Raw genomic sequence first — 144,179 nt, 5'->3', positions numbered from 1 at the left:
TCTCGAGACTGTCCTGCTAGGGTGCCAGATGCTGACTATAACCCAGCAACCCCAGCCTTTCTCTTGATACTGTCCTGCTAGGGTGCCAGATGCTGATTATGCCACAGCCACCTCAGCCGTTCTCTTGATACTGTCCTGCTAGAGTGCCAGATGCTGACTATACCCCATCCACTTCAGTCTTTTCCTTGAGACTGTCCTGCTAGGGTGCCAGATGCTGCCTATACCCCAGTCACTGCAGTCTTTCTCTGGAGACTGTCCTGCTAGGGTGCCAGATGCTGACTATAACCCAGCCAGTCCATCCTTTATCTTGAGACTGTCCATCTAGGGTGCCAGATGCTGACTATACCCCATCCACTCAAGTCTTTCTCTTTATACTTTTCTGCTAGGGTGCCAGATGCTGACTAAAGCCCAGACACTCCAATCTTTCTCTTGAGACTGTCCTGCTAGGGTGCCAGATTCTGATTATACCCCATCCACTCCAGTCTTTCTCTTGAAACTTTTCTGCTAGGGTGCCAGATGGTGACTATACCCCATCCACTCCAGTCTTTCTCTTGAGACTGTCCTGCTAGGGTGCCAGATGCTGACTTAATCGCAGCCACCCCAGCCTTTCTCTCAATACTGTCCAGCCAGGGTGCCAGATGCTGACAAAACCCCAGCCACACCAGTCTTTCTCTTGAGACTGTCCTGCTAGGGTGCCAGATGCTGATTATACCCCATCCACTCCAGCCATTCTATTTAGACTGTCCTGCTATGGTGCCAGATGCTGACTAAACCCCAGCCAATCCAGTCTGTCTATTGAGACTGTCCTTCTAGGGGGCCAGATGCTGACTATACCCCATCCACTACAGTCTTTCTCTTGAGACTGTCCTGCTATGGTGTCAGATGCTGACTTAATCGCAGCCACCCCAGCCTTTCTCTCGATACTGTCCTGCTTGGGTGCCAGATGCTGACTAAACCCCAGCCACTCCAGGCTATCTCTTGAGACTGTCTTGCTAGGGAGCCAGATGATGACTAAATCCCAGCCACTCCAGCCTTTCTCGCGATACTGTCCTGCTAGTGTGCAAGATGCTTACAAAACCCGAGCCATCCAGTCTTTCTTTTGAGACTGTCCTGATAGGGTGCCAGATGCTGACTATACCACAGCCACCTCAGCCTTTCTCTTGATACTGTCCTTCTAGGGTGTGAGTGGAAGCGCCCCCAAGTTAGCACGATCCTCCCCGCAATGGGAGACAATAATGGACACTCCCGCAATGGGAATAAGGCCAAGACAGAGTGAGGGTGAGCGTAAGTGGGAGTTTATCAAAAGAATATGGCATGCAAAGAACTCTGCAACCTCCGAGAGCGCTCTGCCTGACAATCGCAAAGGCAGGCGTATTTCTAATACAAAAAGCGTCATCAGAACCTACACACTATAGGGGGCACAAGTTAATTGGGATTGGGTGGCGTCGACTAACTATAGGTGTTGCTGCAGCGTGGTTGGTCCGGGTGGGAGGACGTCACTGGTCAGCCTCGTGGGTTGGGTTGGGCCTGGCAGGCCGGCTTGAGGTCATCCGGGTGGTGTTGGTACGCTGGGGCAGCCTGTGACAAAGATGAATACCTTCCCTGACTTGGGTGCCCTAGATCATGCACATTGCAGTTACTTAAAACCCAATATCTAACTTCTACAGTAAATCTTTCAATCAATGAAATACAACACAGGAGGAATGCACCTTGTGAGGGGTCTGGTGGTCATCTATTAGATTTACCGGTGTTCTGACGTCTGGTATTTCAGGTCGAGGGGCTGGGCTCTGGGGCTTGGGCCGGGTGGTACATGTTTTACTACTACGTTAGAGGTTACTATGAAGGGGGCTCTGTGTCTTGTCCCATTGTCGGGGGTAGTCTTTGTGCGGGGTCAGACTTCTTGGGGTGGTCTGGGGGATTGTGGGATTTACGAGAGGGTGCTGGTAGATCAGTGGATTCAAACGTAAGTTTATTACCGTGCTGTAAATAACACAGGTGGCGGCCGGTGGCCTTGGATGCTGTGTTGGGGCCTCTGACTCTCTGAAGCGGTTCCAGCTTGGTCGGGGGAGGTGGGGGAGCACGGCACAGGCCTTAGCTTTTTTCTATTTGGCAGGCTTCGTAGGGTGGGAGGGAGAATGGCCTTGCATATATTCACAAAAGGTATTTTCCTCGTGTGTTGCCTAATTTTGAATACAAAACTTTTATATTATTTGTCTTATTTTAATCTACTGTACCACACATATATACTTCAAGTTCATTAAACATTTCGTTAATATATTCAGTCTGAGTACCTTTTCGTTACCTAACATTATATCCACTACAGTGTTTGATTATTTTATGTACGTTAGACGGTACATGAGGTAGTTATAGGTTATGGACTACAGAGATTGATACTCGCCGCTACGGGTGACTAAGAAAAACATATACGAGTTCAGGTTTCTACATAAAACTGAAAGAACACTTATACAGATAAAGGTTATACGTTTTGTCGACATCTTTCTCTGTGGTTATAGCAGCATTAGTCCAGACATGGGGTGACATCATATAAACGTTACATCTTTATGGTTAATTCACAGTTTACAGAATCTGTTTAAACAGAGGTAGTTCATTAATACCAATACTTGAATTATTTTCTACTTTCTTCAGATAGTGATGCTACAGTTTCTTCCCCGTCGCCCCGGCCTCGCGGACCAGGTCATGCGGGGTGCAGTATTACATTGTGAACGACGAAATGTTACAGTGTTAGCATCTCGGGTTAGCTCATACCCGGCTTTCTCATGGGAACGCGCTCGCAGCGGATCTACCATGGTGCTACGGCGGCAGGGATGCTTGGAAAGCCCTCCAAAGGTGGGGGCCGCGCTACAGTGCGCTGAACTCACGCCATCTTTGCTGGGCAAGATGGCTTCTAGGCCTGTCTAAACTTTAGTGTGTGTGGATGATGGATACGTGGGGGCAATGTCATCGGCGGGCGAGCCCTCCTCCACCTGGGCCCGGGTGGCATGAGGGGACGCTCAGCGAGCCATGGTCCTCACCTGGGGAGAATAATGCAGGAGAGGGGGGCCTTCAAGGCCTGTCCTCCCCTACATTTCCCCCCTTTCGTTACTAAAGTAACGAATTCTTTAGGTCTTCTAACCTTCTGCACTCTTGTTCCTCTATTACCGCGTCATCCCATGCAGGTGTTCCCTTGATGGGCATCCATGCCCTGCACACCCCCCTTAAGCTCTCACCTCTTCTCGCATATTCGTCTGGTGTGCACGTTAAATATATACAGTCACCACTTTCCTCCAAATCCACCCAGACCTCTGTGTACCATTCTAATTCCACATCTCGGGGTTCCTGGATAGTGGTATGCCATAGTTTGTCTACTATATACTTGTCACGGTACATAGGCACTAACCGGTACTGGGGGGTGTTGTCTGTTCCTGTCTGCACATGTACTTCTTGTGTTGCCCTGATTGTACCACCAGAGTTGCCCATTGTCACCATCATCATTGCGCCGTTAGGGACCGCTTTTGCACAACATCGGAGGCCCACCTGGCACAGGCAGAACGCCACGAGGAGGAACACCACAGCTGGTACCAGAAATTTCATCGTCATTCCAAGCCATGAGGGAACCCAGGAGAAGATATTGTCGAACCACGTGCTGGCTTCTGCTCCACCTTCCATCTTCATCTTCTCTCCCAGATTGTGTACTGCTTCGATCACGTGGGATAGGGAACCATTTTCCGCGTCTTCAGAAGGTACGAAAGTGCAGCAGGCACTTCCTATTTTTCGGCAAACACCTCCGTCCATCGCTGTTAGCAGGTCCAGAACATACCTGTTCTGCATGGTCATCAGGCGTAGAGCTCGCAGTTCTACTTTTATTATGTTGAACCCTTCTTCAGTGTCATTGGCTAACTGAATCAGTTCCCACCGTGTTATCTGGAGCCATTTTGCATTTGCCCTTGCTTGGACGCTTGAAATCAGCGAGGCAAAGAATGTTTCTACAGAGCTGAACAGTCGGTACCTGTCTGGGATCTGTGCCAATAAATCGGACGAAGCTTGAGATATGTAATTTGATGCCCGTCTGTTCCGTGATAGCTCTTCTCCCTTCCCTCCGGAGGACAGGACATAGAGGTGTGATTTTGCAGTGGGAGGAACCGCACCCTGGTGCATGTTCCCTGGTGTCCTTTTATTTTTATTTTCGTCAACGTGGCTTTCTGGAATCACCATTAGGGCCGAGTGCAGAGTGGCCATCGAGCAGCTGCCGCTCCATGCCTGGGGAAGGTACAAGTAGGCCTGGTTCCCACATACCCAGTATGTGTCCATTAATGCGGCTGTTCCTTTTCTCATGTCTGGGATGGTGAGAGTTTTGTTGCAGTTTTTATTCGTCCCTATTGCCATTTTTCCTTCTCCCTTAAAACATAGTTCGTTCTTGATCTCACTTTGTAGCTTGAAGGGTTTCTCCATTGCTGTTACCCATGTTAGTTTGGAAATGTGCTCCTTCCATACTGATGTGCACGTTTCTTCTATCCATCGCAGCCTGGCTGGTTGGACACCCCTCAGTGCTTCCGCTTTGCACAGTACCTCTTCATCTTTCCATTTGTTTTCAGAAAATAGTGTCCCTTGTATCGCAAAAAATGGTTCTTTGAGACATACCACTCCAGCTGCTTTTGGGTAGCACGTTTTTTCAGTCTGTATAATCTTGAAAGTGACGTCGTGTGCCTGGAAGGTGTTTTTTATTCGGCATAGCGTGAGATGAAGGAGACACTGGGCATCTATAATGGGCAATTCTCTGGGCAACAACACTTTAGGTGTGCCTGATGCATGGGGGATGAGCGAGCAGACATAACAGCTCTCATTTGTCGTTTGTTTGGCTGTGGCACTCATATCAGCATACCATTTATTTGCTTGGTGGGGGTGCCGAGGGTCTTCCATTTTGTCTAAGCCTAACCCATAATACTCATCATACCCCCTCCTACTTGTCTCTCTTCTCCGCCTACTATCCTTGCTTCTCCTACCTCTGCTGCTTTTGATAGATGAAAAAATAGGCCCCCCTTCCTCCTTTCCACCCCCCTTGTTAAATTTCTGATATGTTTCCTTATGTTCTGTCATAGTTATAACATTCCCATCTTCCTCAATAAACAACAAATCACTTTCTTCTAATGGGGTGGGGAGGGTAGTGGGGCTGCTATATATTTCTGGTATGGACATTGTGTTGTTTTCCATTTCTGTTTGTATACCTCTTGACTTTGACAGGGCGACAGTGGGTGGTTCAGTGTAGTAACCCCATACAAAGTGTGATCCATCCCATACTAAAAAATCACCTTCTTTAATATTTACACTTGTGGTTGCATTGCTCCCAGGAGCTCGGGTGATGTTACTCCCCCCTCCCCCCTCGGTCATCTCGATAGAGATGAACGCTATAAACCAATATGTCACCAGGCAAAATATTGATAGGAAGAACACAATAACACACATTGACAATCCGCATTCGTATGAATATGTAAGTCTGTCTATCAAGATTTCTTTAATTCTAACAAATCTATTAGTTGCAGGCTGCCCATTAGATGCCATGGTAATTCCTGTTTGAGATACAAAAGTGCATTAAGTACAGGCATGTAAACATTTCCAACGTTGTTAACTTTTTTTTTTTTTTTTTTTGTTCACAAAGCATGGACGTGGGTAGGGGAAGGGTTTGTTTCCACAGACAAGGGTATTTACAATCAGTACTTTTAGACCATTGTACAATATATAAAAAGAACCTTCTTCAAAAGAAAGAAAAGTTTCAAAACAAATGAGAGAACAAAACATTCAAAAGAAATTTTTTTTTTTTTTTTTTCGTACGAATGCCATGTCATCAGTTGCATTCATTGTCAATCGCTGCACATACACAAAATCACCTTCACTCATTCTGCACAACTCCACTGTCCGCTGTTGCCTGTGCCTCGTCCTGCACCTCACCTTCCACGGCGCTATAGGCTCTGCGTACGTCTGTCAAATGCACCCAGTATCTCAGGCCCTTCACCTTTACTGCCGTGGGCGTGCAAAACACTACCTCATAAGGGCCATGGAAACGTGGCGCATTCCACCTTCGCACAAAACTTCTGACATATATAAAGTCACCTGGCATCAGCTGTAATTGTTTGTCAGGCAGTGTTACTGTTTCTGTTGTATTCCCCTCCTCTCTTGTAGAGGGGGGGGCGAGTTGTTTCGCTATCATGCGCGCTGCCCGTGTCAGTTTTTTCAAGTACTCTGTGAACTCCTCTCCCAATACCGCTGCGCTTCTGTGTGCATCAGATCGTTCACGGAGAGGTGAATGTGCTGTGTGCATTCTCCTTCCCGTGACGATCTCATGCGGGGACAAATGGTGGTCTTTACTTGGCTGATTGCGCAATTCGAACAGGGCCAGAGGTAGGCAGTACATCCAGGTCTTTTTAAGGGAAAAACATAATTTTGACAATCTGCTTTTTAACAGGCCGTTCATCTTTTCCACTACGCCATTACTTTGAGGATGATAAATTGAGCATAATTTGTGCTTTATTCCCAATAACGTAGTCACTTCTTTGAATAGTTCATTAACAAAATGTGTGCCGTTGTCTGAGCGAATGACTTCGCAAATTCCCCAGCGCGGGAATACTTCCCTTACTAGGAACTTTGCGGCGCTCTTCGCATCAGGACGCGCACAGGGACCTGCTTCCACCCACCTCGAAAAGGGACATACAACCACAATCATGTAGCGAGCCCCATTGCATCTTTCTCCCATGTCTACATAATCGATGTGGAGCTCTCTGAATGGGCCATTGGGTTTTGGTATCGTACCTCTCAATGTGCGCAATGTCATACCTGAGTTGTAAATTTGACATGTCGTGCATTCCAATGTTAGCCTTGTGATGTGCTCCTGGAGGCAAGGTGCAAACCAATCTTCTTGTATCTCCGCCGTTATGTGTTGTTTTGCATTATGTGCAGGGAAGTGTAGTTGTTGAAATGCTATTTCTAACAATGTAACTGGCATCACAGCTTTTCCTGAACTCTCTTGTCGCCACAATAAATCTGTCGGCGATTTGCTGCATCCCCTCTTAGTCCACAGCAATTTTTCTTCTGCACTAGCTCCCTCTTGCAGCTCTATTATTTCTTGTGTCGGCATCATGTTGTATCCTGTGGGGACCTCTTGGCTTGTTGTGTGGTGCAACATGTACTCTCCTACCTCACCTTTCTGAAAATATGAAGCTTCTTTGGCGGCGGCGTCTGCTGCCGCGTTTCCCAAAGATATAAGATCTGTGTTTGTAGTGTGGGCTTGGCATTTTACGATGGCCACTGCCGTGGGATCTTGCAGGGCCTCAATCAGTTCTTTCAATAATTCTGCATGCTGAACCGGTGTTCCATCGGCTCGTCGAAACCCTCTCCGCCCCCACCGTGCCAGCCCTCCGTGTACTGTTGTTGTCATGTATGCTGAGTCTGTATAGATTGTTACTGCGCACCCCTTAGCTGCATGCAATGCTTCTATTAGTGCTATTAGTTCGGCTGCTTGGGCTGAATAGTGTGATGGGAGGCGGTATTGCACTAGTGTCTCGTATTCACCTTCCTCTAATCGTACCACTGCCATACCCACATGTTTCTCTCCTGTCTCCATGTCTATTGAGGCTGACCCGTCCACGAAATACACCTCTCCCTCGTTCAGGGCATTCTCAAAAACCACCTGGTCCTGACCTTCGTCACCTGTGTACGTTGCACAGTTGTGGTTCTGCATGTCTTCTATGGTGCACGCCTCTGTGATGAATGTGGCTGGGTTTACTGTTTTACATCTTACTATATGGATGTTTGCACTGGACAATATTATTTCATATGCTGTGGCGCGTTGTGTTGTCAATGTGCTCTTTGATCGCTCTAATATTGCAAAGAGTGAGTGTTCAACAAACAGTGTCACTGGACAGCCCATTACTATCGTGGCACTTTTTTCAATAGCGAACGCGGCTGCAGCTAGTGATTGTTCGCACGCGAAATGACCTTGCATTACTGCGTCTAGAGTGCCACTATAGTAAGCCAGTGGCTTGTGCCCTAACAATGTCTTTTGTGTCAGCACTGCTGTCATCAGTGTTCCTTTGCAGTGTGGGAATAAGAAAAATTTGCGTCCATAATCTGGATTTGCCAGTACTGGAGCGCTTGATATCAGCTCTTTCAGTGAGTTAAATGATGTGTTCATTTCTTCTGTCCATTCTATGTGTTTGTTTTCCTGCTGGGCTTCTTTTAGTGCCTGTAATAGGGGCCTTGTGTATGCTGCATAGTCTAATATCCATGCTCGGCAGTAGTTACACATACCCAGGAATTTCTGCATGTCTTTTACTGTTTTGGGCTCCCCAACTGCTCTAATTGCCTCTGCCCTGTCTGGTATGATCCGCTTGCCATCCTTTGATATCAGCTGTCCCAAGTATAGGACCTCTGTCAGGCAGTATTGTAACTTACCCTTGTCCACTTTGTACCCTTTATTGGCCAATAATGTCAGGAGTGTTATTGAATCCTTTCTACACTCTTCCTCAGTTTGTGCACAAACCAATAAATCGTCAACGTACTGAATCACCGTACTTTCTACAGACAAGTTCCCCAGATCTTCATGTAGTATCCTGTTGAATATGCTTGGGCTTTCGCAATATCCTTGTGGTAATCTGCAATGTTCGAACCTCCTCCCCCCTAGTGTAAACGCTGTTAAATACCTGCTCTCTTCTGCTAAGGGAATTGAGAAAAATGCATTTTTCAAGTCAATAACTGTGAAGTGGGATGCTGTATTTGGAATGTTGCATAGTATTGTCGCCGGGTTCGGCACTAGAGGGAACTCCTTCTGAATCACATCATTGAGTGGGCGTAAATCTTGTATCATCCTCCAGGAACCTCCCTTCGCCTTTTTAATCGGGTAAATGCATGTGTTACATGGGGAGTTTGAAGGCACTATTATCCCTTGCGCTAGCAGTGCATCTATTGTCTCTCTGATCCCTTCTTCTGCTTCGCGTGACAATGGATATTGTTTTACCCGGGGTAGAATTGCTCCCTGTTTCAGTTTTATTACCACAGGCTGAACCCCATGTAGTAACCCCACATCGTGGGGGCCATTTGTCCATATGTTAGTTGGTACTACCCTCATGTCGTCATCAAAAAATGTATGTGGTGCTCCTACTACTGCCATTAATTCAACCTGAGTTTCTCTGGCTGTAACTACAATGTCGCACGGCATTGCTAGTTCCATCACTATTTCGCCATCTGTCTCAGTGTCGGAAAATAGCTCCTCGTCCGATAGCTCCCTCAGTGGGATATTTGCATTTGTACACAGTACTGTCCGCCACTCACATCCTTCCATGTCAATGCCAATCACACATATTCTGTTTGCTGATACGTGTACTGCGTGTAAATCCAACGATAGCACTGACCCGGGAGCAGTGTCGGGGCTCACTATGGGGCGGAAGAGGAATTCGGCTGGGATTCTCCAATCCATCCTTTTTAGTTCTGGTACTATGAGAGCCAATGTTCTCATGCCCTCAATAAACATCTCCTCGTTTCTTGGTAGCCCTCTAATCTCTTGCATGATTGTGTGGCCCTGTATTACTGCCATTATGCGGAGGGGACATATGCCAGGTGTTGAACATACTATACCACTTTCTGTGAATGATATTGTCATATTTAGTTTGCTTAAGAGATCCCTCCCCAGCAAATTAATGGGAGAGCGTTCATAGTACAGTAAGGGTGCTTTCACTGTTTTACCCCCCACTGTCACATCCAATGCTTCTGTGTAAGGAACTTCAATTACAGCCCCAGAGAACCCCTGCGTCTCTAACGTTTTATTAGATAACGGGAACCGGCCCTCTTTAATACATGATTTTTCCGCTCCCGAATCCACCATGAATATGAATTGCTTGTCTCCTATCTGCGCTCCTATCAATGGTTCCTCTGATGCATTGTGGGTCGTAGATAGTACTGGACACGCAAGTGTTCTCTGTGGGCTGTCCTATGCGGGGTGTCTCATTGCCCCCCCTTGATCAAAAATGTTCCCCGAAACTACTGACACGCCGCTATAGGGTGCGGGGGCAGGCGCTCCATTAGCTACTGTGGCGAAAGTGTTACCTGGCGTGTATTGGATATTGTCATTATTCTGTGGGTGGTTTTGTGTTCTGTACTGATGTCCGTGTAGTTGTGCGTTACTTCTTTGTCCTGCATTTTCTGGCTGTTGGTACTGTCCCATGGGGAGGCCGTATGGGCTTCCTGGGTGGGGGTGACCGTACTGCTCTGTCTCCTGAAACCCGTTGTTTTGTCTGTTTCGGCACTCCCTTGAGTAATGTCCCCATCTCCCACAATTCCAGCAGCTCCCCTGTGGACCTCTGGGACCCTGCCACCCATTTCCTCCCATTCCTCCATACCCTTGTCCTCCTCTTCGGCCCCTGTACCCACCTCTTCCCCCTCGTGGGGCCCACTCTTGCCACATTAGACCTCCGTTCTGCTCTTGTTCGTTCCACTGTCGCTGTCCTTGTCCGGCCCAATTAGCTGCTATTCTCCCTTGTATTGCTATCTGCCCCTCCTCCCCTTCGTCTCCCTCCCTCATGAGTGGGAGCCCGGCTACTGCTGCTGCAACCTTCACTAGCTTTGATTGTACCAACTTCGCTTCGTCTGCCAACCTTTTCTGTGCTACTTCCCTCTCTCTTTCTTTTATTCTTTTGCAATGGTGCACTATTATGCTTTGGATCTCTGGCCACCCCTTCGCCTCAACACCTGCTATTTTGTCGAGTGCCTTCTGCACCTCTTTTGGGAGCCCTCTCTTGATGATAAAATAAAACAGAGACGTTGACTGATGCCAGGGCGTGCCCGTTTCCGCTCTCCACATCTCCTGCACCCGGAGAATGTAATCCATAGCATCCTCCCCGTCATTCATTGTACATTGCATTACTGACTGTAAATCTGGAGTATCTGGGAACGTCTCCCGCAGTGCGTCCCACACCCTTGCTCGCACTGTATTAAAGGAAGCCCCATCATGGCGGTCACAATCTAACGTCACGCCCGGGAAACCAGCCTTAGCCCATACTCTGTCAGCTTGGTCTCCTACTGCTGATACTAGTAGGCTTTTCACATCGCCTACTGCCAACGGTATGCCGGCGGTATGTTTCTCAAATGCATATATCCACTTGCTCGCCCCTCCTGACAACGGGGGCAATAACTTTATTAAATTAGCCTTGTCCATCTGGGCCCAGGGTATATAGTTTGGTCTCCCTCCCCCTCTGTGTATCAACGGAAGTTGTAACTTCCCTTTTGGAGTTGCACCCTCTCCCACTTTAGTCGTTGCTGACTCCAATGACGCCATCTTCCCCACTCTATTTCTTAGTCGTCCCATCCATTCATCATCTATAGTCCCTAGCGAGCATGCACCGTCCACCTCCTCGCTTTCCCCTCCTACTGCCATACTCAACCTATCACTCTCATCCATCTCTCCTCTAACATCACATAGCAAGTCCTCTCTGATCCCTCTCTTCCGTGATACATCACCAATGCTCCCTTCTGCTGCTCCTACCTCGATTATTCGTGTCGGCTCTTCCTCAATTCTGAACAGTATTTCCCCCTTTTTCCATCCTTCCTCAATTTGTCTACTTTCGCTTGACGCTCTAGACGTGCGTCCTGATCGTCTAGGGGCGCATGCTGTGCGCTCACATATGTCCTTTATTCTCGAAAGTTCATCCCTGGCTACAGAAAGCCTCAATTCTAAGTCACTCGTTAGCTTTTCTATATCCACTCTCTGTGTGCTTGCCTGGGCACGCTCTCTAGTGCTTTCGTATGGTGGGCGGGCTGTTGGTCTTTGTGGTGTAACAGTTGTGGGGGGAGGCACATAAGTAGGATCACTATATCCTGCTGCGGGGGCTGGTTTGTTCAATATTGGGTACAAACTAATCACCTCCGTAGGTTGTTCTGTATTTAACTGTTCCTTTTCCCCTCTTGGAATCATGAGTGGGTTGTCTGTTGTGGACGGTAGATCGACATTTGGTGCCGGATCTTTGGGTGGGGGTACTTCCTCAAACAGTCTCCAGAGGTCTAATATCTCCTTCCTGTTTTGCCACTGTTTTCCCTTATACTTGATGCTAATGCATGTTCGTACCATATCTAGAACGCTTTTGTCAAAAGACCCTCCCTCGGGCCAAATCTGGGGCAATCCCTCCCCTTTTAATTCTGTTACCCATTGATCGTGATATTTATTGATTCGTTCAGCGTACCCCGGTAGGCTCTTACAAATATGTGACAAGGGAGTTTCTGCCCCCATATTCTAGATCACTAGCAACGACCGTGTCCAACTCCTTTACTTTTAGTTAGGTGTAGATATATGTATGTATACCTTTATGGCACAGACAAGAGCGGACGTCTCAGCGATATCACCCAAATTTATTCACTACGCAAATTCTTTCTTACTCACCACAACTCATCTCCTTCCCATTCCCATACAATCTCATGTGATTTCACTCACAACCAATCAACTACTAGTTATGGCCAACACTCTCTGGCACCCCCTCGCGGTCAACCGTTCATCTCCAATACTCACACGATGCGCACACCCCTCACAATGCTTTCCCACTCACACCTCGCTTTTTTCCTCCCTTTCCTCCCTGGCCAGCTGTCCCTGTTTTTCTGCTAAAGTTACTGTGTTCACGTCTGTACGTGCCACTACTTAATCCCCACTCCTACAAATGTGCTCCCTATTTTATAGTTCTTCTACAAGTATATTTATCTTATACCCCTTTCGCTTTCGACCCTTGCCCCGTGGAATGAAAAAAAGAAATAGAAAGAGTAGCAATCACTAAAAATATTCTCCGTGTCTCCCTTTGCCAGACACCAATAACTTATTTTTTACTTCTTCATATATTCCCAGTACTAGTTTAGATAGCACTATGCGGCGCCGCCTTCCACCCCCTTTCGGAGCTAGGTTCCCGTCACTTCTACTTCTTCATTTACTTCTTACTCCTAATGGCCATATGCAAAGAAAAGATAAAGAAAGTTTTAAGACCTGTCTTTAGTAGACACCCGTGATTCCCTCCTCTACCTGTCCACGTTTTCCTGTTCACAAGTTCCCCTCCCTCTCCCTTTATGATCGCTCGCACTCGGTACTCACGTGCCCGTCTTGAACCGATAGTCTCCGAAACTGGGTCCGTCCAGGCGGTGTTGCCTTTCTGCTCAACAGTCAGCCCCAGCTCCGGCGAGCGGTACTCAAAGGGGATTTTGCAACCGGGATCCCGTACCCCTTCTAGTTTGAGTGCGCACTTCTAAGCGTACCGGTCGCCGTTGGCGGGTAGCTTCCCGGAGCCGGCTCACCGTGCGTTTCCCTTTTTGACCGGAGATTCTCGTGCCAAAAGGGGGTCGTTAAAAGGAGTTTAGGAAAAATAATTTGGAAATATCACGCTATCGGGGTCACCACTGAGTGGAAGCGCCCCCAAGTTAGCACGATCCTCCCCGCAATGGGAGACAATAATGGACACTCCCGCAATGGGAATAAGGCCAAGACAGAGTGCGGGTGAGCGTAAGTGGGAGTTTATCAAAAGAATATGGCATGCAAAGAACTCTGCAACCTCCGAGAGCGCTCTGCCTGACAATCGCAAAGGCAGGCGTATTTCTAATACAAAAAGCGTCATCAGAACCTACACACTATAGGGGGCACAAGTTAATTGGGATTGGGTGGCGTCGACTAACTATAGGTGTTGCTGCAGCGTGGTTGGTCCGGGTGGGAGGACGTCACTGGTCAGCCTCGTGGGTTGGGTTGGGCCTGGCAGGCCGGCTTGAGGTCATCCGGGCGGTGTTGGTACGCTGGGGCAGCCTGTGACAAAGATGAATACCTTCCCTGACTTGGGTGCCCTAGATCATGCACATTGCAGTTACTTAAAACCCAATATCTAACTTCTACAGTAAATCTTTCAATCAATGAAATACAACACAGGAGGAATGCACCTTGTGAGGGGTCTGGTGGTCATCTATTAGATTTACCGGTGTTCTGACGTCTGGTATTTCAGGTCGAGGGGCTGGGCTCTGGGGCTTGGGCCGGGTGGTACATGTTTTACTACTACGTTAGAGGTTACTATGAAGGGGGCTCTGTGTCTTGTCCCATTGTCGGGGGTAGTCTTTGTGCGGGGTCAGACTTCTTGGGGTGGTCTGGGGGATTGTGGGATTTACGAGAGGGTGCTGGTAGATCAGTGGATTCAAACGTAAGTTTATTACCGTGCTGTAAATAACACAGGTGGCGGCCGGTGGCCTTGGATGCTGTGTTGGGGCCTCTGACTCTCTGAAGCGGTTCCAGCTTGGTCGGGGGAGGTGGGGGAGCACGGCACAGGCCTTAGCTTTTTTCTATTTGGCAGGCTTCGTAGGGTGGGAGGGAGAATGGCCTTGCATATATTCACAAAAGGTATTTTCCTCGTGTGTTGCCTAATTTTGAATACAAAACTTTTATATTATTTGTCTTATTTTAATCTACTGTACCACACATATATACTTCAAGTTCATTAAACATTTCGTTAATATATTCAGTCTGAGTACCTTTTCGTTACCTAACATTATATCCACTACAGTGTTTGATTATTTTATGTACGTTAGACGTTACATGAGGTAGTTCTAGGTTATGGACTACAGAGATTGATACTCGCCGCTACGGGTGACTAAGAAAACATATACGAGTTCAGGTTTCTACATAAAACTGAAAGAACACTTATACAGATAAAGGTTATACGTTTTGTCGACATCTTTCTCTGTGGTTATAGCAGCATTAGTCCAGACATGGGGTGACATCATATAAACGTTACATCTTTATGGTTAATTCACAGTTTACAGAATCTGTTTAAACAGAGGTAGTTCATTAATACCAATACTTGAATTATTTTCTACTTTCTTCAGATAGTGATGCTACAGTTTCTTCCCCGTCGCCCCGGCCTCGCGGACCAGGTCATGCGGGGTGCAGTATTACATTGTGAACGACGAAATGTTACAGTGTTAGCATCTCGGGTTAGCTCATACCCGGCTTTCTCATGGGAATGCGCTCGCAGCGGATCTACCATGGTGCTACGGCGGCAGGGATGCTTGGAAAGCCCTCCAAAGGTGGGGGCCGCGCTACAGTGCGCTGAACTCACGCCATCTTTGCTGGGCAAGATGGCTTCTAGGCCTGTCTAAACTTTAGTGTGTGTGGATGATGGATACGTGGGGGCAATGTCATCGGCGGGCGAGCCCTCCTCCACCTGGGCCCGGGTGGCATGAGGGGACGCTCAGCGAGCCATGGTCCTCACCTGGGGAGAATAATGCAGGAGAGGGGGGCCTTCAAGGCCTGTCCTCCCCTACAGGTGCCAGATGCTGACTATACCACATCCACTCAAATCTTTCTCTTGAGACTGTCTTGCTAGGGTGCCAGATGCTGACTATACCCGAGGCACTCCAGCCTTTCTCTTGAGACTGTCCTGCTAGGATGCCAAATGCTGTCTGAACCCAAGCCACTCCAGTCTTTCTCTGGACTGTCCTGCTAGAGTTCCAGAGGCTGATTATACCTGAGGCACTTCAGCCTTTCTCTTGAGACTGTCCTGTTAGGGTGCCAGATGCTGACTATACCCCAGTAACTGCAGTCTTTCTCTCGAGACTGTCCTGCTAGGGTGCCAGATGCTGGCTCTATCCTAGCCACTCCAGCCTTTCTCTTGAGACTGTCCTGCTAGGGTGCCAGATGCTGACTAAACCCCAGCCACTCCAGTCTTTCTCTTGGACTGTCCTGCTAGAGTGGCAGATGCTAACTATACCCAAGGCACTCCAGCAGTTCTTTTGAGACTATCCTGTTAGGGTGCCAGAAGCTGACTATACCTGAGTCACTGCAGCCTTTCTCTGAAGACTGTCCTGCTAGCGTGCCAGATGCTGACTATAACCCAGCCACCCCAGTCTTTCTCTTGATACTGTCCTGCTAGGGTGCCAGATGCTGACTAAACCCCAGCCATTCCAGGCTGTCTCTTGAGACTGGCTTGCTAGGGTGCCAGATTACAAAATCCCAGCCACCCCAGCCTTTCTCTCGATACTGTTCTGCTAGGGTGCCAGATGCTGACAAAACCCCAGCCACTCCAGTCTTTCTCTTGAGACTGTCCTGCTAGGGTTCCAGATGCTGACTATACCCAAGGCACTCCAGCATTTCTCTTGAGACTGTCCTGCTAGGATGCCAAATGCTGACTAAATCCCAGCCACTCCAGTCTTTCTCTTGGACTGTCCTGCTAGAGTTCCAGATGCTAACTATACCTGAGGCACTTCAGCCTTTCTCTTGAGACTGTCCTGTTAAGGTGCCAGATGCTGACTATACCCCAGTCACGGCAGTCTTTCTCCGGAGACTGTCCTGCTAGGGTGCCAGATGCTGACTATACCCCAGTCACTGCAGTTTTTCTCTCGAGACTGTCCTGCTAGGGTGCCAGATGCTGACTATAACCCAGCAACCCCAGCCTTTCTCTCAATACTGTCCTGCTAGGGTGCCAGATGCTGATGAAACCCCAGCCACTCCAGTCTTTCTCTTGAGACTGTTCTGCTAGGGTGCCAGATGCTGGTTATACCCCATCCACTCCAGTCTTTCTCTTGAGATTGTCCTGCTAGGGTGCAAGATGCTGTCTATACTACAGCCAACTCAGCCTTTCTCTTGATACTGTCCTTCTAGGGTGCCAGATGCTGACTATACCACATCCACTCCAGCCTTTCTCTTGAGACTGTCCTGTTAGGATGCCAAATGCTGACTAAACCCCAGCCACTCAAGTCCTTCTCTTGAGACTGTCCTGTTAGGATGCCAGATGCTGGCTATAACCCAGCCAGTCCAGCCTTTCTTTCGATACTGTCCTGCTAGGTTGCCAAATGCTGACAAAACCCAGCCACTCCATTCTTACTCTTGAGACTGTCCTTCTAGGGTGCCACATGCTGACTATACCCCATCCACTCCAGTCTTTCTCTTGAGACAGTCCTGTTAGGGTGTCAGATGCTGACTTAATCGCAGCCACCCCAGCCTTTCTCTTGATACTGTCCTGCTAGGGTGCCAGATGCTGACTATACCACAGCCACCTCAGCCGTTCTCTTGATACTGTCCTGCTAGAGTGCCAGATGCTGCCTATACCCAAGGCACTCCAGCCTTTCTCTTGAGACTGTCCTGCTAGGGTGTCAGATGCTGACTATACCCCAGTCGCTGCAGTCTTTCTCTGGAGACTGTCCTGCTAGGGTGCCAGATGCTGACTATAACCCAGCCAGTCCATCCTTTATCTTGAGACTGTCCATCTAGGGTGCCAGATGCTGACTATACTCCATCCACTCAAGTCTTTCTCTTGATACTGTCCTGCTAGGGTGCCAGATGCTGACTAAAGCCCAGACACTCCAATCTTTCTCTTGAGACTGTCCTGCTAAGGTGCCAGATGCTGATTATACCCCATCCACTCCAGTCTTTCTCTTGAAACTGTTCTGCTAGGGTGCCAGATGCTGACTATACCCCATCCACTCCAGTCTTTCTCTTGAGACTGTCCTGCTAGGGTGCCAGATGCTGATGAAACCCCAGCCACTCCAGTCTTTCTCTTGAGACTGTTCTGCTAGGGTGCCAGATGCTGATTATACCCCACCCACTCCAGTCTTTCTCTTGAGTCTGTCCTGCTAGGGTCGAAGATGCTGGCTATACTACAGCCACCACAGCCTTTCTCTTGATACTGTCCTGGTAGAGTGACAGATGCTGACTAAACCTCAGCCACTCCAGTCTGTCTCTTCAGACTGTCCTTCTAGGGGGCCAGATGCTGACTAAACCCCAGCCACCCCAGCCTTTTTCTCGATACTGTCCTGCTAGGGTTCCAGATGCTGACGAAACCCCAGCCATCCAGTCTTTCTCTTGAGACTGGTCTGTTAGGGTGCAGGTGCTGATTATACCCCATCCACTCCAGTCTTTCTCTTGAGACTGTCCCGCTAGGGTGTCAGATGCTGACTATACCCTAGCCACCTCAGCCTTTCTCTTGATACTGTCCTTCTAGGGTGCCAGATGCAGACTATACCACATCCACTCCAGCCTTTCTCTTGAGACTATCCTGCTAGAATGCCAGATGCTGACTATACCCGAGGCACTCCAGCCTTTCTCTTGAGACTGTCCTGTTAGGATGCCAAATGCTGACTAAACCCCAGCCACTCCAGTCCTTCTCTTGAGACTGTCCTGTTAGGGTGCCAGATGCTGACTATAACCCATCCACCCTAGCCTTTCTTTCGATACTGACCTGCTAGGGTGCCAAATGCTGAATAAACCCCAGCCTCTCCATTCTTACTCTTGAGACTGTCCTTCTAGGGTGCCACATGCTGACTATACCCCATCCACTCCAGTCTTTCTCTTGAGAGAGTCCTGATAGGGTGTCAGATGCTGACTTAATCACAGCCATCCCAGCCTTTCTCTCGATACTGTCCGGCTACGGTGCCAGATGCTGACTATACCACAGCCACCTCAGCCGTTCTCTTGATACTGTCCTGCTAGAGTGCCAGATGCTGACTATACCCCATACACTTCAGTCTTTTTCTTGAGACTGTCCCGCTAGGGTGCCAGATGCTGACTATACCCAGGCACTCCAGCCTTTCTCTTGAGACTGTCCTGCTAGGGTGTCAGATGCTGACTATACCCCAGTCACTGCAGTCTTTCTCTGGAGACTGTCCTGCTAGGGTGCCAGATGCTGACTATAACCCAGCCAGTCCATCCTTTATCTTGAGACTGTCCATCTAGGGTGCCAGATGCAGACTATACCCCATCCACTCAAGTCTTTCTCTTGATACTGTCCTGCTAGGGTGCCAGATGCTGACTAAACCGCAGACACTCCAGTCTTTCTCTTGAGACTGTTCTGCTAGGGTGCCAGATGCTGACTAAACCCCATCCACTCCAGTCTTTCTCTTGATACTGTCCTGCTAGGGTGCCAGATGCTGACTAAACCCCAGACACTCCAGTCTTTCTCTTGAGACTGTCCTGCTAGGGTGCCAGATGCTGACTATACCCCATCCACTCCAATCTTTCTCTTGAGACTGTTCTGCTAGAGTGCCAGATGCTGACTATACCCCAGCCACCTCAGCCTTTCTCTTGATACTGTCCTACTAGGGTGCCAGATGCTGACTATACCCCATCAACTCCAGTCTTTCCCTTGAGACTGTCCTGCTAGGGTGCCAGATGCTGACTATACCCCAGCCACCTCAGCCTTTATCTTGATACTGTCCTACTAGTGTGCCAGATGCTGACTATACCCCATCCACTCCAGTCTTTCTCTTGAGACTGTCATGCTAGGGTGCCAGATGCTGATTATACCGGAGGCACTACAGCCTTTCTCTTGAGACTGTCCTCCTAGGGTGCCAGATGCTGACTATACCCCAGTCACTGCAGTCTTTTTCTGGAGACGGTCCTGCTAGGGTGCCAGATGCTGACTATAACCCAGCTTGTCTAGCCTTTATCTTGAGACTGTCCTGCTACGGTGCCAGATGCTGACTATACCACATCCACTCTAGTCTTTCTCTTCAGACTGTCCTGCTAGGGTGCCATATGATGACTATACCCGAGGCACTCCAGCCTTTCTCTTGAGACTGTCCTGCTAGGGTGCCAGATTCTGACTAAACCCCAGTCACTCCAGTCTCTCTCTTGGACTGTCCTGCTAGAGTGCCAGATGCTGACTGTACCCAAGGCACTCCAGCCTTTCTCTTTAGACTGTCCTGCTAGGGTGCCAGATGTTGACTATAACCTATCCGCCCCAGTCTTTCTTTTGATACTGTCCTGCTAGGGTGCCAGATGCTGACTAAACCCCACCCACTACAGGCTGTCTCTTGAGACTGTCCTTCTAGGGTGCCAGATGCTGACTATACCCGATCCACTACAGTCTTTCTCTTGAGACTGTCTTGCTACGGTGCCAGATGATGACTAAACCCCAGCCACCCCAGCCTTTCTCTCGATAATGTCCTGCTAGGGTGCCAGATGCTGGCAAAACCCAACCATCCAGTCTTTCTCTTGAGACTGTCCTGCTAGGATGCCAGATGTTGATTATACCCCAGCCACCTCAGCCTTTCTCTTGGTACTGCCCTTCTAGGGTGCCAGGTGCTGACTATACCACATCCACTCCAGTCTTTCTCTTGAGACTGTCCTGCTAGGGTGCCAGATGCTGACTATACCCGAGGCACTCCAACCTTTCTCTTGAGATTGTCCTGCTAGGATGCCAAATGCTGACTAAACCCCAGCCACTCCAGTCTTTCTCTTGGACTGTCCTGCTAGAGTTCCAGATGCTGACTTCACCTGAGACACTTCAGCCTTTCTCTTGAGACTGTCCTGTTATGGTGCCAGATGCTGACTAAACCCCTGCCACTCCAGTCTTTCTCTTGGACTGTCCTGCTAGAGTGCCAGATGCTAATTATACCCAAGGCACTCCAGCTGTTCTTTTGAGACTATCCTGCTAGGGTGCCAGATGCTGACTATACACGAGTAACTGCAGCCTTTCTCTGAAGACTGTCCTGCTAGGGTGCCAGATGCTGACTATAACCCAGCCACCCCAGTCTTTCTCTTGATACTGTCCTGCTAGGGTGCCAGATGCTGACAATACCAGAGGCACTCCAACCTTTCTCTTGAGACTGTCCTGCTAGGATGCCAAATGCTGACTAAACCCCAGCCACTCCAGTATTTCTCTTGGACTGTCCTACTAGAGTTCCAGATGCTGACTATACCTGAGACACTTCAGCCTTTCTCTTGAGACTGTCCTGTTAGGGTGCCAGATGCTGACTAAACCCCAGCCACTCCAGTCTTTCTCTTGGACTGTCCTGCTAGAGTGCCAGATGCTAATTATACCCAAGGCACTCCAGCTGTTCTTTTGAGACTATCCTGCTAGGGTGCCAGATGCTGACTATACCCGAGTCACTGCAGCCTTTCTCTGAAGACTGTCCTGCTAGGGTGCCAGATGCTGACTATAACCCAGCCACCCCAAACTTTCTCTTGATACTGTCCTGCTAGTGTGCCAGATGCTTACAAAACCCGAGCCATCCGGTCTTTCTCTTGAGACTGTCCTGATAGGGTGCCAGATGCTGATTATAACCCATCCACTCCAGTCTTTCTCTTGATACTGTCCTGCTAGTGTGCCAGATGCTGACTATACCACAGCCACCTCAGCCTTTCTCTTGATACTGTCCTTCTAGGGTACCAGATGCTGACTATACCACATCCACTAAAATCTTTCTCTTGAGACTGTCCTGCTAGGATCCAAATGCTGACTGAACCCAAGCCACTCCAGTCTTTCTCTTGGACTGTCCTGCTAGAGTTCCAGATGCTGACTATGCCTGAGGAACTTCAGCCTTTCTCTTGAGACTGTCCTGTTAGGATCCAAATGCTGACTGAACCCAAGCCACTCCAGTCTTTCTCTTGGACTGTCCTGCTAGAGTTCCAGATGCTGACTATGCCTGAGGAACTTCAGCCTTTCTCTTGAGACTGTCCTGTTAGGGTGCCAGATGCTGACTATACCCCAGTCACTGCAGTCATTCTCTCGGGAATGTCCTGCTAGGGTGCCAGATGCTGACTCTATCCTAGCCACTTAAGCCTTTCTCTTGAGACTGTCCTGCTAGGGTGCCAGATGCTGACTAAACCCCAGCCACTCCAGTCTTTCTTTTGGACTGTCCTGCTAGAGTGCCAGATGCTAACTATACCCAAGGCACTCCAGCTGTTCTCTTGAGACTATCCTGCTAGGGTGCCAGATGCTGACTATACCTGAGTCACTGCAGCCTTTCTCTGAAGACTGTCCTGCTAGGGTGCCAGATGCTGACTATAACCCAGCCACCCCAGTTTTTCTCTTGATACTGTCCTGCTAGGGTGCCAGATGCTGACTAAACCCCAGCCACTCCAGGCTGTCTCTTCGGACTGGCTTGCTAGGGTGCCAGATGACTGAATCCCAGCCACCCCAGCATTTCTCTTGATACTGTCCTGCTAGTGTGCCAGATGCTGATAAAACCCGAGCCATCCAGTCTTTCTCTTGAGACTGTCCTGATAGGGTGCCAGATGCTGATTATACCCATCCACTCCAGTCTTTCTCTTGATACTGTCCTGCTAGGGTGCCAGATGCTGACTATACCACATCCACTCAAATCTTTCTCTTGAGACTGTCCTGCTAGGGTGCCAGATGCTGACTATACCCGAGGCACTCCAGCCTTTCTCTTGAGACTGTCCTGTTAGGGTGCCAGATGCTGACTATACCCCAGTCACTGCAGTCTTTCTCTCGAGACTGTGCTGATAGGGTACCAGATGCTGACTATAACCCAGCCACCCCAGCCTTTCTTTCGATACTGTCCTGCTAGGGTACCAGATGCTGACTAAACCCCAGCCACTCCAGTCTTTCTCTTGAGACTGTACTTCTAGGGGGCCAGATGCTGACTATACCCCATCCACTCCAGTCTTTCTCTTGAGACTGTCCTGTTAGGGTGTCAGATGCTGACTTAATCGCAGCCACCCCAGCCTTTCTCTCAATACTCTCCTTCTAGGGTGCCAGATGCTGTTGAAACCCCAGCCACTCCGGTCTTTCTCTTGAGACTGTTCTGCTAGGGTGCCAGATGCTGATTATACCCCTTCCACTCCAGTCTTTCTCTTGAGACTGTCCTGCTAGGGTGCAAGATGCTGGCTATACTACAGCCACCAAAGCTTTTCTCTTGATACTGTCCTGCTAGGGTGACAGATGATGACTAAACCTCAGGCACTCCAGTCTCTCTCTTCAGACTGTCCTTCTAGGGGGCCAGATGCTGACTATACCCCATCCACTCCAGTCTTTCTCTTGAGACTGTACTGCTAGAGTGCCAGATGCTGACTAAACCCCAGCCACCCCAGCATTTCTATCGATACTGTCCTGCTAGGGTTCCAGATGCTGACGAAACCCCAGCCACTCCAGTTCTTCTCTTGACACTGTCCTGTTAGGTTGCCAGATGCTGACTATAACCCAGCCACCCTAGCCTTTCTTTCGATACTGTCCTGCTAGTGTGCCAAATGCTGACTAAACCCCAGCGACTCCATTCTTACTCTTGAGACTGTCCTTCTAGGGTGCCACATGCTGACTATACCCCATCCACTCCAGTCTTTCTCTTGAGACAGTCCTGTTAGGGTGTCAGATGCTGACTTAATCACAGCCACCCCAGCATTTCTCTCGATACTGTCCTGCTAGGGTGCCAGATACTGACTATACCACAGCCACCTCAGCCGTTCTCTTGATACTGTCCTGCTAGAGTGCCAGATGCTGACTATACCCCATCCACTTCAGTCTTTTTCTTGAGACTGTCCTGCTTGGGTGCCAGATGCTGACTATACCCAAGGCACGCCAGCCTTTCTCTTGAGACTGTCCTGCTAAAGTGTCAGATGCTGACTATACCCCAGTCACTGCAGTCTTTCTCTGGAGACTGTCCTGCTAGGGTGCCAGATGCTGACTATAACCCAGCCAGTCCATCCTTTATCTTGAGACTGTCCATCTAGGGTGCCAGATGCTGACTATACCCCATCCACTCAAGTCTTTCTCTTGATACTGTCCTGCTAGGGTGCCAGATGCTGACTAAACCCCAGACACTCCAATCTTTCTCTTGAGACTGTCCAGCTAGGGTGCCAGATGCTGATTATACCCCATGCACTCCAGTATTTCTCTTGAGACTGTTCTGCTAGGGTGCCAAATGCTGACTATACCCCATCCACTCAAGTCTTTCTCTTGATACTGTCCTGCTAGGGTGCCAGGTGCTGACTAAACCCCAGACACTCCAGTCTTTCTCTTGAGACTGTCCTGCTAGGGTGCCAGATGCTGATGAAACCCCAGCCACTCCAGTCTTTCTCTTGAGACTGTTCTGCTAGGGTGCCAGATGCTGATTATACCCCATCCACTCCAGTCTTTCTCTTGAGACTGTCCTGCTAGGGTGCAAGATGCTGGCTATACTACAGCCACCACAGCCTTTCACTTGATACTGTCCTGCTAGGGTGACAGATGCTGACTAAACCTCAGCCACTCCAGTCTGTCTCTTCAGACTGTCCTTCTAGGGGGCCAGATGCTGACTATACCCCATCCACTCCAGTCTTTCTCTTGAGACTGTATTGCTAGGGTGCCAGATGCTGACTAAACCCCAGCCACGCCAGCCTTTCTCTCGATACTGTCCTGCTAGGGTTCCAGATGCTGACGAAACCCCAGCTATCCAGTCTTTCTCTTGAGACTGATCTGCTAGGGTGCAGGTGCTGATTATACCCCATCCACTCCAGTCTTTCTCTTGAGACTGTCCTGCTAGGGTGTCAGATGCTGACTATACCCCAGCCACCTCAGCCTTTCTCTTGATACTGTCCTTCTAGGGTGCCAGATGCAGACTATACCAAATCCACTCCAGCCTTTCTCTTGAGACTATACTGCTAGAGTGCCAGATGCTGACTATACCCGAGGCACTCCAGCCTTTCTCTTGAGACTGTCCTGTCAGGATGCCAAATGCTGACTAAACCCCAGCCACTCCAGTCCTTCTCTTGACACTGTCCTGTTAGGGTGCCAGATGCTGACTATAACCCAGCCACCCTAGCCTTTCTTTTGATACTGTCCTGCTAGGGTGCCAAATGCTGACTAAACCCCAGCCACACCATTCTTACTCTTGAGACTGTCCTTCTAGGGTGCCACATGCTGACTATACCCCATCCACTCCAGTCTTTCTCTTGAGACAGTCCTGTTAGGGTGTCAGATGCTGACTTAATCGCAGCCACCCCAGCCTTTCTCTCGATACTGTCCTGCTAGGGTGCCAGATGCTGACTATACCACAGCCACCTCAGCCGTTCACTTGATACTGTCCTGCTAGAGTGCCAGATGCTGACTATACCCCATCCACTTCAGTCTTTTTCTTGAGACTGTCCTGCTAGGGTGCCAGATGCTGACTATACCCAAGGCACTCCAGCCTTTCTCTTGAGACTGTCCTGCTAGGGTGTCAGATGCTGACCATACCCCAGTCATTGCAGTATTTCTCTGGAGACTGTCCTGCTAGGGTGCCAGATGCTGACTATAACCCAGCCAGTCCATCCCTTATCTTGAGAATGTCCATCTAGGGTGCCAGATGCTGACTATACCCCATCCACTCAAGTCTTTCTCTTGAGACTGTCCTGCTAGGGTGCCAGATGCTGACTATACCCCATCCACTCCATTCTTTGTCTTGAGACTGTCCTGCTAGGGTGCAAGATGCTGACTATACCCCATCCACTCCATTTTTTCTCTTGAGACTGTCCTGCTAGGGTGCCAGATGCTGACTAAACCACAGACACTCCAGTCTTCCTCTTGAGACTGTTCTGCTAGGGTGCCAGATGCTGACTATACCCCATCCACTCCATTCTTTCTCTTGAGACTGTCCTGCTAGGGTGCCAGATACTGACTAAACCCCAGACACTCCAGTTTTTCTCTTGAGACTGTCCTGCTAGGGTGCCAGATGCTGATTATACCCCATCCACTCCAATCTTTCTCTTGAGACTGTTCTGCTAGGGTGCCAGATGCTGACTATACCCCAGCCACCTCAGCCTTCCTCTTGATACTGTCCTACTAGGGTGCCAGATGCTGACTATACCCCATCCACTCCAGTCTTTCTCTTGAGACTGTCCTGCTAGGGTGCCAGATGCTGACTATACCCCAGCCACCTCAGCCTTGCTCTTGATACTGTCCTACTAGGGTGCCAGATGCTGACTATACCCCATCCACTCCAGTCTTTCTCTTGAGACTGTCCTGCTAGGGTGCCAGCTGCTGATTATACTGGAGGCACTACCGCCTTTCTCTTGAGACTCTCCTCCTAGGGTACCAGATGCTGACTATACCCCAGTCACTGCAGTCTTTTTCTGGAGACTGTCCTGCTTTGGGTGCCAGATGCTGACTATAACCCAGCTTGTCTAGCCTTTATCTTGAGACTGTCCTGCTACGGTGCCAGATGCTGACTATACCACATCCACTCTAGTCTTTCTCTTCAGACTGTCCTGCTAGGGTGCCATATGGTGACTATACCCAAGGCACTCCAGCCTTTCTCTTGAGACTGTCCTGCTAGGGTGCCAGATTCTGACTAAACCCCAGCCACTCCAGTCTTTCTCTTGGACTGTCCTGCTAGAGTGCAAGATGCTGACTGTACCCGAGGCACTCCAGCCTTTCTCTTTAGACTGTCCTGCTAGGGTGTCAGATACTGACTATAACCCAGCCACCCCAGTCTTTCTTTTGATACTGTCCTGCTAGGGTGCCAGATGCTGACTAAACCCCAGCCACTACAGGCTGTCTCTTGAGACTGTCCTTCTAGGGTGCCAGATGCTGACTATACCCGATCCACTACAGTCTTTCTCTTGAGACTGTCTTGCTAGGGTGCCAGATGATGACTAAACCCCAGCCACCCCAGCCTTTCCGTCGATACTGTCCTGCTAGGGTGCCAGATGCTGGCGAAACCCAACCATCCAGTCTTTCTCTTGAGACTGTCCTGCTAGGGTGCCAGATGTTGATTATACCCCATGCACTCCTGTCTTTCTCTTGAGACTGTCCTGCTAGGTTGCCAGATGCTGACTATACCCCAGCCAACTCAGCCTTTCTCTTGATACTGTCCTTCTAGGGTGCCAGGTGCTGACTATACCACATCCACTCCAGTCTTTCTCTTGAGACTGTCCTGCTAGGGTGCCAGATGCTGACTATACCCGAGGCACTCCAACCTTTCTCTTGAGACTGTCCTGTCAGGATGCCAAATGCTGACTAAACCCCAGCCACTCATGTCTTTCTCTTGGGCTGTCCTGCTAGAGTTCCAGATGCTGACTATACCTGAGACACTTCAGCCTTTCTCTTGAGACTGTCCTGTTAGGGTGCCAGATGCTGACTAAACCCCAGCCACTCCAGTCTTTCTCTTGGACTGTCCTGCTAGAGTGCCAGATGCTAATTATACCCAAGGCACTCCAGCTGTTCTTTTGAGACTATCCTGCTAGGATGCCAGATGCTGACTTTACCCGAGTCACTGCAGCCTTTCTCTGAAGACTGTCTTGCTAGGGTGCCAGATGCTGACTATAACCCAGCGACCCCAGTCTTTCTCTTGATACTGTCCTGCTAGGGTGTCAGATTCTGACTAATCCCCAGCCACTCCAGGCTGTCTCTTGAGACTGTCTTGCTAGGGTGCCAGATGATGACTAAATCCCAGCCACTCCAGCCTTTCTCTCGATACTGTCCTGATAGTGTGCCAGATGCTTACAAAACCCGAGCCATCCAGTCTTTCTCTTGAGACTCTCCTGATAGGGTGCCAGATGCTGATTATAACCCATCCACTCCAGTCTTTCTCTTGATACTGTCCTGCTAGGGTGCCAGATGCTGACTATACCACAGCCACCTCAGCCTTTCTCTTGATACTGTCCTTCTAGGGTGCCGGATGCTGACTATACCACATCCACTCAAATCTTTCTCTTGAGACTGTCCTGCTAGGGTGCCAGATGCTGACTATACCCGAGGCACTCCAGCCTTTCTCTTGAGACTGCCCTGCTAGGATGCCAAATGCTGACTTAACCCATGCCACTCCAGTCTTTCTCTTGGACTGTCCTGCTAGAGTTCCAAATGCTGACTATACCTGAGGCACGTCAGCCTTTCTCTTGAGACTGTCCTGTTAGGGTGCCAGATGCTGACTATACCCCAGTCACTGCAGTCGTTCTCTCAAGACTGTCCTGATAGGGTGCCAGATGCTGACTATAACCCAGCCACCCCAGCCTTTCTTTCGATACTGACCTGCTAGGGTACCAGATGCTGACTAAACACTAGCCACTCCAGTCTTTCTCTTGAGGCTGTCCTTCTAGGGGGCCAGATGCTGACTATACCCCATCTACTCTTGGGACTGTCCTAGTTAGGGTGTCAGATGCAGACTTAATCGCAGCCACCCCAGCCTTTCTCTCAATACTGTCCTGCTAGGGTGCCAGATGCTGATGAAACCCCAGCCACTCCAGTCTTTCTCTTGAGACTGTCCTGCTAGGGTGCAAGATGCTGGCTATACTACAGCCACCACAGCCTTTCTCTTGATACTGTCCTGCTAGGGTGACAGATGCTGACTAAACCTCAGCCACTCCAGTCTGTCTCTTCAGACTGTCCTTCTAGGGGGCCAGATGCTGACTATACCACATCCACTCCAGTCTTTCTCTTGAGACTGTACTGCTAGTGTGCCAGATGCTGACTAAACCCCAGCCACCCCAGCCTTTCTCTCGATACTGTCCTGCTAGGGATCAAGATGCTGACGAAACCCCAGCCATCCAGTCTTTCTCTTGAGACTGGTCTGCTAGTGTGCAGGTGCTGATTATACCCGATCCACCCCAGTCTTTCTCTTGAGACTGTCCTGCTAGGGTGTCAGATGCTGATTATACCCCAGCCACCTCAGCCTTTCTCTTGATACTGTCCTGCTAGAGTGCCAGATGCTGACTATACCCGAGGCACTCGAGCCTTTCTCTTTAGACTGTCCTGTTAGGATGCCAAATGCTGACTAAACCCCAGCCACTCCAGTCCTTCTCTTGAGACTGTCCTGTTAGGGTGCCAGATGCTGACTATAACCCAGCCACCCTAGCCTTTCTTTCGATACTGTCCTGCTAGGGTGCCAAATGCTGACTAAACCCCAGCCAGTCCATTCTTACTCTTGAGACTGTCCTTCTAGGATGCCACATACTGACTATAACCCATCCGCTCCAGTCTTTCTCTTGAGACAGTCCTGTTAGGGTGTCAGATGCTGACTTAATCGCAGCCACCCCAGCCTTTCTCTCGATACTGTCCTGCTAGGGTGCCAGATACTGACTATACCACAGCCACCTCAGCCGTTCTCTTGATACTGTCCTGTAGAGTGCCAGATGCTGACTATACCCCATCCACTTCAATCTTTTTCTTGAGACTGTCCTGCTAGGGTGTCAGATGCTGACTATACCCCAGTCACTGCAGTCTTTCTCTGGAGACTGTCCTGCTAGGGTGCCAGATGCTGACTATAACCCAGCCAGTCCTTCCTTTATCTTGAGACTGTCCATCTAGGGTGCCAGATGCTGACTATACCCCATCCACTCAAGCCTTTCTCTTGATACGGTCCTGCTAGGGTGCCAGATGCTGACTAAACCCCAGACACTCCAATCTTTCTCTTGAGACTGTCCTGCTAGGGTGCCAGATGCTGATTATACCCCATCCACTCCACTCTTTCTCTTGAGACTATTCTGCTAGGGTGCCAGATGCTGACTATACCCCATCCACTCCAGTCTTTCTCTTGATACTGTCCTGCTAGGGTGCTAGATGCTGACTAAACCCCAGACACTCCAGTCTTTCTCTTGAGACTGTCCTGCTAGGGTGCCAGATGCTGATGAAACCCCAGCCACTCCAGTCTTTCTCTTGAGACTGTTCTGCTAGGGTGCCAGATGCTGATTATACCCCATCCACTCCAGTCTTTCTCTTGAGACTGTCCTGCTAGGGTGCACGATGCTTGCTATACTACAGCCACCACAGCCTTTCTCTTGATACTGTCCTTCTAGGGTGGCAGATGCTGACTAAACCTCAGCCACTCCAGTCTGTCTCTTCAGACTGTCCTTCTAGGAGGCAAGATGCTGACTATACCCCATCCACTCCAGTCTTTCTCTTAAGACTGTACTGCTAGTGTGCCAGATGCTGACTAAACCCCAGCCACCCCAGCCTTTCTCTCGATACTGTCCTGCTAGGGTTCCAGATGCTGACGAAACCCCAGCCATCCAGTCTTTCTATTGAGACTGGTCTGCTAGGGTGCAGGTGCTGATTATACCCCATCCACTCCAGTCTTTCTCTTGAGACTGTCCTGCTAGGGTGTCAGATGCTGACTATACCCCAGCCACCTCAGCCTTTCTCTTGATACTGTCCTTCTAGGGTGCCAGATGCAGACTATACCAAATCCTCTCCAGCCTTTCTCTTGAGACTATCCTGCTAGAGTGCCAGATGCTGACTATACCCGAGGCACTCAAGCCTTTCTCTTGAGACTGTCCTGTTAGGATGCCAAATGCTGACTAAACCCCAGCCACTCCAGTTCTTCTCTTGACACTGTCCTGTTAGGGTGCCAGATGCTGATTATACCCCATCCACTCCAGTCTTTCTCTTGATACTGTCCTGCTAGGGTGCTAGATGCTGACTAAACCCCAGACACTCCAGTCTTTCTCTTGAGACTGTCCTGCTAGGGTGCCAGATGCTGATGAAACCCCAGCCACTCCAGTCTTTCTCTTGAGACTGTTCTGCTAGGGTGCCAGATGCTGATTATACCCCATCCACTCCAGTCTTTCTCTTGAGACTGTCCTGCTAGGGTGCACGATGCTTGCTATACTAGAGCCACCACAGCCTTTCTCTTGATACTGTCCTGCTAGGGTGACAGATGCTGACTAAACCTCAGCCACTCCAGTCTGTCTCTTCAGACTGTCCTTCTAGGAGGCAAGATGCTGACTATACCCCATCCACTCCAGTCTTTCTCTTAAGACTGTACTGCTAGTGTGCCAGATGTTGACTAAACCCCAGCCACCCCAGCCTTTCTCTCGATACTGTCCTGCTAGGGTTCCAGATGCTGACGAAACCCCAGCCATCCAGTCTTTCTCTTGAGACTGGTCTGCTAGGGTGCAGGTGATGATTATACCCCATCCACTCCAGTCTTTCTCTTAAGACTGTACTGCTAGTGTGCCAGATGTTGACTAAACCCCAGCCACCCCAGCCTTTCTCTCGATACTGTCCTGCTAGGGTTCCAGATGCTGACGAAACCCCAGCCATCCAGTCTTTCTCTTGAGACTGGTCTGCTAGGGTGCAGGTGCTGATTATACCCCATCCACTCCAGTCTTTCTCTTGATACTGTCCTTCTAGGGTGCCAGATGCAGACTATACCACATCCACTCCAGCCTTTCTCTTGAGACTATCCTGCTAGAGTGCCAGATGCTGACTATACCCGAGGCACTCCAGCCTTTCTCTTGAGACTGTCCTGTTAGGATGCCAAATGCTGACTAAACCCCAGCCACTCCAGTTCTTCTCTTGACACTGTCCTGCTAGGGTGCCAGATGCTGATTATACCCCATCCACTCCACTCTTTCTCTTGAGACTGTTCTGCTAGGGTGCCAGATGCTGACTATACCCCATCCACTCCAGTCTTTCTCTTGATACTGTCCTGCTAGGGTGCTAGATGCTGACTAAACCCCAGACACTCCAGTCTTTCTCTTGAGACTGTCCTGCTAGGGTGCCAGATGCTGATGAAACCCCAGCCACTCCAGTCTTTCTCTTGAGACTGTTCTGCTAGGGTGCCAGATGCTGATTATACCCCATCCACTCCAGTCTTTCTCTTGAGACTGTCCTGCTAGGGTGCACGATGCTTGCTATACTACAGCCACCACAGCCTTTCTCTTGATACTGTCCTTCTAGGGTGACAGATGCTGACTAAACCTCAGCCACTCCAGTCTGTCTCTTCAGACTGTCCTTCTAGGAGGCAAGATGCTGACTATACCCCATCCACTCCAGTCTTTCTCTTAAGACTGTACTGCTAGTGTGCCAGATGCTGACTAAACCCCAGCCACCCCAGCCTTTCTCTCGATACTGTCCTGCTAGGGTTCCAGATGCTGACGAAACCCCAGCCATCCAGTCTTTCTCTTGAGACTGGTCTGCTAGGGTGCAGGTGCTGATTATACCCCATCCACTCCAGTCTTTCTCTTGAGACTGTCCTGCTAGGGTGTCAGATGCTGACTATACCCCAGCCACCTCAGCCTTTCTCTTGATACTGTCCTTCTAGGGTGCCAGATGCAGACTATACCACATCCACTCCAGCCTTTCTCTTGAGACTATCCTGCTAGAGTGCCAGATGCTGACTATACCCGAGGCACTCAAGCCTTTCTCTTGAGACTGTCCTGTTAGGATGCCAAATGCTGACTAAACCCCAGCCACTCCAGTTCTTCTCTTGACACTGTCCTGTTAGGGTGCCAGATGCTGACTATACCCCATCCACCCCAGTCTTTCTCTTGATACTGTCCTGCTAGGGTGCTAGATGCTGACTAAACCCCAGACACTCCAGTCTTTCTCTTGAGACTGTCCTGCTAGGGTGCCAGATGCTGATGAAACCCCAGCCACTCCAGTCTTTCTCTTGAGACTGTTCTGCTAGGGTGCCAGATGCTGATTATACCCCATCCACTCCAGTCTTTCTCTTGAGACTGTCCTGCTAGGGTGCACGATGCTTGCTATACTACAGCCACCACAGCCTTTCTCTTGATACTGTCCTGCTAGGGTGACAGATGCTGACTAAACCTCAGCCACTCCAGTCTGTCTCTTCAGACTGTCCTTCTAGGAGGCAAGATGCTGACTATACCCCATCCACTCCAGTCTTTCTCTTAAGACTGTACTGCTAGTGTGCCAGATGTTGACTAAACCCCAGCCACCCCAGCCTTTCTCTCGATACTGTCCTGCTAGGGTTCCAGATGCTGACGAAACCCCAGCCATCCAGTCTTTCTCTTGAGACTGGTCTGCTAGGGTGCAGGTGCTGATTATACCCCATCCACTCCAGTCTTTCTCTTGAGACTGTCCTGCTAGGGTGTCAGATGCTGACTATACCCCAGCCAACTAAGCCTTTCTCTTGATACTGTCCTTCTAGGGTGCCAGATGCAGACTATACCACATCCACTCCAGCCTTTCTCTTGAGACTATCCTGCTAGAGTGCCAGATGCTGACTATACCCGAGGCACTTCAGCCTTTCTCTTGAGACTGTCCTGTTAGGATGCCAAATGCTGACTAAACCCCAGCCACTCCAGTTCTTCTCTTGACACTGTCCTGTTAGGGTGCCAGATGCTGACTATAACCCAGCCACCCTAGCCTTTCTTTCGATACTGTCCTGCTAGGGTGCCAAATGCTGACTAAACCCCAGCCACTCCATTCTTACTTTGAGACTGTCCTTCTAGGGTGCAACATGCTGACTATACCCCATCCACTCCAGTCTTTCTCTTGAGACAGTCCTGTTAGGGTGTCAGATGCTGATTATACCCCATCCACTCCAATCTTTCTCTTGAGACTGCCCTGCTAGGGTGCACGATGCTTGCTATACTACAGCACCACAGCCTTTCTCTTGATACTGTCCTGCTAGGGTGACAGATGCTGACTAAACCTCAGCCACTCCAGTCTACCTCTTCAGACTGTCCTTCTAGGAGGCAAGATGCTGACTATACTCCATCCACTCCAGTCTTTCTCTTAAGACTGTACTGCTAGTGTGCCAGATGCTGACTAAACCCCAGCCACCCCAGCCTTTCTCTCGATACTGTCCTGCTAGGGTTCCAGATGCTGACGAAACCCCAGCCATCCAGTCTTTCTCTTGAGACTGGTCTGCTAGGGTGCAGGTGCTGATTATACCCCATCCACTCCAGTCTTTCTCTTGAGACTGTCCTGCTAGGGTGTCAGATGCTGACTATACCCCAGCCACCTCAGCCTTTCTCTTGATACTGTCCTTCTAGGGTGCCAGATGCAGACTATACCACATCCACTCCAGCCTTTCTCTTGAGACTATCCTGCTAGAGTGCCAGATGCTGACTATACCCGAGGCACTCCAGCCTTTCTCTTGAGACTGTCCTGTTAGGATGCCAAATGCTGACTAAACCCCAGCCACTCCAGTTCTTCTCTTGACCCTGTCCTGTTATGGTGCCAGATGCTGACTATAACCCAGCCACCCTAGCCTTTCTTTCGATACTGTCCTGCTAGGGTGCCAAATGCTGACTAAACCCCAGCCACTCCATTCTTACTTTGAGACTGTCCTTCTAGGGTGCAACATGCTGACTATACCCCATCCACTCCAGTCTTTCTCTTGAGACAGTCCTGTTAGGGTGTCAGATGCTGACTTAATCACAGCCACCCCAGCCTTTCTCTCGATACTGTCCTGCTAGGGTGCCAGATGCTGACGAAACCCCAACCACTCCAGTCTTTCTCTTGAGACTGTCCTTCTAGGGGGCCAGATGCTAACTATACCCCATCCACTCCAGTCTTTCTCTTGAGACTGTCCTGCTAGGGTGTCAGATGCTGACTTAATCGCAGCCACCACAGCTTTTCTCTCGATATTGTCCTGGTAGGGTGCCAGATGCTGACGAAACCCCAGCCACTCCAGTCTTTCTCTGGAGACTGTCCTGCTAGGATGCCAGATGCTGACTATAACCAAGCCACCCCAGCCTTTCTTTCGATATTATCCTGCTAGGGTGCCAGATGCTGAATAAACCCCAGCCACTACAGTCTTTCTCTTGACACTGTCCTGCTAGGTTACCAGATGCTGCCTATACCCCAGCCACCTCAGCCTTTCTCTTGATACTGTCCTGCTAGGGTGCCACATGCTAACTATACCTCATCCACTCCAGTCTTTCTCTTGAGACTGTCCTGCTAGGATGCCAGATGCTGACTATACCCAAGGCACTCCAGCCTTTCTCTTCAGATTGTCCTGCTAGGGTGCCAGATGCTGACTATACCCCAGTCAATGCAGTCTTTCTCTGGAGACTGTACTGCTAGAGTGCCAGATGCTGACTATAAACCAGCCACACCAGCCTCTCTCTCTTGATACTGTCCTTCTAGGGTGCCAGATGCTGACTAAACCCCAGCCACTCCAGTATTTCTCTTGAGACTGTTCTTCTAGAGTGCCAGATGTTGACTATCCCCCTTAAACTCCAGTCTGTCTCTTGATACGGTCCTGCTAGGGTGCAAGATGCTGACTATGCCCCAGTCACTGCAGTCTTTCTCTGGAGACGGTCCTGCTAGGGTGCCAGATGCTGACTATAACGCAGCCACCCCAGTCTTTCTCTCGATAATGTCCTGCTAGGGTGCCAGATGCTGACTAAATCCCAACCACTCCAGTCTTTCTCTTGAGACTGTCCTTCTAGGGTGCCAGATGCTGACTATACCCCATCCACTCCAGTCTTTCTCTTGAGACTGTCCTGCTAGGGTGCCAGATGCTGACTATACCCCATCCACTCCAGTCTTTCTCTTGAGACTGTCCTGCTAGGGTGCCAGATGCTGACTAATACCTAGCCACCCCAGTCTTTCTCATGATACTGTCCTGCTAGGGTGCCAGATGCTGACTATAACCCAGCCACCCCAGCCTTTCTCTTGAGACTGTCCTGCTAGAGTGCCAGATGCTGACTATACCCCAGTCAAAGCAGTCTTTCTCTGGAGACTGTCCTGCTAGGATGCCAGATGCTGGGTATAACCCAGCCAGTCCAGCCATTCTCTTCAGACTGTCCTGCTATTGTGCCAAATGCTGACTATACCCAAGGCACTCCAGCCGTTCTCTTGAGACTGTCCTGATAGCGTGCCAGATGTTGACTATACCCTAGTCACTGCAGTCTTTCTCTGAAGACTGTCCTGCTAGGGTGCCATATGCTGACTAAACCCCAGCCACTCCAAGCTGTCTCTTGAGAATGTCCTTCTAGGGTGCCAGATGCTGACTATACCCCATCCACTCCAATCTTTCTCTTCAGACTGTCCTGCTAGGGTTCCAGATGGTGACTATACCAGAGGCACTCCAGCCATTCTCTTGAGACTGTCCTGCTAGGGTGCCAGATGCTGACACTACCCCAGTCAATGCAGTCTTTCTCTGCAGACTGTCCTGCGAGAGTGCCAGATACTGACTATAACCCAGCCACTCCAGCCTTTCTCTTGATAATGTCCTGCTAGGGTGCCAGATGCTGACTATACCCCACCCACTCCAGTCTTTTTCTTTAGACTGTCCTGTTAGGGTGACAGATGCTGACTGTATCCTAGCCACTCCAGTCTTTCTCTTCAGGCTGTCCTGCTAGGGTGCCAGATGCTGACTAAACCCCAGACACTCCAGTCTTTCTCTTGGACTGTCCTGCTAGAGTGCCAGATGCTGACTATACCCAAGGCACTCAAGCTTTTCTCTTGGACTGTCCTGCTAGGGTGCCAGATGCTGACTATACCCAAGGCACTCCAGCCTTTCTCTTAAGACTGTCCTGCTAGGGTGCTAGATGCTGACTATACCCCAGCCACCCCAGCCTTTCTCTTGATACTGTCCTGCTAGGGTGCCAGATGCTGACTATAACCCAGTCACCCCAGCCTTTCTCATGATACTGTCCTGCTAGGGTGTCAGATCCTGACTATACCCCATTCACTCCAGTCTTTCTCTTGAGACTGTCCTGCTAGGGTGCAAGATGCTGACTATACCAAAGCCACTCCAGTCTTTCTCTTGAGCCTGTCCTGCTAGGGTGCCAGATGCTGACTATACCCCATCCATTTCAGTCTTTTTCTTGAGACTGTCCTGCTAGGGTGCCAGATTCTGACTATACCCGAGGCACTCCAGTGCCAGATGCTGACACTACCCCAGTCAATGCAGTCGTTCTCTGCAGACTGCCCTACTAGGGTGCCAGATACGGACTATAACCCAGCCAGTCCAGCCTTTCTCTTGATAATGTACTGCTAGGGTGCCAGATGCTGACTATACCCCATCCACTCCAGTCTTTCTCTTGAGACTGTCCTGTTAGGGTGACAGATGCTGACTGTATCCTAGCCACTCCAGTCTTTCTCTTCAGACTGTCCTGCTAGAGTGCCAGATGCTGACTAAACCCCAGACACTCCAGTCTTTCTCTTTGACTGTCCTGCTAGAGTGCCAGATGCTGACTATACCCCAGCCACCTCAGCCTTTCTCTTGATACTCTCCTGCTAGGGTGCCAGATGCTAACTATACCACATCCACTCCAGTCTTTCTCTTGAGACTGTCCTGCTAGGATGCCAGATGCTGACTATACCCCATCCACTCCAGTCTTTCTCTTGAGACTGTCCTGCTAGGGTGCCAGATGCTGACTATACCCCAGTCAATGCAGTCTTTCTCTGGAGACTGTACTGCTAGGGTGCCAGATGCTGACTATAAACCAGCCACACCAGCCTCTCTCTCTTGATACTGTCCTTCTAGGGTGCCAGATGCTGACTAAACCCCAGCCACTCCAGTCTTTCTCTTGAGACTGTCCTTCTAGGGTGCCAGATGTTGACTATCCCCCTTAAACTCCAGTCTTTCTCTTGATACGGTCCTGCTAGGGTGCAAGATGCTGACTATGCCCCAGTCACTGCAGTCTTTCTCTGGAGACGGTCCTGCTAGGGTGCCAGATGCTGACTATAACGCAGCCACCCCAGTCTTTCTCTCGATAATGTCCTGCTAGGGTGCCAGATGCTGACTAAATCCCAACCACTCCAGTCTTTCTCTTGAGACTGTCCTTCTAGGGTGCCAGATGCTGACTATACCCCATCCACTCCAGTCTTTCTCTTGAGACTGTCCTGCTAGGGTGCCAGATGCTGACTATACCCCATCCACTCCAGTCTTTCTCTTGAGACTGTCCTGCTAGGGTGCCAGATGCTGACTAATACCTAGCCACCCCAGCCTTTCTCATGATACTGTCCTGCTAGGGTGCCAGATGCTGACTATAACCCAGCCACCCCAGCCTTTCTCTTGAGACTGTCCTGCTAGAGTGCCAGATGCTGACTATACCCCAGTCAAAGCAGTCTTTCTCTGGAGACTGTCCTGCTAGGATGCCAGATGCTGGGTATAACCCAGCCAGTCCAGCCATTCTCTTCAGACTGTCCTGCTATTGTGCCAAATGCTGACTATACCCAAGGCACTCCAGCCGTTCTCTTGAGACTGTCCTGATAGCGTGCCAGATGTTGACTATACCCTAGTCACTGCAGTCTTTCTCTGAAGACTGTCCTGCTAGGGTGCCATATGCTGACTAAACCCCAGCCACTCCAAGCTGTCTCTTGAGAATGTCCTTCTAGGGTGCCAGATGCTGACTATACCCCATCCACTCCAATCTTTCTCTTCAGACTGTCCTGCTAGGGTTCCAGATGGTGACTATACCAGAGGCACTCCAGCCATTCTCTTGAGACTGTCCTGCTAGGGTGCCAGATGCTGACACTACCCCAGTCAATGCAGTCTTTCTCTGCAGACTGTCCTGCGAGAGTGCCAGATACTGACTATAACCCAGCCACTCCAGCCTTTCTCTTGATAATGTCCTGCTAGGGTGCCAGATGCTGACTATACCCCACCCACTCCAGTCTTTTTCTTTAGACTGTCCTGTTAGGGTGACAGATGCTGACTGTATCCTAGCCACTCCAGTCTTTCTCTTCAGGCTGTCCTGCTAGGGTGCCAGATGCTGACTAAACCCCAGACACTCCAGTCTTTCTCTTGGACTGTCCTGCTAGAGTGCCAGATGCTGACTATACCCAAGGCACTCAAGCTTTTCTCTGGACTGTCCTGCTAGGGTGCCAGATGCTGACTATACCCCATCCACTCCAGTCTTTCTCTTGAGACTGTCCTGCTAGGGTGCCAGATGCTGACTATACCCCATCCACTCCAGTCTTTCTCTTGAGACTGTCCTGCTAGGGTGCCAGATGCTGACTAATACCTAGCCACCCCAGCCTTTCTCATGATACTGTCCTGCTAGGGTGCCAGATGCTGACTATAACCCAGCCACCCCAGCCTTTCTCTTGAGACTGTCCTGCTAGAGTGCCAGATGCTGACTATACCCCAGTCAAAGCAGTCTTTCTCTGGAGACTGTCCTGCTAGGATGCCAGATGCTGGGTATAACCCAGCCAGTCCAGCCATTCTCTTCAGACTGTCCTGCTATTGTGCCAAATGCTGACTATACCCAAGGCACTCCAGCCGTTCTCTTGAGACTGTCCTGATAGCGTGCCAGATGTTGACTATACCCTAGTCACTGCAGTCTTTCTCTGAAGACTGTCCTGCTAGGGTGCCATATGCTGACTAAACCCCAGCCACTCCAAGCTGTCTCTTGAGAATGTCCTTCTAGGGTGCCAGATGCTGACTATACCCCATCCACTCCAATCTTTCTCTTCAGACTGTCCTGCTAGGGTTCCAGATGGTGACTATACCAGAGGCACTCCAGCCATTCTCTTGAGACTGTCCTGCTAGGGTGCCAGATGCTGACACTACCCCAGTCAATGCAGTCTTTCTCTGCAGACTGTCCTGCGAGAGTGCCAGATACTGACTATAACCCAGCCACTCCAGCCTTTCTCTTGATAATGTCCTGCTAGGGTGCCAGATGCTGACTATACCCCACCCACTCCAGTCTTTTTCTTTAGACTGTCCTGTTAGGGTGACAGATGCTGACTGTATCCTAGCCACTCCAGTCTTTCTCTTCAGGCTGTCCTGCTAGGGTGCCAGATGCTGACTAAACCCCAGACACTCCAGTCTTTCTCTTGGACTGTCCTGCTAGAGTGCCAGATGCTGACTATACCCAAGGCACTCAAGCTTTTCTCTGGACTGTCCTGCTAGGGTGCCAGATGCTGACTATACCCAAGGCACTCCAGCCTTTCTCTTAAGACTGTCCTGCTAGGGTGCTAGATGCTGACTATACCCCAGCCACCCCAGCCTTTCTCTTGATACTGTCCTGCTAGGGTGCCAGATGCTGACTATAACCCAGTCACCCCAGCCTTTCTCATGATACTGTCCTGCTAGGGTGTCAGATCCTGACTATACCCCATTCACTCCAGTCTTTCTCTTGAGACTGTCCTGCTAGGGTGCAAGATGCTGACTATACCAAAGCCACTCCAGTCTTTCTCTTGAGCCTGTCCTGCTAGGGTGCCAGATGCTGACTATACCCCATCCATTTCAGTCTTTTTCTTGAGACTGTCCTGCTAGGGTGCCAGATTCTGACTATACCCGAGGCACTCCAGTGCCAGATGCTGACACTACCCCAGTCAATGCAGTCGTTCTCTGCAGACTGCCCTACTAGGGTGCCAGATACGGACTATAACCCAGCCAGTCCAGCCTTTCTCTTGATAATGTACTGCTAGGGTGCCAGATGCTGACTATACCCCATCCACTCCAGTCTTTCTCTTGAGACTGTCCTGTTAGGGTGACAGATGCTGACTGTATCCTAGCCACTCCAGTCTTTCTCTTCAGACTGTCCTGCTAGAGTTCCAGATGCTGACTAAACCCCAGACACTCCAGTCTTTCTCTTTGACTGTCCTGCTAGAGTGCCAGATGCTGACTATACCCAAGGCACTCAAGCTTTTCTCTTGGACTGTCCTGCTAGGGTGCCAGATGCTGACTAGACCCAAAGCACTCCATTCTTTCTCTTAAGACTGTCCTGCTAGGGTGCTAGATGCTGACTATACCCCAGCCACCTCAGCCTTTCTCTTGATACTGTCCTGCTAGGGTGCCAGATGCTGACTATAACCGAGCCACCCCAGCCTTTCTCTTGATACTGTCATACTAGTGTGCCAGATGCTGACTAATCCCCATCCACTCCAGTCTTTCTCTGGAGACTGTCCTTCTAGGGTGCCAGATGTTGACTAATACCCAGCCACCCCAGCCTTTCTCATGATACTGTCCTGCTAGGGTCCCAGATGCTGACTCTTTCCTAGACACGCCAGTCTTTCTTTTCAGACTGTCCTGCTAGGGAGCCAGATGGTGACTATACGAGAGGCGCTCCAGTCTTTCGCTTGAGACTGTCCTGCTAGGGTGCAAGATGCTGACTATACCCCATCCATTTCAGTCTTTTTCTTGAGACTGTCCTGCTAGGGTGCCAGATGCTGACTATACCCGAGGCACTCCAGCCTTTCTCTTGAGACTGTCCTGCTAGGGTGCCAGATGCTGACTGTACCCAAGGCACTACAGCCTTTCTCTTGAGACTGTCCTGCTAGAGTGCCAGATACTGACTATATCCGAGGCACTCCAGCAGTTCTCTAGAGACTGTCCTGCTAGGGTGTCAGATGCTGACTATACCCCAGTCACTGCAGTCTTTCTCTGGAGACTGTCCTGCTAGGGTGCCAGATGCTGACTAAACCCCAAACACTCCATTCTTTCTCTTTATACTGTCCTGCTAGGGTGCCAGATGCTGACTAAACCCCAGACACTCCCGTGTTTCTCTTGAGAATGTCCTGCTAGGGTGCCAGATGCTGATTATACCCCATCCACTCCAGTCTTTCTCTTGAGACTGTTCTGCTAGGGTGCCAGATGCTGACTATGCACCAGCCACCTCAGCCTTTCTCTTGCTAATGACCTGCTAGGGTGCCAGATGCTGACTATCCCCCATCCACTCCAGTCTTTCTCTTGAGGCTGTCCTGCTAGGGTGCCAGCTGCTGACTATAACCCAGCCAGTCCAGCCATTCTCTTGAGACTGTCCTGCTATTGTGCCAAATGCTGACGATACCCAAGGCACTCCAGCCGTTCTCTTGAGAGTGTCCTGATAGCGTGCCAGATGTTGATTAAACCTGAGTCACTGCAGTCTTTCTCTGAAGACTGTCCTGCTAGGGTGCCATATGCTGACTAAACCCAAGCCACTCCAGGCTGTCTCATGAGAATGCCATTCTAGTGTGCCAGATGCTGACTATACCCGATCCACTCCAATCTTTCTCTTGAGACTGTCCTGCTAGGATGCCAGATGCTGACTAAACCCCAGCCACCCCAGCCTTTCTCTCGATACTGTCCTGCTAGAGTGCCAGATGCTGACGAAACCCCAGCCATCCAGTCTTTCTCTGGAGACTGTCCTGCTAGGGGCCAAATGCAGACTATAATCCAGCCACCCCAGCCTTTCTTTCGATACTGTCTTGCTAGAGTACCAGATGCTGACGAAACCCAGCCACTCCAGTCTTTCTCTTGAGACTGTTCTTCTAGGGGGCCAGATGCTGACTATACCCCATCCACTCCAGTCTTTCTCTTGAGACTGTCCTGCTAGGGTGTCAGATGCTGACTTAATCGCAGCCACCCAAGCCTTTCTTTCGATACTGTCCTGCTAGGGTGCCAGATGCTGACGAAACCCCAGCCACTCCAGTCTTTCTCTTGAGACTGTCCTCCTAGTGTGCCAGATGCTGATTATACCCCATCCACTCCAGTCTTTCTCTTGAGACTGTCCTGCTAGGGTGCCAGATGCTGACAAAACCCCAGCCACCCCATCCTTTCTCTCGATACTGTCCTGCTAGGGTGCCAGATGCTGACGAAAACCCCAGCCATCCAGTCTTTCTCTTGCGACTGTGCTGCTAGGGTGCCAGATGCTGATTATACCCCATCCACTCCAGTCTTTCTCTTGAGACTGTCCTGCTAGAGTTCCAGATGCTGACTATACCCCAGCCAACTCAGCCTTTCTCTTGATACTTCCTTCTAGGGTACCACCTGCTGGCTATACCACATCCACTCCAGTCTTTCTCTTGAGACTGAACTGCTAGGGTGCCAGATGCTGACTATACCCCAGCCACTCCAGTCTTTCTCTTTGACTGTCCTGCTAGAGTTCCAGGTGTTGACTATACCTGATGCACTTCAGCCTTTCTCTTGAGACTGTCCTGTTAGGGTGCCAGATGCTGACTATACCCCAGTCACTGCAGTTTTTATATTGAGACTGTCCTGCTAGGGTGCCAAATGCTGACTAAACCCCAGCCACTGCAGTCGTTCTCTTGGATTGTCCTGCTAGAGTTCCAGATGCAGACTATACCTGAGGCACTTCAGCCTTTCTCTTGAGACTGTCCTGTTAGGGTGCCAGATGCTGCCTATACCCCAGTCACTGCAGTTTTTATATTGAGACTGTCCTTCTAGGGTGCCAGATGCTGACTATACCCCATCCACTCCAGTCTTTATCTCGAGACTGTCCTTCTAGGGTGCAAGATGCTGATTATACCCCATCCACTCCAGTCTTTCTCTTGAGACTGTCCTGCTAGGGTGCAAGATGCTGACTATACCACAGCCACTCCAGTCTTTCTCTTGAGACTGTCCAGCTATGGTGCGAGATGCTGACTGTACCCCATCCACTACAGTCTTTTTCTTGAGACTGTCCTGCTAGGGTGCCAGATGCTGACTATACCCGAGGCACTCCAGCCTTTCCCTTGAGACTGTCCTGATAGAGTGCCAGATGCTTGCTACACCCGAGGCACTCCAGCCGTTCTCTAGAGACTGTCCTGCTAGGGTGTCAGATGCTGACTATACCCCAGCCACTCCAGTCTTTCTCTTGGACTGTCCTGCTAGAGTTCCAGATGCTGACTATACCTGAGGCACTTCAGCCTTTCTCTTGAGACTGTCCTGTTAGGGTGCCAGATGCTGACTATACCCCAGTCACTGCAGACTTTCACTTGAGAGTGTCCTTCTAGGGTGCCAAATGCTGAATATACCCCATCCACTCCAGTCTTTATCTTGGGACTGTCCTGCTAGGGTACAAAATGCTGACTAAACCCCAGCCACTGCAGTCTTTCTCTTGGATTGTCCTGCTAGAGTTCCAGATGCTGACTATACCTGAGGCACTTCAGCCTTTCTCTTGAGACTGTCCTTCTAGGGTCCCAGATGCTGATTATACCCCATCCACTCCAATCTTTCTCTTGAGACTGTCCTGTTAGGGTGCGAGATGCTGATTATACCCCATCCACTCCAGTCTTTCTCTTGAGACTGTCCTGCTAGGGTGCAAGATGCTGACTATACCACAGCCACTCCAGTCTTTCTCTTGAGACTGTCCAGCTATGGTGCCAGATGCTGACTGTACCCCATCCACTACAGTCTTTTTCTTGAGACTGTCCTGCTATGGTGCCAGATGCTGACTATACCCGAGGCACTCCAGCCTTTCCCTTGAGACTGTCCTGATAAAGTGCCAGATGCTAACTACACCCGAGGCACTCCAGCCGTTCTCTAGAGATTGTCCTGCTAGGGTGTCAGATGCTGACTATACCCCAGCGTCTCCAGTCTTTCTCTTGGACTGTCCTGCTAGAGTTCCAGATGCTGACTATACCTGAGGCACTTCAGCCTTTCTCTTGAGACTGTCCTGTTAGGGTGCCAGATGCTGCCTATACACCAGTCACTGCAGTCTTTCTCTTGAGAGTGTCCTTCTAGGGTGCCAGATGCTGACTATACCCCATCCACTCCAGTCTTTATATTGAGACTGTCCTGCTAGGGTGCCAAATGCTGACTAAACCCCAGCCACTGCAGTCTTTCTCTTGGATTGTCCGGCTAGAGTTCCAGATGCTGACTATACCTGAGGCACTTCAGCCTTTCTCTTGAGACTGTCCTGTTAGGGTGCCAGATGCTGACTATACCCCAGTCACTGCAGTCTTTCTCTTGAGACTGTCCTTCTAGGGTGCCAGATTCTGACTATACCCCATCCACTCCAGTTTTTATCTTGAGCTGTCCTTCTAGGGTGCCAGATGCTGACTATACAACATCCACTCCAGTCTTTATCTTGAGACTGTCCTGTTAGGGTGCCAGATGCTGATTATACCCCATCCACTCCAGTCTTTCTCTTGAGACTGTCCTGCTAGGGTGCAAGATGCTGACTATACCACAGCCACTCCAGTCTTTCTCTTGAGACTGTCCAGCTATGGTGCCAGATGCTGACTATACCCCATCCACTACAGTCTCTTTCTTGAGACTGTCCTGCTAGGGTGCCAGATGCTGACTACACCCGAGGCACTCCAGCCTTTCCTTTGAGACTGTCCTGATAGAGTGCCAGATGCTGACTACACCCGAGGAACTCCAGCCGTTCTCTAGAGACTGTCCTGCTAGGGTGTCAGATGTTGACTATACCCCAGTCACTGCAGTCTTTCTCTGGAGACTGTCCTGCTAGGGTGCCAGATGCTGACTATAAACCAGCTAGTCCAGCCTTTATCTTGAGACTGTCCAGCTAGGGTGCCAGATGCTGACTATACCCCATCCACTCCAGTCTTTCTATTGATACTGTCCGGCTAGGGTGCCAGATGCTGACTAAACCCCAGACACTCCCGTTTTTCTCTTGAGACTGTCCTGCTAGGGTGCCAGATGCTGACTTTACCCCATCCACTTCAGTCTTTCTCTTCAGACTGTCCTGCTAGGGTGCCAGATGCTGACTCTTTCCTAGCCACTCCAGTCTTTCTCTTCAGACTGTCCTGCTAGGGTTCCAGATGGTGTCTATACCAGAGGCACATCAGCCATTCTCTTGAGACTGTCCTGCTAGTGTGCCAGATGCATACTAAACCCGAGCCACTCCAGTCTTCCTCTTGGACTGTCCTGCTAGAGTGCAGGATGCTGACTGTACCCAAGGCACTCCAGCCTTTCTCTTTAGACTGTCCTGCTAGGGTGCCAGATTCTGACACTACCCCAGTCAATGCAGTCTTTCTCTGCAGACTGTCCTGCTAGGGTGCCAGATACTGACTATAACCCAGCCAGTCCAGCCTTTCTCTTGATAATGTCCTGCTAGGGTGCCAAATGCTGACTATACCCCATCCACTCCAGTCATTCTCTTGAGACTGTCCTGTTAGGGTGACAGATGCTGACAGTATCCTAGCCACTCCAGTCTTTCTCTTCAGACTGTCCAGCTAGGGTGCCAGATGCTGACTAAACCCCAGATACTCCAGTCTTTCTCTTGGACTGTCCTGCTAGAGTGCCAGATGCTGACTATAACCAAGGCACTCAAGCCTTTCTCTTGGACTGTCCTGCTAGGGTGCCAGATGCTGACTATACCCAAGGCACTCCAGCCTTTCTCTTAAGACTGTCCTGCTAGGGTGCGAGATGCTGACTATACCCCAGCCACCCCAGCCTTTCTCTTGATACTGTCCTGCTAGGGTGCCAGATGCTGACTATAACCCAGCCACCACAGCCTTTCTTTTGATACTGTCATACTAGGGTGCCAGATGCTGACTAAACCCCATCCACTCCAGTCTTCCTCTTGAGACTGTCCTTCTAGGGTGCCAGATGCTTACTAATACCCAGCCACCCCAGCCTATCAAATGATACTGTCCTGGTAGGGTGTCAGATGCTGACTATACCCCATCCACTCCAGTCTTTCTCTTGAGACTGTCCTGCTAGGGTGCAAGATGCTGACTATACCACAGCCACTCCAGTCTTTCTCTTGAGACTGTCCTGCTAGGGAGCCAGATGCTGGCTATACCACAGCCACTCCAGTCTTTCTCTTGAGACTGTCCTGCTAGTGTGCCAGATGCTGACTATACCCGAGGCACTCCAGCCTTTCTCTTGAGACTGTCCTGCTAGAGTGCCAGATGCTGACTATACCTGAGGCACTCCAGCCTTCTCTAGAGACTGTCCTGCTAGGGTGTCAGATGCTGACTATACCCCAGTCACTGCAGTCTTTCTCTGGAGACTGTCCTGCTAGGGTGCCCGATGCTGACTATAACCCAGCTAGTCCAGCCTTTATCTTGAGACTGTCCAGCTAGTGTGCCAGATGCTGACTACACCCCATCTACTCCTGTCTTTCTCTTGATACTGTCCTGCTAGGGTGCCAGATGCTGACTAAACCCCAGACACTCCCGTGTTTCTCTTGAGACTGTCCTGCTAAGGTGCTGGATGCTTATTATACCCCATCCACTCCAGTATTTCTCTTGAGACTGTTCTGCTAGTGTGCCAAATGCTGACTATGCCCCAGCCACCTCAGCCTTTCTCTTGATACTGTCCTGCTAGGGTGCCAGATGCTGACTGTACCCCATCCATTCCAGTCTTTCTCTTGAGACTGTCCTGCTAGGGTGCCAGCTGCTGACTATAACCCAGCCAGTCTAGCCTTTATCTTGAGACTGTCCTGCTAGGGTGCCAAATGCTGACTTTACCCCATCCACTCAGTCTTTCTCTTCAGACTGTCCTGCTAGGGTGCCGGATGCTGACTCTTTCCTAGCCACTCCAGTCTTTCTCTTCAGACTGTCCTGCTAGGGTTCTAGATGGTGACTATACCAGAGGCACTCCAGCCATTCCCTTGAGACTGTCCTGCTAGGGTGCCAGATGCATGCTAAACCCCAGCCACTCCAGTCTTTCTCTTGGACTGTCCAGCTAGAGTGCAGGATGCTGACTGTACCCAAGGCACTCCAGCCTTTCTCTTTAGTCTGTCTTGCTAGGTTGCCAGATGCTGACACTACCCCAGTCAATGCAGTATTTCTCTGCAGACTGTCCTTCGCGGGTGTCAGATACTGACTATACCCCATCCACTCCAGTCTTTCTCTTGATACTGTCTGCTAGGGTGCCAGATGCTGACTGAACCCCAGACACTCCCGTGTTTCTCTTGAGACTGTCCTGCTAGGGTGCCAGATGCCGATTATACCCCATCCACTCCAGTCTTTCTCTTGAGACTTTTCTGCTAGGGTGCCAGATGCTGACTATGCCCCGGCCACCTCAGCCTTTCTCTTGATACTGTCCTGCTAGGGTGCCAGATGCTGACTATACCCCATCCACTCCAGTCTTTCTCTTGAGACTGTCCTGCTAGGGTGCCAGCTGCTGACTATAACCCAGCCAGTCTAGCCTTTATCTTGAGACTGTCCTGCTAGGGTGCCAAATGCTGACTTTACCCCATCCACTCCAGTCTTTCTCTTCAGACTGTCCTGCTAGGGTGCCAGATGCTGACTCTTTCCTAGCCACTCCAGTCTTTCTCTTCAGACTGTCCTGCTAGGGTTCCAGATGGTGACTATACCAGAGGCACTCCAGCCATTCTCTTGAGACTGTCCTGCTAGGGTGCCAGATGCATACTAAACCCCAGCCACTCCAGTCTTCCTCTTGGACTGTCCTGTTAGAGTGCAGGATGCTGACTGTACCCAAGGCACTCCAGCCTTTCTCTTTAGACTGTCCTGCTAGGGTGCCAGATGCTGACACTACTCCAGTCAATGCAGTCTTTCTCTGCACACTGTCCTGCTAGGGTGCCAGATACTGACTATAACCCAGCCAGTCCAGCCTTTCTCTTGATAATGTTCTGCTAGGGTGCCAGATGCTGACTATACCCCATCCACTCCAGTCCTTCTCTTGAGACTGTCCTGTTAGGGTGACAGATGCTGACTGTATCCTAGCCACTCCAGTCTTTCTCTTCAGACTGTCCTGCTATGGTGCCATATGCTGACTAAACCCCAGACACTCCAGTCTTTCTCTTGGACTGTCCTGCTAGAGTTCCAGATGTTGACTATACCCAAGGCACTCAAGCTTTTCTCTTGGACTGTCCTGCTAGGGTGCCAGATGCTTACTATACCCAAGGCACTCCAGCCTTTCTCTTAAGACTGTCCTGCTAGGGTGCTAGATGCTGACTATACCCCAGCCACCCCAGCCTTTCTCTTGATACTGTCATACTAGGGTGCCAGATGCTGACTAAACCCCATCCACTCCAGTCTTTCTCTTGAGACTGTCCTTCTAGGGTGCCAGATGCTGACTAATACCCAGCCACCCCAGCCTTTCTCATGATACAGTCCTGCTAGGGTGCCAGATGCTGACTCTTTCCTAGACACTCCAGTCTTTCTCTTCAGACTGTCCTGCTAGGGTGCCAGATGGTGACTATACCAGAGGCGCTCCAGTCTTTCGCTTGAGACTGTCCTGCAAGGGTGCCAAATGCTGACTTTACCCCATCCACTCCAGTCTTTCTCTTCAGACTGTCCTGCTAGGGTGCCGGATGCTAACTCTTTCCTAGCCACTCCAGTCTTTCTCTTCAGACTGTCCTGCTAGGGTTCTAGATCGTGACTATACCAGAGGCACTCCAGCCATTCTCTTGAGACTGTCCTGCTAGGGTGCCAGATGCATACTAAACCCCAGCCACTCCAGTCATTCTCTTGGACTGTCCTGCTAGAGTTTAGGATGCTGACTGTACCCAAGGCACTCCACCCTTTCTCTTTAGACTGTCCTGCTAGGGTGCCAGATGCTGACAATACCCCAGTCAATGCAGTCTTTCTCTCCAGACTGTCCTGCTAGGGTGCCAGATGCTGACTATACCCCATCCACTCCAGTCTTTCTCTTGAGACTGCCCTGTTAGGGTGACAGATGCTGAATGTATCCTAGCCACTCCAGTCTTTATCTTCAGATTGTCCTGCTAGGGTGCCAGATGCTGACTAAACCCCAGACACTCCAGTCTTTCTCTTGGACTGTCCTGCTAGAAAGCCAGATGTTGACTATCCCCAACGCACTCAAGCTTTTCTCTTGGACTGTCCTGCTAGGGTGCCAGATGCTGACTAAACCCCGTCCACTCCAGTCTTTCTCTTGAGACTGTTCTTCTAGGGTGCCAGATGCTGACTATACCCCATCCACTCCTGTCTTTCTCTTGAGACTGTCCTGCTAGGTTGCCAGATGCTGACTAATACCCAGCCACCCCAGCCTTTCTCATGATACTGTCCTTCTAGGGTGCCAGATGCTGACTATACCCGAGGCACTCGAGCCTTTCTCTTTAGACTGTCCTGTTAGGATGCCAAATGCTGACTAAACCCCAGCCACTCCAGTCCTTCTCTTGAGACTGTCCTGTTAGGGTGCCAGATGCTGACTATAACCCAGCCACCCTAGCCTTTCTTTCGATACTGTCCTGCTAGGGTGCCAAATGCTGACTAAACCCCAGCCAGTCCATTCTTACTCTTGAGACTGTCCTTCTAGGATGCCACATACTGACTATAACCCATCCGCTCCAGTCTTTCTCTTGAGACAGTCCTGTTAGGGTGTCAGATGCTGACTTAATCGCAGCCACCCCAGCCTTTCTCTCGATACTGTCCTGCTAGGGTGCCAGATACTGACTATACCACAGCCACCTCAGCCGTTCTCTTGATACTGTCCTGTAGAGTGCCAGATGCTGACTATACCCCATCCACTTCAATCTTTTTCTTGAGACTGTCCTGCTAGGGTGTCAGATGCTGACTATACCCCAGTCACTGCAGTCTTTCTCTGGAGACTGTCCTGCTAGGGTGCCAGATGCTGACTATAACCCAGCCAGTCCTTCCTTTATCTTGATACTGTCCATCTAGGGTGCCAGATGCTGACTATACCCCATCCACTCAAGCCTTTCTCTTGATACTGTCCTGCTAGGGTGCCAGATGCTGACTAAACCCCAGACACTCCAATCTTTCTCTTGAGACTGTCCTGCTAGGGTGCCAGATGCTGATTATACCCCATCCACTCCACTCTTTATCTTGAGACTATTCTGCTAGGGTGCCAGATGCTGACTATACCCCATCCACTCCAGTCTTTCTCTTGATACTGTCCTGCTAGGGTGCTAGATGCTGACTAAACCCCAGACACTCCAGTCTTTCTCTTGAGACTGTCCTGCTAGGGTGCCAGATGCTGATGAAACCCCAGCCACTCCAGTCTTTCTCTTGAGACTGTTCTGCTAGGGTGCCAGATGCTGATTATACCCCATCCACTCCAGTCTTTCTCTTGAGACTGTCCTGCTAGGGTGCACGATGCTTGCTATACTACAGCCACCACAGCCTTTCTCTTGATACTGTCCTTCTAGGGTGGCAGATGCTGACTAAACCTCAGCCACTCCAGTCTGTCTCTTCAGACTGTCCTTCTAGGAGGCAAGATGCTGACTATACCCCATCCACTCCAGTCTTTCTCTTAAGACTGTACTGCTAGTGTGCCAGATGCTGACTAAACCCCAGCCACCCCAGCCTTTCTCTCGATACTGTCCTGCTAGGGTTCCAGATGCTGACGAAACCCCAGCCATCCAGTCTTTCTCTTGAGACTGGTCTGCTAGGGTGCAGGTGCTGATTATACCCCATCCACTCCAGTCTTTCTCTTGAGACTGTCCTGCTAGGGTGTCAGATGCTGACTATACCCCAGCCACCTCAGCCTTTCTCTTGATACTGTCCTTCTAGGGTGCCAGATGCAGACTATACCAAATCCTCTCCAGCCTTTCTCTTGAGACTATCCTGCTAGAGTGCCAGATGCTGACTATACCCGAGGCACTCAAGCCTTTCTCTTGAGACTGTCCTGTTAGGATGCCAAATGCTGACTAAACCCCAGCCACTCCAGTTCTTCTCTTGACACTGTCCTGTTAGGGTGCCAGATGCTGATTATACCCCATCCACTCCAGTCTTTCTCTTGATACTGTCCTGCTAGGGTGCTAGATGCTGACTAAACCCCAGACACTCCAGTCTTTCTCTTGAGACTGTCCTGCTAGGGTGCCAGATGCTGATGAAACCCCAGCCACTCCAGTCTTTCTCTTGAGACTGTTCTGCTAGGGTGCCAGATGCTGATTATACCCCATCCACTCCAGTCTTTCTCTTGAGACTGTCCTGCTAGGGTGCACGATGCTTGCTATACTACAGCCACCACAGCCTTTCTCTTGATACTGTCCTGCTAGGGTGACAGATGCTGACTAAACCTCAGCCACTCCAGTCTGTCTCTTCAGACTGTCCTTCTAGGAGGCAAGATGCTGACTATACCCCATCCACTCCAGTCTTTCTCTTAAGACTGTACTGCTAGTGTGCCAGATGTTGACTAAACCCCAGCCACCCCAGCCTTTCTCTCGATACTGTCCTGCTAGGGTTCCAGATGCTGACGAAACCCCAGCCATCCAGTCTTTCTCTTGAGACTGGTCTGCTAGGGTGCAGGTGATGATTATACCCCATCCACTCCAGTCTTTCTCTTAAGACTGTACTGCTAGTGTGCCAGATGTTGACTAAACCCCAGCCACCCCAGCCTTTCTCTCGATACTGTCCTGCTAGGGTTCCAGATGCTGACGAAACCCCAGCCATCCAGTCTTTCTCTTGAGACTGGTCTGCTAGGGTGCAGGTGCTGATTATACCCCATCCACTCCAGTCTTTCTCTTGATACTGTCCTTCTAGGGTGCCAGATGCAGACTATACCACATCCACTCCAGCCTTTCTCTTGAGACTATCCTGCTAGAGTGCCAGATGCTGACTATACCCGAGGCACTCCAGCCTTTCTCTTGAGACTGTCCTGTTAGGATGCCAAATGCTGACTAAACCCCAGCCACTCCAGTTCTTCTCTTGACACTGTCCTGCTAGGGTGCCAGATGCTGATTATACCCCATCCACTCCACTCTTTCTCTTGAGACTGTTCTGCTAGGGTGCCAGATGCTGACTATACCCCATCCACTCCAGTCTTTCTCTTGATACTGTCCTGCTAGGGTGCTAGATGCTGACTAAACCCCAGACACTCCAGTCTTTCTCTTGAGACTGTCCTGCTAGGGTGCCAGATGATGATGAAACCCCAGCCACTCCAGTCTTTCTCTTGAGACTGTTCTGCTAGGGTGCCAGATGCTGATTATACCCCATCCACTCCAGTCTTTCTCTTGAGACTGTCCTGCTAGGGTGCACGATGCTTGCTATACTACAGCCACCACAGCCTTTCTCTTGATACTGTCCTTCTAGGGTGACAGATGCTGACTAAACCTCAGCCACTCCAGTCTGTCTCTTCAGACTGTCCTTCTAGGAGGCAAGATGCTGACTATACCCCATCCACTCCAGTCTTTCTCTTAAGACTGTACTGCTAGTGTGCCAGATGCTGACTAAACCCCAGCCACCCCAGCCTTTCTCTCGATACTGTCCTGCTAGGGTTCCAGATGCTGACGAAACCCCAGCCATCCAGTCTTTCTCTTGAGACTGGTCTGCTAGGGTGCAGGTGCTGATTATACCCCATCCACTCCAGTCTTTCTCTTGAGACTGTCCTGCTAGGGTGTCAGATGCTGACTATACCCCAGCCACCTCAGCCTTTCTCTTGATACTGTCCTTCTAGGGTGCCAGATGCAGACTATACCACATCCACTCCAGCCTTTCTCTTGAGACTATCCTGCTAGAGTGCCAGATGCTGACTATACCCGAGGCACTCAAGCCTTTCTCTTGAGACTGTCCTGTTAGGATGCCAAATGCTGACTAAACCCCAGCCACTCCAGTTCTTCTCTTGACACTGTCCTGTTAGGGTGCCAGATGCGGACTATACCCCATCCACCCCAGTCTTTCTCTTGATACTGTCCTGCTAGGGTGCTAGATGCTGACTAAACCCCAGACACTCCAGTCTTTCTCTTGAGACTGTCCTGCTAGGGTGCCAGATGCTGATGAAACCCCAGCCACTCCAGTCTTTCTCTTGAGACTGTTCTGCTAGGGTGCCAGATGCTGATTATACCCCATCCACTCCAGTCTTTCTCTTGAGACTGTCCTGCTAGGGTGCACGATGCTTGCTATACTACAGCCACCACAGCCTTTCTCTTGATACTGTCCTGCTAGGGTGACAGATGCTGACTAAACCTCAGCCACTCCAGTCTGTCTCTTCAGACTGTCCTTCTAGGAGGCAAGATGCTGACTATACCCCATCCACTCCAGTCTTTCCCTTAAGACTGTACTGCTAGTGTGCCAGATGTTGACTAAACCCCAGCCACCCCAGCCTTTCTCTCGATACTGTCCTGCTAGGGTTCCAGATGCTGACGAAACCCCAGCCATCCAGTCTTTCTCTTGAGACTGGTCTGCTAGGGTGCAGGTGCTGATTATACCCCATCCACTCCAGTCTTTCTCTTGAGACTGTCCTGCTAGGGTGTCAGATGCTGACTATACCCCAGCCAACTAAGCCTTTCTCTTGATACTGTCCTTCTAGGGTGCCAGATGCAGACTATACCACATCCACTCCAGCCTTTCTCTTGAGACTATCCTGCTAGAGTGCCAGATGCTGACTATACCCGAGGCACTTCAGCCTTTCTCTTGAGACTGTCCTGTTAGGATGCCAAATGCTGACTAAACCCCAGCCACTCCAGTTCTTCTCTTGACACTGTCCTGTTAGGGTGCCAGATGCTGACTATAACCCAGCCACCCTAGCCTTTCTTTCGATACTGTCCTGCTAGGGTGCCAAATGCTGACTAAACCCCAGCCACTCCATTCTTACTTTGAGACTGTCCTTCTAGGGTGCAACATGCTGACTATACCCCATCCACTCCAGTCTTTCTCTTGAGACAGTCCTGTTAGGGTGTCAGATGCTGATTGTACCCCATCCACTCCAATCTTTCTCTTGAGACTGCCCTGCTAGGGTGCACGATGCTTGCTATACTACAGCACCACAGCCTTTCTCTTGATACTGTCCTGCTAGGGTGACAGATGCTGACTAAACCTCAGCCACTCCAGTCTACCTCTTCAGACTGTCCTTCTAGGAGGCAAGATGCTGACTATACTCCATCCACTCCAGTCTTTCTCTTAAGGCTGTACTGCTAGTGTGCCAGATGCTGACTAAACCCCAGCCACCCCAGCCTTTCTCTCGATACTGTCCTGCTAGGGTTCCAGATGCTGACGAAACCCCAGCCATCCAGTCTTTCTCTTGAGACTGGTCTGCTAGGGTGCAGGTGCTGATTATACCCCATCCACTCCAGTCTTTCTCTTGAGACTGTCCTGCTAGGGTGTCAGATGCTGACTATACCCCAGCCACCTCAGCCTTTCTCTTGATACTGTCCTTCTAGGGTGCCAGATGCAGACTATACCACATCCACTCCAGCCTTTCTCTTGAGACTATCCTGCTAGAGTGCCAGATGCTGACTATACCCGAGGCACTCCAGCCTTTCTCTTGAGACTGTCCTGTTAGGATGCCAAATGCTGACTAAACCCCAGCCACTCCAGTTCTTCTCTTGACCCTGTCCTGTTATGGTGCCAGATGCTGACTATAACCCAGCCACCCTAGCCTTTCTTTCGATACTGTCCTGCTAGGGTGCCAAATGCTGACTAAACCCCAGCCACTCCATTCTTACTTTGAGACTGTCCTTCTAGGGTGCAACATGCTGACTATACCCCATCCACTCCAGTCTTTCTCTTGAGACAGTCCTGTTAGGGTGTCAGATGCTGACTTAATCACAGCCACCCCAGCCTTTCTCTCGATACTGTCCTGCTAGGGTGCCAGATGCTGACGAAACCCCAACCACTCCAGTCTTTCTCTTGAGACTGTCCTTCTAGGGGGCCAGATGCTAACTATACCCCATCCACTCCAGTCTTTCTCTTGAGACTGTCCTGCTAGGGTGTCAGATGCTGACTTAATCGCAGCCACCACAGCTTTTCTCTCGATATTGTCCTGGTAGGGTGCCAGATGCTGACGAAACCCCAGCCACTCCAGTCTTTCTCTGGAGACTGTCCTGCTAGGATGCCAGATGCTGACTATAACCAAGCCACCCCAGCCTTTCTTTCGATATTATCCTGCTAGGGTGCCAGATGCTGAATAAACCCCAGCCACTCCAGTCTTTCTCTTGACACTGTCCTGCTAGGTTACCAGATGCTGCCTATACCCCAGCCACCTCAGCCTTTCTCTTGATACTGTCCTGCTAGGGTGCCACATGCTAACTATACCTCATCCACTCCAGTCTTTCTCTTGAGACTGTCCTGCTAGGATGCCAGATGCTGACTATACCCAAGGCACTCCAGCCTTTCTCTTCAGATTGTCCTGCTAGGGTGCCAGATGCTGACTATACCCCAGTCAATGCAGTCTTTCTCTGGAGACTGTACTGCTAGAGTGCCAGATGCTGACTATAAACCAGCCACACCAGCCTCTCTCTCTTGATACTGTCCTTCTAGGGTGCCAGATGCTGACTAAACCCCAGCCACTCCAGTATTTCTCTTGAGACTGTTCTTCTAGAGTGCCAGATGTTGACTATCCCCCTTAAACTCCAGTCTGTCTCTTGATACGGTCCTGCTAGGGTGCAAGATGCTGACTATGCCCCAGTCACTGCAGTCTTTCTCTGGAGACGGTCCTGCTAGGGTGCCAGATGCTGACTATAACGCAGCCACCCCAGTCTTTCTCTCGATAATGTCCTGCTAGGGTGCCAGATGCTGACTAAATCCCAACCACTCCAGTCTTTCTCTTGAGACTGTCCTTCTAGGGTGCCAGATGCTGACTATACCCCATCCACTCCAGTCTTTCTCTTGAGACTGTCCTGCTAGGGTGCCAGATGCTGACTATACCCCATCCACTCCAGTCTTTCTCTTGAGACTGTCCTGCTAGGGTGCCAGATGCTGACTAATACCTAGCCACCCCAGTCTTTCTCATGATACTGTCCTGCTAGGGTGCCAGATGCTGACTATAACCCAGCCACCCCAGCCTTTCTCTTGAGACTGTCCTGCTAGAGTGCCAGATGCTGACTATACCCCAGTCAAAGCAGTCTTTCTCTGGAGACTGTCCTGCTAGGATGCCAGATGCTGGGTATAACCCAGCCAGTCCAGCCATTCTCTTCAGACTGTCCTGCTATTGTGCCAAATGCTGACTATACCCAAGGCACTCCAGCCGTTCTCTTGAGACTGTCCTGATAGCGTGCCAGATGTTGACTATACCCTAGTCACTGCAGTCTTTCTCTGAAGACTGTCCTGCTAGGGTGCCATATGCTGACTAAACCCCAGCCACTCCAAGCTGTCTCTTGAGAATGTCCTTCTAGGGTGCCAGATGCTGACTATACCCCATCCACTCCAATCTTTCTCTTCAGACTGTCCTGCTAGGGTTCCAGATGGTGACTATACCAGAGGCACTCCAGCCATTCTCTTGAGACTGTCCTGCTAGGGTGCCAGATGCTGACACTACCCCAGTCAATGCAGTCTTTCTCTGCAGACTGTCCTGCGAGAGTGCCAGATACTGACTATAACCCAGCCACTCCAGCCTTTCTCTTGATAATGTCCTGCTAGGGTGCCAGATGCTGACTATACCCCACCCACTCCAGTCTTTTTCTTTAGACTGTCCTGTTAGGGTGACAGATGCTGACTGTATCCTAGCCACTCCAGTCTTTCTCTTCAGGCTGTCCTGCTAGGGTGCCAGATGCTGACTAAACCCCAGACACTCCAGTCTTTCTCTTGGACTGTCCTGCTAGAGTGCCAGATGCTGACTATACCCAAGGCACTCAAGCTTTTCTCTTGGACTGTCCTGCTAGGGTGCCAGATGCTGACTATACCCAAGGCACTCCAGCCTTTCTCTTAAGACTGTCCTGCTAGGGTGCTAGATGCTGACTATACCCCAGCCACCCCAGCCTTTCTCTTGATACTGTCCTGCTAGGGTGCCAGATGCTGACTATAACCCAGTCACCCCAGCCTTTCTCATGATACTGTCCTGCTAGGGTGTCAGATCCTGACTATACCCCATTCACTCCAGTCTTTCTCTTGAGACTGTCCTGCTAGGGTGCAAGATGCTGACTATACCAAAGCCACTCCAGTCTTTCTCTTGAGCCTGTCCTGCTAGGGTGCCAGATGCTGACTATACCCCATCCATTTCAGTCTTTTTCTTGAGACTGTCCTGCTAGGGTGCCAGATTCTGACTATACCCGAGGCACTCCAGTGCCAGATGCTGACACTACCCCAGTCAATGCAGTCGTTCTCTGCAGACTGCCCTACTAGGGTGCCAGATACGGACTATAACCCAGCCAGTCCAGCCTTTCTCTTGATAATGTACTGCTAGGGTGCCAGATGCTGACTATACCCCATCCACTCCAGTCTTTCTCTTGAGACTGTCCTGTTAGGGTGACAGATGCTGACTGTATCCTAGCCACTCCAGTCTTTCTCTTCAGACTGTCCTGCTAGAGTGCCAGATGCTGACTAAACCCCAGACACTCCAGTCTTTCTCTTTGACTGTCCTGCTAGAGTGCCAGATGCTGACTATACCCCAGCCACCTCAGCCTTTCTCTTGATACTCTCCTGCTAGGGTGCCAGATGCTAACTATACCACATCCACTCCAGTCTTTCTCTTGAGACTGTCCTGCTAGGATGCCAGATGCTGACTATACCCCATCCACTCCAGTCTTTCTCTTGAGACTGTCCTGCTAGGGTGCCAGATGCTGACTATACCCCAGTCAATGCAGTCTTTCTCTGGAGACTGTACTGCTAGGGTGCCAGATGCTGACTATAAACCAGCCACACCAGCCTCTCTCTCTTGATACTGTCCTTCTAGGGTGCCAGATGCTGACTAAACCCCAGCCACTCCAGTCTTTCTCTTGAGACTGTCCTTCTAGGGTGCCAGATGTTGACTATCCCCCTTAAACTCCAGTCTTTCTCTTGATACGGTCCTGCTAGGGTGCAAGATGCTGACTATGCCCCAGTCACTGCAGTCTTTCTCTGGAGACGGTCCTGCTAGGGTGCCAGATGCTGACTATAACGCAGCCACCCCAGTCTTTCTCTCGATAATGTCCTGCTAGGGTGCCAGATGCTGACTAAATCCCAACCACTCCAGTCTTTCTCTTGAGACTGTCCTTCTAGGGTGCCAGATGCTGACTATACCCCATCCACTCCAGTCTTTCTCTTGAGACTGTCCTGCTAGGGTGCCAGATGCTGACTATACCCCATCCACTCCAGTCTTTCTCTTGAGACTGTCCTGCTAGGGTGCCAGATGCTGACTAATACCTAGCCACCCCAGCCTTTCTCATGATACTGTCCTGCTAGGGTGCCAGATGCTGACTATAACCCAGCCACCCCAGCCTTTCTCTTGAGACTGTCCTGCTAGAGTGCCAGATGCTGACTATACCCCAGTCAAAGCAGTCTTTCTCTGGAGACTGTCCTGCTAGGATGCCAGATGCTGGGTATAACCCAGCCAGTCCAGCCATTCTCTTCAGACTGTCCTGCTATTGTGCCAAATGCTGACTATACCCAAGGCACTCCAGCCGTTCTCTTGAGACTGTCCTGATAGCGTGCCAGATGTTGACTATACCCTAGTCACTGCAGTCTTTCTCTGAAGACTGTCCTGCTAGGGTGCCATATGCTGACTAAACCCCAGCCACTCCAAGCTGTCTCTTGAGAATGTCCTTCTAGGGTGCCAGATGCTGACTATACCCCATCCACTCCAATCTTTCTCTTCAGACTGTCCTGCTAGGGTTCCAGATGGTGACTATACCAGAGGCACTCCAGCCATTCTCTTGAGACTGTCCTGCTAGGGTGCCAGATGCTGACACTACCCCAGTCAATGCAGTCTTTCTCTGCAGACTGTCCTGCGAGAGTGCCAGATACTGACTATAACCCAGCCACTCCAGCCTTTCTCTTGATAATGTCCTGCTAGGGTGCCAGATGCTGACTATACCCCACCCACTCCAGTCTTTTTCTTTAGACTGTCCTGTTAGGGTGACAGATGCTGACTGTATCCTAGCCACTCCAGTCTTTCTCTTCAGGCTGTCCTGCTAGGGTGCCAGATGCTGACTAAACCCCAGACACTCCAGTCTTTCTCTTGGACTGTCCTGCTAGAGTGCCAGATGCTGACTATACCCAAGGCACTCAAGCTTTTCTCTGGACTGTCCTGCTAGGGTGCCAGATGCTGACTATACCCCATCCACTCCAGTCTTTCTCTTGAGACTGTCCTGCTAGGGTGCCAGATGCTGACTATACCCCATCCACTCCAGTCTTTCTCTTGAGACTGTCCTGCTAGGGTGCCAGATGCTGACTAATACCTAGCCACCCCAGCCTTTCTCATGATACTGTCCTGCTAGGGTGCCAGATGCTGACTATAACCCAGCCACCCCAGCCTTTCTCTTGAGACTGTCCTGCTAGAGTGCCAGATGCTGACTATACCCCAGTCAAAGCAGTCTTTCTCTGGAGACTGTCCTGCTAGGATGCCAGATGCTGGGTATAACCCAGCCAGTCCAGCCATTCTCTTCAGACTGTCCTGCTATTGTGCCAAATGCTGACTATACCCAAGGCACTCCAGCCGTTCTCTTGAGACTGTCCTGATAGCGTGCCAGATGTTGACTATACCCTAGTCACTGCAGTCTTTCTCTGAAGACTGTCCTGCTAGGGTGCCATATGCTGACTAAACCCCAGCCACTCCAAGCTGTCTCTTGAGAATGTCCTTCTAGGGTGCCAGATGCTGACTATACCCCATCCACTCCAATCTTTCTCTTCAGACTGTCCTGCTAGGGTTCCAGATGGTGACTATACCAGAGGCACTCCAGCCATTCTCTTGAGACTGTCCTGCTAGGGTGCCAGATGCTGACACTACCCCAGTCAATGCAGTCTTTCTCTGCAGACTGTCCTGCGAGAGTGCCAGATACTGACTATAACCCAGCCACTCCAGCCTTTCTCTTGATAATGTCCTGCTAGGGTGCCAGATGCTGACTATACCCCACCCACTCCAGTCTTTTTCTTTAGACTGTCCTGTTAGGGTGACAGATGCTGACTGTATCCTAGCCACTCCAGTCTTTCTCTTCAGGCTGTCCTGCTAGGGTGCCAGATGCTGACTAAACCCCAGACACTCCAGTCTTTCTCTTGGACTGTCCTGCTAGAGTGCCAGATGCTGACTATACCCAAGGCACTCAAGCTTTTCTCTGGACTGTCCTGCTAGGGTGCCAGATGCTGACTATACCCAAGGCACTCCAGCCTTTCTCTTAAGACTGTCCTGCTAGGGTGCTAGATGCTGACTATACCCCAGCCACCCCAGCCTTTCTCTTGATACTGTCCTGCTAGGGTGCCAGATGCTGACTATAACCCAGTCACCCCAGCCTTTCTCATGATACTGTCCTGCTAGGGTGTCAGATCCTGACTATACCCCATTCACTCCAGTCTTTCTCTTGAGACTGTCCTGCTAGGGTGCAAGATGCTGACTATACCAAAGCCACTCCAGTCTTTCTCTTGAGCCTGTCCTGCTAGGGTGCCAGATGCTGACTATACCCCATCCATTTCAGTCTTTTTCTTGAGACTGTCCTGCTAGGGTGCCAGATTCTGACTATACCCGAGGCACTCCAGTGCCAGATGCTGACACTACCCCAGTCAATGCAGTCGTTCTCTGCAGACTGCCCTACTAGGGTGCCAGATACGGACTATAACCCAGCCAGTCCAGCCTTTCTCTTGATAATGTACTGCTAGGGTGCCAGATGCTGACTATACCCCATCCACTCCAGTCTTTCTCTTGAGACTGTCCTGTTAGGGTGACAGATGCTGACTGTATCCTAGCCACTCCAGTCTTTCTCTTCAGACTGTCCTGCTAGAGTTCCAGATGCTGACTAAACCCCAGACACTCCAGTCTTTCTCTTTGACTGTCCTGCTAGAGTTCCAGATGCTGACTATACCCAAGGCACTCAAGCTTTTCTCTTGGACTGTCCTGCTAGGGTGCCAGATGCTGACTAGACCCAAAGCACTCCATTCTTTCTCTTAAGACTGTCCTGCTAGGGTGCTAGATGCTGACTATACCCCAGCCACCTCAGCCTTTCTCTTGATACTGTCCTGCTAGGGTGCCAGATGCTGACTATAACCGAGCCACCCCAGCCTTTCTCTTGATACTGTCATACTAGTGTGCCAGATGCTGACTAATCCCCATCCACTCCAGTCTTTCTCTGGAGACTGTCCTTCTAGGGTGCCAGATGTTGACTAATACCCAGCCACCCCAGCCTTTCTCATGATACTGTCCTGCTAGGGTCCCAGTTGCTGACTCTTTCCTAGACACGCCAGTCTTTCTTTTCAGACTGTCCTGCTAGGGAGCCAGATGGTGACTATACGAGAGGCGCTCCAGTCTTTCGCTTGAGACTGTCCTGCTAGGGTGCAAGATGCTGACTATACCCCATCCATTTCAGTCTTTTTCTTGAGACTGTCCTGCTAGGGTGCCAGATGCTGACTATACCCGAGGCACTCCAGCCTTTCTCTTGAGACTGTCCTGCTAGGGTGCCAGATGCTGACTGTACCCAAGGCACTACAGCCTTTCTCTTGAGACTGTCCTGCTAGAGTGCCAGATACTGACTATACCCGAGGCACTCCAGCAGTTCTCTAGAGACTGTCCTGCTAGGGTGTCAGATGCTGACTATACCCCAGTCACTGCAGTCTTTCTCTGGAGACTGTCCTGCTAGGGTGCCAGATGCTGACTAAACCCCAAACACTCCATTCTTTCTCTTTATACTGTCCTGCTAGGGTGCCAGATGCTGACTAAACCCCAGACACTCCCGTGTTTCTCTTGAGAATGTCCTGCTAGGGTGCCAGATGCTGATTATACCCCATCCACTCCAGTCTTTCTCTTGAGACTGTTCTGCTAGGGTGCCAGATGCTGACTATGCACCAGCCACCTCAGCCTTTCTCTTGCTAATGACCTGCTAGGGTGCCAGATGCTGACTATCCCCCATCCACTCCAGTCTTTCTCTTGAGGCTGTCCTGCTAGGGTGCCAGCTGCTGACTATAACCCAGCCAGTCCAGCCATTCTCTTGAGATTGTCCTGCTATTGTGCCAAATGCTGACGATACCCAAGGCACTCCAGCCGTTCTCTTGAGAGTGTCCTGATAGCGTGCCAGATGTTGATTAAACCTGAGTCACTGCAGTCTTTCTCTGAAGACTGTCCTGCTAGGGTGCCATATGCTGACTAAACCCAAGCCACTCCAGGCTGTCTCATGAGAATGCCATTCTAGTGTGCCAGATGCTGACTATACCCGATCCACTCCAATCTTTCTCTTGAGACTGTCCTGCTAGGATGCCAGATGCTGACTAAACCCCAGCCACCCCAGCCTTTCTCTCGATACTGTCCTGCTAGAGTGCCAGATGCTGACGAAACCCCAGCCATCCAGTCTTTCTCTGGAGACTGTCCTGCTAGGGGCCAAATGCAGACTATAATCCAGCCACCCCAGCCTTTCTTTCGATACTGTCTTGCTAGAGTACCAGATGCTGACGAAACCCAGCCACTCCAGTCTTTCTCTTGAGACTGTTCTTCTAGGGGGCCAGATGCTGACTATACCCCATCCACTCCAGTCTTTCTCTTGAGACTGTCCTGCTAGGGTGTCAGATGCTGACTTAATCGCAGCCACCCAAGCCTTTCTTTCGATACTGTCCTGCTAGGGTGCCAGATGCTGACGAACCCCCAGCCACTCCAGTCTTTCTCTTGAGACTGTCCTCCTAGTGTGCCAGATGCTGATTATACCCCATCCACTCCAGTCTTTCTCTTGAGACTGTCCTGCTAGGGTGCCAGATGCTGACAAAACCCCAGCCACCCCATCCTTTCTCTCGATACTGTGCTGCTAGGGTGCCAGATGCTGACGAAACCCCAGCCATCCAGTCTTTCTCTTGCGACTGTGCTGCTAGGGTGCCAGATGCTGATTATACCCCATCCACTCCAGTCTTTCTCTTGAGACTGTCCTGCTAGAGTTCCAGATGCTGACTATACCCCAGCCAACTCAGCCTTTCTCTTGATACTTCCTTCTAGGGTACCACCTGCTGGCTATACCACATCCACTCCAGTCTTTCTCTTGAGACTGAACTGCTAGGGTGCCAGATGCTGACTATACCCCAGCCACTCCAGTCTTTCTCTTTGACTGTCCTGCTAGAGTTCCAGGTGTTGACTATACCTGATGCACTTCAGCCTTTCTCTTGAGACTGTCCTGTTAGGGTGCCAGATGCTGACTATACCCCAGTCACTGCAGTTTTTATATTGAGACTGTCCTGCTAGGGTGCCAAATGCTGACTAAACCCCAGCCACTGCAGTCGTTCTCTTGGATTGTCCTGCTAGAGTTCCAGATGCAGACTATACCTGAGGCACTTCAGCCTTTCTCTTGAGACTGTCCTGTTAGGGTGCCAGATGCTGCCTATACCCCAGTCACTGCAGTTTTTATATTGAGACTGTCCTTCTAGGGTGCCAGATGCTGACTATACCCCATCCACTCCAGTCTTTATCTCGAGACTGTCCTTCTAGGGTGCAAGATGCTGATTATACCCCATCCACTCCAGTCTTTCTCTTGAGACTGTCCTGCTAGGGTGCAAGATGCTGACTATACCACAGCCACTCCAGTCTTTCTCTTGAGACTGTCCAGCTATGGTGCGAGATGCTGACTGTACCCCATCCACTACAGTCTTTTTCTTGAGACTGTCCTGCTAGGGTGCCAGATGCTGACTATACCCGAGGCACTCCAGCCTTTCCCTTGAGACTGTCCTGAAAGAGTGCCAGATGCTTGCTACACCCGAGGCACTCCAGCCGTTCTCTAGAGACTGTCCTGCTAGGGTGTCAGATGCTGACTATACCCCAGCCACTCCAGTCTTTCTCTTGGACTGTCCTGCTAGAGTTCCAGATGCTGACTATACCTGAGGCACTTCAGCCTTTCTCTTGAGACTGTCCTGTTAGGGTGCCAGATGCTGACTATACCCCAGTCACTGCAGACTTTCACTTGAGAGTGTCCTTCTAGGGTGCCAAATGCTGAATATACCCCATCCACTCCAGTCTTTATCTTGGGACTGTCCTGCTAGGGTACAAAATGCTGACTAAACCCCAGCCACTGCAGTCTTTCTCTTGGATTGTCCTGCTAGAGTTCCAGATGCTGACTATACCTGAGGCACTTCAGCCTTTCTCTTGAGACTGTCCTTCTAGGGTCCCAGATGCTGATTATACCCCATCCACTCCAATCTTTCTCTTGAGACTGTCCTGTTAGGGTGCCAGATGCTGATTATACCCCATCCACTCCAGTCTTTCTCTTGAGACTGTCCTGCTAGGGTGCAAGATGCTGACTATACCACAGCCACTCCAGTCTTTCTCTTGAGACTGTCCAGCTATGGTGCCAGATGCTGACTGTACCCCATCCACTACAGTCTTTTTCTTGAGACTGTCCTGCTATGGTGCCAGATGCTGACTATACCCGAGGCACTCCAGCCTTTCCCTTGAGACTGTCCTGATAAAGTGCCAGATGCTAACTACACCCGAGGCACTCCAGCCGTTCTCTAGAGATTGTCCTGCTAGGGTGTCAGATGCTGACTATACCCCAGCGTCTCCAGTCTTTCTCTTGGACTGTCCTGCTAGAGTTCCAGATGCTGACTATACCTGAGGCACTTCAGCCTTTCTCTTGAGACTGTCCTGTTAGGGTGCCAGATGCTGCCTATACACCAGTCACTGCAGTCTTTCTCTTGAGAGTGTCCTTCTAGGGTGCCAGATGCTGACTATACCCCATCCACTCCAGTCTTTATATTGAGACTGTCCTGCTAGGGTGCCAAATGCTGACTAAACCCCAGCCACTGCAGTCTTTCTCTTGGATTGTCCGGCTAGAGTTCCAGATGCTGACTATACCTGAGGCACTTCAGCCTTTCTCTTGAGACTGTCCTGTTAGGGTGCCAGATGCTGACTATACCCCAGTCACTGCAGTCTTTCTCTTGAGACTGTCCTTTTAGGGTGCCAGATTCTGACTATACCCCATCCACTCCAGTTTTTATCTTGAGCTGTCCTTCTAGGGTGCCAGATGCTGACTATACAACATCCACTCCAGTCTTTATCTTGAGACTGTCCTGTTAGGGTGCCAGATGCTGATTATACCCCATCCACTCCAGTCTTTCTCTTGAGACTGTCCTGCTAGGGTGCAAGATGCTGACTATACCACAGCCACTCCAGTCTTTCTCTTGAGACTGTCCAGCTATGGTGCCAGATGCTGACTATACCCCATCCACTACAGTCTCTTTCTTGAGACTGTCCTGCTAGGGTGCCAGATGCTGACTACACCCGAGGCACTCCAGCCTTTCCTTTGAGACTGTCCTGATAGAGTGCCAGATGCTGACTACACCCGAGGAACTCCAGCCGTTCTCTAGAGACTGTCCTGCTAGGGTGTCAGATGTTGACTATACCCCAGTCACTGCAGTCTTTCTCTGGAGACTGTCCTGCTAGGGTGCCAGATGCTGACTATAAACCAGCTAGTCCAGCCTTTATCTTGAGACTGTCCAGCTAGGGTGCCAGATGCTGACTATACCCCATCCACTCCAGTCTTTCTATTGATAATGTCCGGCTAGGGTGCCAGATGCTGACTAAACCCCAGACACTCCCGTTTTTCTCTTGAGACTGTCCTGCTAGGGTGCCAGATGCTGACTTTACCCCATCCACTTCAGTCTTTCTCTTCAGACTGTCCTGCTAGGGTGCCAGATGCTGACTCTTTCCTAGCCACTCCAGTCTTTCTCTTCAGACTGTCCTGCTAGGGTTCCAGATGGTGTCTATACCAGAGGCACATCAGCCATTCTCTTGAGACTGTCCTGCTAGTGTGCCAGATGCATACTAAACCCGAGCCACTCCAGTCTTCCTCTTGGACTGTCCTGCTAGAGTGCAGGATGCTGACTGTACCCAAGGCACTCCAGCCTTTCTCTTTAGACTGTCCTGCTAGGGTGCCAGATTCTGACACTACCCCAGTCAATGCAGTCTTTCTCTGCAGACTGTCCTGCTAGGGTGCCAGATACTGACTATACCCCATCCACTCCAGTCATTCTCTTGAGACTGTCCTGTTAGGGTGACAGATGCTGACAGTATCCTAGCCACTCCAGTCTTTCTCTTCAGACTGTCCAGCTAGGGTGCCAGATGCTGACTAAACCCCAGATACTCCAGTCTTTCTCTTGGACTGTCCTGCTAGAGTGCCAGATGCTGACTATAACCAAGGCACTCAAGCCTTTCTCTTGGACTGTCCTGCTAGGGTGCCAGATGCTGACTATACCCAAGGCACTCCAGCCTTTCTCTTAAGACTGTCCTGCTAGGGTGTGAGATGCTGACTATACCCCAGCCACCCCAGCCTTTCTCTTGATACTGTCCTGCTAGGGTGCCAGATGCTGACTATAACCCAGCCACCACAGCCTTTCTTTTGATACTGTCATACTAGGGTGCCAGATGCTGACTAAACCCCATCCACTCCAGTCTTCCTCTTGAGACTGTCCTTCTAGGGTGCCAGATGCTTACTAATACCCAGCCACCCCAGCCTATCAAATGATACTGTCCTGGTAGGGTGTCAGATGCTGACTATACCCCATCCACTCCAGTCTTTCTCTTGAGACTGTCCTGCTAGGGTGCAAGATGCTGACTATACCACAGCCACTCCAGTCTTTCTCTTGAGACTGTCCTGCTAGGGAGCCAGATGCTGGCTATACCACAGCCACTCCAGTCTTTCTCTTGAGACTGTCCTGCTAGTGTGCCAGATGCTGACTATACCCGAGGCACTCCAGCCTTTCTCTTGAGACTGTCCTGCTAGAGTGCCAGATGCTGACTATACCTGAGGCACTCCAGCCTTCTCTAGAGACTGTCCTGCTAGGGTGTCAGATGCTGACTATACCCCAGTCACTGCAGTCTTTCTCTGGAGACTGTCCTGCTAGGGTGCCCGATGCTGACTATAACCCAGCTAGTCCAGCCTTTATCTTGAGACTGTCCAGCTAGTGTGCCAGATGCTGACTACACCCCATCTACTCCTGTCTTTCTCTTGATACTGTCCTGCTAGGGTGCCAGATGCTGACTAAACCCCAGACACTCCCGTGTTTCTCTTGAGACTGTCCTGCTAAGGTGCTGGATGCTTATTATACCCCATCCACTCCAGTATTTCTCTTGAGACTGTTCTGCTAGTGTGCCAAATGCTGACTATGCCCCAGCCACCTCAGCCTTTCTCTTGATACTGTCCTGCTAGGGTGCCAGATGCTGACTGTACCCCATCCATTCCAGTCTTTCTCTTGAGACTGTCCTGCTAGGGTGCCAGCTGCTGACTATAACCCAGCCAGTCTAGCCTTTATCTTGAGACTGTCCTGCTAGGGTGCCAAATGCTGACTTTACCCCATCCACTCAGTCTTTCTCTTCAGACTGTCCTGCTAGGGTGCCGGATGCTGACTCTTTCCTAGCCACTCCAGTCTTTCTCTTCAGACTGTCCTGCTAGGGTTCTAGATGGTGACTATACCAGAGGCACTCCAGCCATTCCCTTGAGACTGTCCTGCTAGGGTGCCAGATGCATGCTAAACCCCAGCCACTCCAGTCTTTCTCTTGGACTGTCCAGCTAGAGTGCAGGATGCTGACTGTACCCAAGGCACTCCAGCCTTTCTCTTTAGTCTGTCTTGCTAGGTTGCCAGATGCTGACACTACCCCAGTCAATGCAGTATTTCTCTGCAGACTGTCCTTCGCGGGTGTCAGATACTGACTATACCCCATCCACTCCAGTCTTTCTCTTGATACTGTCTGCTAGGGTGCCAGATGCTGACTGAACCCCAGACACTCCCGTGTTTCTCTTGAGACTGTCCTGCTAGGGTGCCAGATGCCGATTATACCCCATCCACTCCAGTCTTTCTCTTGAGACTTTTCTGCTAGGGTGCCAGATGCTGACTATGCCCCGGCCACCTCAGCCTTTCTCTTGATACTGTCCTGCTAGGGTGCCAGATGCTGACTATACCCCATCCACTCCAGTCTTTCTCTTGAGACTGTCCTGCTAGGGTGCCAGCTGCTGACTATAACCCAGCCAGTCTAGCCTTTATCTTGAGACTGTCCTGCTAGGGTGCCAAATGCTGACTTTACCCCATCCACTCCAGTCTTTCTCTTCAGACTGTCCTGCTAGGGTGCCAGATGCTGACTCTTTCCTAGCCACTCCAGTCTTTCTCTTCAGACTGTCCTGCTAGGGTTCCAGATGGTGACTATACCAGAGGCACTCCAGCCATTCTCTTGAGACTGTCCTGCTAGGGTGCCAGATGCATACTAAACCCCAGCCACTCCAGTCTTCCTCTTGGACTGTCCTGTTAGAGTGCAGGATGCTGACTGTACCCAAGGCACTCCAGCCTTTCTCTTTAGACTGTCCTGCTAGGGTGCCAGATGCTGACACTACCCCAGTCAATGCAGTCTTTCTCTGCACACTGTCCTGCTAGGGTGCCAGATACTGACTATAACCCAGCCAGTCCAGCCTTTCTCTTGATAATGTTCTGCTAGGGTGCCAGATGCTGACTATACCCCATCCACTCCAGTCCTTCTCTTGAGACTGTCCTGTTAGGGTGACAGATGCTGACTGTATCCTAGCCACTCCAGTCTTTCTCTTCAGACTGTCCTGCTATGGTGCCATATGCTGACTAAACCCCAGACACTCCAGTCTTTCTCTTGGACTGTCCTGCTAGAGTTCCAGATGTTGACTATACCCAAGGCACTCAAGCTTTTCTCTTGGACTGTCCTGCTAGGGTGCCAGATGCTTACTATACCCAAGGCACTCCAGCCTTTCTCTTAAGACTGTCCTGCTAGGGTGCTAGATGCTGACTATACCCCAGCCACCCCAGCCTTTCTCTTGATACTGTCATACTAGGGTGCCAGATGCTGACTAAACCCCATCCACTCCAGTCTTTCTCTTGAGACTGTCCTTCTAGGGTGCCAGATGCTGACTAATACCCAGCCACCCCAGCCTTTCTCATGATACAGTCCTGCTAGGGTGCCAGATGCTGACTCTTTCCTAGACACTCCAGTCTTTCTCTTCAGACTGTCCTGCTAGGGTGCCAGATGGTGACTATACCAGAGGCGCTCCAGTCTTTCGCTTGAGACTGTCCTGCAAGGGTGCCAAATGCTGACTTTACCCCATCCACTCCAGTCTTTCTCTTCAGACTGTCCTGCTAGGGTGCCGGATGCTAACTCTTTCCTAGCCACTCCAGTCTTTCTCTTCAGACTGTCCTGCTAGGGTTCTAGATCGTGACTATACCAGAGGCACTCCAGCCATTCTCTTGAGACTGTCCTGCTAGGGTGCCAGATGCATACTAAACCCCAGCCACTCCAGTCATTCTCTTGGACTGTCCTGCTAGAGTTTAGGATGCTGACTGTACCCAAGGCACTCCACCCTTTCTTTTTAGACTGTCCTGCTAGGGTGCCAGATGCTGACAATACCCCAGTCAATGCAGTCTTTCTCTCCAGACTGTCCTGCTAGGGTGCCAGATGCTGACTATACCCCATCCACTCCAGTCTTTCTCTTGAGACTGCCCTGTTAGGGTGACAGATGCTGAATGTATCCTAGCCACTCCAGTCTTTATCTTCAGATTGTCCTGCTAGGGTGCCAGATGCTGACTAAACCCCAGACACTCCAGTCTTTCTCTTGGACTGTCCTGCTAGAAAGCCAGATGTTGACTATCCCCAACGCACTCAAGCTTTTCTCTTGGACTGTCCTGCTAGGGTGCCAGATGCTGACTATACCCAAGGCACTCCAGCCTTTCTCTTAAGACTGTCCTGTTAGGGTGCTAGATGCTGACTATAACCCAGCAACTCCAGCCTTTCTCTTGATACTGTCATACTAGGGTGCCAGATGCTGACTAAACCCCGTCCACTCCAGTCTTTCTCTTGAGACTGTTCTTCTAGGGTGCCAGATGCTGACTATACCCCATCCACTCCTGTCTTTCTCTTGAGACTGTCCTGCTAGGTTGCCAGATGCTGACTAATACCCAGCCACCCCAGCCTTTCTCATGATACTGTCCTTCTAGGGTGCCAGATGCTGACTAAACCCCAGCCACTCCAGTCTTTCTCTTGAGACTGTCCTTCTAGGGTGCCAGATGCTGACTATAACCCATCCACTGCAGTCTTTCTCTTGATACTGTCCTGCTAGGGTGCCATATGCTGACTATACCCAAGGCACTCCAGCCTTTCTCTTCAGACTGTCCTGCTAGGGTGCCAGATGCTGTCTAAACCCCAGCCACTCCAGTCTTCCTCTTGGACTGTCCTGCTAGAGTGCCAGATGCTGACTGTACCTGAGACACTCCAGCCTTTCTCTTTAGACTGTCCTGCTAGGGTGCCAGATGCTGACTATACCACAGTCACTGCAGTCTTTCTCTGGAGACTGTACTGCTAGGGTGCCAGATGCTGACTATAATCCAGCCAGTCCAGCATTTCTCTTGAGACTGTCCGGCTAGGGTGCCAGATGCTGACTATACCCGAGTCACTCCAGCCTTTCTCTTGAGACTGTCCTGCTAGGGTGCCAGATGCTGACTATACCCCATCCACTACAGTCTTTTTCTTGAGACTGTCCTGCTAGGGTGCCAGATTCTGATTATTCCCGAGGCACTCCAGCCTTTCTCTTGAGACTGTCCTGCTAGAGTGCCAGATGCTGACTATACCCGAGGCACTCCCGCCGTTCTCTTGAGACTGTCCTGCTAGGGTGTCAGAAGCTGACTATACCCCAGTCACTTCAGTCTTTCTCTGGAGACTGTCCTGCTAGGTTGCCAGATGCTAACTATACCCCAGTCACTGCAGTCTTTCTCTGGAGACTGTCCTGCTAGGGTGCCAGATGCTGACTATAACCTAGCTAGTCCAGCCTTTATCATGAGACTGTCTAGCTAGGGTGCCAGATGCTGAATATACCCCATTCACTCCAGTCTTTCTCTTGATACTGTTCTGCTAGGGTTCCGGATGCTGACTAAACCCCAGACACTCCTGTGTTTCTCTTGAGACTGTCCTGCTAGGGTGCCAGATGCTGATTATACCCCATCCACTCCAGTCTTTCTCTTGAGACTGTTCTGCTAGGGTGCGAGATGCTGACTATACCCCATCCACTCCAGTCTTTCTCTTGAGACTGTCCTGCTAGGGTGCCAGCTGCTGACTATAAGCAAGCCAGTCTAGCCTTTATCTTGAGACTGTCCTGCTAGGTTGCCAAATGCTGACTTTACCCCATCCACTCCAGTCTTTCTCTTCAGACTGACCTGCTAGGGTCCCAGATGCTGACTCGTTCCTAGCCACTACAGTCTTTCTCTTGAGACTGTCCTTCTAGGGTGCCAGATGGTGACTATACCAGAGGTACTCCAGCCTTTCTCTTGAGACTGTCCTGCTAGGGTGCCAGATGCATACTAAACCCCAGCTACTCCAGTCTTTCTCTTGGACTATCCTGCACTCTGCTAGAGTGCAGGATGCTGACTGTACCCAAAGCACTCCAGCCTTTCTCTTTAGACTGTCCTGCTAGGGTGCCAGATGCTGACAATACCCCAGTCAATGCAGTCTTTCTCTGCAGACTGTCCTGCTAGGGTGCCCGATACTGACTATAACCGAGCCAGTCCAGCCTTTCTCTTGAGAATATCCTGCTAGGGTGCCAGATGCTGACTATACCCCATCCACTCCAGTCTTTCTCTCGAGACTGTCCTGTTAGGGTGACAGATGCTGACTGTAACCTAGACAATCCAGTCTTTCTCTTCAGACTGTCCTGCTAGGGTGCCAGATGCTGACTAAACCCCAGACACTCCAGTCTTACTCTTGGACTGTCCTGCTAAAGTGCCAGATGCTGACTATACCCAAGGCACTCAAGCTTTTCTCTTGGACTGTCCTGCTAGGGTGCCAGATGCTGACTATACCCAAGGCACTCCAGCCTTTCTCTTGAGACTGTCCTGCTAGGGTGCTAGATGCTGACTATACCCCAGCCACCCCAGCCTTTCTCTTGATACTGTCCTGCTAGGGTGCCAGATGCTGACTATACCCAAGGCACTCCAGCCTTTCTCTTGAGACTGTCCTGCTAGGGTGCTAGATGCTGACTATACCCCAGCCACCCCAGCCTTTCTCTTGATACTGTCATACTAGGGTGCCAGATGCTGACTAAAACCATCCACTCCAGTCTTTCTCTTGAGACTGTCCTTCTAGGGTGCCAGATTCTGACTATACCCCAGCCACCTCAGCCTTTCTCTTGATACTGTCCTTCTAGGGTGCCAGATGCTGACTATACCACATCCACTCCAGTCTTTGTCTTGAGACTGTCCTGCTAGGGTGCCAGATGCTGACTATACTCGAGACACTTCAGCCTTTCTCTTCAGACTGTTCTGTTAGGGTGTCAGATGCTGATTCTATCCTAGCCACTCCAGCCTTTCTCTTGAGACTGTCCTGCTAGGGTGCCAGATGCTGATTATACCCCAGACACTCCAGTCATTCTCTTGGACTATCCTGCTAGAGTGTAAGATGCTGACTATACCTGAGGCACTCCAGCCTTTCTCTTGAGACTGTCCTGTTAGGGTGCCAGATGCTGAATATACCCCAGTCACGGCAGTCTTTCTCTGGAGACTGTCCTGCTAGGATGTCAGATGCTGACTATACCCCATCCACTCCAGTCTTTCTCCTGAGACTCTCCTGCTAGGGTGCCAGATGCTGACAATACCGAGGCACTCCAGCCTTTCTCAGGAGACTGTCCTTCTAGGGTTCCAGATGCTGACTATACCACAGCCACCTAAGTCTTTCTTTTGAGACTGCCCAGCTAGGGTGCCAGATGCGGACTATACCCCATCCACTTCAGTCTTTCCACTGAGGTTGTCCTGCTAGGGTGCCAGATGCTGATTATATCCCAATCACTCCAGTCTTTCTCTTGGACTATCCTGTTAGGGTGCCAGATGCTGACTATACCCCCGCCACTGCTTTCTTTCTCTTGAGACTGGCCTGCTAGGGTGCCAGATGCTGACTATACCACAGCCACCTAAGCCTTTCTCTTGAGACTGCCCAGCTAGGGTGCCAGATGCGGACTATACCCCATCCACTCCAGTCTTTCTCCTGAGACTGTCCTGCTAGGGTGCCAGATACTGACAATATCCGAGGCACTCCAGCCTTTCTCAGGAGACTGTCCTGCTAGGGTTCCAGGTGCTGACTATAACGCAGCTAGTCCAGCCTTTATCTTGAGACTGTCCTGCTAGGGTACCAGATTCTGACTATACCCCATCCACTCCAGTCTTTCTCTTCAGAAGTCCTGCTAGGGTGCAGATGCTGACTCTATTCTAGCCACTCTAGTCTTTCTATTCAGACTGTCCTGCTAGGGTGCCAGATGTTTACTCTATCCTAGCCACTCCAGTCTTTTTCTTCAGACTGTCCTGCTAGTCTAACAGATGCTGTCTATACCCAAGGCACTAGAGCCTTTCTCTTGAGACTGTCCTACTAGGATGCCAGATGCTGACTATACCCCAGTCACTGCAGTCTTTCTCTGGAGACTGTCCTGCTAGTGTGCCAGATGCTGACTGTACCCGAGGCACTCCAGCCTTTCTCTTGAGACTGTCCTCCTAGGGTGCCAGATCCTGACTAAATCCCAGCCACTCCAGTCTTTTTTTTGAGTCTGTCCTGCTAGGGTGCCAGATGCTGACTTAACCCCAGCCACCCCAGCCTTTCTCTCGATACTGTCCTGCTAGGGTAACAGATGCTGACAAAACCCCAGCCACTCCAGTCTTTCTCTTGAGACTGGCCTGCTGTGTGCCAGATGCTGATTATACTCCATCCACTCCAGTCTTTCTCTTGAGAGTGTCCTGCTAGTGTGCCAGATGCTGACTATACCACAGCCACCTAAGCCTTTCTCTTGAGACTGCCCAGCTAGGGTGCCAGATGCGGACTATACCACATCCACTCCAGTCTTTCTCCTGAGACTGTCCTGCTAGGGTGCCAGATGCTGACTATAACCCAGCCAGTCAAGCCTTTATCTTGAGACTGTCCTGCTACGGTACCAGATGCTGACTATACCCCATCCACTTCATTATTTCTCTTCAGACTGTCCTGCTAGGGTGCCAGATGCTGACTCTATCCTAGCCACTCCAGTCTTTCTCTTCAGACTGTCCTGCTAGGGTGCCAGATGCTGACTCTATCCTAGCCACTCAAGCCTTTCTCTTGTGACTGTCCTGCTAGGGTGCCAGATGCTGACTAAACTCCAGCCACTCCAGTCTTTCTCTTGGACTGTCCTACTAGAGTGCCAGATGCTGACTAAACCCCAACCACTCCAGTCTTTCTCTTTTGACTTTCCTGCTAGGGTGCCAGATACTGACTATACCCCAGTCAATCCAGTATTTCTCTGGAGACTGTCCTGCTAGGGTGTCAGATGCTGACTATACCTCAGCCACCTCAGCCTTGCTCTTGATACTCTCCTGCTAGGGTGCCAGTTGATGACTATACCCCATCCACTCCAGTCTTTCTCTTGAGACTGTCCTGATAGGATGCCAGATGCTGACTATACCCGAGGCACTCTAGCCTTTCTCTTGAGACGGTCCTGCTAGGGTGCCAGGTGCTGTCTATACCTGAGGCCCTACAGCCTTTCTCTTGCGACTGTCCTCCTACGGTGCCAGATGCTGACTATACCCCAGTCAATGCAGTCTTTCTCTGGAGACTGTCCTGCAGGGTGCCAGATGCTGACTATAACCCAGCCAGTCAAGCCTTTATCTTTAAACTGTCCTGCTACGGTGCCAGATGATGACTATACCCCATCCACTTCATTATTTCTCTTCAGACTGTCCTGGTAGGGTGCCAGATGCTGACTCTATCCTAGCCACTCCATTCCTTCTCTTCAGACTGTCCTGCTAGGTTGCCAGATGCTGACTCTATCCTAGCCACTCCAGCCTTTCTCTTGAGACTGTCCTTCTAGGGTGCCAGATGCTGACTAAACCCCAGCCACTCCAGTCTTTCTTTTGGACTGTCCTGCTAGAGTGCCAGATGCTGACCATACCCCATACACTCCAGTCTTTCTCTTGAGACTGTCCTGTTATGGTGCCAGATGCTGACTCTATCCTAGCCACTCCAGTCTTTCTCTTCAGACTGTCCTGCTAGGGTGCCAGATACTGCCTCTATCCTAGCCACTCCAGCCTTTCTCTTGAGACTGTCCTTCTAGGGTGCCAGATGCTGACTAAACCCCAGCAACTCCAGTCTTTCTCTTGAGACTGTCCCGCTAGGGTGCTAGATGCTGACTAAACTCCAGCCACTCCAGTCTTTCTCTTGGACTGTCCTGCTAGAGTGCCAGATGCTGACTATGCCCAAGGCACTCCAGTCTTTCTCTTGAGACTGTTCTGCTAGGGTGCTAGATGCTGACTATACCACAGCCACCTCAGCCTTTCTCTTGATACTGTCCTGCTAGGGTGCCAGATGCGGACTATACCACATCCACTCCAGTCTTTCTCCTGAGACTGTCCTGCTAGGGTGCCAGATGCTGACAATACCAGAGGCACTTCAGCCTTTCTATTGAGACTGTCCTGCTAGGGTGCCAGATGCAGACTATACCCGAGGCAGTCCAGCCTTTCTGTGGAGACTGTCCTGCTAGGGTGCCAGTAGCTGACTATAACCCAGCCAGTCCAGCCTTTATCTTGATACTGTCCTGCTAGGGCACCAGAGGCTGACAATACCCTTTCAACTCCAGTCTTTCTCTTCAGACTGTCCTGCTAGGGTGCCAGATGCTTACTCTATCCTAGCCACTCCAGTCTTTCTCTTCAGACTGTCCTGCTAGGGTGACAGATGCTGACTATACCCGAGGCACTCCAGCCTTTCTCTTGAGACTGTCCTGCTAGGATGCCAGATGCTGACTAAACCCCAGCCTCTCCAGTCTTTCTCTTGGACTGTCCTGCTAGAGTGCCAGATGCTGACTTTACCCGAGACACTCCAGCCTTTCTCTTGAGAATGTCCTCCTAGGGTGCCAGATGCTGACTATACCCCAGTCACTGCAGTCTTTCTCTGGAGACTGTCCTGCTGGGGTGGCAGATGTTGACTATAACCCAGCCAGTCTAGCCTTTATCTTGAGACTGTCCTGCTAGGGTGCTAGATGCTGACTATACCCCATCAACTCCATTCTTTCTCTTCAGACTGTCCTGCTAGGGTGCCAGATGCTGACTCTATCCTAGCCACTCCAGTCTTTCTCTTCAAACTGTTCTGCTAGGGTGCCAGATGCTGACTATACCCCATCCACTTCATTATTTCTCTTCAGACTGTCCTGCTAGGGTGCCAGATGCTGACTCTATCCTAGCCACTCCAGTCTTTCTCTTCAGACTGTCCTGCTAGTGTGTCAGATGCTGACTCTATCCTAGCCACTCCAGTCTTTCTCTTGAGACTGTCCTGCTAGGGTGCCAGATGCTGATTAAACCCCAGCCACTCCAGTCTTTCTCTCGGACTGTCCTGCTAGAGTTCCATATGCTGACTGTACCCCATACACTCTAGTCTTTCTCCTGAGACTGTCCTGTTATGGTGCCATAGCTGACTCTATCCTAGCCACTCCAGTCTTTCTCTTCAGACTGCCCTGCTAGGGTGCCTGATGCTGACTCTATCCTAGCCACTCCAGCCTTTCTATTGAGACTGTCCTGCTTGGGTGCCAGATGCTGACTAAACCCCAGCCACTCCAGTCTTTTTCCGGAGACTGTCCTGCCAGGGTGCCAGATGCTAACTATAACCCAGCCAGTCAAGCCTTTATCTTGAGACTGTCCTGCTACGGTACCAGATGCTGACTATACCCCATCCACTTCATTTATTCTCCTCAGACTGTCCTGCTAGGGTGCCAGATGCTGACTCTATCCTACCTACTACAGTCTTTCTCTTCAGACTGTCCTGCTAGGTTGCCAGATGCTGACTCTATCCTTGCCACTCCAGCCTTTCTCTTGAGACTGTCCTTCTAGGGTGCCAGATGCTGACTAAACCCCAGCCACTCCAGTCTTTCATTTGGACTGTCCTGCTAGAGTGCCAGATGCTGACTATACCCCATACCCTCCAGTCTTTCTCTTGAGACTGTCCTGTTATGGTGCCAGATGCTGACTCTATCCCAGCCACTCCAGTCTTTCTCTTCAGACTGTCCTGCTAGGGTGCCAGATGCTTACTCTATCCTAGCCACTCTAGTCTTGCTCTTCAGGCTGTCCTGCTAGGGTGCCAGATGCTGACTAAACCCCAGCCACTCCAGTCTTTTTCCGGAGACTGTCCTGCCAGGGTGCCAGATGCTAACTATAACCCAGCCAGTCAAGCCTTTATCTTGAGACTGTCCTGCTACGGTACCAGATGCTGACTATACCCCATCCACTTCATTTATTCTCCTCAGACTGTCCTGCTAGGGTGCCAGATGCTGACTCTATCCTACCTACTACAGTCTTTCTCTTCAGACTGTCCTGCTAGGGTGCCAGATGCTGACTCTATCCTAGCCACTCCAGCCTTTCTCTTGAGACTGTCCTGCTAGTTTGCCAGATGCTGACTAAACCCCAGCCACTCCAGTCTTTCTCTTGGACTGTCCTGCTAGAGTGCCAGATGCTGACTATACCCAAGGCACTCCAGCCTTTCTCTTGAGATTGTCCTGCTAGGGTGCCAGATTCTGACTAAACTCCAGTCACTCCAGTCTTTCTCTTCAGACTGTCCTGCTAGGGTGCCAGATGCTTACTCTATCCTAGCCACTCTAGTCTTGCTCTTCAGGCTGTCCTGCTAGGGTGCCAGATGCTGACTAAACTCCCGCCACTCCAGTCTTTCCCTTGAGACTGTCCTCCTAGGGTGCCAGATGCTAACTATACCCCAGTCACTGCAGTCTTTCTGTGGAGACTGTCCTGCTAGGGTGCCAGATGCTGACTATAACCCAGCCAGTCTAGCCTTTTTCTTTAGACTGTCCTGCTAGGGTGTCAGATGCTGACTATACCCATCCACTCCATTATTTCTCTTCAGAATGTCCTGCTAGGGTGCCAGATGCTGACTCTATCCTAGCCACTCCAGTCTTTCTCTTCAGACTGTCCTGCTAGGGTGCCAGATGCTGACTCTATCCTAGCCACTCAAGCCTTTCTCTTGAGAATGTCCTGCTATGGTGCCAGATGCTGACTAAACCCCAGCCACTCCAGTCTTTCTCTTGGACTGTCCTGCTAGAGTGCCAGATGCTGACTATACCCAAGGCACTCCAGCCTTTCTCTTGAGACTGTCCTCCTAGGGTGCCAGATGCTGACTATACCCCAGCTAGTCTAGCCGTTTTCTTTAGACTGTCCTGCTAGGGTGTCAGATGCTGACTATACCCCATCCACTCCATTATTTCTCTTCAGACTGTCCTGCTAGGGTGCCAAATGCTGACTCTATCCTAGCCACTCCAGTCTTTCTCTTCAGACTGTCCTGCTAGGGTGCCAGATGCTGACTCTATCCTAGCCACTCCAGTCTTTCTCTTGAGACTGTCCTGCTAGGGTGCCAGATGCTGACTAAACCCCAGCCACTCCAGTCTTTCTCTTGGACTGTCCTACTAGAGTGCCAGATGCTGACTAAACCCCAACCACTCCAGTCTTTCTCTTTTGACTTTCCTGCTAGGGTGCCAGATACTGACTATACCCCAGTCAATCCAGTATTTCTCTGGAGACTGTCCTGCTAGGGTGTCAGATGCTGACTATACTTCAGCCATCCTCAGCCTTTCTCTTGATACTGTCCAGCTAGGATCCCAGATGATGACTATACCCATCCACTCCAGTCTTTCTCTTCAGACTGTCCTGCTAGGTTGCCAGATGCTGACTCTATCCTAGCCACTCCAGCCTTTCTCTTGAGACTGTCTTTCCAGGGTGCCAGATGCTGACTAAACCCCAGCCATTCCAGTCTTTTTTTTGGACTGTCTTGCTAGAGTGCCAGATGCTGACCATACCCCATACACACCAATCTTTCTCTTGAGACTTTCCTGTTATGGTGCCAGATGCTGACTCTATCCTAGCCACTCCAGTCTTTCTCTTCAGACTGTCCTGCTAGGGTGCCAGATGCTGACTCTATCCTAGCCACTCCAGCCTTTCTCTTGTGACTGTCCTGCTAGGGTGCCAGATGCTGACTAAACCCCAGCCACTCCAGTCTTTCTCTTGGACTGTCCTGCTAGAGTGCCAGATGCTGACTATGCCCAAGGCACACCAGCCTTTCTCTTGAGACTGTCCCGTTAGGGTGCCAGATGCTGACTAAACTCCAGCCACTCCAGTCTTTCGCTTGGGCTGTCCTGCTAGAGTGCCAGATGCTGACTATACCCAAGGCACTCCAGTCTTTCTCTTGAGACTGTCCGGCTAGGGTGCCAGATGCTGACTATACCACAGCCACCTCAGCCTTTCTCTTGATACTGTCCTGCTAGGGTGCCAGATGCGGACTATACCACATCCACTCCAGTCTTTCTCCTGAGACTGTCCTGCTAGGGTGCCAGATGCTGACTATACCTGAGGCACTCCAGCCTTTCTGTGGAGACTGCCCTGCTAGGGTGCTAGATGCTGACTATACCCCAGCCACCCCAGCCTTTCTCTTGATACTGTCATACTAGGGTGCCAGATGCTGACTAAAACCATCCACTCCAGTCTTTCTCTTGAGACTGTCCTTCTAGGGTGCCAGATTCTGACTATACCCCAGCCACCTCAGCCTTTCTCTTGATACTGTCCTTCTAGGGTGCCAGATGCTGACTATACCACATCCACTCCAGTCTTTGTCTTGAGACTGTCCTGCTAGGGTGCCAGATGCTGACTATACTCGAGACACTCCAGCCTTTCTCTTCAGACTGTTCTGTTAGGGTGCCAGATGCTGATTCTATCCTAGCCACTCCAGCCTTTCTCTTGAGACTGTCCTGCTAGGGTGCCAGATGCTGATTATACCCCAGACACTCCAGTCTTTCTCTTGGACTATCCTGCTAGAGTGTAAGATGCTGACTATACCTGAGGCACTCCAGCCTTTCTCTTGAGACTGTCCTGTTAGGGTGCCAGATGCTGAATATACCCCAGTCACTGCAGTCTTTCTCTGGAGACTGTCCTGCTAGGATGTCAGATGCTGACTATACCCCATCCACTCCAGTCTTTCTCCTGAGACTCTCCTGCTAGGGTGCCAGATGCTGACAATACCGAGGCACTCCAGCCTTTCTCAGGAGACTGTCCTTCTAGGGTTCCAGATGCTGACTATACCACAGCCACCTAAGTCTTTCTTTTGAGACTGCCCAGCTAGGGTGCCAGATGCGGACTATACCCCATCCACTTCAGTCTTTCACTGAGGTTGTCCTGCTAGGGTGCCAGATGCTGATTATATCCCAATCACTCCAGTCTTTCTCTTGGACTATCCTGTTAGGGTGCCAGATGCTGACTATACCCCCGCCACTGCTTTCTTTCTCTTGAGACTGGCCTGCTAGGGTGCCAGATGCTGACTATACCACAGCCACCTAAGCCTTTCTCTTGAGACTGCCCAGCTAGGGTGCCAGATGCGGACTATACCCCATCCACTCCAGTCTTTCTCCTGAGACTGTCCTGCTAGGGTGCCAGATACTGACAATATCCGAGGCACTCCAGCCTTTCTCAGGAGACTGTCCTGCTAGGGTTCCAGGTGCTGACTATAACGCAGCTAGTCCAGCCTTTATCTTGAGACTGTCCTGCTAGGGTACCAGATTCTGACTATACCCCATCCACTCCAGTCTTTCTCTTCAGAAGTCCTGCTAGGGTGCAGATGCTGACTCTATTCTAGCCACTCTAGTCTTTCTATTCAGACTGTCCTGCTAGGGTGCCAGATGTTTTCTCTATCCTAGCCACTCCAGTCTTTTTCTTCAGACTGTCCTGCTAGTCTAACAGATGCTGTCTATACCCAAGGCACTAGAGCCTTTCTCTTGAGACTGTCCTACTAGGATGCCAGATGCTGATTATACCCCAGTCACTGCAGTCTTTCTCTGGAGACTGTCCTGCTAGTGTGCCAGATGCTGACTGTACCCGAGGCACTCCAGCCTTTCTCTTGAGACTGTCCTCCTAGAGTGCCAGATCCTGACTAAATCCCAGCCACTCCAGTCTTTTTTTTGAGTCTGTCCTGCTAGGGTGCCAGATGCTGACTTAACCCCAGCCACCCCAGCCTTTCTCTCGATACTGTCCTGCTAGGGTAACAGATGCTGACAAAACCCCAGCCACTCCAGTCTTTCTCTTGAGACTGGCCTGCTAGGGTGCCAGATGCTGATTATACTCCATCCACTCCAGTCTTTCTCTTGAGAGTGTCCTGCTAGTGTGCCAGATGCTGACTATACCACAGCCACCTAAGCCTTTCTCTTGAGACTGCCCAGCTAGGGTGCCAGATGCGGACTATACCACATCCACTCCAGTCTTTCTCCTGAGACTGTCCTGCTAGGGTGCCAGATGCTGACTATAACCCAGCCAGTCAAGCCTTTATCTTGAGACTGTCCTGCTACGGTACCAGATGCTGACTATACCCCATCCACTTCATTATTTCTCTTCAGACTGTCCTGCTAGGGTGCCAGATGCTGACTCTATCCTAGCCACTCCAGTCTTTCTCTTCAGACTGTCCTGCTAGGGTGCCAGATGCTGACTCTATCCTAGCCACTCAAGCCTTTCTCTTGTGACTGTCCTGCTAGGGTGCCAGATGCTGACTAAACCCCAGCCACTCCAGTCTTTCTCTTGGACTGTCCTACTAGAGTGCCAGATGCTGACTAAACCCCAACCACTCCAGTCTTTCTCTTTTGACTTTCCTGCTAGGGTGCCAGATACTGACTATACCCCAGTCAATCCAGTATTTCTCTGGAGACTGTCCTGCTAGGGTGTCAGATGCTGACTATACCTCAGCCACCTCAGCCTTGCTCTTGATACTGTCCTGCTAGGGTGCCAGTTGATGACTATACCCCATCCACTCCAGTCTTTCTCTTGAGACTGTCCTGATAGGATGCCAGATGCTGACTATACCCGAGGCACTCTAGCCTTTCTCTTGAGACGGTCCTGCTAGGGTGCCAGGTGCTGTCTATACCTGAGGCCCTACAGCCTTTCTCTTGCGACTGTCCTCCTACGGTGCCAGATGCTGACTATACCCCAGTCAATGCAGTCTTTCTCTGGAGACTGTCCTGCAGGGTGCCAGATGCTGACTATAACCCAGCCAGTCAAGCCTTTATCTTTAAACTGTCCTGCTACGGTGCCAGATGCTGACTATACCCCATCCACTTCATTATTTCTCTTCAGACTGTCCTGGTAGGGTGCCAGATGCTGACTCTATCCTAGCCACTCCATTCGTTCTCTTCAGACTGTCCTGCTAGGTTGCCAGATGCTGACTCTATCCTAGCCACTCCAGCCTTTCTCTTGAGACTGTCCTTCTAGGGTGCCAGATGCTGACTAAACCCCAGCCACTCCAGTCTTTCTTTTGGACTGTCCTGCTAGAGTGCCAGATGCTGACCATACCCCATACACTCCAGTCTTTCTCTTGAGACTGTCTTGTTATGGTGCCAGATGCTGACTCTATCCTAGCCACTCCAGTCTTTCTCTTCAGACTGTCCTGCTAGGGTGCCAGATACTGCCTCTATCCTAGCCACTCCAGCCTTTCTCTTGAGACTGTCCTTCTAGGGTGCCAGATGCTGACTAAACCCCAGCAACTCCAGTCTTTCTCTTGAGACTGTCCCGCTAGGGTGCTAGATGCTGACTAAACTCCAGCCACTCCAGTCTTTCTCTTGGACTGTCCTGCTAGAGTGCCAGATGCTGACTATGCCCAAGGCACTCCAGTCTTTCTCTTGAGACTGTTCTGCTAGGGTGCTAGATGCTGACTATACCACAGCCACCTCAGCCTTTCTCTTGATACTGTCCTGCTAGGGTGCCAGATGCGGACTATACCACATCCACTCCAGTCTTTCTCCTGAGACTGTCCTGCTAGGGTGCCAGATGCTGACAATACCAGAGGCACTTCAGCCTTTCTCTTGAGACTGTCCTGCTAGGGTGCCAGATGCAGACCATACCCGAGGCAGTCCAGCCTTTCTGTGGAGACTGTCCTGCTAGGGTGCCAGTAGCTGACTATAACCCAGCCAGTCCAGCCTTTATCTTGATACTGTCCTGCTAGGGCACCAGAGGCTGACAATACCCTTTCAACTCCAGTCTTTCTCTTCAGACTGTCCTGCTAGGGTGCCAGATGCTTACTCTATCCTAGCCACTCCAGTCTTTCTCTTCAGACTGTCCTGCTAGGGTGACAGATGCTGACTATACCCGAGGCACTCCAGCCTTTCTCTTGAGACTGTCCTGCTAGGATGCCAGATGCTGACTAAACCCCAGCCTCTCCAGTCTTTCTCTTGGACTGTCCTGCTAGAGTGCCAGATGCTGACTTTACCCGAGACACTCCAGCCTTTCTCTTGAGAATGTCCTCCTAGGGTGCCAGATGCTGACTATACCCCAGTCACTGCAGTCTTTCTCTGGAGACTGTCCTGCTGGGGTGGCAGATGTTGACTATAACCCAGCCAGTCTAGCCTTTATCTTGAGACTGTCCTGCTAGGGTGCTAGATGCTGACTATACCCCATCAACTCCATTCTTTCTCTTCAGACTGTCCTGCTAGGGTGCCAGATGCTGACTCTATCCTAGCCACTCCTGTCTTTCTCTTCAAACTGTTCTGCTAGGGTGCCAGATGCTGACTATACCCCATCCACTTCATTATTTCTCTTCAGACTGTCCTGCTAGGGTGCCAGATGCTGACTCTATCCTAGCCACTCCAGTCTTTCTCTTCAGACTGTCCTGCTAGTGTGTCAGATGCTGACTCTATCCTAGCCACTCCAGTCTTTCTCTTGAGACTGTCCTGCTAGGGTGCCAGATGCTGATTAAACCCCAGCCACTCCAGTCTTTCTCTCGGACTGTCCTGCTAGAGTTCCATATGCTGACTGTACCCCATACACTCTAGTCTTTCTCCTGAGACTGTCCTGTTATGGTGCCATAGCTGACTCTATCCTAGCCACTCCAGTCTTTCACTTCAGACTGGCCTGCTAGGGTGCCTGATGCTGACTCTATCCTAGCCACTCCAGCCTTTCTATTGAGACTGTCCTGCTTGGGTGCCAGATGCTGACTAAACCCCAGCCACTCCAGTCTTTTTCCGGAGACTGTCCTGCCAGGGTGCCAGATGCTAACTATAACCCAGCCAGTCAAGCCTTTATCTTGAGACTGTCCTGCTACGGTACCAGATGCTGACTATACCCCATCCACTTCATTTATTCTCCTCAGACTGTCCTGCTAGGGTGCCAGATGCTGACTCTATCCTACCTACTACAGTCTTTCTCTTCAGACTGTCCTGCTAGGTTGCCAGATGCTGACTCTATCCTTGCCACTCCAGCCTTTCTCTTGAGACTGTCCTTCTAGGGTGCCAGATGCTGACTAAACCCCAGCCACTCCAGTCTTTCATTTGGACTGTCCTGCTAGAGTGCCAGATGCTGACTATACCCCATACACTCCAGTCTTTCTCTTGAGACTGTCCTGTTATGGTGCCAGATGCTGACTCTATCCCAGCCACTCCAGTCTTTCTCTTCAGACTGTCCTGCTAGGGTGCCAGATGCTGACTCTATCCTAGCCACTCCAGCCTTTCTCTTGAGACTGTCCTGCTAGTTTGCCAGATGCTGACTAAACCCCAGCCACTCCAGTCTTTCTCTTGGACTGTCCTGCTAGAGTGCCAGATGCTGACTATACCCAAGGCACTCCAGCCTTTCTCTTGAGATTGTCCTGCTAGGGTGCCAGATTCTGACTAAACTCCAGTCACTCCAGTCTTTCTCTTCAGACTGTCCTGCTAGGGTGCCAGATGCTTACTCTATCCTAGCCACTCTAGTCTTGCTCTTCAGGCTGTCCTGCTAGGGTGCCAGATGCTGACTAAACTCCAGCCACTCCAGTCTTTCCCTTGAGACTGTCCTCCTAGGGTGCCAGATGCTAACTATACCCCAGTCACTGCAGTCTTTCTGTGGAGACTGTCCTGCTAGGGTGCCAGATGCTGACTATAACCCAGCCAGTCTAGCCTTTTTCTTTAGACTGTCCTGCTAGGGTGTCAGATGCTGACTATACCCATCCACTCCATTATTTCTCTTCAGAATGTCCTGCTAGGGTGCCAGATGCTGACTCTATCCTAGCCACTCCAGTCTTTCTCTTCAGACTGTCCTGCTAGGGTGCCAGATGCTGACTCTATCCTAGCCACTCAAGCCTTTCTTTTGAGAATGTCCTGCTATGGTGCCAGATGCTGACTAAACCCCAGCCACTCCAGTCTTTCTCTTGGACTGTCCTGCTAGAGTGCCAGATGCTGACTATACCCAAGGCACTCCAGCCTTTCTCTTGAGACTGTCCTGCTAGGGTGCCAGATGCTGACTAAACTCCAGCCACTCCAGTCTTTCTCTTCAGACTGTCCTGCTAGGGTGCCAGATGCTTACTCTATCCTAGCCACTCTAGTCTTGCTCTTCAGGCTGTCCTGCTAGGGTGCAAGATGCTGACTAAACTCCAGCCACTCCAGTCTTTCTCTTGAGACTGTCCTCCTAGGGTGCCAGATGCTGACTATACCCCAGCTAGTCTAGCCGTTTTCTTTAGACTGTCCTGCTAGGGTGTCAGATGCTGACTATACCCCATCCACTCCATTATTTCTCTTCAGACTGTCCTGCTAGGGTGCCAAATGCTGACTCTATCCTAGCCACTCCAGTCTTTCTCTTCAGACTGTCCTGCTAGGGTGCCAGATGCTGACTCTATCCTAGCCACTCCAGTCTTTCTCTTGAGACTGTCCTGCTAGGGTGCCAGATGCTGACTAAACCCCAGCCACTCCAGTCTTTCTCTTGGACTGTCCTACTAGAGTGCCAGATGCTGACTAAACCCCAACCACTTCAGTCTTTCTCTTTTCACTTTCCTGCTAGGGTGCCAGATACTGACTATACCCCAGTCAATCCAGTATTTCTCTGGAGACTGTCCTCCTAGGGTGTCAGATGCTGACTATACTTCAGCCATCCTCAGCCTTTCTCTTGATACTGTCCAGCTAGGATCCCAGATGATGACTATACCCATCCACTCCAGTCTTTCTCTTCAGACTGTCCTGCTAGGTTGCCAGATGCTGACTCTATCCTAGCCACTCCAGCCTTTCTCTTGAGACTGTCTTTCTAGGGTGCCAGATGCTGACTAAACCCCAGCCATTCCAGTCTTTTTTTTGGACTGTCTTGCTAGAGTGCCAGATGCTGACCATACCCCATACACACCAATCTTTCTCTTGAGACTTTCCTGTTATGGTGCCAGATGCTGACTCTATCCTAGCCACTCCAGTCTTTCTCTTCAGACTGTCCTGCTAGGGTGCCAGATGCTGACTCTATCCTAGCCACTCCAGCCTTTCTCTTGTGACTGTCCTGCTAGTGTGCCAGATGCTGACTAAACCCCAGCCACTCCAGTCTTTCTCTTGGACTGTCCTGCTAGAGTGCCAGATGCTGACTATGCCCAAGGCACACCAGCCTTTCTCTTGAGACTGTCCCGTTAGGGTGCCAGATGCTGACTAAACTCCAGCCACTCCAGTCTTTCGCTTGGACTGTCCTGCTAGAGTGCCAGATGCTGACTATACCCAAGGCACTCCAGTCTTTCTCTTGAGACTGTCCGGCTAGGGTGCCAGATGCTGACTATATCACAGCCACCTCAGCCTTTCTCTTGATACTGTCCTGCTAGGGTGCCAGATGCGGACTATACCACATCCACTCCAGTCTTTCTCCTGAGACTGTCCTGCTAGGGTGCCAGATGCTGACTATACCTGAGGCACTCCAGCCTTTCTGTGGAGACTGCCCTGCTAGGGTGCCAGTAGCTGACTATAACCCAGCCAGTCCAGCCTTTATGTTGATACTGTCCTGCTAGGGAACCAGAGGCTGACAATACCCTATCCACTCCAATCTTTCTCTTCAGACTGTCCTGCTAGGGTGCCAGTTGCTCTATCCTAGCCACTCCAGTCTTTCTCTTCGGAATGTCCTGCTAGGGTGACAGATGCTGACTTTACCCGAGGCACTCCATCCTTTCTCTTAAGAATGTCCTCCTAGGGTGCTAGATGCTGACTATACCCCAGTCACTGCAGTCTTTTTCTGGAGACTGTCCTGCTAGGGTGGCAGATGCTGAGTATAACCCAGCCAGTCTAGCCTTTATCTTGAGACTGTCCTGCTAGGGTGCCAGATGCTGACTATACCCCGGTCACTGCAGTCTTTCTGTGAGACTGTCCTGCTAGGGTGCCAGATGCTGACTATAACCCAGCCAGTCTAGCCGTTTTCTTTAGACTGTCCTGCTAAGGGTGTCAGATGCTGACTATACCCCATCCACTCCATTATTTCTCTTCAGACTGTCCTGCTAGGGTACCAGATGCTGAATCTATCCTAGCCACTCCAGTCTTTCTCTTCAGACTGTCCTGCTAGGGTGCCAGATGCTGACTCTATCCTAACCACTCAAGCCTTTCTCTTGAGACTGTCCTGCTAGGGTGCCAGATGCTGACTAAACCCCAGCCAATCCAGTCTTTCTCTTGGACTGTCCTACTAGAGTGACAGATGCTGACTAAACCCCAACCACTCCAGTCTTTCTCTTTTGACTTTCCTGCTAGGGTGCCAGATACTGACTATACCCCAGTCAATCCAGTATTTCTCTGGAGACTGTCCTGCTAGGGTGTCAGATGCTGACTATACCTCAGCCACCTCAGCCTTTCTCTTGATACTGTCCAGCTAGGATGCCAGATGATGACTATACCCATCCACTCCAGTCTTTCTCTTGAGACTGTCCTGCTAGGATGCCAGATGCTGACTATACCCGAGGCACTCTAGCCTTTCTCTTGAGACTGTCCTGCAAGGGTGCCAGATGCTGACTATACCTGAGGCACTACAGCCTTTCTCTTGCGACTGTCCTCCTACGGTGCCAGATGCTGACTATACCCCAGTCACTGCAGTCTTTCTCTGGAGACTGTCTTGCTAGGGTGCCAGATGCTGACTATACCCCATCCACTTCATTATTTCTCTTCAGACTGTCCTGCTAGGGTGCCAGATGCTGACTCTATCCTAGCCACTCCAGTCTTTCTCTTCAGACTGTCCTGCTAGGTTGCCAGATGCTGACTAAACCCCAGCCATTCCAGTCTTTCTTTTGGACTGACTTGCTAGAGTGCCAGATGCTGTCCATATCCCATACACTCCAATCTTTCTCTTGAGACTTTCCTGTTATGGTGCCAGATGCTGACTCTATCCTAGCCACTCCAGTCATTCGCTTCAGACTGTCCTGCTAGGGTGCCAGATGCTGACTCTATCCTAGCCACTCCAGCCTTTCTCTTGAGATTGTCCTGCTAGGGTGCCAGATGCTGACTATACCCCAGCCACTCCAGTCTTTCTCTTGGTCTGTCCTGCTAGAGTGCCAGATGCTGACTATGCCCAAGGCACTCCAGCCTTTCTCTTGAGACTGTCCCGTTAGGGTGCCAGATGCTGACTAAACTCCAGCCACTCCAGTCTTTCTCTTGGACTGTCCTGCTAGAGTGCCGGATGCTGACTATACCCAAGGCACTCCATTCTTTCTCTTGAGACTGTCCTGCTAGGGTGCCAGATGCTGACTAGACCACAGCCACCTCAGCCTATCTCTTGATCCTGTCCTGCTAGGGTGCCAGATGCAGACTATACCACATCCACTCCAGTCTTTCTCCTGAGACTGTCCCGTTAGGGTGCCAGATGCTGACTAAACTCCAGCCACTCCAGTCTTTCTCTTGGACTGTCCTGCTAGAGTGCCAGATGCTGACTATACCCAAGGCACTCCAGTCTTTCTCTTGAGACTGTCCTGCTAGGGTGCCAGATGCTGACTATACCACAGCCACCTCAGCTTTTCTCTTGATACTGTCCTGCTAGGGTGCCAGATGCGGACTATACCACATCCACTCCAGTCTTTCTCCTGAGACTGTCCTGCTAGGGTGCCAGATGCTGACTATACATGAGGCACTCCAGCCTTTCTGTGGAGACTGTCCTGCTAGGGTGCCAGTAGCTGACTATAACCAGCCAGTCCAGCCTTTATCTTGATACTGTCCTGCTAGGGTACCAGAGGCTGACAATACCCTAACCACTCCAGTCTTTCTCTTCAGAATGTCCTGCTAGGGTGACAGATCCTGACTATACCCGAGGCACTCCATCCTTTCTCTTGAGATTGTCCTGCTAGGATGCCAGATGCTGACTAAACCCCAGCCTCTCCAGTCTTTCTCTTGGACTGTCCTGCTAGAGTGCCAGATGCTGACTTTACCCGAGGCACTCCATCCTTTCTCTTGAGAATGTCCTCCTAGGGTGCTAGATGCTGACTATACCCCAATCACTGCAGTCTTTCTCTGGAGACTGTCCTGCTAGGGTGGCAGATGCTGAGTATAACCCAGCTAGTCTAGCCTTTATCTTGGACTGTCCTGCTAGGGTGCTAGATGCTGACTATACCCCATCAACTCCATTCTTTCTCTTCAGACTGTCCTGCTAGGGTGCCAGATGCTGACTCTATCCTATCCACTCCAGTCTTTCTCTTCAGACTGTCCTGCTAGGGTGCCAGATGCTGACTCTATCCTAGCCACTCCAGCCTTTCGCTTGAGACTGGTCTGCCAGGGTGCCAGATGCTGACTCTATCTATCCTAGCCACTCCAGTCTTTCTCTTCAGACTGTCCTGCTAGGGTGCCAGATGCTGACTCTATCCAAGCCACTCCAGCCTTTCACTTGAGACTGTTTTGCTATGGTGCCAGATGCTGACTATAGCCCATACACTGCAGTCTTTCTCTTGAGACTGTCCTGTTATGGTGCCAGATGCTGACTCTATCCTAGCCACTCCAGTCTTTCTCTTCAGACTGTCCTGCTAGGGTGCCAGATGCTGACTCTATCCTAGCCACTCCAGCCTTTCTCTTGAGACTGTCCTGCTAGGGTGCCAGATGCTGACTAAACCCCAGCCACTCCCGTCTTTCTCTTGGACTGTCCTGCTAGAGTGCCAGATGCTGACTATACCCAAGGCACTCCAGCCTTTCTCTTGAGACTGTCCTGCTAGGGCACCAGATGCTGACTAAACTCCAGCCACTCCAGTCTTTCTCTTCAGACTGTCCTGCTAGGGTGCCAGATGCTTACTCTATCCTAGCCACTCTAGTCTTGCTCTTCAGGCTGTCCTGCTAGGGTGACAGATGCTGACTATACCCGAGCCACTCCAGTCATTCTCTTGGATTGTCCTGCTGGAGTGCCAGATGCTGACTGTACCCGAGGCACTCCAGCCTTTCTCTTGAGACTGTCCTCCTAGGGTGCCAGATGCTGACTACACGCCAGTCACTGCAGTCTTTCTGTGGAGACTGTCCTGCTAGGGTGCCAGATGCTGACTATAACCAAGCCAGTCTAGCCTTTTTCTTTAGACTGTCCTGCTAGGGTGTCAGATGCTGACTATACCCCATCCACTTCATTATTTCTCTTCAGACTGTCCTGCTAGGGTGCCAGATGCTGACTCTATCCTAGCCACTCCAGTCTTTCTCTTCAGACTGTCCTGCTAGGTTGCCAGATGCTGGCTCTATCCTAGCCACTCCAGCCTTTCTCTTGAGACTGTCGTTCTAGGGTGCCAGATGCTGACTAGACCCCAGCCACTCCAGTCTTTCTTTTGGACTGTCCTGCTAGAGTGTCAGATGCTGACCATACCCCATACACTCCAGTCTTTCTCTTGAGACTGTCCTGTTATGGTGCCAGATGCTGACTCTATCCTAGCCACTCCAGTCTTTCTCTTCAGACTGTCCGGCTAGGGTGCCAGATGCTGCCTCTATCCTAGCCACTCCAGCCTTTCTCTTGAGACTGTCCTTCTAGGGTGCCAGATGCTGACTAAACCCCAGCCACTCCAGTCTTTCTCTTGGACTGTCCTGCTAGAGTGCCAGATGCTGCCTCTATCCTAGCCACTCCAGCCTTTCTCTTGAGACTGTCCTTCTAGGGTGCCAGATGCTGACTAAAACCCAGCCACTCCAGTCTTTCTCTTGGACTGTCCTGCTAGAGTGCCAGATGCTGACTATACCCAAGGCACTCCAGTCTTTCTCTTGAGACTGTCCTGCTAGGGTGCCAGATGCTGACTATACCACAGCCACCTCAGCCTTTCTCTTGATACTGTCCTGCTAGGGTGTGAGAGCAAGCGTCCCCAAACAGCACGATCCTCCCCGCAATGAGAGACAATGAAGGACTCTCCCAAAATGGGAATAAGGCCAAGACAGAGTGCGGGTGAGCGTAAATGGGAGTTTATCAATCAGAATTGGGCATGCAAAGAACTCTGCAAACTCCGAGAGCGCTCTGTCTGACAATAGCAAAGACAGGCGTATATATTTACAAAAGACGTCATCAAAACCTACATACTATAGGGGGCACAAGTTCATTGGGATTGGGTGGCGACGACTAACTATAGGTGCTGCTGCGGTGTGGTTGGTCTTGGCTGGAGGACGTCACTGGTCACCCTCGTGGGTTGGGCTGGGCCTGGCAGGTCGGCTTGAGTTCATCCGGGCGGTGTTGGTGTGCCGAGGCGGCCTGTGGCAGAGATGAATGCCTTTTCTGACTTACTTGCCCTCAGCCATACACACCGCAGTCATTTAGTCATTTACAGTTATATTCTCTTTAGTAAATCTTTCAATAGGTTAATGCAACACAGGAGGAATGCACCTTGTGAGGGGTCTGGAGATAATATATCGAGGCCTGGTTACTCGTGATCTGTTGACCGGGACCGTAGGTCGAGGGGCTAAGCTTCGGGGACTGGGGCGGGTGGTACAGGTCTTTCTGTCTTGTTAGAAGTGGTTATGGATGTTTCGCTGTGTGTTGTCAAAGTGTTGGGTGTCCTGATTGCACAGGGCCATAAGTCTAAGGCAGTCTGGTGGGTTGTGGGGTTTAAGAGGGGGTGCTTGAGTTTAAACTAAGGTTTACTGCTGTGCTGTAAATAATGCAGGTGGCTGGCCGCGGCCTTGGGTGCTGCAGCGGGGCTACAAGTCTTTGAAGCGGCTCCAGTCGGGTCGGGGGAGGCGTGACAACACAGAGCGGGGCTCTGTTCTCATGTCTTGGCAGCCTTCTGAGGGAGGGAGGGGGATACATCGAGACCTTGTACGCTTTCACAAAGGTATCTCCCTCGTGTGTTGCCGAATATAGGTAAAGACATCACAAGCATTTGAACATTTTCTAGAATACTTATTCAAAATCACTTCACAACATGCATTTAAACTTTGCTGGATGTAGCTTGATTATATCCAGCCCGCTCACCACATTTGTACGTTATATTATAACAGCTACATTGTTTTAGTTACATGCATATATATTAGCAGAAAATGAGGTAGTGTTTAGATCGGTGGGGTACATAGAAAACGACCCGCCACTGTACGTGACGGTGGTAGCATATGAGGGGCTCAGACATTCACACATGATGAGTGCACGCTCGCGCATTCTTTACATGAGTTCATAGCATAGTTGCATCCGCTTCCTCGTGTACTCTAGCAGCATTAGCTTTAGTTATGGCGCGAAACCATGTGAGGTAGGCTGCCCAGTGATACACGCGACGAACAGATCCCTGGAGCGTTCCTTTATCATTAGCATCCACCTGTAATGGTGCGAGCTCGCCGTAGCTTATATCACGGGAGCATACTCTCTCATTCTAATACATTCTACAGGCATTTGTATTATGTGGAAGAAAGAAATAATGCAAGCGGTCTTGACATTAATATATACATATACATAAAGACTGTCTGCCATCAGAGGACCAGTTTACTGTTCTTCTCATTGTTCAGGCCTGCTGGCCAGGTCAGGCTGATAGTGATGGTACACTGCGGGAGGTGAACTGTTACAATGTTAGCGTATTGCGCTAGCTCATGTCCGTCTTGTTCGTGGGAACGTGCTCGCAGCGGATCTGCCAGGGTGCTGCGGCAACAGGGATGTTCTCCAAGGGTGGGGGCCGCGCTACAGTGTGCTGAGCTCACACCATCTGTACCGGGCAGAGAATGGTTTCTGGGCCTAGCTAAATTTGTGTGGCAATCAATACATGTGGGCACTCGATACGTGTGAGCAATGTCTCCAGTAGGTGAGCCCCCCACCACCTGGGCCCGGGTGGCATGAGGGAACGCCCAATGGGCCATAGCCCTCACCTGAGGAAGAAACGCAGGCGAGAGGGGTCTCCTGGACCAGTTCTCCCCTACATTTCCCCCCTTTCGTTACTTAAGTAACGAATTCTTTAACTCCTCTATCCTCCTACATTCTGCTTCGTCCATCACCGCCTCATCCCATGCAGGAGTTCCTTTGATAGGCATCCATGCTCTGCACACCCCCCTTAAACTCTCACCTCTCCTGGCGTATTCATCTGGGGTACACGTAAGATATATGCATCCACCATCTCCTTCCAAATCTACCCACACTTCCTCGTACCATTCTAGTATGCGGGGCTCTTTGATGGTGGTGTGCCAAAGCTTATCTACAATATCCTTGTCGTGATACATGGGCACCAGTTGGTACCTAGGTGTGTTCTCTACCCCTGTTTGTACTTGTGCTTCTTGCATCGTTTTTATTGTACCGTGTGAGTTGCCCATTGTCACCATCATCATTGCACCATTTGGTACTGCGCTGGCACAGACTCGAAGACCCACCTGGCATAGGCAGAAAATCAAAAGGAGGAACACCACAGCTGGCATCAAAAATTTCATCGTTGTTCCAAGCCATGAGGGGACCCAGGAGAAGAGGTTATCGAACCATGTACTATCTTCCGCTCCGCCTTCCATCTTCATTTTTTCTCCTAGGTTGTGGACTGCTTCGATCACATGGGACAGGGAGCCGTTCTCTGCGTCTTCAGAAGGTACGAAAGTGCAGCAGGCACTTCCTATTTTTCGGCAAACACCGCCGTCCATCGCCGTCAACAGGTCCAAGATATACCTGTTTTGCATGGTCATCAGTCGCAAAGCTCTTAGTTCGACCTTTATTATGTTAAAACCTTCTTCAGTGTCGTTCGCCAGCTGAATTAACTCCCAGCAGGTTATCTGGAGCCATTTTGCGTTAGCCCTTGCTTGGACACTTGATACGAGCGAGGCAAAAAATGTTTCTGCTGAGCTGAATAATCGATATTTGTCTGGGATCTGGGCCAATAGTTCTGATGATGCCTTTGATATATAGTTTGATGCTCGTCTGTTGCGGGTCAGCACCTCTCCCTTGCTTCCAGAAGACAGGACATACATTTGTGGTTCTGCAGTTGGTTGGGCCACACTCTGTTGTGTGCGTTCCTGTGTTCTTTTGCTCCCATCAATGTGGCTTTCGGGTATCACCATTAGAGCTGAGTGCAGAGTGGCCATTGAGCAGCTGCCACTCCACGATGGGGGGAGGTGTAGGTATGCCTGGTTGCCACATACCCAATACGTGTCCATAAGGGCCGCAGTCCCTTTTCTTAGGTCTGGGATAGTGAGGGTTTTGTTGCACTTCTTGTTCGTCCCCATGGACGTTCTCCCCTCTCCTTTGAAACATAGTTCATAGTCTATTTCATTCTGCAACCTGAAAGGCTTTTCGATGGGCGTAACCCAGGTTAGTTTTGAAATGTGTTCTCTCCATACGGGTGTGCATGTTTCTTCTATCCATTGCAATTTCTCCGGTGCCACACCCCTCAATGCTTCGGCTTTGCACATTACTTCTTCGTTCTTCCACTTGTTATCAGAAAAAAGTGTCCCTTCGATTGCAAAAAATGGTTCTTTCAGACATACAACCCCTGACGGTTTTGGGTAGCACGTTTTCTCGTTCTGCAGCATTTGAAAAGTCACTTCATGTGCCTGGAAGGTGTTCTTAATCCTGCACAGCGTGAGATGAAGGAGACATTGGGCATCTATAATCGGCAACTCTTTGGGTAACAGTACTTTGGGTGTACCTGATGCATGAGGGATGAGGGAGCAAACATAACAGCTCTCGTTTGTTGTTTGTTTAGCTGTGGCACTCATGTCTGCATACCACTTATTTGTTTGGTGGGGGTGTCGTGGGTCTTCCATCTTATCTAGACCTAGCCCATAGTACTCATCATACTTTCTCCTCCCTGCTTCCCTCTTCCGTCTATTGTTCTTATTTTTTATATTCTTCCCGATTCCCTGGGCAAAGGACAAACTAGACCCCCCTTTCTCATTCCCGCCCCCCTTTACCCAGTCATCATATAATATTTCATGTGTTTCTCTCATTCTTTGATTTTCTATGGCCGTGGGGGCAGGTTGGCTGGTGGGGGTATTATACAACCAGGATATGGCAGAGGGATTTCGGTCGTTTAAGCTGTGAGCATTGTAATTAGACATCTCAGGTGGGGACAGTGTGTTGTTTTGTTTTACAACACTGGATGGCGTAGTATAGTAGCCCCACACAAGTTTAGTTCCGTCCCATATCAAAAAATCACCTTCCCTTGTAGTTGCATTGATACTTGCAGTTGTATTGGTCCCAGTCGTTGTGTTGCCCCCTCCCCCCTCATTCATCTCGATAGAGATGAACGCTATGAACCAGTATGTAACCAGACCAAATAATAATGTAAAGAACAATATAATGCACGCAGACAGTCCACATTCATACGAATATATACATTTCACAGTTAACCATTCTCTAAGTCTAGTAAATCTATCCGTTGCAGGCCGCCCGTTAGATGCCATGGAAGCTCCTGTTTTAAGATATAAAAGTGCATTGAGTGCGTACATGTAAACATTTTGTCGGCACCATCAGTGCCAATATACATGTGACGGGGAATGGAAGCGGGTGGGGATACGGGGAAGGGTATTCACAGACAAGGGTGTATACAAGCTCATAGTTTGGCATTCCATTTAATATATGTACATATATTCACACTCAACAAGATGAAAGTTAAAACAAAATTTTTTTCCCCCTTTTTTTTTTTTTTTGGCATCTTTATCAGTTGTACATTCCTTCAAATTCAGTACCAGCACATACACGCGAGTTCATATTCAGGCATTCTGCTCAGTTGCAGTGTTTGCTGTTGTCTGTGCCTCCCCATCTACCTCCTCTTGTACGTTGCTATATGCTTTCCGTACATCGGTCAAGTGCACCCAGTACCTCAATCCCTTGACCTTTACCGCCGTAGGCGTGCAAAATATTACTTCGTATGGGCCATGGAATCGCGGTGCATTCCACCGACGCACAAAACTTCTGACATATATCCAGTCGCCTGGCATTAGTTGTAGTTGTTGCCCTGGCTCCGCGTCAGTGCCTGTTACGTTTCCCTCTTCTCTAGTGAAGGGTGGGGACAATTGCTTTGCTATCACGCGCGCAGCCCTTGTCAGTTTCTTTAAATAGTCTGTGAACTCATCTCCCAATATCGCGGCGCTTCTGTGAGCGTCTGAGTGTTCACGCAGAGGTGAATGTGCTGTGTTCATCCGTCTCCCAGTCACGATCTCGTGCGGGGACAAATGGTGGTCTTTGCTTGGCTGGTTTCGTAACTCAAATAGCGCAAGCGTTAGGCAGTAAATCCAATTCTTTTTTAATGAAAAACATAGTTTTGATAACCTGCCCTTCAACAGTCCATTCATTTTTTCCACTACGCCATTACTTTGAGGATGATAAATTGAGCATAATTTATGTTTTATTCCCAACAATGTAGTCACTTCCTTAAAAAGCTCATTCACAAAATGGGTGCCATTGTCTGAGCGGATCACGTCACAAATTCCCCAGCGCGGAAATACTTCCCTTACTAGGAACTTGGCGGCGCTCTTGGCATCGGGTCGCGCGCAGGGTCCTGCTTCCACCCACCTTGAAAATGGGCACACGACCACAATCATGTACCGTGCACCATTACACCTTTCCCCCATGTCTGCGTAATCTATGTGTAGTTCCTTGAATTTGCCAATGGGTTTAGGGATTGTTCCCCGGAGAGTGCGTAATGTCATCCCTGAATTGTATATTTGGCATGTTGTACATTCCATTGCCAATCGGGACACATGCTCCTGGAGACAGGGCACGAACCATTCTTCCTGTATTTCTGCTGCGATGTGTTGTTTGGTGTTATGTGCAGGGAAGTGTAGCTGTTGAAATGCTATCTCTAGTAGCTGAATTGGCATTACCACCTTCCCCGAGTTATTTTGCCTCCACAGCAGGTCTGTTCCTGACTTACTGCACCCTCGCTTTGTCCACAATAGTTTTTCCTCTTCACTGGCTCCTTCCTGCAATTCTATTATTTGTGATATGGGCATGACATTATATCCCTCTGGGGGCTCTTCGTTTGTTTTGTCCTTAAGCATGTATTCACCTGTGTCATTTTTCTGAAAATAGGAAGCCTCTTTGGCGGCGGCGTCCGCTGCCGCGTTCCCTAAAGACACAACATCTGTGTTGGATGTATGTGCTTGGCACTTTACTATTGCTACTGCAGTGGGGCTTTGCAGGGCCTCAATTAACTCTTTTAACAATTCTGCATGCTGTACAGGTGTTCCATCTGCCCTCCTAAAGCCCCTCCGCCCCCACCTAGCCAGGCCCCCATGTACTGTCGTTGTCATATAAGCTGAGTCTGTGTATATCGTCACTGCACAACCCGTTGCTGCATGCAGTGCTTCTATGAGCGCAATCAGTTCTGCTGCCTGCGCGGAGTAGTGTGATGGGAGGCGGTATTGTACCAGTGTTTCATACTCACCGTCTTCTAACCTCACCACTGCCATGCCAACGTGTTTTTCTCCCATGTCCGCGTCAATTGATGCGGACCCATCCACAAAGTACACTTCCCCTTCGCTTAGAGCGTTCTCACACACCACTGTCTCCTCCCCGCTTCCTCCTGTGTAGGTTGCGCAATCGTGGTTCTGCATGTCTTCGAGCGTGCACGCTTCTGTAATGAATGTGGCGGGGTTCACTGTCTTGCATCTTACTATATGGATGTTGGCACTGGACAGTATAATCTCGTAGGCGGTCGCCCGCTGTGTGGTCAGTGTGCTTTTTGATCTCTCGAGTATTGCAAATAATGAATGTTCCACAAACAATGTCACAGGGCAGCCCATTACTATTGTGGCACTTTTCTCAATCGCGAACGCGGCTGCAGCGAGTGATTGTTCGCACGCGAAATGGCCCTGCATCACGGCATCTAAAGTACCACTATAGTAAGCCAATGGCTTGTGTCCTAAGGATGTTTTTTGTGTCAAGACTGCTGTCATCAGTGTTTCCTTGCAGTGTGAGAATAGGTAAAACTCGCGTCCGTAATCAGGGTTTGCGAGTACTGGGGCGCTTGAAATCAACTCTTTTAGTGTTTGGAAGCAGGAACTCATCTCTTCCGTCCATTCCACCTTCCTGTTCTCCTGTTGGGCCACCTTTAGTGCTTGCAATAAGGGCCTGGTGTATGCCGCATAATCTAATATCCATGCTCGGCAGTAATTGCACATTCCCAAAAACTTCTGCATGTCTTTTACTGCTGTGGGTTCTTGTACTGATCTTATGGCTTCTACCCTGTCTGGTATTATTCTTTTCCCATCTCTTGAAATCAGCTGTCCTAGGTACAGGACCTCTGTCAGACAGTATTGTAGCTTTCCCTTGTCCACTTTGTACCCCTTGTTGGCTAGCAGAGTCAATAATGTTATTGAATCTGTTCTGCATGTCTCTTCGTTTCGTGCGCAGACTAGTAAATCATCTACGTACTGAATAATGGTGCTCTCAACTGATAGGTTTCCTAAGTCTTCATGTAATACGCGATTGAAGATGCTCGGGCTCTCACAGTAACCCTGTGGTAATCTGCAATGCTCATACCTTTTACCCCCCAGTGTGAAGGCGGTGAGGTATCTACTCTCTTCAGCCAGGGGTATAGAAAAAAATGCGTTTTTCAAATCCACTACTGTGAAATGTGATGCTTCTTTCGGGATGCTGCATAGTATTGATGTGGGGTTCGGGACTAGAGGGAACTCCTTCTGAATTACATCATTGAGGGGGCGTAAGTCCTGTATCATCCTCCAAGACCCCCCTTTTGCTTTTTTGATCGGATAAATACAAGTGTTACATGGGGAGTTTGAAGGCACTATTATCCCTTGTGCTAGTAGGGCATTTATTGTCTCTTTTATCCCTTCTTCAGCTTCACGAGACAGAGGATACTGTTTAACTCGTGGTAAAATTGCTCCTTGCTTTAACTTTATTACCACAGGCTGTACTCCATGCAACAGTCCCACATCATGGGGGCCTGTTGTCCATAAGTTGTTTGGTACGAGCCTCATGTCGTCATCAAAAAACGACGGTGGTGCTCCTACCACTGTCATCAATTGGACGGGAGTCTCCCTTGCTTGTATTAAAATATCACAGGGCATCGCTATTTCCATCACTATTTCACCATCCCCTTCTGAGTCTGAAAAGAGATCCTCATCTGTTACTTCTCGTAGGGCGATGTTGGCGTTTGTGCATAGCACTGTGCGCCAATCACATCCTTCCTCGTCCAATCCGATCACGGCTATTCTTTTTGCTGACACTTGCACAGCGTGCAAATCTAACGATACTACTGATCCTGGTGCTGTGTTGGGGCATACTATGGGGTGGAAGAGGAACTCCGCCGGGATCCTCCAGTCCATGCTTCTCAGCTCGGGGATTATGAGGGCCAGAGTCTTCAGCCCTTTGATAAACATTTCCTCATTTTGTGGCAGTCCTCGTATTTCCTGCGTGGTTGTGTAGGCTTGCACTACCAACATTTCACGCAAGGGGCATATCCCTGGTGTGGAACACACTATCCCTCTCTCGGTAAATGATATGGTCATGTTGAGTTTACTCAGGAGATCCCTCCCTAGCAAGTTAATTGGGGAATGTTCGTAATACAATAAGGGTGCCTTCACAGTCTTACCCCCCACTGTTACATCCAAAGCTTCTGTGTAAGGAACTTCAACTACAGCCCCAGAGAACCCCTGCGTCTCTAACTTCCTGTTAGATAACGGGAATCGGCCCTCTCTGATACATGATTTCTCCGCTCCCGAATCAACCATGAATATAAACTGCTTGTCTCCTATCTGCGCCCCTACCAATGGTTCCTCTGCTGCATCGTAGGTGGTGGATAGAACTGGACACGCAAGTGTTCTCTGTGGGTTGTCCTATGCGGGGTATCTCGTCGCCCCTCCCTCATTAAAGACATTTCCGGAAACTACCGACATGCCGCTGTAAGGTGCTGGCACTGGGGCCCCGTTTGCTGTTGTCGCGAAAGGGTTACCTGGCGTGTATTGCATGCTGTCATTGTTTTGGGGGTGGTTCTGTGTCCTATACTGGTGTCCTTGTTGCTGGGCCGTGGTACCTTGGCCGGGGTTTCTTAGTTGCTGCTGTCCCATTGGGAGACCGTACGGGCTTCCCGGGTGTGGATGACCATAACTCTCCCCTTCCTGGAACCCATTGTTTTGTCTACTTCTGCACTCCCTGGAGTAATGTCCCCATCGTCCACAGTTCCAGCAACTCCCTTGGGGGCCCCTGGGACCCTGCCATCCATTTCCTCCTATTCCCCCATACCCCTGTCCGCCTCCTCTCCGGCCCCTGTACCCACCTCGTCCCCCTCGAGGGGTCCACTCTTGCCACTGCGAACTTCCACCTTGCTCCTGCTCAGTCCACTGCCGCTGTGCTGGTCCTGCCCAATTAGTTGCCAACCTTCCTTGGAGTGCTATCAGCCCCTCCTCTTCCTCATCTCCCTCTCTACTGTGTGGGAGCGCGGCTACTGCTGCTGCAACCTTCACTAACTTTGACTGTACTAACTTCGCCTCGTCTGCCAATCTTTTCTGCGCCACCTCCTTCTCCCTCTCTTTGATTCTTTTACAATGGTGTACTATTATGCTCTGAATTTCTGGCCATCCCTTTGCTTCAATGCCTGCTATCTTGTCAAGCGCCTTCTGCACTTCCTTTGGGAGCCCTCTCTTTATAATAAAATAAAATAAAGATGTCGACTGATACCAGGGCGTGCCCGTTTCTGCTCTCCACATCTCTTGGACCCGAAAAATATAATCCATAGCCTCTTCCCCGTCATTCATTGTACACTGCATCACTGACTGCAAGTCCGGTGTGTCTGGGAATGTTTCGCGTAAGGCATCCCACACCCTGGCACGCACCGTGTTAAAGGATGCCCCATCATGGCGGTCACAGTCTAACGTTACTCCCGGGAAACCGGCCTTAACCCATACCCTTTCAGCCTGATCACCTACTGCTGATACGAGTAGACTTTTCACATCTCCTATGGCTAGGGGTACCCCGGCAGTATGTTTTTCAAAGGCATATATCCACTTACTTGCCCCTCCTGTCAACGGGGGCAACAGCTTTAATAAATTGGCTTTATCCATCTGTGCCCATGGGATATAGTTAGGCCTCCCTCCTCCCCTGTGTATCAACGGGAGCTGTAGCCTTCCTTTTGCCGTTCCGTCCGGACCCGTTTGAGCTGTTGATGTCCCCAGTGATGCCATTTTTCCCACTCTGTTCCTTAGTCGCCCCGTCCACTCATCATCCAGGGTTCTCAATGAACACGTACCTTCCTCCCCTTCGCTTCCCCCTCCTATCGCCATACTCAACCTGTCGCTTTCTTCTACCTCGTCCCTTATATCACACAGCAACTCTTCTCTAATTCCCCCCGCCTTTCTTCGCTTGCAGCATCTCCCTCTCCGGGCCCTACTTCTATTATTCGCATTGGTTCTTCCTCAATTCTGAACAAGATCTCGCCCTTTTTCCACCCCTCTTCGGGCTTTCTATTTTCACCTAGCGCTCTGGACGTACGCCCTGATCTTGTTGCATCTAGTGCTGTTCGTTCGCATATGTCTTTTATCCTCGAGAGCTCATCCTTTGCTATCGTCAGTCTTGATTCTAAATCATCTGTGAGCTTCTCTATATCTACTCTTTGTGCGCCTGCCTGGGCTCGCTCCCTCGTGCTTTCGTATGGCGGAGGTGCCGTGGGCCGGAGGGGTGTAGTATCTCTCGGGGGAGGTATGTAAGTGGGATCACTGTACCCCTCTGCGGGCACAGGCTTCTTTATTATCGGGTACAAACTTATTACCTCTACTGGTGGCGCGACACTTGAGCCTTCTTTGACATCTCTTTGTATTAGCAGTGGATTGTCTGTGGTGGACGGGAGATCAGGATTTAGTGCTGGTGTCTTAGGCGGTGGTATCTCTTCAAATAACCTCCAAAGATCTAATATTTCCCTCCTATTTTGCAGCTGCTTTCCTTTGTATTTTAGACAAATGCATGTGGCTACTGTATCCAGGACACTTTTATCAAACGACCCTCCCTCGGGCCAAATCTGAGGTAACCCCTCCCCCTTTAGCTCGGTCACCCATTGGTCGTGATATTTTTTAATCCGCTCCACGTATCCCGGGAGATTCTTACAAATATGTGATAAGGGTGTTTCAGCCCCCATCTCTGTGCCCTCCTAGTGCTGGTGTGCCTAGTGTGTTTGCAACTACAACGTGAATGTAGTATCAATATTATTCTTTGTATTTTACTTCACATTCAATGTTGGGTCCCTTTGGGCTCTCCCCCTCCCTGACTGCACAATACAAAATTGGCCGTACACAATGTCTATTATGTTCTTTTTGAGGGGCACATACAAGAGCAACCCATTCTTTGGTTTGACAATGTCAGACTGGAAATCCAAAAGGTACTCACACACTCCACTATATTGACGTTATCTGAAGAGAGAAAAAACTTTTATCCGACCACACTTATCATGACCATTTAACTATTATGCACTTATAATCGCTCACACGTTCACAACGCTAAAATCTCTTCTAGCACATACGAGGTGCACACACCTCTTGGCACCATTCACCATTCAAGCTGCCCTCCCTTTCCTCCCTAGCCGGCTGTCCCTAATCCCCTTATTTGAATATTTAGATGCGTATATATATATAGATATTAACCTGTTTCCCCCTCCTTCTAATAGGACTCTGTTTCTCTTACTGTCTCCCCAAGTCTGTGCTAATCACAGTTCTTTATTCTCCCCCCTACCCTAAAGAAAAGGAAAGAAATAATAGCGGTCACTAATGTACTCTCCGTGTCCCCTTTTGCTGAACACTTTTATTTTATACTCCACTTCTTCATATATTCCCAGTACTAGTCAAGATAGCACTATGCGGCGCCGCCTTCCACCCCCTTTCGGAGCTAGGTTCCCGTCACTTTTATCTCTTATTCACCTCTTAATCCTAATGGCCATATGCAAAGAAAAGCAAGGAAAATTTTTAAGATGATCTTTAGTAGATCTGCGTACCCCCTCTTCGTTTCCTGTCCTACACTTCACTCCCCGCTCCCCTTAAGATCGCTCGCACTCAGTACTCACGTGCCCGTCTTGAACCGATAGTCTCCGAAACTGGGTCCGTCCAGGCAGTGTCGCCGTCCGCTCAACAGTCAGCCCCGGCTCCGGCGAGCGGTACTCAAAGGGGATTTTTCAACCGGGATCCCGTACCCTCTCTCTATTGAGTGCGCACTTCTTAGTGTACCGGTCGCCGTTGGCGGGCAGCCTCCCGGAGCCGGCTCACCGTGCGTATCCCTTTTCGACCGGAGATTCTCGTGCCAAACGGGGACGGTTATAAGGAAGTTAGGAAGAAATAAATATCACGCTATCGGGGTCACCACTGAGAGCAAGCGTCCCCAAACAGCACGATCCTCCCCGCAATGAGAGACAATGAAGGACTCTCCCAAAATGGGAATAAGGCCAAGACAGAGTGCGGGTGAGCGTAAATGGGAGTTTATCAATCAGAATTGGGCATGCAAAGAACTCTGCAAACTCCGAGAGCGCTCTGTCTGACAATAGCAAAGACAGGCGTATATATTTACAAAAGACGTCATCAAAACCTACATACTATAGGGGGCACAAGTTCATTGGGATTGGGTGGCGACGACTAACTATAGGTGCTGCTGCGGTGTGGTTGGTCTTGGCTGGAGGACGTCACTGGTCACCCTCGTGGGTTGGGCTGGGCCTGGCAGGTCGGCTTGAGTTCATCCGGGCGGTGTTGGTGTGCCGAGGCGGCCTGTGGCAGAGATGAATGCCTTTTCTGACTTACTTGCCCTCAGCCATGCACACCGTAGTCATTTAGTCATTTACAGTTATATTCTCTTTAGTAAATCTTTCAATAGGTTAATGCAACACAGGAGGAATGCACCTTGTGAGGGGTCTGGAGATAATATATCGAGGCCTGGTTACTCGTGATCTGTTGACCGGGACCGTAGGTCGAGGGGCTAAGCTTTGGGGACTGGGTGGGTGGTACAGGTCTTTCTGTCTTGTTAGAAGTGGTTATGGATGTTTCGCTGTGTGTTGTCAAAGTGTTGGGTGTCCTGATTGCACAGGGCCATAAGTCTAAGGCAGTCTGGTGGGTTGTGGGGTTTAAGAGGGGGTGCTTGAGTTTAAACTAAGGTTTACTGCTGTGCTGTAAATAATGCAGGTGGCTGGCCGCGGCCTTGGGTGCTGCAGCGGGGCTACAAGTCTTTGAAGCGGCTCCAGTCGGGTCGGGGGAGGCGTGACAACGCAGAGCGGGGCTCTGTTCTCATGTCTTGGCAGCCTTCTGAGGGAGGGAGGGGGATACATCGAGACCTTGTACGCTTTCACAAAGGTATCTCCCTCGTGTGTTGCCGAATATAGGTAAAGACATCACAAGCATTTGACCATTTTCTAGAATACTTATTCAAAATCACTTCACAACATGCATTTAAACTTTGCTGGATGTAGCTTGATTATATCCAGCCCGCTCACCACATTTGTACGTTATATTATAACAGCTACAGTGTTTTAGTTACATGCATATATATTAGCAGAAAATGAGGTAGTGTTTAGATCGGTGGGGTACATAGAAAACGACCCGCCACTGTACGTGACGGTGGTAGCATATGAGGGGCTCAGACATTCACACATGATGAGTGCACGCTCGCGCATTCTTTACATGAGTTCATAGCATAGTTGCATCCGCTTCCTCGTGTACTCTAGCAGCATTAGCTTTAGTTATGGCGCGAAACCATGTGAGGTAGGCTGCCCAGTGATACACGCGACGAACAGATCCCTGGAGCGTTCCTTTATCATTAGCATCCACCTGTAATGGTGCGAGCTCGCCGTAGCTTATATCACGGGAGCATACTCTCTCATTCTAATACATTCTACAGGCATTTGTATTATGTGGAAGAAAGAAATAATGCAAGCGGTCTTGACATTAATATATACATATACATAAAGACTGTCTGCCATCAGAGGACCAGTTTACTGTTCTTCTCATTGTTCAGGCCTGCTGGCCGGGTCAGGCTGATAGTGATGGTACACTGCGGGAGGTGAACTGTTACAATGTTAGCGTATTGCGCTAGCTCATGTCCGTCTTGTTCGTGGGAACGTGCTCGCAGCGGATCTGCCAGGGTGCTGCGGCAACAGGGATGTTCTCCAAGGGTGGGGACCGCGCTACAGTGTGCTGAGCTCACACCATCTGTACCGGGCAGAGAATGGTTTCTGGGCCTAGCTAAATTTGTGTGGCAATCAATACATGTGGGCACTCGATACGTGTGGGCAATGTCTCCAGTAGGTGAGCCCCCCACCACCTGGGCCCGGGTGGCATGAGGGAACGCCCAATGGGCCATAGCCCTCACCTGAGGAAGAAACGCAGGCGAGAGGGGTCTCCTGGACCAGTTCTCCCCTACAGGTGCCAGATGCGGACTATACCACATCCACTCCAGTATTTCTCCTGAGAATGTCCTGCTAGGGTGCCAGATGCTGACAATACCCGAGGCACTTCAGCCTTTCTCTTGAGACTGTCCTGCTAGGGTGCCACATGCAGACTATACCCGAGGCACTCCAGCCTTTCTGTGGAGACTGTCCTGCTAGGGTGCCAGTAGCTGACTATAACCCAGCCAGTCCAGCCTTTATCTTGATACTGTCCTGCTAGGGCACCAGAGGCTGACAATACCCTTTCAACTCCAGTCTTTCTCTTCAGACTGTCCTGCTAGCGTGCCAGATGCTTACTCTATCCTAGCCACTCCAGTCTTTCTCTTCAGACTGTCCTGCTGGGGTGACAGTTGCTGACTATACCCGAGGCACTCCAGCCTTTCTCTTGAGACTGTCCTGCTAGGATACCAGATGCTGACTAAACCCCAGCCTCTCCAGTCTTTCTCTTGGACTGTCCTGCTAGAGTGCCAGATGCTGACTTTACCCGAGACACTCCAGTCTTTCTCTTGAGAATGTCCTCCTAGGGTGCCAGATGCTGACTATACCCCAGTCACTGCAGTCTTTCTCTGGAGACTGTCCTGCTGGGGTGGCAGATGCTGATTATAACCCAGCCAGTCTCGCCTTTATCTTGAGACTGTCCTGCTAGGGTGCCAGATGCTGACTATACCCCATCAACTCCATTCTTTCTCTTCAGACTGTCCTGCTAGGGTGCCAGATGCTGACTCTATCCTTGCCACTCCAGTCTTTCTCTTCAGACTGTCCTGCTAGGGTGCCAGATGCTGACTATACCCCATCCACTTCATTATTTCTCTTCAGACTGTCCTGCTAGGGTGCCAGATGCTGACTCTATCCTAGCCACTCCAGTCTTTCTCTTCAGACAGTCCTGCTAGTGTGTCAGATGCTGACTCTTTCCTAGCCACTCCAGTCTTTCTCTTGAGACTGTCCTGCTAGGGTGCCAGATGCTGATTAAACCCCAGCCACTCCAGTCTTTCTCTCAGACTGTCCTGCTAGAGTGCCAGATGCTGACTGTACCCCATACACTCTAGTCTTTCTCCTGAGACTGTTTTGTTATGGTGCCAGATGCAGACTCTATCCTAGCCACTCCAGCCTTTCTATTCAGACTGTCCTGCTTGGGTGCCAAATGCTGACTAAACCCCAGCCACTCCAGTCTTTCTCTGGAGACTGTCCTGCCAGGCTGCCAGATGCTGACTATAACCCAGCCAGTCAAGCCTTTATCTTGAGACTGTCCTGCTAGGGTGCCAGATGCTGACTCTATCCTAGCCACTCCAGTCTTTCTCTTCAGACTGTCCTGCTAGGGTGCCAGATGCTGACTCTATCCTAGCCACTCAAGCCTTTCTCTTGAGACTGTCCTGCTAGGGTGCCAGATGCTGACTAAACCCCAGCCACTCCAGTCTTTCTCTTGGACTGTCCTACTAGAGTGCCAGATGCTGACTAAACCCCAACCACTCCAGTCTTTCTCTTTTGACATTCCTGCTAGGGTGCCAGATACTGACTATACCCCAGTCAATCCAGTATTTCTCTGGAGACTGTCCTGCTAGGGTGTCAGATGCTGACTATACCTCAGCCATCTCAGCCTTTCTCTTGATACTGTCCAGCTAGGATGCCAGATGATGACTATACCCATCCACCCCAGTCTTTCTCTTGAGACTGTCCTGCTAGGATGCCAGATGCTGACTATACCCGAGGCACTCTAGCCTTTCTCTTGAGACTGTCCTGCTAGGGTGCCAGATGCTGACTATACCTGAGGCACTAAAGCCTTTCTCTTGCGACTGTCCTCCTACAGTGCCAGATGCTGACTATACCCCAGTCACTGCAGTCTTTCTCTGGAGACTGTCCTGCTAGGGTGCCAGATGCTGACTATAACTCAGCCAGTCAGGCCTTTATCTTGAGACTGTCCTGCTACGGTGCCAGATGCTGACTATACCCCATCCACTTCATTATTTCTCTTCAGACTGTCCTGCTAGGGTGCCAGATGCTGCCTCTATCCTAGCCACTCCAGTCTTTCTCTTCAGACTGTCCTGCTAGGTTGCCAGATGCTGACTCTATCCTAGCCACTCCAGCCTTTCTCTTGAGACTGTCCTTCTAGGGTGCCAGATGCTGACTAAACCCCAGCCATTCCAGTCTTTCTTTTGGACTGTCTTGCTAGAGTGCCAGATGCTGACCATACCCCATACACTCCAATCTTTCTCTTGAGACTTTCCTGTTATGGTGCCAGATGCTGACTCTATCCTAGCCACTCCAGTCTTTCTCTTCAGACTGTCCTGCTAGGGAGCCAGATGCTGACTCTATCCTAGCCACTCCAGCCTTTCTCTTGAGACTGTCCTGCTAGGGTGCCAGATGCTGACTAAACCCCAGCCACTCCAGTCTTTCTCTTGGACTGTCCTGATAGAGTGCCAGATGCTGACTATACCCAAGGCACTCCAGCCTTTCTCTTGAGACTGTCTCGTTAGGGTGCCAGATGCTGACTAAACTCCAGCCACTCCAGTCTTTCTCTTGGACTGTCCTGCTAGAGTGCCAGATGCTGACTATACCCAAGGCACTCCAGTCTTTCTCTTGAGACTGTCCTGCTAGGGTGCCAGATGCTGACTATACCACAGCCACCTCAGCCTATCTCTTGATACTGTCCTGCTAGGGTGCCAGATGCAGACTATACCATATCCACTCCAGTCTTTCTCCTGAGACTGTCCCGTTAGGGTGCCAGATGCTGACTAAACTCCAGCCACTCTAGTCTTTCTCTTGGACTGTCCTGCTAGAGTGCCAGATGCTGACTATACCCAAGGCACTCCAGTCTTTCTCTTGAGACTGTCCTGCTAGGGTGCCAGATGCTGACTATACCACAGCCACCTCAGCCTTTCTCTTGATACTGTCCTGCTAGGGTGCCAGATGCGGACTATACCACATCCACTCCAGTCTTTCTCCTGAGACTGTCCTGCTAGGGTGCCAGATGCTGACTATACCCGAGGCACTCCAGCATTCTGTGGAGACTGTCCTGCTAGGGTGCCAGTAGCTGACTATAACCCAGCCAGTCCAGCCTTTATCTTGATACTGTCCTGCTAGGGTAGCAGAGGCTGACAATACCCTATCCACTACAGTCTTTCTCTTCAGACTGTCCTGCTAGGGTGCCAGTTGCTTACTCTATCCTAGCCACTCCAGTCTTTCTCTTCAGAATGTCCTGCTAGGGTGACAGATGCTGACTATACCCGAGGCACTCCATCCTTTCTCTTGAGACTGTCCTGCTAGGATGCCAGATGGTGACTAAACCCCAGCCTCTCCAGTCTTTCTCTTGGACTGTCCTGCTAGAGTGCCAGATGCTGACTTTACCCGAGGCACTCCATCCTTTCTCTTGAGAATGTCCTCCTAGGGTGCTAGATGCTGACTATACCACAGTCACTGCAGTCTTTCTCTGGAGACTGTCCTGCTAGGGTGGCAGATGCTGACTATACCCCATCCACTCCATTCTTTCTCTTCAGACTGTCCTGCTAGGGTGCCAGATGCTGACTCTATCCTAGCCACTCCAGTCTTTCTCTTCAGACTGTCCTGCTAGGGTGCCAGATGCTGACTCTATCCTAGCCACTCCAGCCTTTCGCTTGAAACTGTTCTGCCAGGGTGCCAGATGCTGACTATCTATCCTAGCCACTCCAGTCTTTCTCTTCAGACTATCCTGCTAGGGTGCCAGATACTGACTCTATCCGAGCCACTCCAGCCTTTCGCTTGAGACTGTTTTGCTAGGGTGCCAGATTCTGACTATACCCCATACACTCCAGTCTTTCTCTTGAGACTGTCCTGTTATGGTGCCAGATGCTGACTCTATCCTAGCCATTCCAGTCTTTCTCTTCAGACTTTCCTGCTAGGATGCTAGATGCTGACTCTATCCTAGCCACTCCAGCCTTTCTCTTGAGACTGTCCTGCTAGGGTGCCAGATGCTGACTAAACCCCAGCCACTCCAGTATTTCTCTTGGACTGTCCTGCTAGAGTGCCAGATGCTGACTAAACTCCAGACACTCCAGTCTTTCTCTTTCGACTTTCCTGCTAGGGTGCCAGACACTGACTATAACCCAGTCAATGCAGCCTTTCTCTTGAGACTGTCCTGTTAGTGTGCCAGATGCTGACTATACCCGAGGCACTACAGCCTTTCTCTTGGGACTGTCCTCCTAGGGTGCCAGATGATGACTATACCCCAGTCACTGCAGTCTTTCTCTGGAGACTGTCCTGCTAGGGTGCTAGATGCTGACTATAACCCAGCCAGTCTAGCCTTTATCTTGAGACTGCCCTGCTACGGTGTCAGATGCTGACTATACCCCATCCACTTCATTATTTCTCTTCAGACTGTCCTGCTAGGGTGCCAGATGTTGACTATACCCCAGCCACCTCAGCCTTTCTCTTGAGACGGTCCTGCTAGAGTGCCAGATGCTAACTAAACCTCAGCCACTCCAGTCTTTCTCTTGGACTGTCCTGCTAGAGTTCCAGATGCTGACTATACCTGAGGCACTCTAGACTTTCTCTTGAGACTGTCCTGTATGGTGCCAGATGCTGACTATAACCCAGTCACTGAAGTCTTTCTCTGGAGACTGTCCTGCTAGGGTGCCAGATGCTGACTATAACCCAGCCACCCCAGCCATTCTCTCGATACTGTCCTGCTACGGTGCCAGATGCTGACTTTACCCCACCGACTCCAGTCTTTCTTTTGAGACTGTCCTGCTAGGGTGTCAGATGCTGACTTAACCACAGCCACCCCAGCCTTTCTCTTGATACTGTCCTGCTAGGGTACCAGATGCTGACGAAATCCCATCCAGTCCAGTCTTTCTCTTGAGACTGTCCTGCTAGGGTGCCAGATGCTGACTATACCCCAACCACTCCAGTCTTTCTCTTGAGACTGTCCTGCTAGGGTGCCAGATGCTGACTAAACCTCAGCCACTCCAGTCTTTCTCTTGGACTGTCCTGCTAGAGTTCCAGATGCTGACTATACCTCAGGCACTCTAGCCTTTCTCTTTAGACTGTCCTGTATGGTGCCAGATGCTGACTATAACCCAGTCACTGAAGTCTTTCTCTGAAGACTGTCCTGCTAGGGTGCCAGATGCTGACTATAACCCAGCCACCCCAGCCATTCTCTCAATACTGTCCTGCTACGGTGCCAGATGCTGACTTTACCCCACCGACTCCAGTCTTTCTCTTGAGACTGTCCTGCTAGGGTGTCAGATTCTGACTTAACCCCAGCCACCCCAGCCTTTCTCTTGATACTGTCCTGCTAGGGTGCAAGATGCTGACGAAATCCCACCCAGTCCAGTCTTTCTCTTCAGACTGTCCTTCTAGGGTGCCAGATGCTGACTATACCGCAGCCACCTCAGCCTTTCTCTTGATACTGTCCTGCTATGGTGCCAGATGCTGACTATACCCCATCCACTACAGTCTTTCTCTTGAGATTGTCCTGCTAGGGTGCCAGATGCTGACTATACCCGAGGCACTACAGCCTTTCTCTTGAGACTGTCCTGCTAGGGTTCCAGATTCTGACTATACCTGAGGCATTCCAGCCTTTTCTCTTGAGACTGTCCTGCTAGGGTGCCAGATGCTGACTAAACCCCAGCCACTGCAGTCTTTCTCTTAGACTGTCCTGCTAGAGTGCCAGATGCTGACTGTACCCGAGGCACTCCAGCCTTTCTCTGGAGACTGTCCTGCTAGGGTGCCAGATGCCGACTATAACCCAGGCAGTCCAGCCTTTCTCTTGAGACTGTCCTGCTAGAGTGCCAGATGCTGACTATACCCAATGCACTCCAGCCTTTCTCTTGAGACTGTCCTAGTAGGGTGCCAGATGCTGACTAAACCCCAGCCACTTCAATCTTTCTCTTGAGACTGTCCTTATAGCGTGCCAGATGCTGACTATACACCATCCATTCCAGTCTTTCTCTTGAGACTGTCCTGCTAGGGTGCCAGATGCTGACTAACCCCTAGCCACCCCAGACTTTCTCTCGATATTGTCCTGCTAGGGTGCCAGATGCTGACTAAACCCCAGCCACTCCAGTCGTTCTCTTGTACTTTCCTGCTAAAGTGCCAGATGCTGACTATACTCCATCAACTCCAGTCTTTCTCTTGAGACTGTCTTGCTATGGTGCCAGATGCAGACGAAATCCCAGCCACTCCAGACTTTCTCTTGAGACTGTCCTGCTAGGGTGCCAGATGCTGACTATACCACAGCCACCTCATTCTTTCTCTTGATACTGTCCTGCTAGGGTGCCAGATGCTGACTAAACCACATGCACTGCAGTCTTTCTCTTTATTGTTTGTTTGTTTGTTTATTTTATTTATATAGCGCTCCGGACCCAGGAGTAAAAAGGCGCTAGTACAGGTTACACAGCACAATACATGGAAATTAACAGTGATGCCCTTTAGCAAGGGATATATATAGAATATATAGAAGTGGCAATAAAAATCATCCAGTAATGACATAAATGAGGCATGTACAGTATATACAAATTGTAGCTATGTCTTTAGACTTTCCTGCTAGGGTGCCAGATACTGACAATACCCCAGTCAATGCAGTCTTTCTCCTCTGGAGACTGTCCTGCTAGGGTGTCAGATGCTGACTATACCCCAGCCACCTCAGCCTTTCTCTTGATACTGTCCTGCTAGGGTGCCAGATGCTGGCTATACCCCATCCACTCCAGTCTTTCTCTTGAGACTGTCCTGCTAGAGTGCCAGATGCTGACTATACTGAGGCACTCCTGTCTTTCTCTTGTGACTGTCCTGCTAGAGTGCCAGATGCTGACTCTATCCTAGCCACCTCAGTCTTTCTCTTCAGACTATCCTGCTAGGGTGCCAGATGCTGACTATAACCGAGTCACTCCAGCCTTTCTCTTCAGACTGTCCTGCTAGGGTGCCAGATTCTGACTCTATCCTAGCCACTCCAGTCTTTCTCTTGGACTGCCCTGCTAGAGTGCCAGATGCTGACTGTAACCAAGGCATTCCAGCCTTTCTCTTTAGACTGTCCTGCTAGGGTGCCAGATGCTGACTATACCCCAGTAAATGCAGTCTTTCTCTGGAGACTGTCCTGCTAATGTGCCAGATGCTGACTATAACCCAGCCAGTCCAGCCTTTCTCTTGAGACTGTTCTGCTAGGGTGCCAGATGCTGACTATACCCCATCCACTCCAGTTTTCTATTGAGACTGTCCTGTTATGGTGCCAGATGCTGACTCTATCCTAGCCACTCCAGTCTTTCTCTTCAGACTGTCCTGCTAGAGTGCCAGATGCTGACTGTACCCGAGGCACTCCAGCCTTTCTCTTTAGACTGTCCTGCTAGGGTGCCAGATGCTGACTATACCCCAGTAAATGCAGTCTTTCCCTGGAGACTGTCCTGTTATGGTGCCAGATGCTGACTCTATCCTAGCCACTCCAGTCTTTCACTTCAGACTGTCCTGCTAGAGTGCCAGATGCTGACTATACTCAAGGCACTCCAGCCATTCTCTTGAGACTGTCCTTCTAGGGTGCCAGATGCTGACTATACCCCAGTCACTGCAGTCTTTCTCTGAAGACTGTTCTGCTAGGGTGCCAGATGCTGACTATAACCCAGCCACCTGTCCAGCTAGGGTGCCAGATGCTGACTAAACCCCAGCCACTCCAGTCTGTCTCTTTACACTGTCCTTCTAGGTTGCCAGATGCTGACTATACCCCAATACCCCATCCACTCCAGTCTTTCTCTTGAGACTGTCCTGCTAGGGTGCCAGATGCTGATTATACCCCATCCACTCCAGTCTTTCTTTTGAGACTGTCCTGCTAGGGTGCCAGATGCTGACTATACCCCATCAACTCCATTCTTTCTCTTCAGACTGTCCTGCTAGGGTGCCAGATGCTGACTCTATCCTAGCCACTCCAGCCTTTCGCTTGAGACTGTTCTGCCAGGGTGCCAGATGCTGACTCTATCTATCCTAGCCACTCCAGTCTTTCTCTTCAGACTGTCCTGCTAGGGTGCCAGATGCTGACTCTATCCGAGCCACTCCAGCCTTTCGCTTGAGACTGTTTTGTTAGGGTGCCAGATGCTGACTATACCCCATACACTCCAGTCTTTCTCTTGAGACTGTCCTGTTATGGTGCCAGATGCTGACTCTATCCTAGCCATTCCAGTATTTCTCTTCAGACTTTCCTGCTAGGGTGCCAGATGCTGACTCTATCCTAGCCACTCCAGCCTTTCTCTTGAGACTGTCTGCTAGGGTGCCAGATGCTGACTATAACCGAGTCACTCCAGCCTTTCTCTTCAGACTGTCCTGCTAGGGTGCCAGATTCTGACTCTATCCTAGCCACTCCAGTCTTTCTCTTCAGACTGTCCTGCTAGGGTGCCAGATGCTTACTCTATCCTACAAACTCCAGTCTTTCTCTTCAGACAGTCCTGATAGGGTGCCAGATGCTGACTATACCAGAGGAACTCCAGTCTTTCTTTTGAGACTGTCCTGCTAGGGTGCCAGATGCTGACTAAACCCCAGCCACTCCAGTCTTTCTCTTGGACTGTCCTGCTAGAGTGCCAGATTCTGACTAAACCCCAGACACTCCAGTCTTTCTCTTTCGACTTTCCTGCTAGGGTGCCAGACACTGACTATAACCCAGTCAATGCAGTCTTTCTCTTGAGACTGTCCTGCTAGGGTGCCAGGTGCTGACTATACCCAAGGCACTCTAGCCTTTCTCTTGAGACTGTCCTGTTAGTGTGCCAGATGCGGACTATACCCGAGGCACTACAGCCTTTCTCTTGGGACTGTCCTCCTAGGGTGCCAGATGCTGACTATACCACAGCCACCTCATTCTTTCTCTTGATACTGTCCTGCTAGGGTGCCAGATGCTGACTAAACCACATGCACTGCAGCCTTTCTCTGTATTGCTTGTTTGTTTGTTTATTTTATTTATATAGTGCTCCGGACCCAGGAGTAAAAAGGCGCTAGTACAGGTTACACAGCACAATACATGGAAATTAACAGTGATGCCCTTTAGCAAGGGATATATATAGAATATATAGACAGTGGCAATAAAAAACATCCAGTAATGACATAAATGAGGCATGTACAGTATATACAAATTGTAGCTATGTCTTTAGACTTTCCTGCTAGGGTGCCAGATACTGACTATACCCCAGTCAATGCAGTCTTTCTCCTCTGGAGAATGTCCTGCTAGGGTGTCAGATGCTGACTATACCCCAGCCACCTCAGCCTTTCTCTTGATACTGTCCTGCTAGGGTGCCAGATGCTGACTATACCCCATCCACTCCAGTCTTTCTCTTGAGACTGTCCTGCTAGAGTGCAAGATGCTGACTATACCCGAGGCACTCCAGTCTTTCTTTTGAGACTGTCCTGCCAGGGTGCCAGATGCCAACTAAAGCCCAGCCACTCCAGTCTTTCTCTTGGACTGTCCTGCTAGAGTGCAAGATGCTGACTGTACCCGAGGCACTCCTGCCTTTCTCTTTAGACTGTCCTGCTAAGGTGCCAGATGCTGACTATACCCCAGTGAATGCAGTCTTTCTCTGGAGACTGTCCTGCTAGGGTGCCAGATGCTGACTATAACCCAGCCAGTCCAGCCTTTCTCTTGAGACTGTTCTGCTAGGGTACCAAATGCTGACTATACCCCATCCACTCCAGTTTTCTCTTGCGACTGTCCTCCTGTTATGGTGCCAGATGCTGACTCTATCCTAGCCACTCCAGTCTTTCTCTTCAGACTGTCCTGCTAGGATGTCAGATGCTGACTCTATCCTAGCCACTCTAGCCTTTCTCTTGAGACAGTCCTGCTAGGGTGCCAGGTGCTGGCTAAACCCCAGCAACTCCAGTCTTTCTCGTGGACTGTCCTGCTAGAGTGACGGATGCTGACTATACTCAAGGCACTCCAGCCGTTCTCTTGAGACTGTCCTTCTAGGGTACCAGATGCTGACTATACCCCAGTCACTGCAGTCTTTCTCTGAAGACTGTCCTACTAGGGTGCCAGATGCTGACTATAACCCAGACACCTGTCCTGCTAGGGTGCCAGATGCTGACTAAACCCCAGCCACTACAGTCTGTCTCTTTAGACTGTCCTTCTAGGGTGCCAGATGCTGACTATACCCCAATACCCCATCCACTTCAGTCTTTCTCTTGAGACTGTCCTGCTAGGGTGCCAGATGCTGACTAAACCCCAGCCACCCCAGCTTTTTTTTCGATACTGTCCTGCTAGGGTGCCAGATGCTGACGAAACCCCAGCCACTCCAGTCTTTCTCTTGAGACTGTCCTGCTAGGGTGCCAGATGCTGATTATACCCCATCCACTCCAGTCTTTCTCTTGAGACTGTCCTGCTAGGGTGCCAGATGCTGAGTATACCCCAGCCACCTCAGCCTTTCTCTTGAGACTGTCCTGCTAGAGTGCCAGATGCTGACTAAACCTCAGCCACTCCAGTCTTTCTCTTGGACTGTCCTGCTAGAGTTCCAGATGCTGACTATACCTTAGGCACTCTAGACTTTCTCTTGAGACTGTCCTGTATGGTGCCAGATGCTGACTATAACCCAGTCACTGAAGTCTTTCTCTGGAGACTGTCCTGCTAGGGTGCCAGATGCTGACTATAACCCAGCCACCCCAGCCATTCTCTCGATACTGTCCTGCTACGGTGCCAGATGCTGACTTTACCCCACCGACTCCAGTCTTTCTTTTGAGACTGTCCTGCTAGGGTGTCAGATGCTGACTTAACCACAGCCACCCCACCCTTTCTCTTGATACTGTCCTGCTAGGGTGCCAGATGCTGACTTTACCCGAGACACTCCAGTCTTTCTCTTGAGAATGTCCTCCTAGGGTGCCAGATGCTGACTATACCCCAGTCACTGCAGTCTTTCTCTGGAGACTGTCCTGCTGGGGTGGCAGATGCTGATTATAACCCAGCCAGTCTCGCCTTTATCTTGAGACTGTCCTGCTAGGGTGCCAGATGCTGACTATACCCCATCAACTCCATTCTTTCTCTTCAGACTGTCCTGCTAGGGTGCCAGATGCTGACTCTATCCTTGCCACTCCAGTCTTTCTCTTCAGACTGTCCTGCTAGGGTGCCAGAGGCTGACTATACCCCATCCACTTCATTATTTCTCTTCAGACTGTCCTGCTAGGGTGCCAGATGCTGACTCTATCCTAGCCACTCCAGTCTTTCTCTTCAGACAGTCCTGCTAGTGTGTCAGATGCTGACTCTATCCTAGCCACTCCAGTCTTTCTCTTGAGACTGTCCTGCTAGGGTGCCAGATGCTGATTAAACCCCAGCCACTCCAGTCTTTCTCTCAGACTGTCCTGCTAGAGTGCCAGATGCTGACTGTACCCCATACACTCTAGTCTTTCTCCTGAGACTGTTTTGTTATGGTGCCAGATGCAGACTCTATCCTAGCCACTCCAGCCTTTCTATTCAGACTGTCCTGCTTGGGTGCCAGATGCTGACTAAACCCCAGCCACTCCAGTCTTTCTCTGGAGACTGTCCTGCCAGGCTGCCAGATGCTGACTATAACCCAGCCAGTCAAGCCTTTATCTTGAGACTGTCCTGCTAGGGTGCCAGATGCTGACTCTATCCTAGCCACTCCAGTCTTTCTCTTCAGACTGTCCTGCTAGGGTGCCAGATGCTGACTCTATCCTAGCCACTCAAGCCTTTCTCTTGAGACTGTCCTGCTAGGGTGCCAGATGCTGACTAAACCCCAGCCACTCCAGTCTTTCTCTTGGACTGTCCTACTAGAGTGCCAGATGCTGACTAAACCCCAACCACTCCAGTCTTTCTCTTTTGACATTCCTGCTAGGGTGCCAGATACTGACTATACCCCAGTCAATCCAGTATTTCTCTGGAGACTGTCCTGCTAGGGTGTCAGATGCTGACTATACCTCAGCCATCTCAGCCTTTCTCTTGATACTGTCCAGCTAGGATGCCAGATGATGACTATACCCATCCACTCCAGTCTTTCTCTTGAGACTGTCCTGCTAGGATGCCAGATGCTGACTATACCCGAGGCACTCTAGCCTTTCTCTTGAGACTGTCCTGCTAGGGTGCCAGATGCTGACTATACCTGAGGCACTAAAGCCTTTCTCTTGCGACTGTCCTCCTACAGTGCCAGATGCTGACTATACCCCAGTCACTGCAGTCTTTCTCTGGAGACTGTCCTGCTAGGGTGCCAGATGCTGACTATAACTCAGCCAGTCAGGCCTTTATCTTGAGACTGTCCTGCTACGGTGCCAGATGCTGACTATACCCCATCCACTTCATTATTTCTCTTCAGACTGTCCTGCTAGGGTGCCAGATGCTGCCTCTATCCTAGCCACTCCAGTCTTTCTCTTCAGACTGTCCTGCTAGGTTGCCAGATGCTGACTCTATCCTAGCCACTCCAGCCTTTCTCTTGAGACTGTCCTTCTAGGCTGCCAGATGCTGACTAAACCCCAGCCATTCCAGTCTTTCTTTTGGACTGTCTTGCTAGAGTGCCAGATGCTGACCATACCCCATACACTCCAATCTTTCTCTTGAGACTTTCCTGTTTTGGTGCCAGATGCTGACTCTATCCTAGCCACTCCAGTCTTTCTCTTCAGACTGTCCTGCTAGGGAGCCAGATGCTGACTCTATCCTAGCCACTCCAGCCTTTCTCTTGAGACTGTCCTGCTAGGGTGCCAGATGCTGACTAAACCCCAGCCACTCCAGTCTTTCTCTTGGACTGTCCTGATAGAGTGCCAGATGCTGACTATACCCAAGGCACTCCAGCCTTTCTCTTGAGACTGTCTCGTTAGGGTGCCAGATGCTGACTAAACTCCAGCCACTCCAGTCTTTCTCTTGGACTGTCCTGCTAGAGTGCCAGATGCTGACTATACCCAAGGCACTCCAGTCTTTCTCTTGAGACTGTCCTGCTAGGGTGCCAGATGCTGACTATACCACAGCCACCTCAGCCTATCTCTTGATACTGTCCTGCTAGGGTGCCAGATGCAGACTATACCATATCCACTCCAGTCTTTTTCCTGAGACTGTCCCGTTAGGGTGCCAGATGCTGACTAAACTCCAGCCACTCTAGTCTTTCTCTTGGACTGTCCTGCTAGAGTGCCAGATGCTGACTATACCCAAGGCACTCCAGTCTTTCTCTTGAGACTGTCCTGCTAGGGTGCCAGATGCTGACTATACCACAGCCACCTCAGCCTTTCTCTTGATACTGTCCTGCTAGGGTGCCAGATGCGGACTATACCACATCCACTCCAGTCTTTCTCCTGAGACTGTCCTGCTAGGGTGCCAGATGCTGACTATACCCGAGGCACTTCAGCATTCTGTGGAGACTGTCCTGCTAGGGTGCCAGTAGCTGACTATAACCCAGCCAGTCCAGCCTTTATCTTGATACTGTCCTGCTAGGGTAGCAGAGGCTGACAATACCCTATCCACTACAGTCTTTCTCTTCAGACTGTCCTGCTAGGGTGCCAGTTGCTTACTCTATCCTAGCCACTCCAGTCTTTCTCTTCAGAATGTCCTGCTAGGGTGACAGATGCTGACTATACCCGAGGCATTCCATCCATTCTCTTGAGACTGTCCTGCTAGGATGCCAGATGCTGACTAAACCCCAGCCTCTCCAGTCTTTCTCTTGGACTGTCCTGCTAGAGTGCCAGATGCTGACTTTACCCGAGGCACTCCATCCTTTCTCTTGAGAATGTCCTCCTAGGGTGCTAGATGCTGACTATACCACAGTCACTGCAGTCTTTCTCTGGAGACTGTCCTGCTAGGGTGGCAGATGCTGACTATACCCCATCCACTCCATTCTTTCTCTTCAGACTGTCCTGCTAGGGTGCCAGATGCTGACTCTATCCTAGCCACTCCAGTCTTTCTCTTCAGACTGTCCTGCTAGGGTGCCAGATGCTGACTCTATCCTAGCCACTCCAGCCTTTCGCTTGAAACTGTTCTGCCAGGGTGCCAGATGCTGACTCTATCTATCCTAGCCACTCCAGTCTTTCTCTTCAGACTATCCTGCTAGGGTGCCAGATACTGACTCTATCCGAGCCACTCCAGCCTTTCGCTTGAGACTGTTTTGCTAGGGTGCCAGATTCTGAGTATACCCCATACACTCCAGTCTTTCTCTTGAGACTGTCCTGTTATGGTGCCAGATGCTGACTCTATCCTAGCCATTCCAGTCTTTCTCTTCAGACTTTCCTGCTAGGATGCTAGATGCTGACTCTATCCTAGCCACTCCAGCCTTTCTCTTGAGACTGTCCTGCTAGGGTGCCAGATGCTGACTAAACCCCAGCCACTCCAGTCTTTCTCTTGGACTGTCCTGCTAGAGTGCCAGATGCTGACTAAACCCCAGACACTCCAGTCTTTCTCTTTCGACTTTCCTGCTAGGGTGCCAGACACTGACTATAACCCAGTCAATGCAGCCTTTCTCTTGAGACTGTCCTGTTAGTGTGCCAGATGCTGACTATACCCGAGGCACTACAGCCTTTCTCTTGGGACTGTCCTCCTAGGGTGCCAGATGATGACTATACCCCAGTCACTGCAGTCTTTCTCTGGAGACTGTCCTGCTAGGGTGCTAGATGCTGACTATAACCCAGCCAGTCTAGCCTTTATCTTGAGACTGCCCTGCTACGGTGTCAGATGCTGACTATACCCCATCCACTTCATTATTTCTCTTCAGACTGTCCTGCTAGGGTGCCAGATGTTGACTATACCCCAGCCACCTCAGCCTTTCTCTTGAGACGGTCCTGCTAGAGTGCCAGATGCTAACTAAACCTCAGCCACTCCAGTCTTTCTCTTGGACTGTCCTGCTAGAGTTCCAGATGCTGACTATACCTGAGGCACTCTAGACTTTCTCTTGAGACTGTCCTGTATGGTGCCAGATGCTGACTATAACCCAGTCACTGAAGTCTTTCTCTGGAGACTGTCCTGCTAGGGTGCCAGATGCTGACTTTAACCCAGCCACCCCAGCCATTCTCTCGGTACTGTCCTGCTACGGTGCCAGATGCTGACTTTACCCCACCGACTCCAGTCTTTCTTTTGAGACTGTCCTGCTAGGGTGTCAGATGCTGACTTAACCACAGCCACCCCAGCCTTTCTCTTGATACTGTCCTGCTAGGGTACCAGATGCTGACGGAATCCCATCCAGTCCAGTCTTTCTCTTGAGACTGTCCTGCTAGGGTGCCAGATGCTGACTATACCCCAACCACTCCAGTCTTTCTCTTGAGACTGTCCTGCTCGGGTGCCAGATGCTGACTAAACCTCAGCCACTCCAGTCTTTCTCTTGGACTGTCCTGCTAGAGTTCCAGATGCTGACTATACCTCAGGCACTCTAGCCTTTCTCTTTAGACTGTCCTGTATGGTGCCAGATGCTGACTATAACCCAGTCACTGAAGTCTTTCTCTGAAGACTGTCCTGCTAGGGTGCCAGATGCTGACTATAACCCAGCCACCCCAGCCATTCTCTCGATACTGTCCTGCTACGGTGCCAGATGCTGACTTTACCCCACCGACTCCAGTCTTTCTCTTGAGACTGTCCTGCTAGGGTGTCAGATTCTGACTTAACCCCAGCCACCCCAGCCTTTCTCTTGATACTGTCCTGCTAGGGTGCAAGATGCTGACGAAATCCCACCCAGTCCAGTCTTTCTCTTCAGACTGTCCTTCTAGGGTGCCAGATGCTGACTATACCGCAGCCACCTCAGCCTTTCTCTTGATACTGTCCTGCTATGGTGCCAGATGCTGACTATACCCCATCCACTACAGTCTTTCTCTTGAGATTGTCCTGCTAGGGTGCCAGATGCTGACTATACCCGAGGCACTACAGCCTTTCTCTTGAGACTGTCCTGCTAGGGTTCCAGATTCTGACTATACCTGAGGCATTCCAGCCTTTTCTCTTGAGACTGTCCTGCTAGGGTGCCAGATGCTGACTAAACCCCAGCCACTGCAGTCTTTCTCTTAGACTGTCCTGCTAGAGTGCCAGATGCTGACTGTACCCGAGGCACTCCAGCCTTTCTCTGGAGACTGTCCTGCTAGGGTGCCAGATGCCGACTATAACCCAGGCAGTCCAGCCTTTCTCTTGAGACTGTCCGGCTAGAGTGCCAGATGCTGACTATACCCAATGCACTCCAGCCTTTCTCTTGAGACTGTCCTAGTAGGGTGCCAGATGCTGACTAAACCCCAGCCACTTCAATCTTTCTCTTGAGACTGTCCTTATAGCGTGCCAGATGCTGACTATACACCATCCATTGCAGTCTTTCTCTTGAGACTGTCCTGCTAGGGTGCCAGATGCTGACTAACCCCTAGCCACCCCAGACTTTCTCTCGATATTGTCCTGCTAGGGTGCCAGATGCTGACTAAACCCCAGCCACTCCAGTCGTTCTCTTGGACTTTCCTGCTAAAGTGCCAGATGCTGACTATACTCCATCAACTCCAGTCTTTCTCTTGAGACTGTCTTGCTATGGTGCCAGATGCTGACGAAATCCCAGCCACTCCAGACTTTCTCTTGAGACTGTCCTGCTAGGGTGCCAGATGCTGACTATACCACAGCCACCTCATTCTTTCTCTTGATACTGTCCTGCTAGGGTGCCAGATGCTGACTAAACCACATGCACTGCAGTCTTTCTCTTTATTGTTTGTTTGTTTGTTTATTTTATTTATATAGCGCTCCGGACCCAGGAGTAAAAAGGCGCTAGTACAGGTTACACAGCACAATACATGGAAATTAACAGTGATGCCCTTTAGCAAGGGATATATATATAATATATAGAAGTGGCAATAAAAATCATCCAGTAATGACATAAATGAGGCATGTACAGTATATACAAATTGTAGCTATGTCTTTAGACTTTCCTGCTAGGGTGCCAGATACTGACTATACCCCAGTCAATGCAGTCTTTCTCCTCTGGAGACTGTCCTGCTAGGCTTTCAGATGCTGACTATACCCCAGCCACCTCAGCCTTTCTCTTGATACTGTCCTGCTAGGGTGCCAGATGCTGGCTATACCCCATCCACTCCAGTCTTTCTCTTGAGACTGTCCTGCTAGAGTGCCAGATGCTAACTATACTGAGGCACTCCTGTCTTTCTCTTGTGACTGTCCTGCTAGAGTGCCAGATGCTGACTCTATCCTAGCCACCTCAGTCTTTCTCTTCAGACTATCCTGCTAGGGTGCCAGATGCTGACTATAACCGAGTCACTCCAGCCTTTCTCTTCAGACTGTCCTGCTAGGGTGCCAGATTCTGACTCTATCCTAGCCACTCCAGTCTTTCTCTTGGACTGTCCTGCTAGAGTGCCAGATGCTGACTGTACCCAAGGCATTCCAGCCTTTCTCTTTAGACTGTCCTGCTAGGGTGCCAGATGCTGACTATACCCCAGTAAATGCAGTCTTTCTCTGGAGACTGTCCTGCTAATGTGCCAGATGCTGACTATAACCCAGCCAGTCCAGCCTTTCTCTTGAGACTGTTCTGCTAGGGTGCCAGATGCTGACTATACCCCATCCACTCCAGTTTTCTATTGAGACTGTCCTGTTATGGTGCCAGATGCTGACTCTATCCTAGCCACTCCAGTCTTTCTCTTCAGACTGTCCTGCTAGAGTGCCAGATGCTGACTGTACCCGAGGCACTCCAGCCTTTCTCTTTAGACTGTCCTGCTAGGGTGCCAGATGCTGACTATACCCCAGTAAATGCAGTCTTTCTCTGGAGACTGTCCTGTTATGGTGCCAGATGCTGACTCTATCCTAGCCACTCCAGTCTTTCACTTCAGACTGTCCTGCTAGAGTGCCAGATGCTGACTATACTCAAGGCACTCCAGCCATTCTCTTGAGACTGTCCTTCTAGGGTGCCAGATGCTGACTATACCCCAGTCACTGCAGTCTTTCTCTGAAACTGTTCTGCTAGGGTGCCAGATGCTGACTATAACCCAGCGACCTGTCCAGCTAGGGTGCCAGATGCTGACTAAACCCCAGCCACTCCAGTCTGTCTCTTTAGACTGTCCTTCTAGGTTGCCAGATGCTGACTATACCCCAATACCCCATCCACTCCAGTCTTTCTCTTGAGACTGTCCTGCTAGGGTGCCAGATGCTGATTATACCCCATCCACTCCAGTCTTTCTTTTGAGACTGTCCTGCTAGGGTGCCAGATGCTGACTATACCCCATCAACTCCATTCTTTCTCTTCAGACTGTCCTGCTAGGGTGCCAGATGCTGACTCTATCCTAGCCACTCCAGCCTTTCGCTTGAGACTGTTCTGCCAGGGTGCCAGATGCTGACTCTATCTATCCTAGCCACTCCAGTCTTTCTCTTCAGACTGTCCTGCTAGGGTGCCAGATGCTGACTCTATCCGAGCCACTCCAGCCTTTCGCTTGAGACTGTTTTGCTAGGGTGCCAGATGCTGACTATACCCCATACACTCCAGTCTTTCTCTTGAGACTGTCCTGTTATGGTGCCAGATGCTGACTCTATCCTAGCCATTCCAGTATTTCTCTTCAGACTTTCCTGCTAGGGTGCCAGATGCTGACTCTATCCTAGCCACTTCAGCCTTTCTCGTGAGACTGTCTGCTAGGGTGCCAGATGCTGACTATAACCGAGTCACTCCAGCCTTTCTCTTCAGACTGTCCTGCTAGGGTGCCAGATTCTGACTCTATCCTAGCCACTCCAGTCTTTCTCTTCAGACTGTCCTGCTAGGGTGCCAGATGCTTACTCTATCCTACAAACTCCAGTCTTTCTCTTCATACAGTCCTGATAGGGTGCCAGATGCTGACTATACCCGAGGAACTCCAGTCTTTCTTTTGAGACTGTCCTGCTAGGGTGCCAGATGCTGACTAAACCCCAGCCACTCCAGTCTTTCTCTTGGACTGTCCTGCTAGAGTGCCAGATTCTGACTAAACCCCAGACACTCCAGTCTTTCTCTTTCGACTTTCCTGCTAGGGTGCCAGACACTGACTATAACCCAGTCAATGCAGTCTTTCTCTTGAGACTGTCCTGCTAGGGTGCCAGGTGCTGACTATACCCAAGGCACTCTAGCCTTTCTCTTGAGACTGTCCTGTTAGTGTGCCAGATGCGGACTATACCCGAGGCACTACAGCCTTTCTCTTGGGACTGTCCTCCTAGGGTGTCAGATGCTGACTATACCCCAGTCACTGCAGTCTTTCTCTGGAGACTGTCCTGCTAGGGTGCCAGATGCTGACTATAACCCAGCCAGTCTAGCCTTTATCTTGAGACTGTCCTGCTACGGTGTCAGATGCTGACTATACCCCATCCACTTCATTATTTCTCTTCAGACTGTCCTCCTAGGGTGCCAAATGCTGACTCTATCCTAGCCACTCCAGTCTTTCTCTTCAGACTGTCCTGCTAGTGTGTCAGATGCTGACTCTATCCTAGCCATTCCAGTCTTTCTCTTGAGACTGTCCTGCTAGGTTGCCAGATGCTGATTAAACCCCAGCCACTCCAGTCTTTCTCTCGGACTGTCCTGCTAGAGTGCCAGATGCTGACTGTACCCCATACACTCTAGTCTTTCTCCTGATACTGTCCTGTTATGGTGCCAGATGCTGACTCTATCCTAGCCACTCCAGTCTTTCTCTTCAGACTGTCCTGCTAGGGTGCCTGATGCTGACTCTATCCTAGCCACTCCAGCCTTTCTACTGATACTGTCCTGCTAGAGTGCAAGATGCTGACTAAATCCCACCCACTCCAGTCTTTCTCTTGATACTGTCCTGCTGGGGTGCCAGATCTGACTATACCCCATCCACTCCAGTCTTTCTCTTGAGACTGTCCTGCTAGAGTGCAAGATGCTGACTATACCCGAGGCACTCCAGTCTTTCTTTTGAGACTGTCCTGCCAGGGTGCCAGATGCCGACTAAAGCCCAGCCACTCCAGTCTTTCTCTTGGACTGTCCTGCTAGAGTGCAAGATGCTGACTGTACCCGAGGCACTCCTGCCTTTCTCTTTAGACTGTCCTGCTAAGGTGCCAGATGCTGACTATACCCCAGTGAATGCAGTCTTTCTCTGGAGACTGTCCTGCTAGGGTGCCAGATGCTGACTATAACCCAGCCAGTCCAGCCTTTCTCTTGAGACTGTTCTGCTAGGGTACCAGATGCTGACTATACCCCATCCACTCCAGTTTTCTCTTGCGACTGTCCTCCTGTTATGGTGCCAGATGCTGACTCTATCCTAGCCACTCCAGTCTTTCTCTTCAGACTGTCCTGCTAGGATGTCAGATGCTGACTCTATCCTAGCCACTCTAGCCTTTCTCTTGAGACAGTCCTGCTAGGGTGCCAGGTGCTGGCTAAACCCCAGCAACTCCAGTCTTTCTCGTGGACTGTCCTGCTAGAGTGACGGATGCTGACTATACTCAAGGCACTCCAGCCGTTCTCTTGAGACTGTCCTTCTAGGGTACCAGATGCTGACTATACCCCAGTCACTGCAGTCTTTCTCTGAAGACTGTCCTACTAGGGTGCCAGATGCTGACTATAACCCAGACACCTGTCCTGCTAGGGTGCCAGATGCTGACTAAACCCCAGCCACTACAGTCTGTCTCTTTAGACTGTCCTTCTAGGGTGCCAGATGCTGACTATACCCCAATACCCCATCCACTTCAGTCTTTCTCTTGAGACTGTCCTGCTAGGGTGCCAGATGCTGACTAAACCCCAGCCACCCCAGCTTTTCTTTCGATACTGTCCTGCTAGGGTGCCAGATGCTGACGAAACCCCAGCCACTCCAGTCTTTCTCTTGAGACTGTCCTGCTAGGGTGCCAGATGCTGATTATACCCCATCCACTCCAGTCTTTCTCTTGAGACTGTCCTGCTAGGGTGCCAGATGCTGAGTATACCCCAGCCACCTCAGCCTTTCTCTTGAGACTGTCCTGCTAGAGTGCCAGATGCTGACTAAACCTCAGCCACTCCAGTCTTTCTCTTGGACTGTCCTGCTAGAGTTCCAGATGCTGACTATACCTTAGGCACTCTAGACTTTCTCTTGAGACTGTCCTGTATGGTGCCAGATGCTGACTATAACCCAGTCACTGAAGTCTTTCTCTGGAGACTGTCCTGCTAGGGTGCCAGATGCTGACTATAACCCAGCCACCCCAGCCATTCTCTCGATACTGTCCTGCTACGGTGCCAGATGCTGCCTTTACCCCACCGACTCCAGTCTTTCTTTTGAGACTGTCCTGCTAGGGTGTCAGATGCTGACTTAACCACAGCCACCCCACCCTTTCTCTTGATACTGTCCTGCTAGGGTGCCAGATGCTGACGAAATCCCATCCAGTCCAGTCTTTCTCTTGAGACTGTCCTGCTAGGGTGCCAGATGCTGACTATACCCCAACCACTCCAGTCTTTCTCTTGAGACTGTCCTGCTAGGGTGCCAGATGCTGACTATACCTCAGGCACTCTAGCCTTTCTCTTGAGACTGTCCTGTATGGTGCCAGATGCTGACTATAACCCAGTCACTGAAGTCTTTCTCTGGAGACTGTCCTGCTAGGGTGCCAGATGCTGATTATAACCCAGCCACCCCAGCCATTCTCTCGATACTGTCCTGCTACGGTGCCAGATGCTGACTTTACCCCACTGACTCCAGTCTTTCTCTTGGGACTGTCCTGCTAGGGTGTCAGATTCTGACTTAACCCCAGCCACCCCAGCCTTTCTCTTGATACTGTCCTGCTAGGGTGCAAGATGCTGACGAAATCCCACCCAGTCCAGTCTTGCTCTTGGGACTGTCCTGCCAGGGTGCCAGATGCTGACTATACCCCATTCACTCCAGTCTTTCTCTTGAGACTGTCCTGCTAGGGTCCCAGATGCTGACTATACCGCAGCCACCTCAGCCTTTCTCTTGATACTGTCTTGCTATGGTGCCAGATGCTGACTATACCCCATCCACTACAGTCTTTCTCTTGAGACTGTCCTGCTAGGGTGCCAGATGCTGACTATACCCGAGGCACTACAGCCTTTCTCTTGAGACTGTCCTGCTAGGGTTCCAGATGCTGACTATACCTGAGGCATTCCAGCCTTTTCTCTTGAGACTGTCCTGCTAGGGTGCCAGATGCTGACTAAGCCCCAGCCACTCCAGTCTTTCTCTTGGACTGTCCTGCTAGAGTGCCAGATGCTGACTGTACCCGAGGCACTCCAGCCTTTCTCTGGAGACTGTCCTGCTAGGGTGCCAGATGCCGACTATAACCCAGGCAGTCCAGCCTTTCTCTTGAGACTGTCCTGCTAGAGTGCCAGATGCTGACTATACCCAATGCACTCCAGCCTTTCTCTTGAGACTGTCCTGGTAGGGTGCCAGATGCTGACTAAACCCCAGCCACTTCAATCTTTCTCTTGAGACTGTCCTTATAGGGTGCCAGATGCTGACTATACACGATCCATTCCAGTCTTTCTCTTGAGACTGTCCTGCTAGGGTGACAGATGCTGACTAACCCCTAGCCACCCCAGACTTTCTCTCGATACTGTCCTGCTAGTGTGCCAGATGCTGACTAAACCCCAGCCACTCCAGTCGTTCTCTTGGACTTTCCTGCTAAAGTGCCAGATGCTGACTATACTCCATCAACTCCTGTCTTTCTCTTGAGACTGTCCTGCTAGGGTGTCAGATGCTGACTTAACCCCAGCCACTCCAGCCTTTCTCTTGAGACTGTCCTGCTAGGGTGCCAGATGCTGACTATACCTGAGTCACTCCAGCCTTTCTCTTGAGACTGTCCTGTTAGGGTGCCAGATGCTGGCTATAACCCAGTCACTGCAGTCTTTCTCTGGAGACTGTCCTGCTAGGGTGGCAGATGCTGATGTAACCCCAGCCACACCAGCCTTTCTCTTGATACTGTCCTGCTAGGGTGCCAGATGCTGACGAAATCCCAGCCACTCCAGACTTTCTCTTGAGACTGTCCTGCTAGGGTGCCAGATGCTGACTATACCACAGCCACCTCAGTCTTTCTCTTGATACTGTCCTGCTGGGGTGCCAGATGCTGATTAAACCACAGCCACTCCAGTCTTTCTCTTTATTGTTTGTTTGTTTGTTTATTTTATTTATATAGCGCTCCGGACCCAGGAGTAAAAGGGCGCTAGTACAGGTTACACAGCACAATACATGGAAATTAACAGTGATGCCCTTTAGCAAGGGATATATATAGAATATATAGAAGTGGCAATAATAATCATCCAGTAATGACATAAATGAGGCATGTACAGTATATACAAATTGTAGCTATGTCTTTAGACTTTCCTGCTAGGGTGCCAGATACTGACTATACCCCAGTCAATGCAGTCTTTCTCCTCTGGAGAATGTCCTGCTAGGGTGTCAGATGCTGACTATACCCCAGCCACCTCAGCCTTTCTCTTGATACTGTCCTGCTAGGGTGCCAGATGCTGACTATACCCCATCCACTCCAGTCTTTCTCTTGAGACTGTCCTGCTAGAGTGCAAGATGCTGACTATACCCGAGGCACTCCAGTCTTTCTTTTGAGACTGTCCTGCCAGGGTGCCAGATGCCGACTAAAGCCCAGCCACTCCAGTCTTTCTCTTGGACTGTCCTGCTAGAGTGCAAGATGCTGACTGTACCCGAGGCACTCCTGCCTTTCTCTTCAGACTGTCCTGCTAGGGTGCCAGATTCTGACTCTATCCTAGCCACTCCAGTCTTTCTCTTCAGACTGTCCTGCTAGGGTGCCAGATGCTTACTCTATCCTAGCCACCTCAATCTTTCTCTTGAGACTATCTGCTAGGGTGCCAGATGCTGACTATAACCGAGTCACCCCAGCCTTTCTCTTCAGACTGTCCTGCTAGGGTGCCAGATTCTGACTCTATCCTAGCCACTCCAGTCTTTCTCTTCAGACTGTCCTGCTAGGGTGCCAGATGCTTACTCTATCCTAGCCACCTCAGTCTTTCTTTTGAGACTATCTGCTAGGGTGCCAGATGCTGACTATAACCGAGTCACTCCAGCCTTTCTCTTCAGACTGTCCTGCTAGGGTGCCAGATTCTGACTCTATCCTAGCCACTCCAGTCTTTCTCTTCAGACTGTCCTGCTAGGGTGCCAGATGCTTACTCTATCCTACAAACTCCAGTCTTTCTCTTCAGACAGTCCTGATAGGGTGCCAGATGCTGACTATACCCGAGGAACTCCAGTCTTTCTTTTGAGACTGTCCTGCTAGGGTGCCAGATACTGACTAAACCCCAGCCACTCCAGTCTTTCTCTTGGACTGTCCTGCTAGAGTGCCAGATGCTGACTGTACCCGAGGCACTCCAGCCTTTCTCTTTAGACTGTCCTGCTAGGGTGCCAGATGCTGACTATACCCCAGTAAATGCAGTCTTTCTCTGGAGACTGTCCTGCTAGGGTGCCAGATGCTGACTATAACCCAGCCAGTCCAGCCTTTCTCTTGAGACTGTTCTGCTAGGGTGCCAGATGCTGACTATACCCCATCCACTCCAGTTTTCTATTGAGACTGTCCTGTTATGGTGCCAAATGCTGACTCTATCCTAGCCACTCCAGTCTTTCTCTTCAGACTGTCCTGCTAGAGTGCTAGATGCTGACTGTACCCGAGGCACTCCAGCCTTTCTCTTTAGACTGTCCTGCTAGGGTGCCAGATGCTGACTATACCCCAGTAAATGCAGTCTTTCTCTGGAGACTGTCCTGCTAGGGTGCCAGATGCAGACTATAACCCATCCACTCCAGTCTTTCTCTTGAGACTGTCCTGCTAGGGTGCCAGATGCTGATTATACCCCATCCACTCCAGTCTTTCTTTTGAGACTGTCCTGCTAGGGTGCCAGATGCTGACTATACCCCAGCCACCTCAGCCTTTCTCTTGAGACTGTCCTGCTAGGGTGCCAGATGCTGACTATACCCGAGGCACTCCACCCTTTCTCTTCAGACTGTCCTGCTAGGGTGCCAGATGCAGACTAAACCTCAGCCACTCCAGTCTTTCTCTTGGACTGTCCTGCTAGAGTTCCAGATTCTGACTATACCTGAGGCATTCTAGCCTTTCTCTTGAGACTGTCCTGTCCGGTGCCAGATGCTGACTATAACCCAGTCACTGAAGTCTTTCTCTGGAGACTGTCCTGCTAGGGTGCCAGATGCTGACTATAACCCAGCCACCCCAGCCATTCTCTCGATACTGTCCTGCTACGGTGCCAGATGCTGACTATACCCCATCCACTCCAGTCTTTCTCTTGAGACTGTCCTGCTAGGGTGTCAGATGCTGACTTAACTCCAGCCACCCCAGCCTTTCTCTTGAGACTGTCCTGCTAGGGTGCCAGATGCTGACTATACCCGAGGCACTACATCCTTTCTCTTTAGACTGTCCTGCTAGGGTGCCAGATGCTGACTATAACCCAACCAGCCCAGCCTTTATCTTGAGACTGTCCTGCTAGGGTACCAGATGCTGACTATACCGTTTCCACTCCAGCCTTTCTCTTCAGACTGTCTTGCTAGGGTGCCAGATGCTGACTCTATCCTAGCCACTCCAGTCTTTCTCTTCAGACTGTCCTGCTAGGGTGACAGATGCTGACTATTCCCGAGGCACTCCAGCCTTTCTCTTGCCACTGTCCTGCTAGGGTGCCAGATGCTGACTAAACTCAAGCCACTCCAGTCTTTCTCTTCAGACTGTCCTGCTAGAGTGCTAGATACTGACTGTACCCGAGGCTCTCCAGCCCTTCTCTGGAGAATGTCCTGCTAGGGTGCCAGCTGCTGACTATAACCCAGCCAGTCCAGCCTTTCTCTTGAGACTGTCCTGCTAGGGTGTCAGATGCTGACTCTATCCTAGCCACTCCAGTCTTTCTCTTCAGACTGTCCTGCTAGGGTGCCAGATGCTGTCTCTATCCTAGCCACTCCAGCTTTTCTCTTGAGACTGTCCTGCTACGGTGTCAGATGCTGACTAAACCCCAGCCACTCCAGTCTTTCTCTTGGACTGTCCTGCTAGAGTGCCAGATGCTGACTATACCCCAGCCACTCCAATCTTACTCTTGAGACTGTCCTTATAGAGTGCCAGATGCTGACTATACACCATCCATTCCAGTCTTTCTCTTGAGACTGTCCTGCAAGGGTGACAGATGCTGATGAAACCCCAGCCACTCCAGTCTTTCTCTTGAGATTGTCCTGCTAGGGTGCCAGATGCTGACTATACCCAATCCACTCCAGTCTTTCTCTTGAGACTGTCCTGCTAGGGTGCCAGATGCTGACTCTATCCTAGACACTCCAGTCTTTCTCTTCAGACTGTCCTGCTAGGGTGCCAGATGCTTACTCTATCCTAGCCACTCCAGTCTTTCTCTTCAGACTGTCCTGCTAGCGTGCCAGGTGCTGAAAAAACCCCAGCCACTCCAGTCTTTCTCTTGAGACTGTCCTGATAGGGTCCAGATTCTGATTATACCCCATCCACTCCAGTCTTTCTCTTGAGATTGTCCTGCTAGGGTGCCAGATGCTGACTATACCACATCCACTCCAGTCTTTCTCTTCAGACTGTCCTGCTAGGGTGCCAGATGCTGACTCTATCCTAGCCACTCCAGCCTTTCTCTTGAGACTGTCCTGCTAGGGTGCCAGATGCTGACTAAACCCCAGCCACTCCAGTCATTCTCTTGGACTGTCCTGCTAAAGTGCCAGATGCTGACTATACCTGAGTCACTCCAGCCTTTCTCTTGAGACTGTCCTGTTAGGGTGCCAGATGCTGATGTAACCCCAGCCACTCCAGTCTTTCTCTTGAGACTGTCCTGCTAGGGTGCCAGATGCTGACTATACCACAGCCACCTCAGTCTTTCTCTTGATACTGTCCTGCTAGGGTGCCAGATGCTGACTATAACCGAGGCACTCCAGCCTTTCTCTTCAGACTGTCCTGCTATGGTGCCAGATGCTGACTCTATCCTAGCCACTCCAGTCTTTCTCTTCAGACTTTCCTGCTAGGGAGCCAGATGCTTACTCTATCCGATCCACTCCAGTCTTTCTCTTCAGACTGTCCTGCTAGGGTGCCAGAAGCTGACTATACCTGAGGCACTCCAGTCTCTCTTTTGAGACTGTCCTGCTCGGATGCCAGATGCTGACTAAACCCCAGCCATTCCAGTCTTTCTCTTGGACTGTCCTGCTAGAGTGCCAGATGCTGAATGTACCCGAGGCACCCCAGCCTTTCTCTTTAGACTGTCCTGCTAGGGTGCCAGATACTGACTATACCCCAGTAAATGCAGTCTTTCTCTGGAGACTGTTCTGCTAGGGTGCCAGATGCTGACTATACCCGAGGCACTCCAGCCGTTCTCTAGAGACTGTCCTGCTAGGGTGTCAGATGCTGACTATACCCCAGTCACTGCAGTCTTTCTCTGGAGACTGTCCTGCTAGGGTGCCAGATGCTGACTATAACCCAGCTAGTTCAGCCTTTATCATGAGACTGTCCATCTAGGGTGCCAGATGCTGACTATGCCCCAGCCACCTCAGCCTTTCTCTTGATACTGTCCTGCTAGGGTGCCAGATGCTGACTATACCCCATCCACTCCAGTCTTTCTCTTTAGACTGTCCTGCTAGGGTGCCAGCTGCTGACTATAACCCAGCCAGTCTAGCCTTTATCTTGAGACTGTCCTGCGAGGGTGCCAAATGCTGACTTTACCCCATCCACTCCAGTCTTTCTCTTCAGACTGTCCTGCTAGGTTCCCAGATGTTGACTCTTTCCTAGCCACTCCAGTCTTTCTCTTCAGACTGTCCTGCTAGGGTGCCAGATGGTGACTATACCAGAGGCACTCCAGCCTTTCTCTTGAGACTGTCCTGCTAGGGTGCCAGATGTATACTAAACCCCAGCCACTCCAGTCTTTCTCTTGGGCTGTCCTGCTACACTGCAGGATGCTGACTGTACCCAAGGCACTCCAGCCTTTCTCTTTAGACTGTCCTGCTAGGGTGCCAGATACTGACTATAACCCAGCCAGTCCATCCTTTCTCTTGAGAATGTCCTGCTAGGGTGCCAGATGCTGACTATACCCCATCCACTCCAGTCTTTCTCTTGAGACTGTCCTGTTATGGTGACAGATGCTGACTGTAACCTAGCCACTCCAGTCTTTCTCTTCAGACTGTCCTGCTAGCGTGCCAGGTGCTGAAAAAACCCCAGCCACTCCAGTCTTTCTCTTGAGACTGTCCTGATAGGGTCCAGATTCTGATTATACCCCATCCACTCCAGTCTTTCTCTTGAGATTGTCCTGCTAGGGTGCCAGATGCTGACTATACCACATCCACTCCAGTCTTTCTCTTCAGACTGTCCTGCTAGGGTGCCAGATGCTGACTCTATCCTAGCCACTCCAGCCTTTCTCTTGAGACTGTCCTGCTAGGGTGCCAGATGCTGACTAAACCCCAGCCACTCCAGTCATTCTCTTGGACTGTCCTGCTAAAGTGCCAGATGCTGACTATACCTGAGTCACTCCAGCCTTTCTCTTGAGACTGTCCTGTTAGGGTGCCAGATGCTGATGTAACCCCAGCCACTCCAGTCTTTCTCTTGAGACTGTCCTGCTAGGGTGCCAGATGCTGACTATACCACAGCCACCTCAGTCTTTCTCTTGATACTGTCCTGCTAGGGTGCCAGATGCTGACTATAACCGAGGCACTCCAGCCTTTCTCTTCAGACTGTCCTGCTATGGTGCCAGATGCTGACTCTATCCTAGCCACTCCAGTCTTTCTCTTCAGACTTTCCTGCTAGGGAGCCAGATGCTTACTCTATCCGATCCACTCCAGTCTTTCTCTTCAGACTGTCCTGCTAGGGTGCCAGAAGCTGACTATACCTGAGGCACTCCAGTCTCTCTTTTGAGACTGTCCTGCTCGGATGCCAGATGCTGACTAAACCCCAGCCATTCCAGTCTTTCTCTTGGACTGTCCTGCTAGAGTGCCAGATGCTGAATGTACCCGAGGCACCCCAGCCTTTCTCTTTAGACTGTCCTGCTAGGGTGCCAGATACTGACTATACCCCAGTAAATGCAGTCTTTCTCTGGAGACTGTTCTGCTAGGGTGCCAGATGCTGACTATACCCGAGGCACTCCAGCCGTTCTCTAGAGACTGTCCTGCTAGGGTGTCAGATGCTGACTATACCCCAGTCACTGCAGTCTTTCTCTGGAGACTGTCCTGCTAGGGTGCCAGATGCTGACTATAACCCAGCTAGTTCAGCCTTTATCATGAGACTGTCCATCTAGGGTGCCAGATGCTGACTATGCCCCAGCCACCTCAGCCTTTCTCTTGATACTGTCCTGCTAGGGTGCCAGATGCTGACTATACCCCATCCACTCCAGTCTTTCTCTTTAGACTGTCCTGCTAGGGTGCCAGCTGCTGACTATAACCCAGCCAGTCTAGCCTTTATCTTGAGACTGTCCTGCGAGGGTGCCAAATGCTGACTTTACCCCATCCACTCCAGTCTTTCTCTTCAGACTGTCCTGCTAGGTTCCCAGATGTTGACTCTTTCCTAGCCACTCCAGTCTTTCTCTTCAGACTGTCCTGCTAGGGTGCCAGATGGTGACTATACCAGAGGCACTCCAGCCTTTCTCTTGAGACTGTCCTGCTAGGGTGCCAGATGTATACTAAACCCCAGCCACTCCAGTCTTTCTCTTGGGCTGTCCTGCTACACTGCAGGATGCTGACTGTACCCAAGGCACTCCAGCCTTTCTCTTTAGACTGTCCTGCTAGGGTGCCAGATACTGACTATAACCCAGCCAGTCCATCCTTTCTCTTGAGAATGTCCTGCTAGGGTGCCAGATGCTGACTATACCCCATCCACTCCAGTCTTTCTCTTGAGACTGTCCTGTTATGGTGACAGATGCTGACTGTAACCTAGCCACTCCAGTCTTTCTCTTCAGACTGTCCTGCTAGGGTGCCAGATGCTGACTAACCCCCAGACACTCCAATCTTTCTCTTGGACTGTCCTGCTAGAGTGCCAGATGCTGACTATACCCAAGGCACTCAAGCTTTTCTCTTGGACTGTCCTGCTAGGGTGCCAGATGCTGACTATACCCAAAGCACTCCAGCCTTTCTCTTGAGACTGTCCTGCTAGCGTGCTAGATGCTGACTATACCCAAGGCACTCCAGCCTTTCTCTTGAGACTGTCCTGCTAGGGTGCTAGATGCTGACTATACCCCAGCCACCCCAGCCTTTCTCTTGATACTGTCCTGCTAGGGTGCCAGATGCTGACTATCCCCAAGGCACTCCAGCCTTTCTCTTGAGACTGTCCTGCTAGGGTGCTAGATGCTGACTATACCCCAGCCACCCCCGCCTTTCTCTTGACACTGTCATACTAGGGTGCCAGATGCTTACTAAACCCCATCCACTCCAGTCTTTGTCTTGAGACTGTCCTGCTAGGGTGCCAGATGCTGACTATACTTGAGGCACTCCAGCCTTTCTCTTCAGACTGTTCTGCTAGGGTGCCAGATGCTGATTCTATCCTAGCCACTCCAGCCTTTCTCTTGAGACTGTCCTGCTAGGGTGCCAGATGCTGACTTTATCATAGCCACTCCAGTATTTCTCTTCAGACTGTCCTGCTAGGGTGCCAGATGCTTACTCTATCCTAGCCACTCCAGTCTTTCTCTTCAGACTGTCCTGCTAGGGTGCCAGATGCTGACTATACGCAAGGCACTCCAGTCTTTCTCTTGAGAAGGTCCTGCTAGGATGCCAGATGCTGACTAAACCCCAGCCACTCTGGTCTTTCTCTTGGACTGTCCTGCTAGAGGGCTCTATTACCCCGAGATCAAGCATTGTGTTGACCTCACCTTTGATGTGGGTTCTTACATTCTCTGACATTCGATATCCTCTGCTTTTGACTGGCAGACAGTCACCAGTGAGTATGTCATGCTGTCCCCAAAGGGTCAAGCCTGGTGAAAGTGAGAACAGAGAGTCAAACTGATTTAACATAGATTTGCACTCTTCCTGTTGCTCAGGTATCAGATTTGAAGAGAGATTTACTCCTTCAATCTTTTCGTCTAAAGGTAAGCCCCTGAGGAGATCAGGAAGAGCTTCACTTTCTTCTTCTTCCTCTGATGATGCTAGAAGCAAAGCTTCTACATCAGGTCTGGAGACACATGCTTTTAGTCGGTTGGTGTGGAAGACTGTTGGAGCTTCCTTGGGGTTGCCCAAGTCCACCAGATAGTTGACCTCTCCAAGTTTATCCACAACTTTGAAGGGTCCCATTCATTTGTCTTGCAAGGCCCTCTGCCTTGTTGGAATCATAACGAGAACTAGCTGGTCTTGAGTAAACTCAACCATGTTAGCCTTTTGGTCATGCCAGTGCTTGACCAATGCTTGTCCAGCTTTGAAGTTATCACTTGCTTCTGCCATCATTTGTGACATTCTCCTTCGGAGACCTATCACGTAGTCAGTCACTCTGACTGGCTTGGGGGAAGGAGCACTCTCCAACCCCTCCTTGATCAGGGCCAATGGACCTCTGACCGGATGACCATAGAGAAGTTCAAAGGGAGAATAACCTTCTCCCTCCTGAGGGACTTCTCTATAAGCAAAGAGAAGGCATGGCAGTAGAAGGTCCCACTTTCTTTTAAGGGGGTCCTCTAAAGCACCTATCATGCTCTTCATGGTTCTGTTGAAACTTTCAACCAGTCCATTTTTCTGAGGGTGGTATGCGGTTGAGAACTTGTAAGTAACTCTGCAGGTTTTCCACATGGCTTTCATGTAGTGGGACATAAAATTTGACCCCCTATCAGAGATTACTTCCTTAGGAAACCCAACCCTGGTAAAAATACCAAGGAGGGCCTTAGCCACAGCCGGAGCTGTAACAGTCCTCATAGGAATTGCCCCAGGGTACCTAGTAGCATGGTCTATTACAACAAGTATAAACCTGTTGCCTGAGGAAGTTGGAGGATCAAGGGGACCAACAATGTCAATCCCTACTCTCTCTAATGGCACTCCCACTACAGGGAGAGGCACATTCTTGGAGCCAACCTTATCAGACGTCTGGCAGGTGTGGAAGCTCCTGCAGTATTTATCTACTTCAGCCCCCATCTTTGGCCAATAAAAGTAGAATGAGAGCCTTTCCTTAGTCTTCTTGAAACTCAAGTGACCAGCCAAAGGAATCTCATGGGCTAACTGCAAGAACTCTAGTCTGTTCTCTTGGGTACTACAAGTCGTTTGTTGTCCCCAGGCGCAGACTCCGTTTGTTCACTGTAGAAGAGGCCATCTTCCCAGTGTAACCTATATTTCTCAGGCTCTTGCCCTTCAGTCTGAGCATCTGCCTGGTGGTGAAGACTTTCCAGAGTTGGACATTCTCTCAGCCCCTTAATGAAGTCTGCCCTGTTGGGTCCACCTTCTGCCAGTAAAGACTGCAGCTCAGGATGGTCAACAGGATCCAGATCTCCAATGAGTTCCTGGCCTTCCACTAGCTCTTCTTCAGAGTCTAGTTCAACCACATAGGGTTGTACCTCCCTCTCAGCCTCAGCTGGAGGGGGAGTTACTGGTGTAACTTTGGACAACCTAGGGGAAGTCCTTGTTGGCTGCACTGGAGTGCTGGCTGTGAGGTTCTTGTTAGAAGTTTTAGGATTCCCTTTTTCTTCTTGTTTCTTAGAGACAGCAGCTGACATCTCCAGTGGAGCAGGAGTGATCTCTTTCTTCATCATCTCCTTGGGAGTACCTCTCATGGTTCTCTCCCTTGCAGGTCTGGTGAGCGCCTGTAACCTTTTACTAGGAGGTCTGGGGGTGTGTGACACTACTTCAAGAGTTTTCAAGTCATTACCCAGCAGAACCCTTCCTGCCACCTCACTTTGTATGCTGACAGGTATCTTCACAGTCATGTCATTACACTGGATGAGAACTGGTAATTGGGGAAGCATCTGCACAGGCCCTCCAGCTAACTTGGTGAGGCGTTTGGGTGCCTTAGCAACATCCTCAGCCTAAAAAATCAATTTGTCCACCACAGTTATGCTGGCCCCAGTGTCCCTAATGGCAGGAGTCTCCTGACCATTCACCTGGACACTGTCCTTATAATACTCTTTAGTATTATCTGGGATAAAATTATAGACATCTAAGTTGTGTTGCTCCCACAGACCCAGAGACACTAAAGAAACACTGGCTGAGACTCCAATGGGTTCGTCAGCCAGTAATAGAAAGTTTCCACTTGCCATTTGGACTTTCTCCTCTGGAGCGAAGGCTAAGGACACAAGCTGGGCCCCTGAAGGTTTACCCTTACATCAGGGATCTCCTTTCACATGGTCAGTAGAGCCACAAACAAAGCATTTACCAAATGCTTTCTGGAATGGTGGCTTGTTCTGACCTCCTTCTGGTTTGGCACCAGGTGGCACACTAGCCTGATTTGGTTTCCCTGGTGGCTTACCCTTTTGGTTTTGTTTGGGGCCCTGTTTGGAATTGGAATTATTAGAATTCTCTTTGGAGTCCTTATTTGGCTGTTTACCTCATCCTTTTTCTGAGTAGCCCCAGAATCCTTGTGAGTGGCCCGGTTGGCAACCCACAAGTCAGCAGCCTTAGCTAACTTCCTGGAATCTAATTCCTTTGAATCAGCCAAGTGCTGTCTGAGCTCAGGAGAGCAGGCATCATAAATTGACTCCAACATTACAAGATTCTTCATTCCGTCATAAGTGTTAACTCTGTAACCCTTAATCCATCCCTCTAAGTTTTTCAAACTTTCACTCACCCAGGTAGCCCAAGGGGTACCATCATGCTTTTTGAGGGTCCTAAACCTCTTAAGGTACTGGGAAGGGGTCTTCCCAAATCTAGCTATCAAAGCTAGTTTCACACATTCATAATCCTTCTTATCCACCTCCCCCAACTCCATTACCACATCAGTTGCAACAGGGGGAAGCCTAGAGAACAACCAGGGAAGTAACTTGTTCCCTGTGGTGTCCTGCAGCCCATGATTATACTCAAACATTTTCAACCAATCCAACACATCCAATCTAGGTTCATACATACCCACTAATTCCTTAGGCATCTGGGGTCTTTTGGGACTGGAACTCCTAGAAGAACCAGAGGAGAGAGAAGCATTTTCCACAGACAACTTTTTTCATTTCTAGTTCATGATTAAGCTCTATTTCTCTGAGTCTTAATTCAGCTTGCTTCTGCTCAGCCTGGGCATTAATTCTTCTGAACTCTAGCTCTTGGTTTCTTTCAGATTGAGCAATAAAACGTTTGTACTCTAATTCAAACTTCATTTTTTCAAGTTCAAAATAAGCAGGGTTACAAGTAGGACCTGTTATAGGCCCAGTAGGTAAAGTAGGTAAGGCAGACAGAGGCTCAGAGTGGCTAACTTCATTAGGTTCACTTTCCTCTTCTGACTCATTATCAAGACTTTGATTCAGATCAATACCATTACTGTTTTCTACATTTGCTGTGGGGGGGGATAGATTCCTCTGTACCACCCAGACTTTGTTTTTCTAACAATCTTTCTATAAGTTCCATTTTCTTGCCCTTCTCAGAGAGATTCTTATGTCTACACATTACTTTTAAGCAATCAGCAGTTTTGGCAGACAATGATTCTAGGGTATAACTCTCCAAAGCAGACAGAGTTAGAAAATCAGCTTCTTAGTGCTAAACTCTGTTTTTAGTTGTCCTAAAGTGTTCAACAAGCACTCTAAAGTGTATACTCAATACAAATCCCACCGCTGTACACCAGTGTTAGGCAGAAACCTGTGCAGTTCCCTCTGGGACCACTGCAAAAGATTTAAGACTACAGGTGTTTGGCAGTAAACCTACTTGGTAGCAGTCTGTACCACACAGATTCACTTGGTAGCTGTGGCTGAGCAGTCAGACTTCCCTCAAGAAGAATTAGGCAGTAAACAGAGTATTCACAATAGGTCAAGAGAACTCAATAGAACAAGTGAACACTGACCAGGGCTTGGTGTAAAAGAGATATAATTATTTATTTAAAAACCACATCTAGGAAAACACACAGGCACCAATAGTAAGCAATTCAAAAACACGGTCACTAAAAGATATACACTCCCTTAAAAGAATATTAGACAAGTCTTAAGTAAAGCCCCACTTATTTTCAGACGGCGGTGAGCGCTTAACGTAGATGGCACTCTAATAGTTCGTTTTTAAAAGGGAGAGAAAAACAGAGAATAAAGTGAAACAGATCCCAACACTTTTACAAGAACATAACAAGGGAGGAAGGCAAAGTAAGTCCGTGAAGTTAGAGTTCAATAGGCCGGATCCACTTTCAGGGGATCAAACGAAATGTGTCCAAGGTCACACGGTTGCAGTGCACAAAAGTCTTGTAACGGTTCAAAAAGGAGTTGGACCAAAGAAAGGGACCAGTTAGAGGGTCAAGTCGGCCAGCCCAGTCCAGAAGGTTAAGGGGTTATTATTAAGTTGTAGCAATCTTTAGAAAGGGAGGCCTGGCGGACACGGTACCTTAAAGTGGTGAGAAGACTCCAGCGCGGGCAGTTGTTCCTGGCAGCGGATGCAAGTCGGTGCTTCGTCCGGGGGAAGAGAGGATCTCATCGGGGAGGAAGACAGGAGTCCGTTGCACTGCCAGGGAAGAAACCAGCCGCAGAGTTTCTCAGGTACAAGGAGCGGTCCGTTGATTTGCGGTTCAGTGGTGAGTGGCTATCCGGCCGCCGGGGTGCTTGGCACAGGCAGTTCGACCACAAACCGGTCTGGGGTGCGAAGAAGGAAGGTAAACTGGTTGTGCCCACCAGTCAGGGGAAGAAGACTCTCCAGCCGGGAGATCTTCTCTGTCGTCGGGAAGTTGTGAGTCGGCTCACTTGGGCCAATCACACAAGAGTGCGACTTGAGTTACCAAGGTAACTCAGTCCAGGGTGCCTAAACCCCCTCCCACACCCCCTGTGGTACCCAGACAGAGTGGCACCACTTTTGGAGGCTTCTGTGGAGAAGCCCGCCAAAAAGTGGAACAAAGGGCTCGACTTGGGTTGGAGTCACAGAAGAGAACACAAACACCATTTTAGAATCGAGTCCTGGCAAAATATACCAACTGGTGAATTAATATTAAATAAATAAACCAGCGGAATGTTCGAGGCTATGAGAATTAAATAATTAAAGTTGGTAGCCTCGAACAATGGGAAAATCCCATAGGAAAATATTTGCGGTTGAATATAAAAAGTAGTTTCCACTGCCACCAGCCAAAACTCGATCAGGGGGGATGGAGACGTGCCCCCTCGACTAACAGACCCCGGGGCAATCGAATTGCCCCAACCAGTACGTCCACAATACGATGGTTTGTACTGGTTTCTGTTCATAATTTGGGACTAGTAAAGCCAATGGCGACTTTACATGCTCTGGGAGGCAGTAGTCAGTCCCAGGGTATGGAGTCTATGGTGGGATGTCACTATGACACCCCTGTGTTACTGCATGGAGGGTGCTGTGTAACACACATAGTAAAAACACATGAGACCCTATGGAGTAAAGGACCCCATAGCCCATAAAACACATTAGCAGTCAAAGGAACACCATAAATCATGTCCAAGAGTGGGAGAAAAAGAGTCTCACTCTTGGCAGGAGGAAAAAAAACAAACTCCAGAGATCCAGCAAAGCTGCTGGGGGACTCACTAGGTTAGGAAATTCAGCCTAAAGAGAGAATTCTCCCTAACACTTGTATTTGTATTTATTTCAAGAACAGTGATGTCAATTTCGAACACAAATGACTTACAATAACACACTTACAGATGGCGGAGGCATTGCCAGGAAAGGTGCCTGTACAATAGCACAAAAATGAGAACAAGTAGGGAGCCAATTTATGCGGGTGTAAAGATATTAGGACATATAACAGGGACAAAAATAAAATAAACAGAATGAAAATGTTTTTAAGAAAACAGGTGACTCACAAAGGTAACATATACCTGAGGAGCAAGTGCTCCAGACTAAAGAGTACTCATTACATGCAGAAAATAATACTAAGCATCACTAGAGGCAGTGCTGTGTCTGGTAGGGAGGATGTGGGAGACGTTCAAGACAAGCTTTGAAGAGTGACAGACTTGGGCTTCCCTGGATTGTTGTGGGCGGTGGGATGCAGTGGAACCCACAACTCCTTCTCCGCCCCACTTTCTACCATTTCCCCTTTCTCTTCTCAACCCTTTATTCCTCTTTCTCCTTTCCCTTCTCCCTGGCTTTCTCCCTTTTATCCTTTCGCTTCTCCTTCCCTCTTTCTCCTTTCCCTTCTCCCTGGCTTTCTCCCTTTTGTCCTTTCGCTTCTCCTTCCCTCTTTCTCCTTTCCCTTCTCCCCGGCGTTCTCCCGTTTCTCTTTTTGCTTTTCCTTCCCTCTTTCTCCTTTCCCTTCTACCTGGCTTTCTCCCTTTTCTCCTTTCGCTTCTCCTTCCCTCTTTCTCCTTTTCCTTCTCCCGGCTTTCCCTCTTTTTCTTTTCCCTTCTCCCCAGCTTTCTCCCTTTTCTCCTTTCGCTTCTCCGTCCCTCTTTCTCCTTTCCCTTCTCCCCGGCTTTCTCCCTTTTCTCCTTTCGCTTCTCCTTCCCTCTTTTTCCTTTCCCTTCTCCCCGGCTTTCTCCCTTTTCTCCTTCCGCTTCTCCTTCCCTCTTTCTCCTTTCCCTTCTCTGCCCACTTCATCCCTCTTTCACCTTTTCCTTCTCATCATTGTCCATTGGTATCACCTGCACCTTTGTGTCACCTTCTCACCTTGGCTCTCAATCACCCCGCGTGCCCACCCCATACCCTTGCTCCTTCCTTTTCCCAATCCATGCCTCTGAGCCATCTCCCTAGAGGCGTAGACAGGGTAGGGCCTGAGTGGGCAAGGCCACCCAGAATGTGTAAATCCCCACCCAGCAGCACTGTGTTGGCATTTACAGATGCCAATATGTAGGCTGAGCAGCAGGGCTCGCTCTCCGGCTCATCCGAGCATGTCAGCAAGCAGCAAGCAGGAAGCGTGGATCATGGGGCCAGGAGACCTACAGAGCAGCTCAGGAGGCGCTATTGTGTCAAGTCTGGAGTTAAACAGCGAAGAAAAAAGTATGTTTGTGTGTACATGCAACGGTTGTATGTATGCATGAATGCAAGGGTTGGGTAGGTGCGCATATGTATACATGTATATGAGGGCTGTCTGTAAGTGCACACACACGTATGAATGAGTGCAGTGTGAATGGTATACATGGGTGCTCATGTGAATGACTGAGAAGCAGTATGAGTCAATGCATATGGATGTGTGTGAATGTGTGTGTGTGAGTGTGTGAGAGTGCATGGCTGGGGCCCCAGGGTTGGGGAGGTGCGCATATGTATACATGTATATGAGGGGTGTCTGTAAGTTCACACACACGTATGAATGAGTGCAGTGTGAATGGTATACATGGGTGCTCATGTGAATGACCGAGAAGCAGTATGAGTCAATGCATATGGATGTGTGTGAATGTGTGTGTGTGAGTGTGTGAGAGTGCATGGCTGGGGCCCCAGGGTTGGGGAGGTGCGCATATGTATACATGTATATGAGGGGTGTCTGTAAGTTCACACACACGTATGAATGAGTGCAGTGTGAATGGTATACATGGGTGCTCATGTGAATGACTGAGAAGCAGTATGAGTCAATGCATATGGATGTGTGTGAATGTGTGTGTGTGAGTGTGTGAGAGTGCATGGCTGGGGCCCCAGGGTTGGGGAGGTGCGCATATGTATACATGTATATGAGGGGTGTCTGTAAGTGCACACACACGTATGAATGAGTGCAGTGTGAATGGTATACATGGGTGCTCATGTGAATGACTGAGAAGCAGTATGAGTCAATGCATATGGATGTGTGTGAATGTGTGTGTGTGAGTGTGTGAGAGTGCATGGCTGGGGCCCCAGGGTTGGGGAGGTGCGCATATGTATACATGTATATGAGGGCTGTCTGTAAGTGCACACACACGTATGAATGAGTGCAGTGTGAATGGTATACATGGGTGCTCATGTGAATGACCGAGAAGCAGTATGAGTCAATGCATATGGATGTGTGTGTGTGAGTGTGTGAGAGTGCATGGCTGGGGCCCCAGGGTTGGGGAGGTGCGCATATGTATACATGTATATGAGGGCTGTCTGTAAGTGCACACACACGTATGAATGAGTACAGTGTGAATGGTATACATGGGTGCTCATGTGAATGACCGAGAAGCAGTATGAGTCAATGCATATGGATGTGT

This window comes from Ambystoma mexicanum, chromosome 9, assembly GCF_040938575.1.
Source record: "Ambystoma mexicanum isolate Mex_15411 chromosome 9, UKY_AmexF1_1, whole genome shotgun sequence".
Taxonomy (NCBI): domain Eukaryota; kingdom Metazoa; phylum Chordata; class Amphibia; order Caudata; family Ambystomatidae; genus Ambystoma; species Ambystoma mexicanum.
Note: the sequence above shows the minus strand (reverse complement) of the source record.